This window comes from Manacus candei, unplaced genomic scaffold, assembly GCF_025592945.1.
Source record: "Manacus candei isolate 608988 ecotype Guabito, Panama unplaced genomic scaffold, ASM2559294v1 h1tg000069l, whole genome shotgun sequence".
Lineage (NCBI taxonomy): Eukaryota > Metazoa > Chordata > Aves > Passeriformes > Pipridae > Manacus > Manacus candei.
Window position 1 is genome coordinate 195,970 of NW_026138117.1, and position 144,179 is coordinate 340,148.

Here is a 144,179-nt window from a genome sequence, read left to right on the forward strand (position 1 = left end):
AACTTTATAGCTAAGTCCAACTTCTTCACAATGGACAGGCACTGTTCCCCTAACAAATCGATCCTGCCCTTGCACAGGTGGCTCAAACAAATAATACACCCTGGTTGAAATACATACACTCATTGCAATACATATAAAGGTAGGGATAAATATTTGATGATCATAGTGTTCTTCACATGCTTGAAGGGGTTACTGTGATGGTCACAGAGTAAATGCATAGGCAGAAACGCAGAGAAGTCCAGAACAAAAATATTGAGGAGAGGTCTCTGGAGTTCAGAGCTCTAACTGTTATTTTGCTTTTGTTCAAAATACCTTGGATATTTGAAAAAGTCAACAATTTCATAACCAACCTTGAACAAGCTAATCTTTGACTAGCACAGTCAGCTACGACAGAAACTTCTCTGATAACAGCTGGTGTCATTGATCTTCACCTTGGTCATCTCACTGCAGCCTCACACTTTCTAGGTCTGACTCTTGCAAGGCTGCTATGGAGCAGTTAGTAAACACTGCTTTTCAAACCTCTCCCACCTGGAGCAGTTTATGTGATGTGGTTTAGCTTTTCACACAAGGTTGTTTGGTTTGACATTTAGACCAGCATAAATAAGATATAAATAACGTAAATGAAAACATGTATTTCAATAGGTTTGTGGGTTTGTCTTTTAAATAAATAAAATCACTATTTATCATGAAAGTTTAACAGAATAACAAATTTAGTAATTACCACTCCTTAAAAATAATAATCAAAGAGTCATACCTCATTTTCTTCACATGAAAAACCTCTTTTATTGGTTTCCATTTTCGGGTATTGTCTGAACTTTCATGGAAAATTGTTCATGAATTGTTTATATTCGAGAAACAAATTTAAAAGTTCGTGAAACATTTTTGGGAAATGTGAGTGTACATATTTCTCTTTCATTTATTTATTGGTTTATTTATTTATTTTACTTTCAGAAAGTCTGTTGTGCAAAGCAGAGGAGCAGCATACAAGCAGAATTCAACCGAGGGAAACAAATCTTGGTTGTCTTACTCTTCAGTTAATGGGATGCCACACCTAAGACAGGGAAGTTATGTTGCATCTCTAAAGGCTGTACTGGTGACTGGAGACAGATCTGCATTTGTTCCTGTTTGTCAAAACACGCTGGCAGGAACAGAAGGTGTTCTGTCATGTCCAGTCTCTTCTTTATACATTTACATGGGTTGGGATGGAGTCACAATTTCATTGCTTCGTTGCAGCTTCACACCAGTGGAACTATACTGGAAGACTGAATAAAATGAGGAAAAGAAGAAAATCGAGCCTGTTGGTTTGAGATGGAAACCTTTGCATTATTGTCTTATTTCTCTGGAGTGTCTGATTTTAGTTTACCATGCTTGCTTATATCCCATACAAAGCAAGGTGTAGTATAGGAAGATGACTCTGGGTAAGAAATGTGCCCCAAATTCTAGAAACATCCATACAATTGCAATTTCCCTTTCTCAGGAAAGGGTCAGTATTGCAGTCATGTTGAAGGTGTATATGTATTAGGATTTACACTTAAGTTAAACTTGCAGGATTGAAGTATTTTTTCAAGAGGAACAACTCCACATCTTTGCCCTATGTGTGCCAGGAAACAGATTTCTGTTACCTGATGAGATCCTTGTCTTTTCATTCCATTAAAAATTATATTAGTATCATATGAAAGATACTCTGGTTTTCATCTCTGTAGCATCTTTCAAACCTCCTTATTAGCAAGGAGCAGTTTCACAGTTCACAGCCCTGAAAAATGAACAGTGAATTTGTTCTGACATGCTCTAAGGTAACCATAGACAGTGTGTGCATGTCTGCCTGCTGGCAGTGCAATACATGCTCAGCCTTGGTGCTGGGGGCAGCTGGGGCCACAGCAGCCTCACCTCCATTGGGCTGTCAGATTTGGCAAGCCCTAACACAACCCATGGAATCACAGAGTGGGTAAGGTTAAGAAGGATCATCTGCTTCAACCTCTCTGCTCAAGCAGGGCCATCCTAGAGCACATTGCACAGGATTGTGTCCAGATAGTTCTTGAATATTTCCGGTGAGAGAGACTCCACAGCCTCTCTGGGCAGCCTGTTCCAGTGCAGTCACCTGCACAATAAAGTTTTTCCTTATATTCAGGTGGAAATTCCTGAGCATCAGTTTCTGCCCGTTGTCTCTTGTTCTATTTCTTGGTATCGCCGAGAAGAGCCTGGCTCCATCAATGAGACACACGGTCCATACAGGTGTCATGAGATCCAATTATTCAATGCAAACTTCTGTTTTAATGACTGGATATATTTTTAATGCTAGAGGACACATTTCACTTTTTTCCTAGCCAATGGAGAAAATACGCACCATCACATTATTTGCAAGTTATGGGAAATAAATCTCAGTTTTTATGTTCTTTTTCTACTATTTTTTCTACTTGCTAAAAAGGGCATAATCACTCAAAAGGGTATAATTAAAATTTTATAATAATATGACAGGCGATGATAATAATAGAATCATAGAATGTTAAGGGTTGGAAGAAACCTTAAAGATCATCTAGTCCCAACCCCTCCATGCCTTGGCAGGGTCACCTCCCACTACCCCACATTGTTCAAGGCCTTATTCAACCTGGCCTTGAACATTGCCAGAGTTGGGGCATCCACAACCTACCTGGGCAACTTGTTCCAGCATCTTACCACCCTCACAGTAAAAAGACTTCTTCCTAATATCTAGTCTAAATCTCCTCTCTTCCAGTTTGTACCCATTACTCCTTGTCCTATCACTACAGACCCTTGTGAAAAGTCCCTCACTGGCTTCCCTGCAGGCCCCCTTCAGATACGGAAGGCTGCTGTGAGGTCTCCACACAACCTTCCCTTCTCCAGGCTGAACAGCCCCAACTTTCTCAGCCTGTCTTTGTAGGGGGTTGCTCCAGCCCCCTGATCAACTTCATGGCTTCCGCTGGACTTGCTCCAAGAGTTCCGTGTCCTTCTTATGTCGAGGTTCTTTCTGACCTAAGAAATGCGTGATAGCACCTCTTTGCAAAATACTTCATGCAAGCATTAGTGGAGAGGAGGAGACAGGATATAAAACAGGGCTCCTGTGGTGTGCACTGGTGACCCACACCTTGAGTACTGTTTTCAATTCTGGGCCCCTCAATTCAGGAAGGACACTGAGGTTCTGGAGCAGGGCAATGAAGGTAGTGAAGGGTCTGGAGCACATGTGCTGTAAGGAGTGGCTGAGGGAGCTGGGGTTGTTTCCCCTGCAGAGGAGGAAGCTCAGGGGAGAAAGACCTTATTGCTCTCTACAGCTACCTGAAAGGAGGTTGTAGCCAGGTGGAGGTTAGCCTCTTATCCCAGGCAACAGTAGAGAGGACAAGAGAACATAGTCTTAAGCTGTGCCAGGGGAGGTTTAGGTTTAACATTGGGAAGAATTCCTTCACAGAAAGAGTGATTAGAAATTGGAATGGGCAGCCCAGGGAAGTGGCGGAGTCACTGTCCAGGAGGTATTTAAGGAAAGACTGGATGTGGTGCTATGGTCTAGTTGATATGGTAGTGCTCGTTCATGGGTTGGACTGGATATCCTCTGAAGTATTTTCCAACCCAGTTGTTTCCGTGATTCTGTGGTTTAAGCCCACGCCAGCTGGTGCGCAGCTGATGACCGGCGCAGCTGATGACCGGCGCAGCTGCGGCCTTCCAGGCGAACACCCTTCCCCTCACGGCGGGGCGACCGCCGAGGTACGTTCCCACCGCCGGACGCCCACGGCCCCCAAAGCCGTATCCCCGAGCTTCCCTTTCCCCTTCACTCACGGCCCGGCTCCGCCCCCCGGCCCCGCCGCCACATAAGACCGTCGGCGCCTCCCCGCCCCTACCCGGTGCGCTGCGGGAGGCTGAGGATCCGCGGCAGCCATGGTGTTGAGCCCAGTGCTGGGGAAGCTGGTCAGCAAGCGGGTGGTGCTGGCCAGCGCCTCGCCGCGCCGCCGGGAGATCCTCACCAACACGGTGAGTGCGGCCGGGCAGCGCTCGCCTCGCCCGGGCCGCGGTGTGCGGGCAGCGGCCGCCTCCAGCGCCGGGCCGGGCCTGCGGGGCCCGCCCGCTCCCTGCTCCATGGGATCGGGGGGAGCGGGCCGGGGGGAGCAGGGTAGCCGTGTCCTTTCCGTAAAGCATCTGCGGAACGCAAAGAAGGCCGTAACTCGTCGTTCACCCCGTTCAGCCCCTGCCTCGCTAGGCAGGCCGCGGGAGGCTTTCGAATAGCACTTCGGTAGTACCTATCCAATTTAGATTGCTTAGTGTTATTATTCTTAATAATTCAAGTGAGAAATTGAACTTAGATGGAAAAATTAACTTCACAGTACGAATGTTTGGAGAAGTGCTGAGGTTCAGGCATGTACTCAGTTGTTAGAAACCTAAGGTGCCTGCTGGGTGTAGTAAATTCGCAAGTGTAACCTGGAAACAAAAAATTGAGGTTTTTGGGGGTTTTTTTTGACAAAACCATACAGAAAACGGCTGGTTTTGTTTTCTCTTCATCACATGTATAAGGACATGTAAAGGCTGGTAAAGCTCCTATAAGACTTTGCACAAGTGCTGTGCATAGATTCAATTAAAAAAAAATCCACTAGTAGAATACTCTGTTTATGAAGCACATCAGTTTTATACTGTTAGTTCTTATAGGAAAGGACTGATGAAATTACTAATGCAATTAGCTTCTAATAAATAAGCACACTGGTTTAGAAGTTCCTTCTGACTGCTTTTTTGTGTGGTTTTTTTTTAGGCTGTTTGCAAATTATATGTGTGTGCTAAACACTGTGGTAGAAGCACTGTGTTCTTCCCCTATGGGTTTGCCAGGGGAGGTGTGTTAAAGTGGAAAGAGCAAGAAGTCAAATTTGCCACTTGCTTGATATACCTTGTGAGCAATATTCAATAACGAGACCAGATTGATTGCATCACTTTCCTCTGTTACAGGGCCTGCGGTTTGAGGTGGTTCCATCCTGGTTTAAGGAGACACTTGAAAAGTCATCTTTTGCAGCCCCTTTTGAGTATGCTGTGGAAACAGCAAGACAGAAAGCTCTTGAAGTAGCAAACAGAATGCATGTAGTAAGTTACCAGCTATTTTGGCAATGAGATTTTTGTCTTTAGGTGGTGCGTGTTCCTGTGACTCATTTTGCATGCACTGCTTAAGTGACCCGAGTCCTTTTTCTCCACCGAAGGTGAATAGCTATTTTTCTGTCATTTGTAAAAGACAGCTTTCTGTAATTAATTTGCCTAATCAAAACTCTCATGCCTGCAGTTGAGGCTTTGCACAAACTGCAGTAGCCTGCATCTTTCGTTAGCAGCAAACCTCCTCTTGTTTGGGAGATAGTTCCTTTGAAAAGTCAGGTGTGTGGCTGACCTAATTCCAGGTGTTTGTTGATTGTGAAGACAGACTGTGGAAAAACCCTGATATGAATCCAATGCTTTGCTGTAGCATTCACAGAACAGTAGTGACAACAATAGCTCAGAATTTGTGAGTGTAGAAATACCAGAAGAAAGCAGAAAAAAGACAAATTCTATTCTGGACAAAGAAACAGTTTCATTTCAAGAAGGGAGAAGTTGATGTGCCTTCAGGTTCTGTAGACAAGAACCTAGTTTTGTATCCTAAATTTTATCAACCAGTGATGCAGCTTAAACTGTCAGTGATGTATTTGACTTATGACCTTGACTGTTATCACTGTGTTTGAGCCATAAGGCTGTTGTCTACCAGGACCTATTTTGAAGTCTAGCTGATTAAATCCCATAAAATGCACCATAATAATTTCTTAATAATAAAGCTTCGAAAGAGAGAGGTATGTTTGGTGATGCTATACTGGTGGCAGGAAAGGAGTACTGAACACTTGAACTGTGTTGCCAGAGGTCACCATTTTTCAAAGCAAATATTGCATGATCTCTAAAGTAAATTGTTACCCAGTTTTCTGTCAACTACTTTTCAGACAATGATACCACATTAGGAGAGTGGATTTTAAACCCAGCCTCACTAAATGACTTACTTTGGACTTTCGTTGCAAAACACTGTGCTGGGAATAATGCTTGTTCAATGGATTTCAAAGTAATTCTTCATACAGGAATTAGTACCACTAATTTTAGACATCATTTAGCAATTTAAAGCATATCAACAGCATTTCTATAGAAGAATTGCCTCCCTACAAATGTTTTAATGTAATGGTTGCAGTTACAGATAGGTTTCCTGTCATGATGTGTTAAATAATAACCATGTACCTGATAACATGCAAGTAAATCAAAACTCAGCTGTTAAGGACAGATGCAGTTTAAAGTCAAGAAAAAACTACAAGGAATTTTTATATAATGCTACCTCTCATTACCAGAAAATGGACTGTATATGTTCCCTTTTCAAAGAGATAACAGAGGTGTAGCTGGAGAAAATGGCTTTTATTTTTCAATAAAACTTGACTTGGAAATGTGATCCCAGAGGGCTGTATTCTCTGGCTTCCATAAGGGCACTTCCTTTAAAGGAATTGTCTGCCACCTTGAAGATCAGGTTGACCTTTGAGAATGCCTTCGTTATTTCCTGGATGCAGTTGTTCATTAACAACATATTTGAGCAAATTTGTGATGTGAGAATAGGCTGCTCAAGCTTCACTTTTATGGCCATATGAGTGATTGCTATTTTCCACACAGTGCAAATGAAGAAATTGTCTCGTTTTCAGATCAGTGTAGAGCCCTCCTTGTAAACCAGTAAGCTGATGTTTTCTCACTGTAAATTTTAAAAGATTTCTATCTATTCTGACGAAGTATTATCTTCTTTCTTTATGCCTTTGCAGAAGCATATGAGAACACCTGATGTTGTCATAGGAGCAGACACTATTGTGGTAAGAAGTCTTCTGTGGTTTAGCATTATTTTATGACAAGTGTAGGAAATACTTGCATCTTTAAAGTTTGAAAGCTGCCTTCACTGTGAAGTTTGTGTTTCTGGATGAGTCTTTTTTCCCAACAAGGTAGTTTTTGAAATCTTGAGAGCCAGAGGCCTTGTTGCTGGTTTTGCAAACACTAGTACTGCATAAGTATTGCCTTGAATCCTCTAATATGTAATGGAAATCCTGTTCTCAGGCAACTGTTGGCTGTCGAAGTCCAGATCATGTAAACTGTTCAGTGTTGTGCCTTGTAGAAGGCATCATTTTATACCTGTCATCTCCACAGAGATTGGTGCATGGTTAAGGACAGAAAAAGTTGGATTGCCCTTTTGTTTGAGAGCTGCGACCACTGGAGGGGATAGAGTGTGACACTCATTATGTGCTTGACCCTAAATTACCTGTTCTACCAAAATATCTGTGCTTCTTGCTCTACTCAGTAGACTCATGTTTGAAGCCCTGACTGAAACCACGGTTTAAACATAATTTCTGACCTCAGTTTCTGAAAAGTAATAAAAAGCAGCACATTCACTCTGTCTTTCTGTTTTAGTCTGTGGATGAGCAGATCTTGGAGAAACCAGTTGATAAGCAAGATGCCTATAGGATGCTGTCAAGGTCTGTAGTTTTAAGTAAGATTCCAAATATGTATATTAAACTGTTTTCAAAGGAGCTGTACAGATTCCTTGATGTATATGAGAATCTCCATGGACACAAATTTTTCAGTGATTTTTAAGTAGAGTAAACCAGTTCTTCCAATGAAAAAGTTAGACCTGCTTTTATGTTACCTATGGCTGCTTGCTCTTGCCCTTCCACTGTAGGAAGCTGATCAGAGACATAATGAACTGTTTTGTTTTCACTTGGATTGATTTTGAGAATCACTTATCACAAGACTCTGCTTCAGCTGGTACAGGATGGGGAGATAAGGAGAGAAATCACGGTGGGAAGGAGGATGGCACCATCATAGCAGTGGTTTGAGGCTTGAGATTTAATGGAATAATGATAGCATATCTTGGGTTGGAAGGGACCTTAAAGATCATCTAGTTCAAACCCCCCTGCCATGGGCAGGGACACCTTTCACCAGACCAGGTTGCTCAGAGTTCCATCCAGCCTGGCTCTGAACACTTCCAGGATGGGGCAGCCACAGCTTCTCTGGGCAACCTGTTCCAGTTCCTCACCACCCTCATAGCATAGAACTTCCTCCTAATATCTAATCTAAGCCTACTCTCTTTTAGTTTGAACCTACTCCCTCTTGTCCTGTCACTACAGGCTCTGGTAAAAAGTCCCTCTCCATCTTTCTTGTAGGCTCCCTTCAGGTACCGGATGGCTGCAATTAGTATTACACATACAAGAAAGTACATGCTCATATGAGTTCATGGACAGTTTCTTTAAATTGTGTAGTTTAACTGAGGAGGAAAAATCTCTTTCCATCAATGTTCTCCATAGTTGGTAGGCTGGTGGGGTTTTTTTGAGGTTTCTGCTTTTTTCCTACTACAAGCTTAATGTTGTTTTATAGCACTTTTTTTTTTAAAGAAACACTAACTAATTCTAGTCACCTTTGTGAAGGATGAGATGTGAGGAATCCTCAGATCATGCTTCTGTTTTATTGGGGAGTAGAGGAAGAAAAGGTGCACTGCTTGTTTCATCAGTTTACGTTATAACTCAGACATCTAAAAAGTGAATACAAGTGGCTTGATGTTTTTTTGAGTTTTGTTCTGTAAGTGTATATAGATTTTTAATTTTTTTCATTGTTGAGTGTTTGATCCTAAGTGGCATGTTCAAATTTAAAAGTAGTTTTTTAAAACAAAGAAGGGCTAGCAACCTGTGTCATTATTAGGAGATTCACAGAGGAGTCTTGTCTGGCAAGAGATTTTTCACAACTGTTTTTGCTTGAAATTATGCCATGTCCAGCTAATTAATTTTTTTTTTCTCCCCAGAGCCTAATCTACTTCTAACATATGCAAATGTTTGGGGTTTTGTTTTGTTTGTTGTAAGTTTAGTCAATCAATATAAAATGCATGTAATGTTTAGCTTTTTGGAACTCCAGGAAAAAATGCAGATGGTGATACATCTTTGCATGTATCCAAGGTGTCAGATGAAAATTTGCATACACTGTTTCATCTTACAATTCAGTGTGGAATCTTTAGGGGACACAAAGAGTGTGAGATGCTTCTGATCACATCCAAAAATATTCTGGCTAATCATTGAGGCTATTCCTTAAATAGTCTCTTCAAAGATTCACGTTCGCTTGCTATTTATTATACTTCTATTGCTGACCTTTCCCAAATCTTTGTCTGTGAAGCCCAGCCATGAGAGTGAGTGAGTGATTGCTGACACAGTAGATTAATGAAGTCCTCAAAACTAATCAGCCACAGCGTGACACTCCAGAGCCACTACAAGAGGGAGTGAGGGGAAATGGAATTTGGATTCTCTGCTCTCTGGCTTGCCGTGGGATTTCTGAGGGCCAGTCTGGATGAAATGAGAACATATGCTCTAGTTCCCTATCACTTGCTTAGTCTAAGTTGCATCATCTAGCTATGTACTGCCAGCTTTTAGTGAAGATGGCTGTAAAAGCAGTATTTGTGCCGACTGGTCTTTTCTAATGCATTTGAAATAGTCACTTTCCTGATGCACAGTGAATAAACTGATAGCATGGACTACTTTTCCAGTACAGTACAAGTGATATTTTGGAGACTTGAAATAACTGAAGCTTTTGATAGTGGGTTGTTTGGGTTTTTTTGTTTTTTTTTGGTTGGTTGGTTTTGTTTCACCCATGTCTTTTCACCTATATTGAAATGACTAAAATAAAATATATTTGTTCAGGGTGCATGTCAGACCCATTATCACAGAACCATAGAATCAGCTGGGTTGGAAGGGACTTCTGAGATCATCAAGTCCAACCCTTGATCCACTACCGCCGTGGTTACTAGACCATGGCACTAAGTGCCACATCCAGTCTCATCTTAAAAACCTCCAGGGAGAGGTTCCACCACTTCCCTTGGAAGCCCATTCCAATGTCTGATTACCCTCTCTGTAATGAACTTCTTCCTAATATCTAACCTAAACCTCCCCTGGCAGAGCTTAAGACCATGCTCTCTTGTCTTACTGATAGCTGCCTGGGAGAAGAGACCAACCCCACCTGAGTGGTAGATTAATATAATGGTCTGTTTCTCAGGCTGTAGCAATGTAATCACGTAGAACATTTCATAAGACTGTTGCTTAATGCACATCTTTTCCCTGACAGGTTGAATGGGAAAGAGCACAGCGTCTTCACAGGAGTGGCTATTATACACTGCCACAGTAAAGGTATGTGTTTCATTTTATTAAAGCTCGGTATTTGCTTTAGAAGTTTCTCATACTGACTCATATAAGTGGAAAAAAAAGGATGAAAATGTTTCATTTACAGTCTGAATTGGTTTTCTACTCAAGAATTACCTTATCGAAATAGAAATAAAACCTCCCCACAAAAGCCAATCTTCTTGCTGTATTGAGTTTTCACACAGGAAGGAGGATTACAAAATACTATAGACTTTAGAAATACTGTCTCTGAAAGCTGTGAGACTAATTGAAAGACCAGTGTAAATTGTGGGAATATTCTAAAGAAATTCAAGTAAGGCACTACCAAGTGTGAGACTGAGCAGAAACTGATCCATATTAACTTGATTCCTCTGTTCGGTTTACACTGGCTGATAAATACAAGTGGTTACTGTTATCTGTAGTTACTTCAATTTTCAGTAAATAAGGGCAACTTCAGAGCCATTTTTAGGGCATGAGTAGAGTAATGGCTTAATGGCTCAGACGGTTAAGGAACTGTAGGGAGCAGTACATCAGTGTTCTTTATCAGATAATTTATAGAGTAAGCAAGTGATTTTTATGTGAACTGTACCATTAATATAATTTGAGGAGTGGTTGGGGAGCACTGTGTAATAATTATGCCAATATTCCTTTTGTTGAGCTTTTGCAGGGATCATTTTTCTGACATTTCACTCAACACAGTCTTTCTGTAGATAAAGTATTTACAGGTTTTAGTATTTTCTGGAGTCGTTACTTTTAACTCTTGTAAAATAGAAATAAAATCAGTAACCCAGTACCCTTACTAATATGCTAGTACAGTAGAAAGAGAGCTGCTGCAAAAGAAATAAAACACATTATCAAAGGGTTCCAGGGAGCAATCCAGCAACAATAATATTACCTTTAATTGTGTACTGTAGGAAGAAAGTTAAAGTGCACACAACTGTAGTACTGATGCTATAACAGCACATCTCATTTAAAATTTGCAAATTTAAGCTTCATCATATTCAGATGAATAAAAATACTGTAAATCTGCATATTTCCCAAGTGATGCCATCAGTGGAAGGATTTTCTAGAATACATTTTTAGTTTTAGTTTATAATTAAAATGCTTTTGTTAAGTACCACATATATATTACAGATGAAATTTTTATCTTAAGCTGATTGAGGTTTTTTATCAATACTGAAAGTTGTAGTAATCTGTCTTCACATGCAACAATTTTCTTATTATATCTGGTTTATTAAATGTTCGGGGCTTTTTTCCACACTAACACCATTAGAAGTTGGTTAGTATTCTCCCCTTGTTCTGTACTGTAGATCTTCCATACTCTTCCTCAAGAATTTCCACTCCTGTCAAGACAGTGGTAACAGGAGATGCTGATTTCGGTGTTTGTAGAAAAGAGCAGAGAGAACTAATAACCTGTAATATGCACACTCATTTGTGCAAGGTTGTTTCCTTTTGAACGTGTTTTGGAAAAGCCTTCGCCTGGAACGATACCAGATTCAGTGTACCAGGTGCAGCAGGGTCCCTACCCATGTGTTCAGTACTTTATTGCACCTTCCCTCAACCACTTCTAGATAGAGAGGTCTGAAATAATCTTGTCATTTCCTGAGAGATGATAGGAAAGTGTCAGTGGTGGTTACTGATGGGATTGCTGGATGCCTGAGTCTGCAGTGCAGGTGCAGCTGTGCATTCCCACTCTTATGACAGCTACATATTGAACTATGATGTGTTGTTAAGAGTTCTTTGACAACAGTCATAAAGTTGGAAGGCTAGTTGTAGCCTTCTTTGTACCCAGTGCCAGATGTGTGTGCCAGCGGTCCATAAGTAGCTCTGTATAAGCATTATTAAAGAACATATTCCACAAAGGGAGAGCAATCTGTTAGCCCCAAGACAGGACTGCAGAGCTTGGAAATGCAAGCTTTTACTGTTTTGGGGAAGTTACGAGTCCACTCTCTCTCAAGAATGTTGTTAGTCATGTCATACATCTGTGTAGTATCTTTAAGTTTTTCCCCAAGCAAAATTGTGAAATGTTTACCAAATAAAACTTAGATGTTATGCCCTCTAAATTACAATTCCTGTTTCTTTTCTTTTCTGTAGACAGTAAGCTAGAGATGGAAATTACTGATTTCTATGAAGAGACTAAAGTAAAATTTTCTGAGCTGTCTGAAGAGCTCCTATGGGAGTACATTCATAGTGGGGAGCCAATGTAAGTAAGACTCTGATGCTATCACATGACATTTGAGAATAGGTCTTAGGGTATGTTATTAAGCCACCAGCATAAAGTGTTTGGTCCTGTGAAAAATTGCTTTATGTGTACGATAAATGATAGCATGGGTGATGCAAGGTGAGTATGTTGTTTTTTTTCTTCTCTAGAGCTGTCACTTCTTCAGGGAAAATGAGATACCTTCTTAGAGCCTTAATGCATTTGAAAAGTGAAGTCTGGAAATACTCTGGATTAGAGCAAGCACTCATGCAATATACAATTAATTCTCTGTCAGCAGAGGCATTCAGGATCTTCAATACCTGAGACAATACAACTAAGCCATAATTATCTTTTAGCTTGTGTTGCTGCTACCCTTGTAATATACTAGTTACTTATATATGTAGACACCATGTACAAATATACTAGACAACAGTGATTCCACAGAAGAAACAGGATGAGAACAGAATGCCTAACTACTACTACGAAGATGAAGTTGTCTAGATTGTTAAAAAAAAAAAAAGACAAGTACTTCTTTGGAGACAACAAGGGAATATTTGTGACTTGAAGGAATTTGCCTTTTCTTTGTCTTAGCTGAAGCCTAGTGAAGGCGTAGTTAGCATTATGGACTGCATATCAGGTGATCTGAGACGACCTTTAGTCTCTGTAATTTGAATTCTGACCGTGGAAGGATTTAAACTGTAGTGGTTTTTAAATTCATTTGTGCTATAAAACAATACAGTCATGTTTTACTGGGGAAAGAGAAACCAGTGTAGACTTAGGATTTATTTCAGTGCTTATTTGTAAATGAGGCATACTTTCTGAGCATGCAAGGGTCTCAGCTTATTAAATAGACTGATGCTAAACTGGATTATGCAGAGAAGAATGTTTTGGCAAGACTACAGCTTGTAATAGAAATTCCTGGGGTTTTTGAAAGGTGATCTTTAGTGTGCAGCACATCATAAAGTAGTAGTTTGAAACAGAATTGACCATGGATTTTTAGGATGAATGTCAGGTTGAAAATTATTTATGAATATTCTGACTATTTCCTCTGGAAGAAAATGTACTTTAGCAGTGCTTTGCTGCAACAAAATGGCTCATGAGCAGCACTGGGTCATTCTGTTAATTCTGCTAAACAGGGTGTGTGACAGCAAGGGTTTCTGAAGGACCAAAGGTTCAGAGAATATATTTCATTACTCTCTGAGGCAGAAGACAATTTATCTTAGTTTATAAAATCAAGAAGATAGGAAGCATTTGTTCTGACTCTGTGAAGGAACTGCTGAATTTAGTGTCCTCTTGGATCTGTTTCTTCTTTTCCGGCTCACTGTAGAAAGAAGGCTGGACCATAGTAATCCTAACTGTTTTAGGCTTGTGTAATGAGTAGACTTAGTTTCTGCCAGCCTCTTTGACCCAGCTTTTTATTTTGTAATCTTTCCCTTGTGAACAACTTTCTCCCCTCACAACTTCCAGTGTGAGGATCCAGTGTGTTTTTTGGTAGCTCTTCTGTTTATGGCAGCAAAACCAAAGGACTGCACTCTTGGAAAGAGGTGATTACAGAGGGTGGAACTCTACAGTTTCAGCCTTAACTGTGAAGTAATAAAATGTAGAATGTAAATGTCCTACTCAGGATCCAATGCCAGAATATAAAGTTCTGTAGAAAAATAAATAATATGTGGCCAGTTGTGTTAATGGTCTTGGTGGAATATGATACTACTGCTTTTGATGGTCACAATGTTTTTTGCCTCCCTGTGAGCATATACAAAAATTACTTCACCCTACTGGTCTGTGACTTAATTTAAAAATGAAAAGACATTTTAGTCATTGTAATATTCCTAATTTAGTCGGTGTAAGTCTTAAGAATGTTATAAAAGAATAATTTAAACAATGACAAAGCTATACAGTGGTGCTTAAAATGCCAGATAAAAGGAAAATCCGTTTCCTAACTTATAGCAATTCAAAAATCGCATTTGCTGGGATACCGATTCTCCTGTTTCTTTTAGGAGACTATTAGAAAGGGAATCTGGAAATAAGTTCTAAAAATGTAAAGAACTGTTTCTGATCAAATCTAAGATGAAAAATTTGCAATTATTCTTTGGGTAGTAACTTCCTTTCACAAGCAGTTTATGTAATTCCATACTACCTTAAGTTAATAGATCTAAGAGTGACTGACCTTTGGTTTCAAAGCTTGCTGACATAGGCTTTCAGATTCTGTTGTTATGTAGGAAACATACTTTTAACTGCCTTCTTCCTTCTATGCAAATAGTAAAATTGTTGGGTCTATTGCAGCTTATCTGCTTGTATGTATTTCCAATCCACACTGTGGAATTTGCATAATTACACCTAAAGACAAATTAGATTTCCAAGGTTACTTTCTGTGCACGTACATTCCTGTGCCAAATTACCAGCATTACCATGACATCTAAGAGCACAGTGTTGTGAACCACAATTCTACTCGTATCTTGGATGGTTGTGCAGGAGTTGGATAGGGCTGAATGAAATGTAGTGGAATTTGTTTGAATGGGTTGCTCCTTCACAACAGAGTCCTGTCTTCCCGATCCTCATTTTAGGTATTGATGTGATTTGAGAACTGCAAGATGCATTCTAAGGTCATTTTAGTTCTAGTATGCCGTCTTCATTGTGAGCTACTTTGGGACCTGACATGTTCCTAAAGGCTTTTCAGCCTTGTGGAATAGGGTGAGGGTCAGCATGCATCGGAGTGACCAAGTGGCAGTGTCGGTCTCAGTGACTCTTGCTGTTACCTTTTTGGTAGCCAAGTCTTGGGGAATGCTGGGTAACCTATGGCAATACAATCAGCTGGTGTTACCTCCTGATTAGATGACTGTGGCATTTGGGCTGAAGCATGTCTGAAGCATGAAGACCTTTGGCTACTCACCCTTAGCAGAAATACTGATCTTTATATTTATCTTGTGATTTATAAATTGAAGTGTTGAGCCTAGCTAGTAGATTTAATCTGCCTCTAACTAATGAGTACACTATTATATATAATATCATTATATATTATATAATCTTTTTTCCAGCTTCTGCAGTACTGGTGGATTTTTTGTGTTCTGTGTTACCTTTGCTCTTAACCCTAATTAGATATATGTTGGTTTTCCTTTCTCTTCCCCAGGGACAAGGCAGGTGGATACGGTATCCAGGCCCTGGGTGGAATGTTGGTTGAGTATGTCCATGGAGACTTCTTGAATGTGATGGGATTTCCTCTGAATCACTTCTGCAAAAAGCTAGCAGAATTGTACTATCCACCCTCTAAGCATAATGTACAACATAAAAAGTATGACTCTATCCCTTCTGTGGACACTTTTGAGAACCTAAGTGATGGAGAAAGTGAATCTTCAAATTTCACAGAGCACAAAGGTGCCAGTAAGTTGGACAGCAGTGGGAAGCATTCCTCAGGAGGTGTTTACACTTCTGAAAACAGTTCTGGTGTCAGAACTAGTTTTACAGTACCTTTGGAAAATCAGAATGGAGTGTCACAAAGAGCACCAGAAGTTCCATCTAAAATTCTAGAGTTGATGGATGGTTTTAGGGCTTCAAAGGTAAAGAAAAAATAAGACTATCCATTACATTGCTGTCTGATATGATTGTTTCATTGGGCTTCAATATGTACCAGGTAATATGAAATAACTTGAGCTGGGGTATGAATGTATTAATAATTAGAAAAAAAGGACCACTGAAGTTCTAGAGAGTCTAAGATAGCTGAAACATTGTTGGGTGGGTTTTTAATTTGCTTTTATCTGTTCTGTCTGTTCTATGAAATTTCAGTTACCCATTTGATAATTTTTCTCTCTCGAGCTGAGAGGGAAAGTTTTGTGAGGTTTTGTTTTTTTGGGGGTTTTTTTTGTTTGTTTGTTTGTTTTTTTTAACTGATCAGAAGAGCACAACCAAGCTGAAATTTATATACTCTGCAAAGAAAGCATTTAATATGGCTAACTTACCTGCCTTAAAACTGTGACAAGAATTGTATATATTATATTTCCTTTCTGACTTTTAATGCTTAGCATTAGAATTCTGTGGAAGATCTTAATTTTTTTATTGCCTCTTAAGGATATTGTTTTTTAACAACCTATTTTGTGTTCCAGATGTGTTTAACTGATAATATCCATACTGTATGTGATGGTTGCATACTCATTAGAGCTCATGAACAGAGTCACATGCTCTATGTAGCAGCCAAGCACGATGAGAACTGTATAGCTGGACATTTTAAGTACCCCAGGTTTTCTACTCACAGTTTCAGTGTAGTGAAGACAATAGTGAAGAAGGGGAAGAAGAAATGAACAATGATCATTCTAATAGATTACTCTTCTCCATCAAGTCACTTGTGCTTTTGGAAAAGCAAGTGCTAAAAAAAAGTGCTAAAGTGGCAATGAAATGCAAAGTTGGAACTAAAGATATAACGAGTTTGAGGGGTAAGAGGGAAGTTAATCTTTTCCTCTGTTTAATTTCTATTAAGCAGAAGGTCAATCCATTTCCTTGATTACCATTAATTTTTAAGTACATTATAGTCGCTTGCAAAGAAATGCATTCTATGGTTGCTGTGTGCCTTCACTCTTGAGCACTACATAAATTTCTTGGTTTTAGGTGTTTTAACTACTTTAGAATCCTGAAACTGCAAAATTGCAAATTTCAAACAAAGAGGTATATATTATTACATGTCATTAACTTTCCTCTCTGGTTTGGTTAGTATATCTTTACAAGTTCAGCTAAGGTTTTCAGCTTAGACCACTATTGCCCATGGGCTTTTCTTCACCATGAGGCACTATCTGTTCTCTCATCCCCACTCCATCTGTATGTATCCTGTTAAGCTGTGATGTAGTGCAGCTGTGTGGTGAAGTTGTTTGGGTTTTTTTCCCTTAATTTTAATAAAACAAGGACCCATATCATAGCAACTGACTCTGTTACACTGTTTTTGTGGAGAGTTTCAGTTCTATATGTTTTGGGTAAATCAAATTTAATTTGATCTTTTGGTATTGATTCATATGCTTAAGAATGTTTGACCTTATGGAACAGTCTTTTAGATGAGAGTCTGCTAGATATCTGAATAAAGAAGTGATCTTCGTGCAAAATCTTTAGATTGCATCCCAGAATATTTTGAGTTCCCTTCTCTCCTAAACGCTTTTGCTAAAAAATTGTCGGCTAAGATACTGAAACCCTCTGAGAGGGAAAGAAGCAATTTTTAGGAGTTTGTTAAGCACTTAAGTGTGTTGCACTTTAAGAACAGTAGTTGCTTAGAATAATTGTAGGCAGATTCTTTTGTTTCTTGGTTGCAGTCTTTTAAACTCAACACACTATAGCAATTTTTTTACCTACATGTAGGCTCTGCTTGTAGCCTCTAAGCTGAAGATATTTGATCATCTGAAACATAAAGGTCCACTGAAGGCTGTGGATATTGCAAATGAGATTGGAACCTCTGTGTGTGGAACAGAAAGACTCCTTGATGCGTGTGCTGCTCTTGGATTACTGGAGAAGACACCACAAGGTGACTAATTTATCCTCCCTGCAACTCTATGTAACTGAAAGACTATAGGACCAGAAGAGATGCTTTGAAGGTCTATCAAGTCTAACTTGATACTGTGGGTAACTTGGATTTGGGGGAAGGGGGAACAGATGTTGGTCCTTTGCTTTCATTATCAGTAGCTGGAATTGATCCGTGTTGGGGCAAGTTTTATGCAACAAACACATTCAGGTGTCCTTTGTGGAAACCTTAGATTGTGTTTGCTCTCTGGACATAGTACTGAGCAAGTATCTAAGAAAAGGTTATATGGACAGTCCCAGGGAGCAGTGTAATAGCTCAGATGTGTCATCTGCACTTGGGTCACAACAACCCCCTGCAGCACTACAGGCTGGGGGAAGAGTGGCTTTAAAGCTGCCCAGTGGAAAAGGACCTGGGGGTGCTGGTCAACAGCAGATAGATATGAGCCAGCGGTGTGCCCAGGTGGCCAAGAAGGCCAATGGTGTCCTGGATTGTATCAGAAATAGTGTGGCCAGCAGGACCAGGGCAGGGATCCTCCCCTTGAACCAGCACTGGTGAGGCCACACTGCAAATCTTGTGTTCACTTTTGAGCCCATCATGACAAGAAGGACACTGAGGTGCTGGAGTGTGTCTAGAGAAAGGTAACAGAGGTGATGAAGGGTCTGGGGTACAAGTCTTATGAGAAGGGAGCTGGGATTGTTTAGCCTGGAGAAAAGCAGGCTTAGAGGAGGCCCTATCACTCTCTACCTGAAAGAAGACTGAAAGAAGACTGTAGCAAGGTCAGAGTTGGTCTTTTCTCAAAAGTAACAAGCAACAGGGTAAGAGGAAATGGCCTTGAATTGTGCTGGAGGAGATTTAGATTGAATACTAGGAAAAATTTATTCTCTGAAAGAGTTGTCAAGCATTGGAACAGGCTGCCCAGGGACGTGGTTGAGTCACCACCCCTAGAGCTATTTAAAAGGCATGTAGATGTGGCACTTGGGGACACAGTTTAGTGGTGAATTTGACAGTGCTGGGTTAAAGGTTGGACTTGATAATCTTAGAAGCACTTTGGTGGAAAAGACTTTTATGTTCCTATCTAAAGTAAGGGTCAAATTCCGTTCCCTGCTGCAGCAGTGCAGTCAGTCTTCAGCAGAGAATCGGGATTCTAATGAGAGCTCTGGAATGTGTCCTTTCATGAACAACAATCTAAATTTTAGTTCCCTTAACTGTAACAGTCCTTGAAAGTCTATGTAGGTGAGAGAGTCAGTATTAGGAACTTTTTCAGTCCACACTATGTATTTCTAAGTTTCCATATATATCATGTACATAGTAAGACATGAAATGGTTGAGTGTCAAGAAAAGGAGATAAAGGAGCCTTTTTAACTTGGTTAAAGGTCAAGACAAAGGCAAAACATACTGGAGAAAGCTTGAATTTAGGGAAGAAGAAGCCATAATCTAAACAAAAATGCAATCAAGGATGAGGGACTTCTAATGCTCTCCCTTGAATATTAGGGATCTGAGATACTCAGATTTAAAATAAAAATAATAAGTTAGTGTGTATCTATATTTTTCAGCATCTAAATTCTTTTTAGGAACTAAGTACTTGCTCCTTTTAGAGTGACAAGAGTTTGGGAATTCTTTACTTTTTATGCAAAATTTCTATTAATAGCTCATAAGATCAGGATTTGCTAGCAGGAAAACATGCTTTCAGATTTTAAGTGACAGTTGTAAAGTACCGAAACAAAGCTGGTTACAATTGTTTTCTTCCCATAAGGTTATGGTAATACAGACTCAGCAAATACCTTCCTGACCTCAGATGGTGAATACTCACTTCATGGCTACATTATTCACTCTAATGATCACCTTTGGCCTCTCTTTACAAACTTGGAGTCTGCTATCAAAGAAGGCAGCAGGCAGAACCATCGAGCCTTTGGAAAGAAAGCAGAGGATTTATTTCAGGTAATAAAAACTCTCATTAGTATCAAAGCCAGCTGTGAGGAGCCCAGAACTGATCTAGGGGCAAGTGGAGACTGTGCTGTCTCAGGAAGTTTGTCAGTCTCAGAACTGGTAGAAACACAGAGCAACTCATGAGTGCCAGGCTTCTGTTCCCTTCAACTTTAGGCTATGAAGTGGTAGAGCAGTTACAGCACATATTGGGAAATTCAAGCACTGACAAAAATTCTGTCTGAAGTGTTGCCCATCCCACAGACACACTCACAGAACAGCCTCTAAGCTTGTTTAATTTACATTTGTGTTCTTTTTATAAAACCAATTAGTACCTTATCACACATGCACTCCTTTCATATTGGGTGCCAGTCACTTGATACTGATGTGCATCCCATTTGGGCTGTTCTGACTGTGTAGTCAAAGCTGTTTTCTGTCAATGCATTGGAGAAGGGATCTAATCTCCTTTATGATAGTTTGTAGTTTTGTATGTGCTTCAAGCTGCTGTATGTTGCTGATAAAATTGTAATCCTTTCCACCAACTGTTTCCATCTCTCTGGCATTCCTTTTCCAATACTAGCCCAGGTGCATGTGTTCAGACTGGAGAATCACTTAGGGTTATAATTAGCCTAACTTGTGAGTTACCCATCTGGTGAAGCAGGTGGAGAGGCATAAATATTTGTGCCTGTTTAAGGAGGGAGCTGTTAGTGTGAGCAGGAGAATGTCAGTTCATCTCTGACAGCAGCGCTGGCTTAAATTGTGTACTTCAGACTACATCCTGAGGTTCTTAATTTGTATTTAACTTCTAGATGGTGATGAAACCAGCCTCCTACAGGAGATGTCTACATCCCTCATGTACAGTTGATGGAAGGAAATAAGAGCTTTTGGAGACTTAGGAAGGTCTTGTTAACCTAATGTTAGTATTTAGATTACTGGTGAACAGAAACTCCTTTAGGAATCATTCAAAGAGAATTCATATACTTTACGTTAGGATAGCTGATGCCTAAATTTATATACTAATTCAGTGATTTAATGAATGTGAACTGGATCTCATCCTTTGTTACACACCTGGATTACCAACTTGCCTTCGCTTGAGTGATGCCTGTGACCAGTCTGGACCTGGGCTCTCTGTATGTACAGGATAGTATGTCTGAGCAGAAATACATGAGCTGCCTATGGCACTGTGCACACCACAGCCTAGAGATTCTTCTGTTCCACTGTAACCACAAAACCAGCCATAACTGGTGAAATCTGTATGAAAGTGAGACATAAAGGGATTCATGCATATGTATCATGTAATGAGATTTTGATACTGAATGCTTACTTCTTCCCTAATTAAAAAAAAAAAGGCCAACAAAAAATTGTATGAGCTTTAATGTTTCAGATTTACATTATAGTCCAGTTATCTGGTTATTTTCCCATGATGGGAGAATAAATGTCAGAATTAAATGAAAGCAATTTGTGAGTATGTCAAGAAGAAGGAATACCTGAGGTTGTCTTTGAGTCTCCTAAATCTGCCCTTTCAAACAGTTTAAAGTCTGGAGACATCTTGCTGTTGAACAAATGTGTTAGTAATTATATGTGAAAGACACACTACTTCTTCAAAAGGCACTTTTCAGATTACCTCTTTTTCCTGCTATGATGCCCCCGCTCCCACGGGTAGAAGTGTTGAATTTAACAGCCTCTGGGAGTTCACCAAGACCCGGTTCAAACCAGACAAGTTTGTCTTGTGAGACACACTGCAAAAGATGTCTGTGATCAGAATTCTTGAGGGGATGCAAAAGTCTGCTTTTCACTACAGTAAAACAACAAAGGACTTTCATTAGCAATTATTCAGTGGCACTTTTAACTGATCTTTTATTTTTAGAATTCTAATGTTCACAGTGTGCACCTACTGTCTTGGTTGTACATAGTTTTAGATAAATAATGAAAATCAATTCCAGGTTTTTTTTCTTTTTAGGACTATTATCACAGCCAGGAGGGAAAGCAGCGTTTTATGGCTGCCATGCACAGCATTGCTCGCCTGACAGCAAGAGACGTGGCTACAGCATTTGATCTTTCGCGGTTTAAATCTGCTTGTGATTTAGGAGGTATTTCTTGTAATTGTATTTGTATACAAATTAAAAGGAAAAGCTTGATTTCAGTTCCACATTTTATTACTTAAAACATATGTATCATTTTTTTACTAGAACTGTAGTAATATTAACTACTGTTATTTTCCTGGTATTGTAATGTCAGAATGAAGGAACCGAGTGCAGCCTAATTGAAAGCAGAGTTACCTAAATGGTATTTGAGTAGTTTGAAATAAGTGAATGCTTGTCTCAAACAGTTACATACTGACACAGCTCAACACAGAAAATAAGATAGTTTGTGGCTCAAGTGATAGAGCATTGGGCTGGGAGTGCCATTTTAAGCTGTGTTGTTGGTCTCCTTTGACACGTCCAAGATCTTCAAAAGTAATGAAAGTAGTGAACCACTCTTATTGGGGTGTCAAACTTGAAACACATCACTGCTAGAACAAAAGGGTTTGATTCTTTTTGGTTTCTTTTGTTGATTATTTTAATAATATCTAAGATGTCCACCAAAATGTTGAAGACCAATGGTACACCTGAAGAAACTCTTCTTGTTAGCAGCCTTTTTTTGCCCTGTGCTTGGAGCTGCACAGAGGGAGTGTTATTACATAGGGAAAGATCCACTGAAGGAAGAACACTTTCTTTAGTGCCTGGGGAGGTGGACAGCATGTCAGAGGAATTAAAACAATACTGGTGCAACCTTTGCCACTTTTGCAGATACTCCAACACTTTGTGGTCTTTATCCTTTGCTACACTGGAGAGTGTTTGTCAAACTTCATATACTGGTGCTTTTTAAATTCTAAACAGTTCTAGTGCTCTTTGTCAACAAATTAGAAGCCCTTGCCATTTCATTTACAGCTTTTTGCTCCCCGAAAAAACTCTGAGGTACTGGTATCAAAGGTCATATTAGCAATTCTGTATCAGTAAGGAGTCATGCCTGCATTCCCCAAGCTTTAAAACATTGTTCTAACCACCAGGAAGTCCTATTGCCCATGTTTAATTGTGGAGCTGACTGTCTGCCTCTAGTTCTGATTTGATGTCTCTATTTTATATACAGCCTTGTCCTTAAAAATGCCTGAAAATGCTGGGAGAAAATACTTGATTTGACTTTTTTAAACTTTTAACAGGTTGCACTGGAGCTCTGGCTCGTGAATTAGTACAGATATACCCAAATCTCAAGGTCACAGTATTTGACCTTCCAGAAGTCATTGCAAACATCTCTTACTTTCAGCCTTCAGGACAACACACAGCTCCAGTGACATTTGTATCAGGTAAATGTAGTGCATGATCTTTTGAATGATTTCTGTTAATCCTGAAGCACAGAACAGGCTCTTTTGCTGCTGCTCCAAAAATGTATCCTAGTACAAGGCACTGCAGACTCACCCACCCTAAAAGGGGACATTGTATTTTTCAAGTCTGTGAGGATAAAAACAAACCTGCTGTGATTGGAGAATGTGGATAAATAAGTATGAATGAGTCATTTTTTGATTAGCTCTGGGAGCAGAGGTTGCATGTCCTCAGGCATTTAATTTCTAGGCAAGATCAACATGGTGGCTGCAAAGAACTTTGTCTCCTTCCTTGCTTTAGGCTTGCTCTCCATTCTTATGTTACAGAATTCTTACCTGTGATCTGATCTTCTTTTTAACTAGGCTTTCCTTATCTGCATATCAGAGCATACCTGTACCTGTTCGTTCTTGTTACTTTCTTTACCTCTGCTGCAGCTCCTAGTTCCTCTGCAATATTTTAATTTCATTTTGTAGGAACATATTCTGTGGTTTCTGTAGGAATGTACTAACTTTGCTTTCCAACAGGTGACTTCTTCAAGGATAAGCTTCCAGAAGCAGATCTTTACATCCTTTCACGTATTCTTCATGACTGGCCTGATGAAAAGATACATGTACTGTTAAGCAAGATATCAGCTCTTTGCAGACCAGGTAAGTTTTGGGGGTTTTTTTCATCTTGTGGAATTGAAGGTGAATGTTAATGTATCTTTAATGAGTAATAATAAGTTCATATTAAAAAAACATATTTCTCTGTTCAGTCGTAGTAGCCTTTGCTTGAATGTCTAGGCTCGCATTATGGTAATATGTACTAAGAAAAAGAAGGAAACAAAACTGCAAGTAAAATTATATATAAATAAGCTTTTACTATAGTTGCAGGCTTCACATACAACTGTATCATCTCCCCAGTCTCTGACAGGCCCAGTCTTTTTTACTAAGCACTGTATCACCAAATAACTAAGCATGTGCTTATTTCTAGACACAGAAATGGTCTAACTAAAGTTCCTTTAGGTTAATCAAGAAGCAGTGGTTTTGCTGTCATTTTGCTGTCTCAGTAGTGCCCAGAATATGGTCAGCTGGCTGGAGTTCAGTACTACTTTATGCACACATACCATGAGAAGTATGTAGCCTCTTTGACTTTCTCCTGCATTTGAATTATAGAATCATAGAATAGTTCAATTCAATAGTTCCAGTTAAAGTTGGAAGGGACCCATAAGGATCATCCAGTCTAATTCCCTGCTTCTTGCAGGACTAAAACTAGATCATATGACTAAGAGCATCGTCCAGACGTTCCTTGAACTCTGTCAGGTTTGGTGTCATGACCACTTCCTGGGGAGCCTGTTCCAGTGCCCACACATGTTCTGGGTGAAGAACCTCTTCCTAATGTCCAAACTGAACTTAGCCTGATGCAGCTTCATTCCATTTCCTCCTGTCCTGTCAGTGGTTGCCAGAGAGAGGAGATTGGCACCTCCCCCTCCACTGCCGACCTTGAGGAAGTTTTAGATAGTGATGAGGTCACCCTTCAGCCACTCCTTCTTCAGGCTGAACCAGCTGCACCTCATAAACTTTGCCCTTGAGGCCTTTCACCATCTTGGTCACTTCCCTGTGGATACCCTCTAATAGTTTGTCCTTCCTACATTGAGGCAGCCAAAACTGCACACAGTATTTGAGGTGAGGCTGCACCAGTGCAGAGTAGACTGAGGCAATCACCTGTGTAGTGATTGGCAGTACTGTGCTTGATGCATCCCAGGACACAGTTGGCCCTTTGGACTGCCAGAGCACATTGCTGACTCATATTCAGGCAGTATTAAAGATCAAAGGAGAAGACAGAAAGCAGAAAAGCCTGACTGCTAAGGTCATCTGATTCCTTAATCCAGCTGTAGCCCCGAAGTTTGTTTCAGAGGAGAACATTCAAAATAAGATCTAGGCCATAAAGTATAATCCTGATTATAAATTAAAGAAAATTGGGGGTAACTGTATTAATCTTTTTATGCAAAGATTTGTGTATGACAGATACTAATGGGAGTTGTTTGGTTCAAATGAAAGGCTGAGTTCAAGAGTCAGGCAGTGACATGAACTTTACTGAAGTGGAGACAGTGCTCTAAACTCTCCCTTCTTTTTAACAATAACACAGTTGCCTCCAGGAAGAGATTACTGAAAATAAAGTTCTTTCACTGATTTCCATTAAAAGATTAGCCTGAGGGACTTCTAGAACTGTCTCTGAACAAAACACTAAAAACTTGAAGCTAAAAATACTTACACTGAACCACTTTTGATTGTTTTGGAATTGCAGGAAGTGCCTTGCTAGTGGCAGAAACTGTGCTTGATGAACAGAAGACACACCCTTCTAGAGCTGTGCTGCAGTCCCTCAGTATTACTGAAGGCAAGCAGAGAAGTAGCTCAGAATATAAACAGCTACTGGAGAAGTACAGGTTCACAGATGTACAAATTAAGATCACAGGAAACTTATTAGATGCTGTTCTATGCTTCAGAAAGAGTCTGTAACTGTAGTATGCCCAGAAGCAAACTGGGATTTTCATCCACTTGTGCAATATATGCATCATCAACCAACACCTGTTACTAGTTTAGAATTATTTTGACCCTTTATCTGAAGCAGAGTTATTACAAAAAGTTGGACTGCAGCTCCTGCAGGAGTGAGTTCTATGCATTTTAAAAGGTATCTGGGGCAGGCCAAAACTCCTGTGTATGAAATACCTTAATGTCCAGTTCTCTTGGCAAGTTTTCAGACTGTATTAAGCTTAGACTTGACATATCTGTATAGCATGTCAAGTTAAAACTTCAAGCTTGTATTAAGCCACATTAATACCTTAGTTTTTTTGGACTTAAAAATAGAATTCTCCTTCTGCAGTGTATTCAGTGGTTACTGCTCATTTTTATCAGAAATGAAAAAAAATAATATTGTGCTATCTGTCTGAAATTTGGGATATTAATCCCCTTTTTATCACTGTTCTGTGGGACTTTACTCAAAAACATCTTAAGGACACCCTTTTAAGCATTCTTTCTGCAAGCAAAAGTGAAAACAGGACAAAACTCAAATGTGTTCCTACAGCAGCTATAACATCACAAAGGAACTTCAGTGGCCTCTGACCTCCAGCCATAGTCTGTACACATACAAGTTGCAGCTCAGTGCTGTTCCTGTTGCTTACTATCACTTTTGGGGGTTTCTGAATATGGTTGAATGGCTGTATATGTTTTCTATCTCATTACTTGAGATGAGTTTTAGGATTTATGTATAAAACCTCTTATGAAAATTAAAAATAAGTTTCTTCATGCTTCAGTCATTAATTGGAGAAGTATGTGCTGTATCTTATCTCTTCAAGTAATTTTTTACTGTTGTCATCTCTCCTAATGTTTGTTTTTTTTTCCTGATACTTCATTGATATTTGTTTTCTATTTAACATATACTTTGTAGTGGAAGCCTCTCTGGAAATTAAGGCTGTACTTTCAAACTAGCTTTCTTCTTTATCAGTTGTGAGTTTGTTGCCTGTCACACTTGTACAGCAATAATCCCAATAAACCAGTTTGAAAGAGGCTGTGCCAATACTGACCCACCAACCTCAGCAAAAGAGAGCGAGCTGATGAGCAAGGTCAAGAGTTGCATCTGCCTGGATGTTACTAAGTCAAGAGTTACTTTGCTCTTTGAGCACTGAGTAAAGGAAACGTGCTACAGTGATTCAAATCATCAGAAGAAACATGCCTACTACTTAGCATTTCAGCTGTCCAAAATCTGGGAAATGTCAGACTTCTACCACACTGAGGTTTTTAATTCTTAGCAGAAGGGGTTTTTTAAATGGAAATTTGACTGATCTCATCTGTACAGACATTTAAAGATAAGGCCAAATATTCAACAACTGAATAAATTTAAAGTGTTTCTTTTCCATGTTGACATGAAGCATGCCAGTAGCTTAACAGGGTTGTATACTGAGGCTCATTCCAGCAGTCAGATGTTTCTCATCTCATACTTAGTCATAATGTGTTCTTTAAGCTGCTATAAGCTGTTTGAGTCAGAAAGTTTCAATCCTAAAGTTAGCCTGCCTATAACTCTCACAGACTTTAAAACTGTGCCCCTAAGTACTATGTATCTGACTGTAAAATTTGAATAGAATGTTCTTGGTTACCACACAACCTCAGTGTACTTTATGATTAAAGCACAACACTCCATACACATTAAGCGTTAGTCCCTTGGGCATGGTGTCTGTGGTAATGCACCACAGCTTTGCACTCTCAGGATAATTAAGCATTGGAGCAGGTGGCCCAGAGAGGCTGTGGAATTTCTGTCCTTGGAGGCTTCAGGATGTGAGAACAAAGCCCTGAACAACCTGAGCTGACTGTAGAGCTGCCATTCTTGGAATGGGAGATTGGACTGGAGGTCTCCTGTGGTCTGTTTCAGTCTCAGATGTTCTATAATCATTTGGTGTAGCCCAGTCACCTGAGAAACTATAAGCTCATCTTTTCTCATTAATATTCAAAATGAGTTTTTCAGTTGCTGTGGAGAAAGCTGATATCTTTTGCTGACTGGTAGAAGGGGTGGATTTAGTGGTCTGACACTGAAAATATTTCCTAAGCAATACACATAACTAAGGAAGATTTTCAAGACATGAAGAATGAGGGGGTTAGGTTTTAAACTTTCTAGTCAATTGTTAAATATCTGAGGTGTATGAGTAGGAATGGCTCTGAGGAGATTGTCTTAAAGGGCAGAAAGATATGAGTGTTATGCATCACTTAGTAATAAAATTACTGTAAACTGCTGCTATTTTGATCTTAGTTGGTGGCCTCCTACCCCCACTGTGCCAAAAGAAACCACCACATAAGATGCAAGACAAATAAGTAAAGCAATGCTTGTTTTGTCAGTAGCCCTCTCTTGGCTTCCCTTTCCCCTCACAGGTCGGAAGATGGAGGAAAAGACTCTGTGTAAACAGGAGCATTTAAGTTTTGTTCTCATCCTTAGGTCAGTCCCACCACAAAGAATTCAGTTCCTACAGAAATAATATACACAATATATTGTACAGAAACATTGACTTCTCTGTTTCTATAATGTTCGCCATCCACTGCTTTGTCTGCTTGGCAACATTTCCATATGAATGTGAAGCAGCAGTATATCCCAAAAAGAAGCAACTTGATTACTGTCTCAGTTTTCCATAACCCTCATGCCCAATCTACAGAAGTCGTCCCCTTTTCCCCTGAAAATGGACTCACAACTTTGACTTGTGTGTGATCACTCCATACTCTGAAAGGGAATTTCCTGGGGTTTGTGAGAAGAGTGGATAATTCATTTAATAGTAGAGCAAATCCATACATAATAAAGGAAGTCACCTGTGTCTTGCAGTTTGTATCCCCACATATGGCAGCAGAAATTTTCCTTCCTGATAATAGATTAAAACTGTTCTATGTGGTTTTTTTTAAATTAGGCTGTGCAATTTTGCTGGCTGAAATGGTGTTGGATGATGAGAAGAAGAAGAGGAGCACAGCTCTGCTGCAGTCTTTGAACATGCTTGTGCAGACAGAGGGAAAGGAGAGAAGCGGCTCTGAATATCAAGCCTTGCTGGAACAACATGGATTCACAAATGTCAAAATCAGAATTACAGGAAATTTGTTAGATGTCATTCTCTGTGTTAAGACCTAGAAAAAAATGGATTTAGTAAAATCTGGATGTCTTCTACTCATGTTTGCTGTTTTGTAATTATGCAAGTACATTCAACCCCTATCAATGTCATAAACAAGAAGTGTTATGTCAGCTTTCTGATGTTACTTTTAAAAAGGGGGAGAGATTGATTTAATTTATTTTTTACTTCATAAAATGATGCCAGAAGATTCTGGTAGTGATACTGTTGCTGCACAACACCTGTAGCACACAAATACTGGCACCAGCTTCTTGAGAGAGTCAAGACAATCACACAGAATCACAGAATATGCTGAGTTGGAAGGGACCCACAAGGATCATTGAGTCCAACCCTTACCCTTGCACAGGACCATCCTGAAGAGTCACCATGTGCCTGAGAGTATCGTCCAGACACCTCTTGAACTCCGTCTGTGACTGCTTCCCTGGGGAGCCTGTTCCAGTGCCCAGCCACCCTCTGGGTAAAGAACCTTTTTCTAATATCCATCCTAAACCTCCCCTGACACAACTTCAGGCCATTCCCTTGGGTTCTGTCACTGGTCACTCCAGAGAAGAGATCAGTGCCTGCCCCTCCTCTTCCCCTCACAAGGAAGGAAGGAGGTCTCCCCTCAGTCTTCTCTTCTCCAGGCTGAACAGACCAAGTGGCCTCAGCCACTCCTCATACAGCTTCCCCTCAAGGCCCTTCACCATTTCCATTGCCCTCCTTTGGACACTCTCTAATAGACTAATGTCTTTTTTATATTTTGGCACCCAGAACTGCACACAATATTCAAGGTGAGGCCACACCAGTGCAGAGCAGAGTGGGACAGCTCCCTCCCTCGAAGGGCTGGTGATGTTTTTCCTGATGCCTCCCAGGGCACAGTTGGCCCTCCTGGCTGCCAGGGCACTGCTGACTCCTATTCAACTTGCCACTGACCAGGACCCCCAGGTCCCTTTCCATGGCACTGCTTTCCAGTATGTCTTTCCCCAGTCTGTACGTACATTCACGGTCACCCCCTCCCAGATGCACAATCCAGCACTTCCCCTTGTTGAACTTCACATGGTTGGTGATGAGGTCTGATTTGTTGAAGTCTCTCTGCAGGGCCTCCCTGCCTTTGAGGGAGTCAGCAGCTCTTCCCAGTTTTGTGTCATCTGCAAACTTGCTTAGTATCCCTTCCAGTCCTGCACCCCAGTCATTAATTAAGATGTTGAACAGCACAGGGCCTAAGATGGAGCCCTGTGGAACCCCACCAGTGACAGATTGCCAGCCTGATGTTACCCCATTCATTATTACCCTCTGTGCTTGACCCGTGAACTTCTGCTTTGTGTGAGGTTTCTGGAAAAAGGCAGTTGTATAAAAGCACAAGTTTCATCTGTAATTGTAATGAGATTATATGTGGGGACACAACATTTGATTCAAGAACATCATCTTGCTCCTTTTCAGCCCTACTTGATTTGTGAGCTCTTATAAAAGTGGATAGCAGAATACAAGATTAGATAAAGAAAAGAGAAAAAAAAGGTGCAGAAATGAAAAATCGATGGAGAGAAAAGGATTTTCCCCAGTCAGATGTAGATGTGCTCCAAAGGTAAACAGGACAGGGCAGCTATTGACTGAACAGTTTCCTGTCACAAGGTACATGCATTTTAATTTTGTTTTTCACAAAATTTGAAGAATTGACAATACTCAAGAGTTTCAGAGTATGAAGTTCTTTTTTAATCAATAGAAAATTTTGTGGGGAAAAAAATCCTAGCCTTGCAGACATTGTGTTGTGCTAAAAAGAGTACTAACATTCCTTTTTTAAAAGGAAAAATACCACACTAAGCTGTGGGTGCCTCTCTGAATATATTCACCACAGCCTTTCATAAATTACGTCCAGAATATGGTCCTGTAAATCTGTATGTGCCTAACCCTGTGGGAGCACAGGAGTCACTTCACTCTGTCTGTATTATGATGTAGAATATAGAACAGCACACAATTTACTTTGGATCTTTTGTTGTGCAAAAAAAAGTATAGTGACATACACAGCATACTGCAGTAGGCTATGCCTGGCACATCCTGTTCTCACAACATGTCCTCCGAGAGAGATGCTCTCATTTTGAAATCCTGCAAAGTACATACAATGTGTAAGCAGTGGTTTCTGGCACCTCAGCTACTGCAGCTTTTTGTTTCACCAGTCATCTGTTTAAAAACAAGGTTTGGCTTTATTTACTTTGGTAGGAAACAGCCATTAAAAGTGAAAGCAGTAACAAAAGGTGTGTGTGAACTAATGCCCTCCAGCTAGAACAATTTCAATACTTTTAGAAATAATGGGTATAATTTCAGACATATTTGACCATTAGGTACAATTTATCACTTTCAGCATACAATAAAATTAGCAAAGTTACTGATGAAACTACTGTCTTGGTAGGGGCTGGGGCCCTGCCATGAGTGCTTACACTGGCAGCCTGCAGAGGAGGTTTTCACAGCATCTAGATTTGAGCACCAACACAAGAAGCTGGAACCACACTTTCCCACTGTCCCTCTAGGAAACTGTGGTTAAGTTCTTTGGCATTTCATTGTCTTGGATCAGTTCTGTGAAGAACAGAAAAGCCCCATGGTGTGACATTTGGCACTGCAGTGGTAAGGAGGAGGTGGGAACAGAACTTGGAAGCAAGGATATGCCATTGATCAGCATTACCCAGAGGGTGGTGAGCATGAAGTGAAACCCACTGGTGCCCTGGCAGTGCCCCAAATCTGCTCCCCTCCACCTGACAGCTACTGCTGTCCTCTGTGACCCCATGCAGAAAGCTGTGCCTTCATCCTACACTGGCTTCCAGCAGTCACCACTGAAGAAGCCTCCTGGTTCACTTGGTTGTCTCACTCATTGACTACTGTCTGGGCTCACAGACCCACGCCCCAAACCCTGGCTTTACTGCCTCACACTCAGCTTCACTGACTCTCAGAATCAGTTATGTTAGTAAAGACCTCTGAGATCATCGAGTCCAACCTATGACCAAACACCACCATGTTAACCAGACCAAGGCACTAAGTGCCACATCCAGTCAAACACCTCCAGGCATGGTGACTCCAACACCTCCTTGGGCAGTCCATTCAAATGTCTAATCACGCTTTCTGTGAAGAAATTCTTCCTAATGTTCTATCTAAAGCTCCCCTGGCAACCTTAAGACAGTGTCCTCTTGTCCTATCTACTGTTCCCTGGGAGAATAGGCTGACTCCCACCTGGTTACAACCTCATTTCAGGTAGTAGAGAGCAACTAGGTCATCCTTGAGCCTCCCTTTCTTCAGGCTAAACAACCTCAGCTCCCTCAGCCCTCCTCGTAAGACTTGTGCTCCAGACCCTTCACCAGTCTTGTTGCCCTTCTCTGGACACGCTCCTGCACCTCAATGTCTTTCTTGTAGTGAGGGGCCCAGAACTGAACACAGGATTTGAGATGTGGCCTCACCAGTACTGAGTACAGGGGGACAATCACTTCCCTAGTCCTGCTGGCCACACTATTTCTGACACAAGCCAGGATACTACTGGCCACTTTGTCCACCTGGGCACACTGCTGGCTCATGTTCAGCCGCTGTCGACCAGCAGCCCCAGGTCCTTCTACACTAGGCCGCTTTCCAGCCATTCTCCGAATCCATAGCAATGCATGAGGTGGTTGTGACCTAAGTGCAGGACCCGGTACTTAGTCGAACCTCAGACTGTTGGTCTCGGCTCATCGATCCTGCCTGTCCAGACCTCTCTGCAGGGCCTTCGTGCTGGGCGGTGCGGGGCAACACACCAGATGGGGCAACACAGAGCCGCTGGGCTCTGCAGGCTGGTGCGGGCGCTGCCGACGGCGGCACCAAACGAGCGTGGAGAGCGCTTGGAAAAGTACAGGTAAAAGTGTGAGCAGTGAGGTGACCGCCGCGCTGCCCCGCGGGGGCCGAGCCGGGGCGAAGGCGGCACTTCCCAGGCGGTGGCGAGGCAGTCCCGCCGCGCCTGACGCGGCGCTGCGACACTGGCGCGGCGGGGCCGGGGGGCGCGGGGCGGGCCCCCCGTAGGCCCCGCCCCCAGACCGGGCTGGCCAATGGGGCGGTGCGGGGCGTGGCCGGCGGGCCCGGCATTAAGGCCACGCGCGCGGCGCTCCCGCCCTTTCGGCTTGAGGGACAGCGGCACTGACTCCCGGCTGCGCGCGCGAACATGGCGGACCAGGCCATCTCCTTCCTCAAGGACTTCTTGGCGGGCGGCGTTGCCGCCGCCATCAGCAAGACCGCGGTGGCGCCCATCGAGCGGGTCAAGCTCTTGCTCCAGGTCAGCGGCGCGGGCGAGAGCGGCGAGCGCGGGCAGAGCCCGTCACCGTCCCCCTCAGGCGCCGGGCCCGGCGAGGGCACAGGTTCGGGCGGAGGGTGGGTGAGGGCCGGGGCCGCCGCGGGACAAAGGGCGCGGGAGAGGCGGTGGCGGCTGGCGGGAAGGTCACGTGGACGGTGGCGGGGAAGTCGAAGCCGGTTCCGCCGTGCGGGGCTCGGCGCGGCGGGCGGGCTGGGCCTAGGGGGGCGGCCGCCGCTGGTGTCACTTCCTGCCGCCCTCGCTGCCGGCGCCGAGGGCACGGCGGGGAGGGGAGGGCGGCTGCTCCCGCCGCCATCTTGGCGGCCCTCACGTGACGCGCGCCCGCGCAGCGCATTGGCCCGCGGGCGGGGCGCGGCCGGCGCGCGGGGCCCGGCGTGACCCGGCGGCGCCCAAGGTGATTGGGGTGACCTTCGCGGGGCCGCTGGCCGAACGCGGGCTCCTGCCTGCCCGCCCGCCCGCCCGCACCCCCCCGCCCCCCCCCCGCCCCTCTGTCAGTAAGGGCTCTCGCCTCTAGGTAGGCCTGTTGAGTGCCGCGTCCAGTCTGTCCCTAAACACCTCTATGGACGGTGAGTCCACCACTTCCCTGGGCAGCCCATTCCAATGTCTGATCACCCTTTCTGTGAATAAATTATTCCTAATGTCCAACCTAAATCTCCCCTGGTTAAGCTGGAGGCTATATCCTCTTGTCCTGTTGCTAGTTGCTGGGATAAGAGGCCAATCCCTACCTGTCCCTATTTTGGCAAGTCCTGAGGTCTGAGGAAGTTAGAAAGCAATTTTAAGCCTTTTTCTTAACAATAACACAACCCTAAGCCATTCAGAATTAACAGCTTTTTTTGTATAATAGAAGCAGGCTTAAGTCCAGCTATGGCATAGGCCAGTCAAGGCATGTGGTCAATATACATACTTTTATTTGCAGGTGCAACATGCAAGCAAACAGATTGCTGCTGATAAGCAGTACAAGGGTATCATCGATTGTGTAGTACGTATTCCAAAGGAACAAGGAGTGCTGTCTTTCTGGCGAGGAAACTTGGCTAATGTCATCAGATACTTCCCAACTCAAGCTCTCAACTTTGCCTTCAAGGATAAGTATAAGCAGGTGTTCTTGGGAGGTGTAGACAAGCACACTCAGTTCTGGAGATATTTTGCTGGTAACCTGGCATCTGGTGGTGCAGCTGGAGCCACTTCCCTCTGCTTTGTCTACCCCTTGGATTTTGCAAGAACCCGTTTGGCTGCTGATGTTGGAAAAGCTGGTGCAGACAGAGAATTCTCTGGTCTCGGGGACTGTCTAGTCAAAATTACCAAGTCTGATGGTGTGCGAGGCTTGTACCAAGGGTTCAATGTCTCTGTCCAAGGCATCATCATCTATAGAGCTGCCTACTTCGGGATCTATGATACAGCAAAAGGTAATACTTCAGAGGAGATCCAGTAAACCTCTTTTCACAATTGTATTGCCTGTTCTGGGATGTTAAACACTGTAATAACTACATTAAGATAGAAGGGGATATCAGTGCCAGCATCAGTGACACTGCAGTGTTAAAGGCAAAACTTGGGCATGTGTTGATGGCAGCAGCCTACTTTCAAGTACTGGTTTTGTAAGGAGTTGCTCCTAATGCCAGCAAAGTATGTTGATAATTATACACAGAAAAAGTTCTTTTTTGTTCAATGCATTCCTGTAGTTACATTGGACCAGTTCAAGAGTGTTTAGCAGAATGGGATTGAGCAATGCTTTTGTAAAGCACTTGGTTAAGCTGGACATTTGGGCATGTAGGCCATTGATGCTAGTTTGTGGTAACGTAATCCACAGGGACAGTGACTTAATTTACGTTGACGTTTCTTTTTAAAAAGAGTAATGGATAGTTGAGACTTTCTCATGCCAGTCTGAAAAGAATCCTTGTTCTTAAATGTTAAGCTGTTTTGATAACTGAAGAAAATCCTGAATTTCTTTAGATGTTTTTTATGTTGCTTCAATGTGTTTAAAGTTTATGAAGTTGCAATTTTCAAGTATGGCTCTACAATGTTTTGTGACTAGGGCATCTAGTTTCCTACTAGTTTATCTTGTAAAGTAGCTGTCGTGCAGTGAGTAAACTGGAGGAGGATGTGCAAGATAAAAAGCTAATTACTTCTTTTTTTTTTTATTGCAGGCATGCTCCCAGATCCCAGAAATACTCACATTGTTATCAGTTGGATGATTGCCCAGACGGTGACTGCTGTGGCCGGTGTGGTGTCCTATCCTTTTGATACAGTGCGGCGTAGAATGATGATGCAGTCAGGACGCAAAGGAGGTAGGCTGTAAATCTATGTAGTTTTTCAAGCAGCGTTAACAGGATGGAGTTCTGTTTTACTTATAGCCTTGACACTTACATGAAATGAGGAAGTGCAGTAAGGTTCAACTTGTGTTTGTCCTGAATTATGCTGAGGACTTCTCTTTATTGAAAATGAAATAGGCAAATGGACTGCCTGTTCGTGTTGACAAATTAAATTACGGTAATTAGGGGTTGGAATAGTTGGCAAAATAAAAGCTTAACGTTTTTACTTTGTGACAGCTTTTATTAACTAGGCAAGCAGAGAGGAAGCTTTGCTATTGGTTGTGCTAAGAATTGTATTACAGTCTTAAAGTGTAGTTTGGGACATCACAAAGTAGTTAAGTGAAACAGGAGAATTGTTAAAAACATCTGAGATAAAATTATAGGAGTTAAGAATCACTGTTTGCTCTTTTCCTGCAGCTGATATCATGTACTCTGGAACGATTGACTGCTGGCGGAAGATTGCCAGGGATGAGGGAGGAAAGGCGTTCTTCAAGGGTGCATGGTCCAATGTTCTCAGAGGCATGGGGGGTGCTTTTGTGCTTGTGCTGTACGATGAATTCAAGAAAGTCATTTAAACAACCTAACTAGAATTGGAAATCAAATTGAGCAGATCATGTAGAATAACTACCATTATGGACCATTGACCTTCAAGAAATTCCTGTGAGTATTATTTATCGGAGCCAGATGATACTTGTAGATGGGGCTGGAAACTGACATAGAGGACTGATCCATTTCACTGTAACATGCATGAAGACACTGAATCTGGCAATTCAGTGTGCTGATTTTTCTTTTCAGCAATCAAAAATAAGTGGTGTTGGTTCTGGGTCCAAAGTGGCTAGGTCCAATTTAGGCAGAGAAAAATTGTTTGCCTGCGGATCAGTCCTCAGTTTCAAGTCCTATCTTCTAGGACCATAAAATTGTATTTGAAAGCATTTGCTAACAAATCATGTTCTTTTCCACTTGTACTGAAGCACTATGTACCATTTTGCACAGCTGAACATCTAGCAGTTTTGTTCTTAAATTGGGGCATTTTGCTGTAAAACAATAAACATACTTACTCTGTCTGTGTTGAAATTATTACATAAAACCTTTGGGAAAGCCTCTTTTGTTTGAAAACTTGTTTCAGATAATGGTTCCTCTGATACATTTACACTTCACTCTGTAATAGAATTAAGCTTTTAAAAAAAAAAAACCTGAATGTGAGAATTTTATGGGGAAGGATGGGGAAGCATGGGTTGTACTGATAGAGACCAGTCCCATTCTTTGTGCCTGATGGTCTACAATGGGCTGCTGCAAGTGGCTTTTTGCATGATTCTTAGAAATTGATTTGCAACTTCTCACATGATTTAAAATGGGGGTGGGGGTCAGTTGTGCTAGCAAAACCCAAAGACCCAAGAACTGTCAAAAAGTATTGCTCTAGCCCTTGGTGAAAGAGCTTAAAATAATTTTTTGTTATTAAATCAGTATTGCAAAGCAACATGGCATTCATGCAAAAACCCAGGAACCCAGTAAATGCCTTCAACTTCTGAGCGACCTATGTATTGTATTGCTGCTGTTTGGAAATGTTGATTGTACCGTTCAAGATACTGTTTGGCCTCAGCTGTGGCAGTGGTCAATCAGTACCTCTGTGGAAGGTTGAATTTAATCTGAAATGAGGCTCATTCTAGGAGATGACATTGATGGGGTGTGAGGGAGGGAATGTGTTTCTGTATTGCTGTAAAATCAAGGTAGGTCAGCCTTCAGTATTAAGTGATTGGTGTCTTGGGATCAGAAGAACAAAACCAGACTCAGTAATTTCTCATACTGCTATTTGAGGTGGTGTAATACCTATGTGCCGTTCTCCATATGTATATAATCTTTTATACTTTGTAATCTGCAAAAACACAATAGGAGGACTAGTAAAGGAAAACAAGGTGTTAATCTTTGTGTTTTAAAAACTCTCCCTACACTGGAAAAAGCGTGTCATTGTATGAATCACTGAAGGCTGACTGAGCTGTCTTGAGTTCTTTCTGTGCCTTCTGAGGTTGGTATTCAAGATGAAGTATTTAAATTAACTACTTGGCTTTGGCTGGTTATTACCTTCCTCTCAAAAGGACTTACCTTTTTCCTTTCACTGTTACACAAGTGCTGCTCTCAACATGTGTATGAATGTAAGGACATTACACAGTTCCTCTGTACACAGGCCAGTGCCAAAATTGATGTACCTATTTCATCCCTGTTTGGTAACCGCAGCTCCCTGTGGTGCAGGCAGGTCATTTGATGTTGACCTTGCCAATCAGCTTGCTGTTTCACTTGTAATTATATTGATGGGGGGGAGAGGGGAAGACAGTTTGTCTATGTAAACACATTGCTTAGGTTTATTTTCTGTATCAGTGGCTTGAAATGGTAGAGATAATGGTGGGATGCGTCACTGTGAGTGTATGCTGGCCCAAACTTTGTGAGAGGAACCAAACACAGCAGTTACTTGAGCAGCCCCTGAAAGGGATAGGACTTTCACACCATCTTTTCTCCAGAACTAGGTTTTAACTACAAGAAATAGAAAAAAAAGTGCAAGTGTAGGTGGTTTTAACGTGAACTGCAATTTCCCTATGCTGTGCATTCAGCATGTACTAATTTGTGCTGGTTTGGTTTTTTTAATATATGGCTTCTCTCAGTCATGCAGCAGCAATTTCCAATGTGCCATGAAGTTTAGGAACACAAGAGGCAAACAATAAATGAGACTTTTAAAAAAAGCATTTGTTTTCTGCCTTATTGAGACACTGTGCAATGCATTCATTTTGAAAAATATTAACAGGAAAACAACCAGAGTTTGAAAAAATGTTCTGGCATCTAAAACCTTTATTATTTTTAAAAGGTGTTGGAAACTGAATTTGCACCCTTTGAAGGGATTCTAAAGTGCAGCTATTAAACCTTTATTACAGATTTTATTTCAGTCCTCACAACTGTTAAGACTAGATGTTTTTGAGGCTTTAAATGCTGTCTGTGATTTAAGTACATGCTAATCCTGCAGAAGATTGGAGTGTTGCAGAGGTCTGTATTTGCAGTGGCAGTACTGAGCTCATGAAATGGCTGACTGGCAGACCAGTATTAATAGTTACATTTGACAGGTGTAATTTTATTTGCCATTTTTGTCTTTGGTATTGCTGGTTGGAAGATTAAAGGGCAATTTTAAACACATTTTGAATAGTTTCTGCTAAAAAAAACCCTGAGCATATAAAAACTATACGATCATAAAATTACTGTGGCATTCTTAAGCAGGCCTGTCATCTTCCAGGAAACCTTTATAGTCAGAGGAAAGAAGCTTCATAGCAATGAAGACAGGAAATGAGTTTCTTCTGGATAAGAGGCCTTGTCTCACATTGTGAAGAACATCCTAGCCAGGTTTAAGCATGTCTTCAAAGTAGACACTTGCAGAAAAGTGTGGCTGCTGGCCATTTTGGTTTCAAACAAAGGGCAAAGAATAAATAATAAATTTCACAGATTTTTCTCCCCTTGTTTCGCCTGCTGCATTTAAGTGGATTTTTATGGGACAAACAGTGTTACGGGCAGTTATATTCTTTTATAGGCTGCTTTGAAGTACTTGTCAGCAGGATCCATGCTTTTATTTTGTATTGGGGGCATCAGTGTATTTTCTTCTTGGGGAGTTGGGTCATCTCTTCAACTGTAGTTACTTCCTCGGTATGACTTTTTGATGGTAGATTTACATATTCTGTCTAAAGAGAAAGAAAAGTCTGTAACATGCAGTATGCTAGAGAGTCACTCTGTCGATAATCAGACAACGCTAGATACACCAGTACCAAAGGTGCCTCTTCTTGCTCTTTCATTACTTAAAGAGATACTTGCAAAGCGGGAGAAAGTGGTTTTAAGGACAGTTAGGGATTGTTTTAATGTGTAGAATCAGTACTAGCTGTTTGTCAGCAGAAGGACAAAGAATAGAATTTTATCTAAATGCTGGACAACCTTAACTGAGACAATAGAAGGAATTTATTCAGTGGGTATTGCCTGAGTTTTTGATACGTAAGCATTAGCTAGACTTCTAGAGAAAATACTTTGGTTGCTATTACACATTTTAACATTGGTTAACCTGGAGTTCTAGGAGAGTGGATGATGCTAGGTAAGATCATAGTACTGATACAGCATTCAGAGCTGAAAGTATTGAAGGGAGATAAGTATGATTTAAAAAAAAAAAAAAAAAAAGGAGGGACAGTACTGGGGGGAAAAGTTAAAAAAAAAAAAAAAGAAAGACAAGCTGCTGGTATGTGACAACATCAAACCAGGATGTCTTCGTGGGAAATTTTTTTCTAGGAAATCTGAGGGATTGGTTAAGCACTGCAGGGCTTCAGGGTCATGGTGTTTTGTACTACTTGGCTACTCTGAGGAAAATGCACAAAGAGTGTCTTTCAAATCCTTGGAATGAATTTGATCTGGGAAAAAAGAGGAAAACTTAAGTGTTAAACTTCTGAGTGAGGGTGAAAAAAGTATCTGGGGAGAGTGACTGAAATGTCATCAGGTTTTGGTAGTAAGGTGAGTAAAATAAAATGGATTAGATGAATGCAAGGTATCTGATGCACTGAGTGATTTGGTTGGTAGGATCTTACAATAAATAAGAAAATTGGTAGTTTTTTAACATGAGCATTTTAAGAATACAAATCCAAACTCAGTGCAGAAAATTAGGATTTTGTAAATAGAGATATTTCAGTGATCTAGGGAAAAGTATAGTGAAACATAAGAAAAAAGAAAATGTGAATGGTCATTGACTAAGTCAGGGCAAAACAAAGAAATGCAAGCTTTAAAGAGGCGTGATTAGCAAGTTATAGGTTTCAAAATAACTCATAAATAAATCCATTAGCACTAAATGTCAGGGAGAGAATGTTCTGGTGTTCAGTAGAGGAGAGATCTTGAAAGTACCGTTTTTGTACTTTATTTTCTGCTTTGAAGAATTGCAGCATTCAATCAGTGTTAAAAAGATACCTGAGTTTGGAGGGGAGAAGTATAATAAAATTAGACTTTAAGACTAGATCAAAATGGGCAAAGAGGAGTCCAGAAGCTGTTTAAACATGTCATAATCGTATGAATTACCTTCACAGTGCCTCTTGACAGGTATGAGGCAACCTGAGGGCTTCACTTGAACTCTGGCAACTGCTGCTGTTAAATTGTTGCCTGCATGGAAGAGCCTATGCCAGCATTTAGAAACCACATCGACAAAAGCCTTTGGGCTGTAATGGAGTGATTTGATTAAGTCTGGTAGTATATGCACAGAAATTTGGAAGCCCCTCAAGTTTAGGAAAAGCAAGCAATTAGAGAGTCTGCAATTTTTGAAAGACTGCTTGCTACTGTACTAGCTCTTATTATTAATAAGATGGACTGTGGATGGCTTATGCTCTAGAAGCCTGGTATGAAGTGAGATACCAGGTATTTATGACTTAAGGTGTATGAGGAAACCTATCCATGTCACATTCCTACCTGCTTTCTGTGAAAGTCAAAGGTGGTAGCACCAAAGACAAATTAAATAGGACAGTGTGCTGGTATATAGTTACCAAAACTGGAGAGTTTTAGTAGTCAGAGCTCTGAGGATTCACTGTAACAGTTGAAGGAAAATTTCTGTGCCACTTTTGAAAGCCTCATTGGAAAGCATGGTGTTGCCACTGAATTGTTGTAGGCAGTAAATGACTAGCCTGATTTATTGACTTTGCTTTAGCCAGCTGAGACAAAGCATTCCCTCACAATGCAATCACCATACAACCACTGCTCAAATGGACAATTTGAGAAGCATTGATGGTTTGAAGCCTGGTTGTCATGACGTGTAGAAAGACAGGAAGAGTTACTTGCTGTTAACAGTGTGCAAGTGTGTAAGATACTGTAAACAGGAAAGGAATAAGGATAAAAAGTAATGGATTTTAAGTGCAGTAAAACAGGCTATTAAAAAGCTTTTTAAAAGTGAGGATAGTTAAAAATATAGAATAGGGTACATAGGGATGCTGCAGTATATTGGTCAAATACAGTTTGTACAAAGCACTGAAATTGCTAATCCTATGCTGGTGCAAGAGGAAGACTAGTTAAGCTGTTGAGTCTTCCCAGCCCTGTTGATTTTCATTATTCAGTGTGACAGGATTTTTACATGGGGTTGGTCAGGCTTATAAAATACATATTCACATTGTATTATTGTATTATGTATTATGTATTATGTGATTGATATTTGAAAATGATAATGGAAAATGTTTTCTTGGGTTATTTTCAAAGTATGAACAGCAACCTTGTAGAGCTTGTACGCACAGAAATTACTGTTCTCCATAAAAGTGAAAACTCTGGTCTTAAAATATGGCTGCAAATACCTACAGGATAATCATTTGTCTCAGCACTGGCATAGAGCATTTCAGGTTTCAAAGCAGCGTACCTTGCATGACAGGCACTGGTCTTCATTGGACCAAATGTAACACTTATCTTTATATGTCAGTTCTAGTCTTTGGCCTGTTGTGGATTAGAGTTAACAAATTTGACTGAATTGAAAAGAAACCATACCTGGATATCTTCATTGGTTAATGCATTAAATTTGTCTCTCGGTTGTGGTATAGGAGGAAGTATGTTCTTGAAACTGCAATACCTTTGGATAGAAAATGGCATTGTGGAGAAATTTAAAATACTGGTAATATAACTTACACAAACATTGTGTGTTGTAATTTAAGGACATTATTTACTTTCAAGATTGAATAGCTATTGCTCTACAAATTAAGTGAAAAGAAAAATATTTTGAGTGGGTTAACTGGTGAGTAACTATTAGTATACTTATCACTCGGGTAACTAAAATTTATTTTGTGATGAGCGTCACAATAAATACTTTATTAATCAATGACTTTGAATAAATCACATGACATAACTGTCTTTAACCACTGAGTGAGAAGTTTTATCAAAATAACAATATGTTAATTTGTCCGGATTCCCTCTTGTCTGGTACTGTATGCAGCCGGTGGCTTCAAAGCAACCTGGATATTAAATGCTTAAAAGTAAGAACACAATAGCTCTTGTAGGATCTGGTGGAATCCAGGATCCACTTAGTAACTTCAATATCCTTTCCCCATTTTTCACTTGTAGTGATTGTGTGCCAAAGGGCCATCCACAACAATACTGGTGATAATACATTTTGACATTGATAATCAGATTATTTAAGTTTGCAGGTAGGAGAGTAGGAGAATGAAGGAATGTGTTTCATAGAGATAATACTCTATCAATAATATCTACAGAAAAAAAGGTTGATTTACCTTTTGAAAAGACAATACAGGAGCACTGTCACTGATATTGTTCCAAGTGCTATTAGAAATAAAATCACAAAAGTAAAGTAATCTTTCCCTTGACCTGAAACATCCAAGAGAGAGAAATATCTCAGCATACCAAAAATCTGCCGAGGAGACTGTCAGTAATGAATGCAAGTTTCACAATTTATTCTTAATTATTCAAAGGACTTCAACTTGACTTTCTTACAGAACTTTGACAAAAATTCAGGTTGACTTGGTGCATTTTAAACCATTTCAAATATTTTAAATTTAGAGAAATTAAAAAATAATCCAGAAAAGAAGAAAAATAAACAGAGTTACAGAACAAATAATGGAGCAAAATTAGTGGAAAGGGTAGAAAGAGAGAAGCAGAAGGAAGGGGATGATATTAATGGTAAAAACTTAAAAGAACTCAGAGGCATCCTCATCACTTCAGACAAGAGTGGGTCTATTTTCGTCTGTTCCTGGAACCCTGGCATCTGAGTAACTGCTACCTTCACAATCCCAGCTAACCAAAGGTTCTGCTGCCAGAGTACTCTTCCTCATTAATAATTTCCACCCAGTTCCTTCCATGTAAGGGTAAGAATTAAGATTTTATTCATTCCTTTGACTATGAGGGTGAAAGGGAAGCAAACACGGTAATACTGAAAAAAAATAGTATTTCATAATCTTACCAAACTCAATGGGTTCACTCCATTCCCCCCACTTTGAGCTTACGAGACATTTTGTTCCACGTGCTCTGATTTTCAGAATGTATCGGTTTTTCTCATTGTAATTTTGGAATTCGTATCTATCATTCCTTACCTAGAAGCAAAGGAATCAGATCAACAAAAATTAAAATTAATTTTAAAAAATTAATTTTAATATGATTTAAAATCATATTAACAAAATATTAACAAAATTTGGGGTTTGATTTCATTATACAGTTTCTAGAAAAAAAATAATTTGTATGATTTTTTTAGGTATGTACTAGTTAAATGTTTATCCTGCCATCAAAACTTTCTCTTTTTTGAAGGTTAAAACTAGATTTTTGAGGTTTATTGGGTCTTTAATTTATTTTATTATGCTTTAAGGACACTTTTTTTTCCTGTTCTTGTTTATGGGTCCTAAAAAAATCAGAAAGACACAAAGCAGAAACTGCGGAAGTACCCTGTAAAATCCCCTTGCAGCCTTCATGGGGATAAAACATGCAAATGTTCCCTGCATGGTGTCTGTTTTTGCTAAAGAGACCTAATGTTTTTAAGACAGTACAACAACAGATATGTATTATCTGGCCTCATGATACTTTATACAAAGTCTAGAATCTGTCAAGCCTTTCCAAGGGTCAGAGGACCACTCATTTGTCAAGGAAAGACTGACAGTATGTATTAACTTCCACAGGTTTTGAAGATTGTTGTACTCACTTTGTCTAGCTGTCCTTAGACACAGATGCAAACCCTATAGTTCTAGAAGTAAGTGTATTTTTTGTAATAGTATTTATATGCTTAAGTGAGCAAAACTACAAATTTGTATATGGCAAGAATACTTACAACCTTTTTCTCTTCTTTGGGTTCATCCTGCAAAACAAAGACAAATCTTCATTTTTATTATTTTCTTATCAAATAATAAAATATTTCTTTCTGGTTCTCTTTTTCTTGCCTTTAAAGAACATAAGTAATTTTAAACTGAAAAACTGGATAGTCTTCTCCAGTAATGTCCCAGAATAACAGCATTTTATTCAGAATGTTGGCTTCCTACATTTCCTTTTAGAAAAGGAAGGAAACATGAATTAGTTATCATTAGATGTGAGAAGCTGTATTTGCCACTAAGGGCATATTTAGACTGTACATTCTCATCCAGCAGAAGTATATCCAAATTATGCAAGCAATCACACCATCCTACACACACAGCAGGTCTGGGAGCTGTGATTTCACAAGAGTTTGATAACATGGGGCAGAAAAATTATGTGAATAGCAAATTTACCCTCCTTCCAGTCAAAGTCTATGTTATCCATGCTCAAGGGCTTTCCCCCAACTACTGTGAAGAGGTACTTACACATCCTATACAGTCAAAATTTAATTAACTGGAATCAAACTTTTACCTGGATCAAAGAACCTGAAAATTTGGGGAAAAAAAAGATAAGGTTCAAAAATGAGTGAACACTTTCAACAGCAGTGATTTTTAGCAATGATCTCAGAAAACATTGAAAGGCTGAGGTCCTGGAAACAACTGTCACATGAAATATCAGGAGGATAGCTAACACTATGGAAAAGTCAGAAAGGTGTAACTGGAAGGAATGTCTCATTACAGAATACACACCCACTGTGTGTCTTGAATTATAATGCAGACTAGTATTTCCCCATCATTTATTGTCAGCTGAGCTCTTTCAGCTTAGGGCATGATGGAAGTCAATCAGCCTGTGCTGTGAGTGGGCAGTGTAAATGAGTTACTTAAGCTTTACTTTAGTGACATTTACCTCTATCAGCCCCTCCTGAAAGGTGTGAGTTTTATCTGCCATCTCCATGTAGATACCTCTGATACCTTCAGTAACTAGCACCTCAAGGGGAATGAACCCTTCCACAGCACGGAGCCCTAGAAGTGCATTGTCTCTCAGGGGATATTTGTGCTCCTTTGCAGACACCTACATTAAGGTGTCTCAATCTGCAAGATGAATTTCACACTCAAATGTAGAAATCTACACTGAGCCCCATCCTTTCTGACTGGGGCACAGGAAAGAAGAGGTAACATGTATTTCTTTCAAATAAATTTTTTGATAATATTGCTTTAATCATATGTTGTGGCCTATATCTTTATGTAAAAAATTCTACGTATTTCACACAAGATCTTCCTGTCAAATTATACCTACCAAGCTGGAAAGCTATGTGTACTGCAATTACTCCTTGAAATAGCTACAACCTGCAAGCTGTAGGCCTTGTTTTGAATCAACAAATAAGATTTAATGGTGTATTGCTTTATTTCAGTTGTATATTTATGTTTAACTCTTAGCTGATCTTTCCTGCAATGGTCTTGTTCCTGAGAATTGCCACAGCTGTAAGCTTATGAGCTGCAGCTGGGAAGTGGGATAGGTGGGAGTACTAATTTACCCCAACACAGGTGTCATCCACGTGTGGAAATCACATACTGGTAAAACAGGTATCCCAGCAAATGAGGAGGAAGAGTGCTATTTCTTGCCTCCTTGTCAAACTCCTGGACTCAAAAAAACTTCCTGGCCTTTGTCCTTAGAGATGTTAAAATCAGGTCCTTTAGACACTGAGATTTGTGGAGAAGGATTTGACACCTCAGCCTCTCTGCTCTGTTGTATGTGGTGGAAACCAGACATACCCTAGCCTGGAGAAAAGCAGACTCAAGGGAGACCTTCTCTCTCTCTCCAACTACTTGTGGCAGAGTGGGGATAGGTCTCTTATCCCTGGTAACAAACATTAGGAGGAGAAGAAACGGCCTCAAGTTGCACCAGGGGAGGTTTAGTTTGGATATGAGGAAATAATTCTTCACTGAAAGGGTGGTCAGGCATTGGAGCAGGCTGCCCAGGGAAGCAGATGAGTCACAATCCCTGGAAGTGTTCAAAAGGCATATGGATATGGCACTTAGTGATATAGTGTAGTGGTGATTATGGTGGTGCTATGTTAGCAACTGATGATCTTGGAGGTCTTTTCCAACCTTAATAATTATTCTATGAACCAGGGTGAGCATGAGCAGCTCAGGACCTGGGCACAGGCTGGAGGCTGCCACCAAGCCAGTGCCCTTGTTGCAGGTCACACAGTCGTTCCTCCTGTGACATGTGCTTATGCAGGACAGCATCACAGGTATTCTCAAGTCTTTCTCAAGCATTCTCAAGACAGAGATCCCTCATAACATTTCCCTGCTTCCCTCTGCTTTTCTACTTCGCATCTCTGAGAAGTCTGAAAAAAGATCATGAGAGATGGGATGTGAGACTAGCAGAGCTGGAGCAGGAGGACACCACAGGTCATGAGAGAGAAGTTAATTAATAAAGGAATCAGAAGTTTGCATATTATAGACACGTGTGTACGTACAGTGGCACAGATAAACAAATAAATTTTTACCTTATTTTGTATGTTAATTTCATACTGAAAACACTTTACTTTTTCCACGTGACTTGTAAGGGGTGGATGCCATGTAATTATGCAACCCACTGGATCTCCAGTACAATGGGCAGTGACATTTAATGGAGCAGTGAGTATTTCTGGGGGAAAAAAAAAAGGAATAACTAATGTAGGCATGGTCAGTAATCTGCTACAACTCATGCCTTCATAGCAAAATACATGTCAAGGTGAGGCAACCGATGTACAGCTGTGTGCCACTGATTCTAGCAAAAGTTATTTGATAAACAGCAGCAAAATACCATACCAAAACTTGGGAATATATCACTGCAGTTGCTGGACATCTGAAGTAACTGAAGTTCATGTGAAAAATAATATGAAGGATTTTGTGTAATTCAGTAGTGCAATCACAGTGTCACTTTTCTTCTGCGTCTGTTTTCCAATTTCATATTGACAGTGCAAGTCTCCATAGAAAGAAGGATGGAAGTTTTTGTACCTGTAGTATTTTTCATGTAGAAGAGCAAAGCATTGGAATTTGAGTGCCTGTAGACTGAGTGTGACCTAAGTGTCTAACCACTACAGTCAGTGGAGACCTCTCCAGTAGTGCCCTGATGGCTGCAAAGCTCTTTGGCACACCAAGGAGCAGATGTGCTTGTCTAGATAGCTCTGAGCTTCACAGCCCCATCAGCTACAGTCAGGAGTCACTTGTGTTGTGTTTCAGGCCGCACAGGACACTCAGAAGGACCCTGGTATCTCATGGGTCCAAGGCCACATTTGCAAGCCTCGTGGATGCCTCAAGTATCTGAGTGTGTCTCAAATGGCACTAGAGGCTTGTTTTTAGGCAACTAAATCCCACTCCAGATCTTTATTGGAGCTTAAACACCTAGTTTGCACATATTGATCTAACACAGCCTTAATTTGCAAGTTGAACCCTCACTCTGGTTTTAGGACATGTAGCTCTTGTGGGTCTCAGGGAGGTATGGGATTAAGGGATGGCAAAATAAACCCATCAGAAAGGTAGCCTTGAAAGTCTAACCATTGTGTTTCATTAATTAGAATCCATGGATATGTTCACACCACTTCTCTGAGCAGTTGTTTCAGGCTGCCTCTACCTTTGCTTGTTTTAGTTAATTTTTGGAACTATATTCTGTCAGCTGTAGGGAGCAAAGTCTGTCCTACAGTGCAGGATCCTGCAATGGCCTACAGACTTTGTTTTAATCTTATTTCCAGAGAAAAATTCACCACTTCCTTATTTTATAAAACAGTAATAAAATAAAAATGTTCAATTACTTACCAATTTTATACAGTTCAATGTACTCATCATAGAACTGGATCAGGGAGTCTTTGCTAGACCCATTAACTAGGAAGTAAGCTTTTTCAATCTCTATCCTCACATTTTGGAATCTACATCCCATGTTTCTGCCGTTTTCATCTTTAATGTAAAGCTCACATTCCATCTGCCCATCATCTCTGTGTAAAGCAAGGTATTTTCATTAAACACGGGTAGTGTGATGTCTTGAATGAGAATTCAGGATTCCCTGACTCAAGCAGACCTACTTACTTTGAGTTCTGCCAGTAAAGAAAATACTGTGTATCTGCTGGAGCACCCCTTCCTGCCTGCCAAGTGCAGTTCATGAGGCAAATGTTATAAATCACACAGGAGAAATTTTCAATGGCTGACCCATTCATGCCTGCAAATAGAGGAATATCTGTGATGAGGAAAAATCCTATGACTCCTCCAGTCTGGAGGATCATGGCGCATGCTTAGGTATGTTAGACCTTAACTGTGAAACTTGTCAATAAGCAAAGCATTCACACACAGAAAGGAAGGCACATTGCCTTTTACCATCGTGTTGCTACAGAGAGAAGTATTTCTCCTTTTGCAATGAATGCTCAGGAAAGTCTTTACAGAGAGGACTAAAAAAGCTGAGACTTTTAAAAGCAAATTTGGACTTCTTCCTGTTCTCCAATCAAGCAACTTCCTTGTTAGATCTTTCCATCCTCACGTGTGTGACAATGACTTGTTCTGTTCCATTTCTGGAGTACATTGAAGTGGGAATGTTTCTTTGGAAGTTCGCTTGTGGTCAGGCTGTGTGAGCATGCTCAGCCTCCTTCTCTCTTCTCCTTCAACCAGTTTTCTGCTTCTTTCAGTGCAAGGGTAGAGGCTTCCTCTGCTACTGACTCCAACGTCCTCCAGTGCCCATTGTCTAGGGCACCCTTGTGGAAAGCACAGGGGAATCCTCTGAGGAGCCCGAACGCTTTGGAAGGTAGGGCCAGCAGGGGAGGAACACCAAAAGCAACAAATTTTGTGTGTCCTGCCTTGTATTTTGAGGGTCACCATTGGTGTTTCCTCTGCCAAGTCTACGGGAAGAGATGAGCAGGGAGTGTTTTCTCTGTTTAGACATGAGCAAGCTGCTAATCTCATCTGAGATACCCTGCGTACACGCAGCTTCAGGAACGCTGTTGACAAGGGAATTTTAGTGGAGAACTTTGAGCTGAGGAGGAGGGGCAAAATGGGTTACAACAAATTCACCAACAGCCCAGCAAGAAAGCGTTTAATAAACAAATAAGCACTAATATCTTAATTTGTAACAGCCAGAACAGTTATTTGAATCTACCCTTAAACCCCTGTAAGTTATTGGCCTTTTGGAGCCTTAGTATAAAAGAGAATAACGCAATTATGGATACACTTCTGGTAATGCATCTCTTGAGGAATGGTTGAGACATTCATTACAGAGCAAATAATTTTAACAGATCTCCAAAAAAAAAAAAAATAGAAAATATAGCAGTTACCTACTGTGTAAGGAACTAAGACAATTAAAAGATTTAAAAGATTGCAAATGGAGAAAACCTTAGCCAGACATTACCTCCAGGGAGAAAGGTGCATTTTTTTGAGATGTTTGTGTTTGGTACTTCAATGATAAAGAATACCCCTTTGTGCAGAGGCATGTACAGTTCCTTTGGAAACCTGCATAGTGGACTATTCACCTGAAAAAGAACATGTTGATGTTTTATTTCTCTGCTTTTCCTCTTTTGGTGTTAGATGATGCTGGCTGTGGAAGTGCAACTCAGGAACTCAACTCCATGTATATGATATGTTTTAGGCTCAAGAGTTAACTCCCTCCTTTAGCGCTCCAGGGTGATGTAGAAAGGAACTGAGGGATTGATAATATAACAACACAAAAAGCTTTGCAGCTCAGGAGTTGGATACTACAGTAGTGTGTGACTATTACAGAAGGCTAATAGTACTCCAGTGGCATAACAGAAGATGATTAATGAATAAGGGAGCCACAAAGAAATTTAATCATAGGATTAAGCAAAATAGAAATCCTCATCTGACCTCCCCAACAGTCAGAAAGGTGTCTATGGCATTATACTTATAATCAATAAAGATGTGATGGACTTCATAATATGAATTTCTAGTTAACACATCTGCTTTGCTGGGGTAAATAAGCCACCTCTCTCTTTTTCTGTCAAGCTTCCTATTTTTCTCCTTGGATAATGTGGGTTTATAACATAACCTGTGCTACAAGCATGATCCAGTCCACTGGGAAACAAGTGAAGAATTTGAGATAATGAAAAGCCATGGCAGTGTTTGCAGAATTAATTTTTTATCTGAAGGGTCTCTCGCTCCGTCTCTCTAAATTTGCTAGAAGTCTCACTTAGTCTTAGAGCCCCTTTTTTTCAGCAGCTAGATCCCTGCTCATGATTCAATGTAGGCACAGTCCAGGCTATCACTTCCCTTCCACTTCGATGCCAGAACTTCAGGTCTGTCGTATGCATGGGATGCTCCTCTCGCAGTAAATGCATCCTGGCACTGCTGATGGCTTTCCACAGCCCCTGACATATCAAGCTGTGGACTGTAAAAAGCCACACCTCAGATATTATCTGCAACTGTTTCAAAGTAAGTGAAATTGATAAAAGGTAAAGAAAAAGGTGCAATTATTTATCCCAATGAATAGCAAGTTTACCTCTTTCTCTATGCTTTCCATGTCCCAGTTCATGATGGTACATTTATACATAGAAAAATTCTTGCTGCTCTCCCAGGACAGTTCCATTTTTCTCCAGTCCACATTCACATTTGTAATAGGTGATTTTTGTGCTTCTGCTGGAAGTGATACAGCATAAGTTCTATAAGGATATGCTATTCCTTTTTGAATGCAGACGATAGTATCTGTCAGGCTCAAGATGATCATTGCCAGTTTAATTGGAAATATCTCTGATAAATAAAGAATTAAACCTTATTTCTTGGGTTATATTTGCAAAAGCATACTTACACTCCATACACTGGATGTCAGCGTGCAAGGGATGAAAGAGCATCACACACCACCAAATCATGCAAATGAGTCCAAAACTATCAAACATATTTTCTTCTCTGGAAAGAAATAATGAAACCTTCAGAAAAAAAAAGAAAAGAGAAGAAACAAAAAGAAACGAAAAGAAAAGAAAAGAAAAGAAAAGAAAAAATAGAAAATTATGATAAAGAGCACTTTGGTTTCTACAAAACTTTTTTTTTTTTTTTTATGGGAAGAGTCAAAGATGCTGTCTAATCCACCCCTAGAAAATATTCTTTCGACAAAGATCAAAACTCTTTTGTGAACATAACATTGGTTTTGTATATGTTATTTATCAATGTCAGTACTTGCTTCTATCAGCTTCTTTTCTTTTCTTTTCTGATCCCAGATGAGATGGAACAGCTTTCCATTTAGAAAAGTACCTTACGAGCAGGAATTCTGATGGGCCTTTACAAAGGCACTGGATAGCCCTGGATTCAGCTGCTTTTGCAGTGTCCTGAATATCCTGAATAGCAACATTTTTCATAAACTTGATGATGCTTCTGTCAGTTCCTGATAAATCTGAATGAATTTTTCGTTTTTATATGTGGTCTCTCACTTTTCACCTCTTTTCATGGAAAACTGAATATAGTAAAGAGTACCATTTTTTAGGTGTAGTTTACTATATCCCATTATTAAATAAGATACTTTTTTCTACACTTTCTTTGTTACTAGTTTTTTTGTGTTCAGAAATTGTTGAATCTTACTGTGGACATTATTAAACTTGGAGAATATCTGCTTTGTAATCAAAAAATTATGTTAGCTCATAGAACTATGCCCACAATAATTTTATTCTAATATAACTATAGTGGTATGCAATTGAACTTGGGCTTTAAAATCTGCTTGAGAGGCTAAGAAAAAAATGCTGGACCTGCTTAAAGCTATTTTAGAGAATGTGACTCTCAAGTCTTCATGTACAGTTCATTTGAACAAAGATTTACATAATTGCAAACTGGATACACTTTCATTCTTGGTATTTCTGCTCCTCTGGACCTACAACTTTCTTTCTGGAAGTTATTTGCATTTTCTGGAGCCTACTTCTGTCTTGTGTGTTTTTCAGTCCAATTTCCTGAAAAGAGATAGTGTATGTCAATGACCCTTTTCAATGAGGAATACTGCAAAAGACAACGTATTTTTCCGTGTTTCTTTTCCATCTTGACTTGCCTCCTTTATGTCTTGAAAATGAAACAGACCTTAAGACATGTAAAGGTATCTACAAGTAAGTATTTACAAAAGCATAAGTTGTTTAAGTTCTAATTGTAGTCAATGGACATATGGTTGAATTCCATTCGCTGTTTCTTGAACACATAAATAATTTTTCACTGCTTTTTTTGAAGCCTTTGACTATTGCTATATAGAAGTTTTTTTAACATTTTTAGTATCTTCCTATTTTTTTATGCATTTTATTTTCTGTTTCCCTCTGATGAGTTTCTTTGATGTGGAAGTATTTTTCCAAAAGGCATTTTTTTAAGCAGCAACCAAACCTTAAATCTGGTCACTTTTCTTTTGCCTACTTTTTTTATTTTCTTGTCTCACAGTGTGTGATTATTGTCTCTGGCTACGCAGAGTATAGGCTGTGTGAAGGAAGTTAGACCTCCCTTTCCAGGCTGTGTGAGCGTAGGAGAGGGTTGGCACTGCTGCCTGGTCCAACAAGGTAGTTCATGGCTGTGCTTTCATGTGTCGTGATTTGTAGCTTAAGAAACACTTGGTTCTGGCTAGGCTGGAGTTAACTTTCCCCAGAGCAGCCCATACAGTGCTGTGCTTTGTATAAGTAGCTAGAATGGTCTTGATAACACACCAGTATTTTGGCTGTTGCTGAGCAGTGCTGGCACAGCATCAGGGTTGTCTCTCCAACCCCATCCCACTCACTCTGCAAAGGCCAGTAGAATGGGGGTGGGCAGGAGGCTGGGAGGGAACATGGCCAGGACAGATGATCCCAACTGACCAAAGGGATATTCCATATCATATAGCATCATGCTCAGCAATAAAACCTGGGAGAAAGAAGGATTGGAGTGGGAGGAGGCATTCGTTATTCATGCATTTGTCTTCCAAAACAACTGCTTTGTGTACTGAGGCCCTTTGTCCCAAGGAGTAGCTGAATATTTTCTGCTGATGGGAAGTAGAGAATAAACAAGAGGAGGAGCGAGAGAGAAGTTTGGTGGGCAGCCTAGGTCAAAGCATCACCGTATTTTTCCCTGTTTGAGATCACAAATGTTTCTCCACTTTTCAAACTACATAACTTCCACTGTTCTTAGAGGTTTACATCTATCCAGAACAGCTACTTCAAATTTTTGTGTCAGAAACTGAGGAGTCAGATGTTACAGATCACTGTAGGTAATTTAAATTACTAAGGAAGTGTGAATATCTGCAAAAGGTGATTCCACATTCTTTCATATGGAGGCCTGAGCAAAGCTAGTCAAACAGTGTCATCAGTTCTTGTCAAACACTTCTCATCTTATGTATCATTTTCTTTTCTCACAGGAGGTTAAAACTTTTGGGAAGGTTTCTCCATTGACAGCACTTGTTTTTCTGTTGGGTTTTTTTACATGCAGAAGAAACTCTGGTTAATTTTTTGTTTGTTTTAGCATTGCCTAGTAGCGAAACTTCCTAATAGCAATTTTCTTGATTACAGGTATTACTAAGGATAATTCTAAGACTGTAAGGTAAATTCTTACAAATTAAGGAAAAATAGAAACATAGTAATATTTCATTACTCATCCACCCTTCTCTATTAATTTTTATGGTAATTTCAGAGTGCTGATTTCAAACTGACTCCACTTGTGGTGAAAGCAAAAACTCATCCAGACGTTCCAAGGAAGTTGTCTTGGATTCTTGAATATTTCCAGGAGGCACGTCACATTTCCTGGAAATTAGCTTGATAGTACATGGTTTCCAGGATTCAAGCCAGGCCAGAACATCATGTTGGGGTTGCAACAGAGATAAACTCTTCACTGTAACCTGGTTCTTCTCTGTTTATCTTTCGCAACATCAGTATTTGTAAATCATCATACTACAGTAAGGATGTGGCCATGACTGCTGGGAACTGATACTGAAGAATCTTAAGTACAAATGGTATGGAGGACTGGCTGTGAAATGCTGTGTGAGATATTGGTCTCAATAGTTATTTCCACTTTCCCATGCTCTCAGGAACCTCCACACTAATGCCCATGGGAAACTCAAGACCTGTTGTCCTTCTAGTCTGCCCCTTAAGCATATTTTTCTCCGCTTTGGCCCATCTGTTCAGTCACTCAACCTTTCCTCCTTCCTTTCCTCACCTTGCATTCTTTTTTAAGTTTTCCTGTTCTCAGTCAACTGTCTGCTCACCTTTTCTTTATTTTCTTGGCTTCATTCTTCTTGTCATCTCTCTCTCTGCTCTCATGACTCCTGTGCTTTCAGAATCTCCCTCTCTCCTACACGTTACAACAGCCCCATACTGCAAGTACTCTTCATGCTTTCTCATGGAAACCCTCATCTAGGGCACTGCCACAGGAATCATCTGCAGCCCTGTCTGCTCAGAGGAGTGTTTGCTGACACCATTGTCTCCACACTCTGGACATTTCATTGGACTTACAGTGGGAATAGCAGGGCCTGTAAGCATTCACTTTCCTCATAAGAAATGATAATTTCCATTGATCACAGCACTAAAGGAGTTTGCTTCCCAAAGGATTTGTGTTTCACATTTGAACTACTTTTAAAACAAATCACTCAGGATAGGATTAGTTTGTTTAGTTGGTTTGTGCCTATGTTCTCTCTATCACTCTACCTGAATGCACCAACACATAGCCTGGTTTTTCTCTGCCTGCAGGCAGGATAAGAGATACAGGAGTTGTGGTGAGCCCTAAGCCATTTACATGACCAGTCCATACCTTCTGCACAATAACCAAGCAAGTGGCTCCAGCACCATATCTGTAGGAACTTTCTACCTCCAGAACCTCCACCCTCTCTCAGACTGGTCTTCTGCAGACAGGTGTGGTAAAATTCTCTCTGCTCTGAATAGACCTCAGTATTGAAGGTGCTGGAAGGAACACATACTTATTTCAAACTGATTACGTAAAGGATCAGACTAGAAGAAACATATATATTCTTGTGTAAGCAGAATTTCCTCTTATTTCATTAAAATAGGACATAAAATAGAGTCTGTTGGGATGAAACCCCACAGATTGTATGCTTTTTACTGCTTTGTTTCTTTCCTTTTTCTCCCCTGGCCAGCCTCACGAGCATGTGTCTACCCTTCTACATAGTGAAGGGCCCCAGAGGAGACTCAAACACCTGATTTCTATACTAAACTCTTAGCTCACTGTCTAGCTCTCTCCCAGAGAGAGGTTTGCTATAAACCTAATTCATCCATCTAATCAATGTGTCAGGTGGAAAATACAGTCACATAGTCTATAGCACAGAAAGCATCCACTAAATACTGACTTAGCATTATCAGTTCTAACTCTCTTAGTCTGTACAGTTTATTGTCTTTGCTCTTAGGCTGTTAGTGCAGAATGCTACCAGAAAATGTTACCTGAGACAGTGACTAAGTTGCTTGAGTGGCTCTGGGAGAATTACTACTGCCCATAACACACTTTCAGAAATAAAACTTTGGATTTTACTCATCGGGTGATGTGATGATAAACTAATACTTACACATTGCAGACATATGGAGAGTACCATATGCTTGCTAAGCCAACCAAAATGCATGGAACTAGGATAAAAACCTTACAATGCATGCCAAGCCATGAAATATTACTATCAAATTCCTGCTTAAATATGACTTGTTCAGTTTCTAGATTGTACAAAACTGGAAGAAGTGGGTAATATACCACTATTTTGCTTCTGAGGGACCTGGACAAGGTGGAGAAATGGGATGACAAGAATATAATAAAATTCAGCAGAGGAAAGTGCTGAGTCCTACACTTAGGGAGGAACAACCCCTGGCACCAGGAGAGCCTGAGGATAACCTGCTGGAAAGCAGCTTTTGCAGAGACAGCACAAGCTGACCATGAGCCAACACTGTGCTGTTGCAGAAGTGAAGACCAAAGGCACCCTGAGCTGCATGAGACAGAGTGTTGCCAGCAGGTCAAGGGAGATGTTCCTGGAGTGCCTGATCTTGATCTGGGATCCCCAGTAGAAGAAAGATACAGAGCTACTGGAGAGAGTCCAGCAAAGAACCTCAAAGATGATTAAGGGCTCTGACATATGGGAAGAGGCTGAGAAATCTGAGACTGTTCAACCTGTAGAGATGAAGGCTCAGGGATATGTTATCCATGTATACAAATACCCAACTGTGGGGAATGAGAAAGATGGAGCCAGACTCTGCTCAGTCATGCCAAGTGACTGGACAAGAGGCAATGGGCAAAAACATAAATAATGGAAATTTGATTTAAACAGAAGAAAGCACTTTTTACTGTGAGGGTAGTCAAGCACTTGAACAAGTTTTCCAGGGAAGTTATGGAGTCTCCAATATTGGAGATGCTGACTGAACAAAGCCCTGAGCAACTTGCTGTAGCTGACCCTTCTCTGAGCAAGGGTTGGGACAATCTCCAGAAGTGCCTTCCAGCCTCAACCATCCCAAGGTTCTGTGATTTATTTTTTTCCCCAGGAAATATAAATCCACATATTTCTAGTTAGATTAATTTATAGAAGGGGTACAGGAAATAGCATTTCTTTCAGTTATTGAAAAATAGATGTAAGATAAAAAATGTCAAATAATGCAACAGACATCATAAACATTTCATAGTCTTCCTTGAATCTTGAAGAAATCTTCAGAAATTTTTTATATACACATTTATATTTTTAACCAAATAGACTAAAGCATCCCCCAAATTTTCCTTAGACCTTCTTAAGCAGAAAGGAAACTAATCCATATTTTTTACTGGGGATAATATGATTGTACCTGACTTAGCCCTCGGCAAACATCTGCACAAAATCTTCTGTGGCACAAGAAAACCAATAGACAAAAAAGAGAGACATACCTCCTTTTGAAAAAACTCTCCTCATTTATCTTGTTTGATTTTGGTTCACAGCAACAAGGACGCTTAAACCTGTAGTTGTAGTCACATGCAGGAATCAGTAAGTGTTTTGCTCTGCCAATTAATTTTTTTTTACTGCATGGCAGTATTAAATAACAAATGCTGCAAGTTAGAAAATGACTCAGTTTGTCATTTCCCTTACTGCTTTTGAGCTTCCCTAAATTTCCTGATTTGCAGATGTTAACGATTTCACATATACTGATCATGCAACAAACTTCCTTCCTGTTATGTCAGATGTACTAAGCATTAATAATCACAATATGTAAACTCATTTATACAGAAATACATAAATGCTCAATGGAATCATAGTATACAAATATGCTCATAGAAATACCACTTCTACAAATAAACATATTTTCGTAAGTAATATCTTCTGTAAACAACAGCAGTGTTGTGTGACTAGTCTGTGTTTAAAGTGTTTATAACATGGTCACTTATTTCTGTCAGGACCTTACTGCCCATATATGTTGATTCTGGCCCCTGCACCAGCCCGGCTTCTCCTTTGAGGAAGATCAATCCTTAGCATATACAAATAGCAAAGAAAGTTCTGTCTTACTTATTTGTAGGCAAAGAAATGGTAAGGAAAATGCCAGATCCAAATTGCTGAACTTTCTCACTACTTGATTATGGGTTATTTTTATTTGGTTCATCTTAGGCTACAATATCATGAGTTAGGTCCAAAAGAGTCTGACTAGAGAAATTAAAAGAAAATATCCAAAGTATTTACTGAATAATGTAATGTCAAGTTTGCCAAAGAATTTGCAGTCATATAAATATGAGAGTCTAACCCACATTTTTTTGCTTTAACTTCCAGCACATTTAGATGTGGCTTTGGGTCATGCTGAGAGTTAGCCACTTCCCTATTTGTTTTACATGAGATTTGATATCCAGTTATGTAATCTTCATGCAATAGATTCTTTTTACTTCTTGCTGTTCTCAGATGCTCAGATACTCTCAGATGCAAGAGTGATTTGAGTTAACCCTTCTACTCCCAACACAGGCACAATAACAGGAAGGTGAAGAATTCCCTAGGCTTTTTAGGGATGAGGCAAGGCCCTTAATAGTCTGTTACAGAAAGAACTATTCTTAACCCCGCTATCCTTGAACCAAAACTGTAGGGGGTGTTTGTTTTCTTTTTTTTTGTTTTTTTTTTGCTAGTGTATGTGTTCATATCCACCAATAGCAAACTACTTCACAGACTTTTCAAATTTTAAATGTCTTTGCTTTTCAGTCCACACTGCTCAGACTTGCTCACGTTTACCCAGTGATTCCCATCCGAAGGGCATGTTAATATTATTTTCTATTTTTCTATTTGAGGTTATGGATGAAAAAAACTAGATAAGTGAAATGAGTAGCACTTTAGGCAGACCACACATGAGGCAGGGCTGAGCTGCAAAATTTTGTCTCTAAAATCACATTGACTCAGTTCTTGCCACCTATTCAGTACCTTAGGAACAGGACAGGCATGTTTCAAATCTTCTACTCATTAAAGGATTTAATTTACTTATTTTGTGTAGCCTAAAAAGAACACAGTACATGTGTAGTCACACTTCAGTGTGGTCTGAAATGGCCTATTCATCAATGCTCTACTTGGGTACCACCTCAGTGATTGCCACTACCTTCAGTAATTTTCTAAAGTACCATCCTTCTGTGACACATATATTTGTGATGTAAATATGTCTGTATGACTGAAAGGATTTGCATGCTGTTGTGGTGGCATGTTTGGTGAAGTTCTAGGTAACATGAGGGTAATATTAAAGTATCCTCTGACTAATACCTTCAGCCTGCCCAAACAGTGGCTGAGTTAGTACTAACTGATCCATTTCTAAGCCATATGAGGAGCAGCTGAGGGAGTCGAAGTTGTTTAACCTGGAGTAGAGGAAGCTTAGAGGAGATCTTATTGCTCTCTACACTGCAAGGGTTGTCAAGTATTGGAATGGGCTACCCAGGGAAGTGATGAAATCACTATCCCTGAAAGTGTTCAAGAAATGACTGTATGTGGTACTTAGTGCCATGGTTTACTTGACAAGGTGATGTTTGGCCAAGGGTTGGACTAAGTGATCTTGGAGGTCTTCTTCAACCTTAATCATTCTGTGATTCTCTGATTTTGAACTCTAGCCTGTATTAATTCATCAGGGCTCTATGTGCACTGATACCCACTCTTTCCTTCTCAGCATTTGGCTGCCCGTTCTCTCCCTCATGGGGTGGTGTGAATGGGCCCTGGTCAGGGAGAGCACAGCCCTGCTGGGCTCATGGCTGCCCTCAGGTCCTGAGTCTGACCCTCCTGGGTACCAGCTTCCTTTGGGACATATGAAGTCTTTTGTGTTCTCCTTTAATAGGTCTCACCTTCTTCTGGGATGAGGCATTTCAGGAGGATGTGAACTGCCGCAGTCTACGACCTGGTGCTTATGATGAACCAGCAATTATTTTGGTTTTGTTTAATATGCTGTTCTGTGTTTTATTCTAGTTCAGTATTGTCAATATGAGTGGTTGAAACTCACACTAGAATAGTTTTTTGGGGACAGACACCTCTCCAGTTCTCCAACACAGCCCCTTTGAACACCAGAGGTCTTGGTCCACCAGCATAGAGTGGTCTGCTGGGATCTCTTGCAGGTGGTGCTCCATGCTACTGATGTAGATGTTGCTAGCCAATTCATGAATAGCTTGTCATGAGTGAAAGACACAACTTTTGCTCTACATGGTCTGAAAAATCTGTTAATAGTAATGTCTCAGTTTAGCATTAGCATTTGCAACATTTGGAGAAGTCTGAGAAAAACACCAGGGTAACAAAATCTTCAGAAATGTTACCAACCTTTCATAAGAAAGCAGTAGATGGAAGAATTGTGTGCACATCCTTCAGGAAGTTGCCAAATGTTGTGTGAAGCTGTTTTATAAGAAACAAGGGCTGCTGTAAAGCACAGAGTTCTAGGAAATGTACATAATTTTTCTAAACAGTGGGGGGTTTTATATTTATATAAAATATTTTTTGAATTATTTGTAAAATAATTTTAAAATTTATTTTTTTAAGTTTTTCCTCTTCCAGACAATGTAAATTCAAGTGAGCAAATGGTTTCAAGGTTTCTTTTGACTATTCCTTCAGCTTGTCTGTGTCTGTCTGGATTGCAGCCCTCATCCTGAGCAAATCAGCTGGTCACTCCAGTTCGGTGTTATGTACAAACACGATGGCAATCCATCACCTCCTCCAAGTCACTGATAAAGGCATTAAACTGGATAGGCCCCAGGATAGACCCCTGTGGTAACCCACCTTTACAGGCATATACCCTTGATGAAATCATACTGACTATTCCCAGAGACCATCTACTTAATGTGACAGATATATGCTCCAGGAGGACTCAAGCCATGAGTTTTCCAGGTTTATAGGCGTGCAGTTCTCTGGATTGAACTTTTGGCCTTTTTTTTGAACGTGGGTGTAGCACCTTTCCAAAATCAGTTAAGTATGTTATCCTTCCCAGGAGAAAACAGGAAACAAATGAGGAGTTTGTTTAGGTTCTATTTAACAAGTTCATTATGCCATCTCCTGAGTGTCTCAATACTGTCTTTATTGTACTTTACTATTCCCTTCCTTACAGAGAGCCAGTGAATGGTCGTTCACAGCTCATGGCTAGGTTTTGGTGGACTGGAGTCAAACTATGCCACACTCTGGCAATTTTGCCTGTGAGGAAAGACATTGAGAAAGGCTATATAAACTAGTGCAGTGTATTACAAACCCACCAGTCTTTTAGCAAGTTATAGTGAGCATTTCAAGTCTGACCATTGCTGCATACTGAGAAAAACAAAGCTGGTTTACAAGTGTTTCCAGCAGGAATTCAGCCTCTTTAAGAAATTTACTTTGTTGTTCTGTTCTGCTGCAAAAAGCTTCTCAGGCAAGTCTTTGACCAAAAGGTAATCATTAACTGTGTCAAAGGCACTAGGTGTGCCAAGAGCTGTTTGTGTTCAGCTAGAGTATAAGCTGGAGAGAGCGCAGTCCTGGCTGCACTGGTAACTGGAAGGCTCCCCAGCACTGGAACATGTCCAGAAACAACTGCTCCCAGCATTACTTTGGCCAGGATTTGCAAGTAATGTCCTGAACAACTCCTGGATGTAGTCCAGAGGTTAGCTCAGGCCAGGGCTAATTTCTAAAGGTAGTTTGTAAGTGGCCGCCTTATTTAGAGGTTTAATAAAATGTATCTAGACTCTTACATGGCAATTGGCTTCTGTGCAAGAAAGTAGTCCTGGGAGTGTTTAGTCTAATAATCAAATGTCTAGTATCATTATAAAAGCAGTCTAAAAATCAAATAGCAAGGTTCAAATGTATAGTATAAAAATCTAAGCCTTTGATTCTCAAAGCATTTATATATCAAAGCATAAAAATGATTGTCAGTGATTTCTCACCCAGTTATGAAAATGATGAGTCAGACAGGTTTCAGCATTATTCAACACCAAAAGCAGCATGACACCCCCTTCTCCATTCACCGATAGCTTTGCAAATAGGACATTGTTCGAGTTGTTTTACCCCATTCCAGGAAGAGCATCCTGGTCCCAACTCTCAAAATCTGAATTTCAGAGACTAAAAGAAGCACTAAGATATATGATGTTAAAACTAGTGAGGCTACTCAGAGGATAAAGTTCTTTTTCTTGTGAATGAAAGTGCTCAAAGGTTAATTCATTTAAGGAGGCAAGTTGCTGAGCATTTTCTCTTTGCACCTTAAGACATCCTTAGAAGTCATGGTGAGCTTCCATCATTACCTCCTCAGGTAGGAACAAGTAAATAGTTCACTGAGCAACCATCCAAACTGGGGAGTCAGACAATAAAGACTCTTTTAGTATGGCTCCAGATCAAGGTTGAACCTTGTATGGAATTAGACTTTAACTGAAATTAGAAGTTTTGTCTGTGCTCTACTATTACCTGCTCAGATTCTGAGTTCTTTGCCGGGATATACTTCTTTCTCCAATAAAGAAACCCAGAAATCAAATATACCTGTAAAATAGAGTTTATTGCTGTGCTTCTGATCTCTCTCAAGGGTATCAGGAGATACCCAGGAAGTGAAAATATCTGCTTCTTGTCTTCCATGCTGACCTTGTGGTCTCTATTGACTACTTAGCTCTTACAAGGGCTTATGTTGCCTGCCCATCGCTACGCTACATAGGGGATGTAGAAATTAGATTTTCAACAGGTGCCAATAGTATCTTATTCCAACACAAACGTTACCTAATATTCTTTGCTTCTACAAAAGCAGTGATATGGACCCAGAACATCACATGTGAAGGCACTATTGTGATAAAGACGTGGTTATGCCTTCTCCAGTATCTTCCTGCACAATTAAATCAAATGTTGAATTTTGTGTCCCGTTCATAATACAAACAGATTAAATACTAGGCGGTTTTATCTCTTTAAAAAGAAAAATCTTCTTGATCCTTAGGAAAGTAACAGTGTGAGGGAGGCTCTGTACAAAATAAGAAGGCATTTCTCTAGAAGTTGAAGCCCTTTCAAAAGAAGGATAAATACAAAAGCACAGTAAATAAGGCCAAGAAAGTTTTTTTATGGAACAAAAGGAATAAAAGAAATCTAATAATAAATCATTTCCCCTATAAGGAAGTTTGTCAGAAACTGTCCAGTTGTATTTCAAATATATTGAAGGATGGAGATTTCACAGCCTCTTCAGACACTTATTCCAGAGCCCATCCAACTCTCTCACCTGTAAATCATTCTTTTTCCTTATATCAAATTCAACTTTCTCTTGCCACAACTTTTGACTGTTCCCTCTCATCCTCACACTGTGCAACTCCCAGACAAGCCTGTTGTGTCTTCTCTACACACAGTGAAAGATAGCGTTAGACCCCTTAGCTTCTCTTCTCCAGGCTGAAAAATCCTTGTTCCTTCAGACACCCATAATCACCTTGGTGCCCTACTGCTGAACTTACACAGCTTGTCACTGTCATTCAGGTTCTAGAGGGGTGAAATCTAGTGCTAAACACTATGCATTGATCCTTGAGAAGCATCACTCGTCACCAGTTACTGCATTCAACAACAGCATGCACTGTTTTCACAACACCTTGTCCTGACCCTGTGTCTCTGAATACCTCATGTTTGGCCCAAAAGTAAAGCTCTCAAGTTGAACAAAAGAAAACAGAGATTAACTGAGTCATGCACTCAATATTAAAATAATAAGGTAGTAAAAAGCAAGTGAACAGTAAGAACATAAAGAGCTAAGTACCTACAGAAGGAGGTGGCTGATCTCTTGATTTGTAACACACTTAAACTCTAGGAATAGTTAGGGTTTTAGATATATTCCTGTCCCTTGAGAATCCCATTGATTGCAGGCCACTACTCAGTGTCTCAGCTTGTGTTCGCATTTTTCCAGTTGCCTATAATTTAAGAGCTCCCAGGAAACTTCAGGTATGAATTGGACCATTTTTGACAGTAGAACAATGGCATTCAGGCACCAGAATTTTTTTAAATTGTATTCTTAATGCTTTTAATATGAGATAAACCAATTATTTTTCATATTCAGAAAATGGAAGATATCCAATAAGGACAACTTACTTAAACAATTAAAGTTAGCCAAAATTAAAAGCAAATACAATGGCATTTAAAAAGGTTGCATGTGAAGTATCATTCTCTCATGGCTGCATCACTGTTTTTTACAAGAAAAAAAAATGAAAGTGAAGAAAGCCTATATATATTATTCCAGACTTTCTATAGGAATATACAGTTGTCTAAGAAATGCAATTTTAGACTCTTCTTTTTCTTGGTTATCTTGCTATGTCAGCAACTACTATTATCTCTTCATTTGGAGATGTTGTTGACTGAATTTTGCTCTCTATCAGCTGAAAGGAAAATAAAAACTTCCATGAGTTTTATGCATATGTGTATTTATATATATGATTAGGTTAGCCTGTACAATTCTGAGAGTATTTCAACTGTTGTTGCATATTGCTATAAAGTATTTCACATCTTTGTTTCTTAGGTGAAAAGTTCTCCTTAGCTGGTCATTGAAACATTGAAATTTCAGCAACTTTTTAATGCTGACACATGGGTGTTTTGCGGGTCTGGAGGTGGGTGGGAGAACATGTTTTTCTGTAATGCACCATGTAGATTATCAATTTCAAACAAATTCGCTCTCCTCAACAACCTGAAAGGAGTAGTGGAGTGGTGCCTGGTCTTTTCTTCCAAGTAACAAGTAACAAGAGATAGGACAAGAGCAAACCTGGCAGGGCAGGTTTTCACTGGATATTAGGAAAAAAAATTCTTCACTGAAAGAGTTGCCAGGCATTGGAACAGGCTGTCCAGAGTATTGGTGGAGTCATCCTCCCTGGAGGTATTTAAAAGACATGAAGATGTGGAATCTGGGGACATGGTTTAGTGGTGGGCTTGTCAATGTTGGGATAACAGTTGGACTTCATGATCTTAAAGGTCTTTTCCAATTTAAATGATTCTATGAATTAAGGATTTATTAAACTAATTAGTTAATTTAGCTAAATTAACTAATTAAAATGGATAAACTTCACTAAGGCGTGAAAGTAGATAGGTACCCATGGCCTGAAGTTTAGCTAATCAAACAGAGCACGAGTAACATGATAAAATAGTGGACAAAAAAAAGGTGCAAATGAACAGCTGGTCAGTGTGCTGGTGTGGTCAAATGCTGTGTATGACCACCACAGTCTACTGTTTCCTTATGAAACCCTATTTTGAACTGTTTTCTTCATTACCTTGCTTTCTATCCTGCATGTGTAAGTAAGAGAGATTCAAGGTGACGGCTGGTGACCTGGGGGCTAAACATGGGGCTCAGACACAGGGACTGGATGTGAGGAACTTGCAAATGTATGGTGCTTGTAAATGAAGAGAGTGAGAGTGTATGCTCATCTCACTGGCAAACTTCAGCCCTGCTCAGCTGGAGAGTAGCAGGAGGACTGTGATGTCTGGGCCCCTATTTATGAAACTGCCCGTGATGTTGACGTGGTGTTGGTAGAGCCTCCTGTGCTGGTCTTTGTGGCTGGCTGCATCACTCTGCTCTATTGTGTCATTGTACATGTTTGTGCCTCATGTTGGGGAAACACACAGCTCATCCTGCTGCCTGAATCTACCAGTGGAAGTGTCAGTCTCTGCACCTGTGAGACTGGAATGGGAGAAACCCCACGGTTCTGGAAGAGCACAACATTTAACTTCCCTTAACAAACTTGCCTGCTGATTTTCTCTTGTACTTCTTCAGAATATGGCAAAAAGAAGAGTTATACTCTGTAATAAGTCCCTTACAATTTAAAAATTCATCCAGTAGAATTTTGTATGTATTTCACACATTAAATATAAAAATAGAAAGAGAGAACATACCTCTGGATTTGTATCAGGCAGTCCAAAAAAAGCAGGTTTTGGCCCTGGGATTTGTGGAAATGCTGCTTTCCAACAGCCAGTCCTAGAAATCAAAGAGTATTGAATACAAAAGTGAAATAACCGTAATATGACAAAACCATTGCACCCTTTAACTTTAGCAAGTTCTTATCTTCCTCTTCTGTTTTAGAAATGAACTGAAAAATATACATAATCTCAGCAGAGAATGAACACGTATCAAGAATACACTAATAATTTGGACAGTAAAAGATTCATTCTTGGTTAAAGATTTGCTAGTAGTTAGTTTCTTCTTTGAAAATGAAAAAGAATTTGTCCCACTATTTAAGTCACTACAAACAGTGAAAAGTGGGTGTAAAAATTATAACAAGTTGGGAAAGCAGCATCTTCTCTGAATTACTGTATATTCCTATGCAGAGTCCATCATACCACAGAATATCCTTTTTTCTTCACTTAAATAGTTTATTTCAAGAGACAGTCTGCTTAGCTTATGTGCTTCCAGACACATTGAGTGTGCTATGACAATTCTAATAAACAGTGCGAAATCTTTCCTGGTAAGTAAAATCAACCTGTGTTTGCAACAAATTCATTAGTTCAAGAAATCAAAAAACCTGTGGTATAGGCAGTCTGCATTGCAAATATTCAGAGCAGATGTAATGTTAATATAAGTAATTGCATACAATTGCTCTCCTTGCCACATTGACAAAATATGCCCCGAAAAAAGTTGTGTGGATCAACTAGGGAGAGACTTTGGGCATTACCATCATAGCACTTGCATTAGGATTACTCATTTGAATCAATTTCTATTACAGTGGGAATGAAAACTAGTTTACCTATACTACAAAGACATCTCTACCTTATTTGTTTAAGAACTTCAGATGTTCCACACGCCCATATAAAATAAATAAATCCATAAATTAAGTTTACCTTTTGAAGAACAAAATTGCAATGATTGCCATTAATGGTGTTACAAATGCTACAATGAGTAAAATCCACACTGAAGAAGAAATAATTTCCTCATTTCCTGAAGGAGAAACAGTCATAAATTATTATTAATAATAAAGAGGAATAGATCATAGAATCACAGAATAGTTTGGATTGGAAGTGACCTTTAGAGATCATCTAGTTCCAACCTCCTGCCATGGGCAGGGACACCTTTCACTATAACAAGTTACTTGGAGCCCCATCCTGTCCTTGAGCAGTTCCACAGCTTCTCTGTGGAACTCATCACCCTCATAGTGAAGAATTTCTTCCTAATATCTAACCTAAATCTACCCTCTTTCAGTTTGAAGCCCCTCCCCCTTGAGCTATTGTTACATGTCCTTGCACAAAGTCCCTCCCCAGCTTTCTTGTAGGCCCTTTAGGTGCTGGAAGGCTGCAACAAGGTCTCCCTGGAGCCTTCTGTTTTCCAGGCTGAACAACCAGAACTCTCTCAGACTGTGAAAGGTGTTCCAGCCCTCTTGTGATCCTTCTTGTGACTGTCCTCTAGACTCACTTCAACAAGTTCACATACTTTTCATACTGAGGCTGCCAGAGCTGGATGCAGCACTCCAGATGGGGTCTCATGAGAGCAGAGTAGAGGGGCAGAATCCCCTCCCTCAACCTACTGGCCACACTGCTTTTGATGCAGCCCAGGATATGATTGGCTTTTTGGGTTGCAAGTGCACATTGCTGGCTCACATCCGGCTTTTCACCCACCAGCATCCCAAAGTCCTTCTCAGCAGGGCTGCTGTCAGTTCCTCCATCCCCAGGTCTGTATTGATACCAGGGGTTGCCCCGACCCAGGTGCAGTACTTTATACTTGGTCTTGTTGAACTTCTTGTTAAACATGTACTGTGGTGACTTATTGGTGAATATCAGTCTGAAAGGTTTGGCTTGGTATAAAAATGAACTCTGTAATTTAACATATAGTAGAAATGTCTGCTGGGAGGGATTAACATTGAGCCTGCTTGTCCATCCCCTGCAGTAAGCAGGTATGCATTTCAGCTCCGTGTAAATTTTTTATATTATTTCCTATGTTAGAATGTTAAGAGATCTGTTAAGTCTCTTCCTACTCCTCTCTGTAGTGTAGATTGAAGCAAAATGTTAGCCAATCCTTTTATATATATGTGTGTCTGCAGGTGCACAGCAATGTGTGAGGTAGACAGGATATCACTGGGGCAAGAGTAGCCCAGGACACGGATTTGTTCTTACCAAACTCAAGAGGTGCACTCCATTCCCCCCAGGCTGGGTTCACAAGGCAGGCACTGCCAGCTGTTCTCATTTTCAAGAGATATTTCTTTCTTGTGTTGGACCTTGGAAATGTGTGACTATTTCCCCCTTCCTAAAAACAAAGCAAAACTGAGTTGCTTTTCTTTGTTCCATGCCTAGGTATTGAAAATATGCACTTGCCATTTACCAGTGAAACTCTTAAGAGACTATGAAAGCATTGTATGTTAAAGTAGACTGCTGTTCCAGAGCAAAAAATAAATGTATTCATGTTTATTACGTATATATATATGCAACTGCGTATCTCAAAAACAACCTGACACTCACTAAACTTTTTACATTTAGAATCTTTTTATCTTTTACACTGTAAAAGTATATCCTGTGGTTTCTTATGATACAGTTTGATTTATTGATAATTTCCCTGAGCACAAAGACAGAGACAGAAAAACATCTTGAACTGTGTTCTTTCAATACTACCATTCATGCTACCACTGAGTGATTTGAGGAATAAGCTGTCTGCATTGTACCTCACCTGCCTTGGTCTTTGCATTATGACTTTTCAGGAAAAGCATAACTTTCCTGCCAAACCTGTAAGTAAGTAGAAGACTGCAATACTTAGTGTTATTACAATTTATTGAAACACTCTTACTCTTGGAGGCCCTCAGCACAGAGATGGGATGTTAAAGCTGCACTGATTAGCAGGAGGTTCAGCATACTTGCAGACACCCTCCACCCAAAGGGCTTTTGTGGTCTATGCTTTTCATAAACAAAATGAAATTCTTAGGAGCTGTTTTATGTTTTCTCCTCTGTGATGTGTAACTTCAAATTCTGTTCCAAATATTTGAGAGGAAGAGTAGACAAAATAATGCAAAATAGAAGTTTTTTTGAAAATACTTACAGAAAAACAATAAAGTTCTGCTCTTGAATGTATAACAAATGATGTATATCATGATGATTTAGCAGTTTGACACATTCATGAAATCTATAAATAAGGGTCCCATAAAGCATAGGGCACTGAACACATACTGATTTAAAGGCATTTGCATACTATTTACTTTTCACGGTTGACTATGAAACAAATATGTATTACTGATTAATAGAACAAGCAGACTCACTTGTTTAAAAGCATATTTGGGCTTTCCTTCAGGATTATCCTGTAAATTTAGAAAAAAACGAAAAACATTATCATTGCTTTTTTGTGTTTTGATAATAAGTAATTTTTATCTACTGTCCTGTTTTTCTGCATTCTTTTTCTTGTCTACTTGACAATTTGTTCAGAAGAACTAGTAATTTATCCAACATTTAGTATCTAATATCTAACTAATCCACAATGCCAAGTTTATATAGTAACTACTTCTGCTATGAAAAAATATTTGTTTTCCTTGCCATTGCAGTTGAGATACAAATCTTGTTTCAGATTGGTGATTAAACTCAAACACAAGCAAATCAGACCTGAATGAAAACTGTAACCTTATTCTTACACACACCAGGAAAAAAAGGAAGATAAAAATCTGTGAAATAAACTTTTAAGTTTGCATCTAATTTTTTAATTATACAATAAATGTCACTATATGTAATTGCAAATACTATGTAAATATTGTTTTCTTTTGGATGAAAATATTTGGGAACTGACAGGGATTCACAGTTATTTTAGGCTGCCCTCCAACTACATTTTTGACAAGTAGAATAGAATATGCTCTTTCTTTTCTGAATAGCCATAATAACTAGTGTGTAATGTGGTGACCACACACAACAAATGACTGCAGACTATATAATCTCCATTAGGCTACCAGAGTTATGTATTTTTGTAATTATTTTGAAATACTCCATTTTAAAACAAAACTAAATTTATCCAGACTTGTTTTATGAAATAATTGCATGCATGCTCATGTGGCATCTGAACATGAGACTGTTCAGCTTGGAGTTGAGAAGGCTCCAGGGAGACCTTACAGTGCCTTCTAGTACCTAAAGGGTCCCTCAGGAAGGCTGGAGAAGACTTTTCACAAGGTACGTAGTGATAGCACATGGAGGTTTGACCTTAAGCTGAAGGACCGTAGGTTTAGATTAGATATTAGGAAGCAAGTATTTACTGTGAGGGTGGCGAGGCACTGGAACAGGTTGCCCAAAGAAGTTGTGGATGCCCCATTCCTGGAAGTTTTCAAGGCCAGGCTGCATGGAGCTCTGAGCAACCTGGTCTAGTGGAAGGTACCTCTACCCATGGCAGGGGTTTGGAATTAGATGATATTTAATGTCCCTTCCAACCTAAACTATTCTAAGATTTTATAAGGCAAGCTGCTGTCCATGACAGCTTCTAGTACTTGCAAACAAGCTACCTTATGCACAGAGATCAGTCTAGGTGAAAGTATAACAAAATGCAGTTCCAGAAGGACAATTGGTCTTTTGCAAACTTTAGAAGAGAGACACCACAATTAAAAAAAATAGAGAAAATGTGTATGATAGTTAAAAAGAACTCCTACAGGGAATGATGCCACTGATCAACAGACCTGACTTTATGGAGGTCTATTGCTTACCAGGGGCCAGGATCCAGGATGCTGCATAAGGACAGCCAGACTTGTCTGGCTGTTGAACCTCTTGCTGCTCTTCTGTGTGGACACCAGTGATAGGCCTAGGGGTAATCTGAAAGGTTTCAAGGGTGATTGTAGATCACTGGGGGGATGGTGAAGAGCAGAAAGTCCAGATGGTGTCTCCTCAGTCCTTCCAGTGAGACCAAAAGGCTTGAGCAGAACTGCAGTTATCCAGCAAGTCAACACCTGGCTGAGTAACTGGTGTTATAGGCAGGGTTTTGTCTTCTACAACCTTGGGACCCTTTTTGAGAAACAGGGGCTACTGAGCAGGCATGGGATACATTTCACCAAGGGGGGTGATAGTGTCCTTGAAAACAGGCTTGGTAACCTGGTCCTTCTGCTGTGTATAAAGGAGTGCCTTGTATGCATAGAGCTCTGTCTTGAATGATGAACCAGTAAGATAACTTGTGAGTAGGCAACAGAGAACAGACCAGCACAGATGTTAATGTAGTAGGTCTTTGTTTCAGATCATCCGATCGAGAAAAGGAAGCAGATTGGACCCTCTTCAGGCAGCTTGAGAAAAATACAGCCATAGGCCTTGGTATTCAAGGGAAAGCATTGCAACTGGCAGAGGTCAGTTTTATCCTGCCACCTGGACCAAACATACAGCCACATGGTTTTTTTTGAACACATCCAGGCATGGTGAATCCATCACTTCCCTGCTCAAATGCCTGACCACCCTTTCAGTGAAGAAATTTTCCTAATATCCAGTCTAAACCTCCTCTAGTGCAACTTGAGACCATTTCCTCTTGTCCTATTACTTGTTCCTTGGGAGAAAAGATCAACCCCGCTACGACATCTTTACAGACAGGTGTAGAAGGCATTAAAGTCTTCCTCCTGAGCCTCCTTTTCTCCAGGCTAAACAACCCTAGTTCCCTCAGCTGCTCCTCATAAAACTTGTGATTCAGGCTCTTAACCAGCTTCATTGTCCTTCTCTGGACACACTTGAATGGTCCATTTCCGTGTGCAGAAAATCAATCAAGTGTGCCAGGTGAGCATTGCAGGACATGAAGCTTGAGTCTGAGCTCAGAGACAAAAAGGAATTATTCAAAAGGTAGAAGAATGGATTTGGGAGAAATACAAAGATATCATCCGTGTATATAGAAATAGAGTCAAGAAAGAAAAAGCTCAGCTGGAGTTAAGAGTAGTGAGGAAAGTGAACACAAGAAAGTTTTTTATGAGTTCATTGACATTAAGAAAGGTTAAGAAGAAAGCAGACCTGTTACTTACAGAGTTGGGGGAAACTAGTTACAAAGGACATGGGGGAGGTATTTGGTGACTTTTTAGCTCAGTTCACTGGTGAGGTTTGCCTTTGGGTTTCCCAGATATCCTGATCTATAAAGCCTTAAAAAAAACCCCATACCTGAAGAAGAAACATTTTTTCAGACATGAAAAAATACGATTGAAATTATATTACTCATGAAGTTATCTTTTTTTTTTTTTTTTTTTTTTTTTGTGTGCATTTGCTCCCAATGCAAATAACTTCAGTTGTGAAAAATAAAGTTTGAAGGCCGACTGTAGTACAACATTTGTTGGTCATAGTGTATTGGTAAAGAAATACAAGTTTAGACCAGGCAGTGGTAAAGCAATAAATTTTGCAGAAGAATTTTTTATGGATAAATCCTCCAAAGACATGATTATAGCTGCATCTTATAGTCTCAAGGGAGCCTATGCTGCTCAATTGCTGGAGTAATTGTTGGACCTTGACATAATTAATAAAGTGAAAACTGCTACTTATTATTAAAAAAAGCTCAGAAGTTCAGACAAGGTGTGAAATTCAATATTCTTTATAAAATGAATATAAGTCATATTAAAAAGATGTTAAAAAGTGTGTATAACTTTTTTGCAATTGACTTTTATTCCAGTGCCACATGGAGTTTTCAATAAGGTTTCTTTGTTGCAATAGCCAAGTAATTCAGAGGAATATTGCTGTTTCATTGCAGTTAGTTGGGCTTGCAAGAAAACTCATCATGAAATAGCAAGCTCAATCCAGACTAAGAAATTCCAAATTTCAGAAATCTAGGGAAGGCCTTCAATGAGCCACTAAGTGACCAAATCTGGTAGTAGTTCAGGAAGGTTTTTCCTTTGTAGTCACTGTCTGCCACCCTGTGGTCTTTTGCCGCAATTATACCACAGTTACAGCTGTTTACATATGCTCTAGCAGCGGAACACAGCAAGCTCATTCCTTCCCAATTGTTGCAAAAAGACTTATAAGGTCAAGGTCTTGAATTTCTGTAGCTTATATCATTCCCCCAGTAACCCGTGCTTAATCACACTGCCTTTCTACTTTCTCTCACATTTATTTTCCTTTTATTTAGGGTTATGAATCTTCAACAAGTGTGATGCTTATATCTGGGTAAGCTATTTGCATTTCATATATAGAGAAATTCACCTCCATCAACTCAAACTTGTTAAGTGAATGTATATTTCTCTTTTCACTATTTAAAGCCCAGCTCTGCCCTTTCACAGCTATGCAGTCACTACTGGAAAGACTCCAATCCAGGGCAATTCCAAGAGGTTTTACTGAAAGAAGTGCTTTTTCTCAGTGTTGTCACAGATAAAGCTGTGATATGTTCAAATCTTGATTAACCAAGTTTCTCCTCTGGGACTGTCTCCGTTACGTAGTATATCTCCAGCAATATCTCACTCAAGAGAGCAGGAATAAAAAAAAGAATAAAAGGTGGCAGTATGGCATAACAGGATCCCTGAGAGGCACAGCCACCAAGGAATATGGTGCTGCATGTGAGGAAGACTGCACCATACAAGAGAAACTGATTTTCTTTTCACCCATGTGTACTGGTAAATGCAAACATATGAATTATTGTTAAACATGGGTGAAGAAATTCCTCTTACCTTATACTTTATGTTGATTTCATATTCAAAACACTTGTCTTTGTTAGAGTGACTTATTTGGGGTCGTTGCCATTGAATTATGCAATCATTTTTATTTTCATCACAGTTGACAGTGATATTTGATGGAGGCATGAGCTTTTCTGAAATGACACAACCAAGAATCCAAATGATTAAAATCGCTTGACCCCTTTTTGCTTTGATGAGAGTAAAATTACAAGTAACACCCCTATGAAGGAAGATACTCTTTTGTATCTATTTTTCTTAGGACTTGTCAGAAATAGTTGGAAGACCAATGTTTTCTAAATCATGTCCACAGGATCAGAAAAAAAAAAAGAAATTAAGCCAGGGAAGATGATATAGGAGCATGCACAGATACAAACCCCTTTCATTTTCTAGATGAATAAAGTAGAGTACTGTCTTTTTTCTGAAAGAATGTTTATAACTGTGGATGAACTAGCTGCTGCTAACCCAGAGTAAGTAAGAAGTAAGACATTCAATACACTTTTTTGTCTTTAAGCCTCCTCACAACAATGCTTCTGTCACATGATGGTGTTGGTTTCTTGATGTTGTGAACTATACAGTTTACTCCCCCCTTGCAAAAGAAATAGCCATACAAATTTAAGAAAGACACTTCAGTTTTAATAATTTAGGCAACTTTTTCATGTATCTCCCCTAACTTCATAAGCAAAAATATGAGGACCTTTATATTTTGATCATTGCCAAGGACTTAATTATTGGAACAGCAAAAGACAGTCACTCACAGCAGAAAGGGTGACAAAAGGCTGGTGCAGGAAAGCTTAATTTCAGCTAGATTACTACTTCACATCAATCTTTAGGGACAGGCCTGGCCTATTTGTGATGGGCTACTTGGTCAAAGAACAGTCTTGTTTCATCTGCGGTGAGTAACATTACATTTTGAAGACAATACCAAAACCAACGTGACAATGCCAATGAGACTTTACCACAGTAGAAGTAATTGCACAGGACACTTTCAAGTAGAGCACTACATGTGAAAGCTCTGTTGTATGTGTATTAATTAATTTAATCAGGGCTATGGTGCCACTCTATGTCAACCCCACTGGCAATGAAAAGCAGAAATCTCCGCTCAAATAAACTTCTAGAAAGTCTCCTCTGTTGAAAAGCATTTGACCATCACTGAAAGGACATCAGGGGAAAGTACAGTTTTTTAAGTCTTGTGAACCTTCCTTGAGAAAAACCTAAAACCAATAAGGGTAGATTGCTAAAGAATCTGAGCCAGATTGCAGCTGTGGAGCTTTCTTGCTTAATTTCCCTCATTGCTCTTTTGCTTGGGCAATAGCTTTTCTTGAAGATGCCACAGTCTATTACTTTCACCTCTAGGTGAGGCAGGGTTCACGATTCCTTCTCAGGGATAAATACTCTACTCTTCTCATGCAATATTGAAAATAAAGACAAAATAAATTATTTACTTACCAATTTTATACAGTTCAATGTACTCATCATAGAACTGGATCAGGGAGTCTTTGCTAGACCCATTAACTAGGAAGTAAGCTTTTTCAATCTCTATCCTCACATTTTGGAATCTACATCCCACGTTTCTGCCGTTTTCATCTTTAATGTAAAGCTCACATTCCATCTGCCCATCATCTCTGTGTAAAGCAAGGTATTTTCATTAAACACGGGGAGTGTGATGTGTTGAATGAGAATTCAGGCTTCCCTGACTCAAGCAGACCTACTTACTTTGAGTTCTGCCAGTAGAGAAAATACTGTGTATCTGCTGGAGCACCCCTTCCTGCCTGCCAAGTGCAGTTCATGAGGCAAATGTTATAAATCACACAGGAGAAATTTTCAATGGCTGACCCATTCATGCCTGCAAATAGAGGAATATCTGTGATGAGGAAAAATCCTATGACTCCTCCAGTCTGGAGGATCATGGCACATGCTTAGCTGTGTTAGACACCTGCAAGTCCAACTAGTTATTACTTGGGTTAGGAATGACATATGTCATTCTGGGTACTAACACTGAAGGATATTTTCACTGACAGACTCAATGAAGAATTTTTTGTGGATAAATCCTCCAAAGACATGATTATAGATGCAACAAAACAATTTGTGTGCTGATTTGTAAAGCTGGTGATCTCAGGAGCACTGCATAAACCTTGCAGACATATATTTGGTGGATACTATATTAAGGTCTAAAGATTGATTATCTGTCTGCTGTATACAAAGTTTAGGATTAATAGATGTCAGGCAGGTGGGTAAACAGCTGCAAAAATAAAACATCAAAATGGGTCACATCAGTATCATTCAACTCAAGTTACCCAGTATATAAGTTTGCTGAGGGTATTAGTTCTTTGCTTTCAAGGATATAGATTAGATACAAGGAAGAAAACCTTCACTGTGAGGGCAGTGAGGCACTGGAACAGGTTGCCCAGAGAACTTGTTGCACCATCCTTGGGAGTGTTCAAGGCCAGGTTGGTTGGGGCATTGAGCAACCTGATCTAGTGGAAGGTGTCTCTGCCCATGGTGGGATTGGAACTAATGATCTTCAAGGTCCTTTCCAACCCAAATCATTCCTTGATCATAATTCTATGATCTAGGAGCACTGTCTAACTTCTACAAATCCAGTATCAAATCCAGTAAAAAAATAAAAATTGTGTCTAGGACCTTTCTTAACAGGCAGCAGGTACTTTATTTGCAAAAAAACTCCCTCCATTCAACTTCATTCCATATACTCCTCTGACACCTTGTTATATATTTGCCTAGGATATCCTCTCCAGTCCCGGACTTCCTAAAGTCTCAGTGAATACCTCAGCAAACAGAACAGTTGGAAAGAAAAAGGTAGACCTACCTTCTATTTCAAAATGTCTTTATTTCGTTTATCTTTCTGTCATAGTCTTCAGGTTCAGAGAAGATGGAAAGACTGTATTTTAGAGGGCTGTATAGCTACAAAAAGGGCTGTCTCCCTCCCTTGTGTTTGGGGAACTGTCTTAGCATCGGAAGTGTTGCAAAATACAATGTTCATCACTTCCCTCCTGATTCATAGCAAATTTATGTAAATGCTTAACTCATGATTGCATATAATGCTAACAAGCAATTAGCTTGTTAAATTTCCCTTTCTGTTTTACAGAGTATGCTGCTGCTTGGGAATCCAGCAAATGCATAAAAATATTTTCTTTTATGTGTATTTCTCTCTAGCTTTAAGCAATACTGAGAAGTACAAAGCATCTCTCAATATAAGACATCTCTGGGGGATGGGGGGTGGGGGATGGGAGTTCCCCATGGAAGGCACCAGGACAAGACCTAGCAGCCCCATCCCATCCCACCCCCAATCCAGATCAAGGGGACCCAGGGCAGCCCCAACCCCTGCAATCAGGCACCTCCTTTGGGACTGGGGTGGGTCATGGGCCTGCAGGTGTGCCTGGCTCAGTGGGGCCCATGGCTGGGTGGGGCAGGGCTGTGAGGAGCTGGAGACTGTCCCTTCTGTGGTGTTGCTGATGGACCGGAGGGTCTGAGAGGGCGTCCTGGGCTCTGAGCAGGGAAGATCCGGAGGACTGGGTGGCAATAGTCAGGTCTGTGGGGGCACTCAGGAAGATGACAATGCAAATTACAAAAGTTCTTTAAGTGGAAAAAGAGGATTTCAAATCTTGGGTATGAATTTGTGCTGGTTAAACCTTGACAGAAATCTTCAAATAATATAGATCACTATCAAAAACTGTGATGTGGATTTGCCCTCAGTCCATTTCTCCAAGTATGAAAAAAGCCAAACCACAAACCACTAAAACAGACAGAAATTGCAGGTAGTAAGCATCCAAATGCAAATAGCTACTCAAGGCCCTGATGCTGAGCGTTTGTTACCTTCTCATGTCATAGCTGTGCATCTTCTAAAGAAGAAGGTTATTATAAACAGTATAAAATGTCAAAAGTTCCCTTATACCCCAAAAGGCTTTGCTTCACAGAAGAAAATGTAATTTACTAAATATGGAGATTTATAATCCATGTAAAGTAATTTTATTTCTTCACATGTTGAAATTGAAGCATCACTAGAAAACATGACATTTTCAAACAGCAAGGTATGTCAAGATTTTCCTCTTAAAAACAGGCAGATCCTTTCTGCTTGGAGTTAAAAATATAGGAGAGAGAACAGCCCATGTACTTCTCTACCACTCCCATTTCTTGGCTACTATATTTGGAAAAATTCACCTGCTGCCCAGCACCCTTTCAGGATGCTCCAGGAATTGCTTTTTTAAAAATCCCCCAGTCATTCCTATCCCACTGAACATATAGTTCATATATGTCAGCTATTCATACCTAACTGAGATAGAGATATTTCCAAGAGAGGAAGCTAAAGATAGTGCAGTGCTGACTTTCCTTGGGGACTAAAAGGCCTACTTTCTAGAGACCCAGAAATGAGTCTGATGAGTATTTCTGCTTCCTTGATTCCAGCTAGAGTGTGGATTGATGACTGAAGAGCTATAAGTGGGCACTTGTTTTCCAGGTTCGTTCTCTTACATTAATTGTAAATGTTAATTATACTGAGTTGTCACTGAGACCAGCCAACACCATATAGTGGATATCTGACCTGCTTTCTTCTCCACAACTCATATATTATGAAGGGAACAAGTGTAGCAAAGCAAGATGTGGTGGGTTCCTGGGGCTGGGTTTTGGTAGCGGGGTAGGGGGTTACAGGAGTGGCTTTTGTTAGAAGTTGCTAGAAACTTTCCCTGTCCAGTGGAGCAATTGCCAGCCAGCTCCAGGGCATGCTTCTTGCCACTGGCCAGGGCCAAGATAATCAAGAGTGATAGTAACACCTCTGTGATAACATATTTAAGAACAGAAAGTTGCACAGAAAGAATTCCAGTCAGGGAAGAGCAGAGTGAGAACATGGGAACAACAAAGTAGACACCAAGGTCAGTGCAGAAGGAGGGGCAGGAGGTGCTCCAGGCACCAGAGCTGAGGCCCCTGCAGCCCGTGGTGCAGACCATGGTGGAGCAGCTGTGCCCCTGCAGCCCATGGAGGACCATCGGGGTGCAGAGACCCACCTGCAGCCCATGGAGGAGCCCATGCTGGAGCAGGTGGATGCATGAAGGAGGCTGTGACCCTGTGGGAGGCCCAGGATAGAGCAGGGTCCTGCCAGAGACCTGCAGCCCGTGGAGAAGGAAGCCCACACTGGAGCAGGTTTTTCTCGGGTAGGACTTGTAGCCCCTGTGAGGGACCAACATTGGTACAGCTCTTTCGTGAAGGACTGCACCCCAGAAACAGCAACTGACTATAACCCCCATTCCTTATCCCCCTGCACAGCAGGAGGGGAGGAGGGAGAACATTCAAGGAAGGAGGGGTGGGGGGAAGGTGTTTTTAAGATTGTTTTATTTCTCACTCTTTGGCTTTTATCATGTTAGTAATAAATTTAATTAATATCCCCACTTTGATTCTGTTTTACCCATGAAGGTGATCAATCACTGACCTCTCCCAGCTCTTATCTCAAGTCATGAATCCTTTGCTGGTTTTTTTTTTCTCTCCTCTGTCTAGTTGCAGAGGGGAGCGAGAGAGTGGCTTTAGTGGGTACCTGGTATCTGGCCAGGTTCAACCCACTGCACAAGTCTACTCATATTAGAAACTTTTTGACTTCAAAATTATTTTCTATCCAAAAAAAAAAAAAAAAGGGGAAAAAGTACCTGCTCACATGAAGTACTAAAAGAGCAAGGAATGTGCTAATAGAGCCAGGCATGAATCAAAAATCAATCTGTTAAACAACACGGTATGATTGTGTTTGTGCATTTGATCATGTCTGTTAATGACTATTTTGTTGATTGAGGAGATGAACAACTCACTTTGAACATCCAGAACTTAAAAAACTCCAGTCATCCATAGAGATGAGAGAATCATGAGAGAATCAACAATCATGAGAGAATCAACAGAGCCTGACCTTGGTCTTTTGTGGTTTCAGAAGTAAAAGTCTAAGGCAATGGTGGCTTTATAAGGACCAATTCATTGACATTCACTCTCTTTGTGTGCTAGTAGAGAATAAAAATGTGACAAAGTTTTTCTGAAGCACAGTTATGAAGCTAAGAGTGGGAATTAAGAGCAAATAGATGGATATTCTACCAAAAAGTAGATTTAGTCAAAGAAGCAACTCTTTTTGGTAAGAATCACTATGACTATCCCTATCATATTATAGATGTCAACAGAAAAAGCAAGTGAAAGCTAAGATATCAGGTCTGGGCCTATGACAGTAATTCAGAGGAAAAAGCAGTCCATTGTCCAAAGTTTCAATGTACTTGCAGATTAAAGAAATTCCATACTTATCCATGTGGGTATTTTTTGAGCACTTACTGTGCTGTAAAGACAGAAGAAAGGACTTCTGATCACAAAGAATGAAAAACCCTACAGTGTGCTGTGTTCTTCTCTTTGGAAGAAAGTACTCAATTTTGTGTGGTGGTAACATTGCATTTTGTGTGCTCTCTCACATTTTATATCTCTGCAACAAAATGAAGAAGACTGAGTTTTAAGGATTTGGGTACTTTGTTTTTAAACTGGAATATACTGCGGTAGAACAATCCAAACAGCCCATAAAAAAAGACAGTGGTATTACTGCAGAAAAGGGAACTGTTCTATTTAGGGGATTTCTTTGCTTGTCTATATTTAAGGCAAGTCTTTACCTACAGCTTTCAAAAATGCAAACAAATTAAAAAAAATTAAAAATTCCCAAGCAAAGCTGGTGTTACTGCTGGTGTTACCAAAGTCTGTTATCTTTCAGAGGCCAGAAAACTAGTGTCGAGTAGCCTCTCTATGATCCAGAAGCTGTCCACTTCTGATGCAGGTGCTTTTATCTTTTGGCAGTTTGAGCTTAAGTAGAAGGATCCTCCTCTGATTCTTCTTCCAAAGGATATTCAAAAGAAATTTTTATTGAAAACTTATTTAGAAACACAGAACCATAGAAAAATTTAGTTTCAAAGATGATCCCTTGAAGGTAATCTTGTCTAGTGGAATTTTATCACCCTGAGAGGACTTTATTTACCGTGAGAGTATTTCAGCTACTTGAGATGACTTTAAGCATCCTGAGACTTGATGGAATTGAGAATCAGAGAATATCCTGAGTTGAAAGGGACCCACAAGGATCATCAAGTCCAGCTCTTGATCCTGAAGAGGACAGCCCCTGGAATCACGCCATGTGCCTGAGGGTATTGTCCAGCTTCTTGATCTCTGGCAGACTTGGTGCTGTGACCATTTCCCTCGGGAGCCTGTTCCAGTGCCCAACCTCCCTCTGGGTGAAGAACCTTTTCCTAAAATCTAACCTAAACCTCCCTTGACACAGCTTCATGCAGTTCCGTCACCACAGAGAAGAGGTCAGTGCCTGTCTATCTCCCCTCATGAGGAAGTCATAACTGCAATGAGGTCTCCCCCCCCTTCTCCAGGCTGAACAGACCAAGTGACCTCAGCTGCTCCCAGTATGGCTTCCCCTCTAAGCCCTTCTGCATCTCAATAGACCTTCATTGTGTGCTTTATGTCTTTTTACTATTGTGGTGCCCCAAGCTACACCACGGTGAGGCCACATCAGTGCAAAGCAGAGCGGGACAATCCCCTCCCTCGACTGGCTGGTGATGCTTTGCCTGATGCCCCCCAGGACACAGTTGCCCCTCCTGGCTACCAGGGCACTGCTGACTCGTATTCAACTTTATTCAAATGGAAGGTCAAAATTGATGGGTTTTTCTCACATCTCCTTATTAATTGGAGGATTCAGGATGTGATGCTTCTATTTTATCCAGGTGTTATAAACCCACCCAACTAGCCTGTACTATTTGCAGCTAGCAAGTAGCAGGCTTCTGCTGGAGAGTTTGAAAGTTCCATTTCCAACATTTCCCACTCCACACATATACACATAATTATCTGCTACCTGTTAGAAATCACATATTAAGTGATTTTTTCATCTAACACAGATATGAAGGGATTAAGAATGGAAGGAAATTTTTGGTTTTATAAATGTCAGTGAGCAACATGCTGTGCTAAGGGATGTAGCAACACAGATTAAAGGCAACAAGTGGACTTAGAAAACTATATCATGAGCTCTTTAATAATACCATTTTGTACGAGCAAATGATCTTTCTTAAGAGGTTTAATCTTGGCTAGTTTTCAGTAAGTTTTCATACAGCTGACAAATTTTTATTCCTGATCACAGTATCAATACAGTTGTACCTTTTTCAAGACACTGAACCCCTGGAGATCCTGAATAAACCCCTTAAGTTTCGTTGTTCTTCTTTTGAATGGTGTTGGAAAATATTATAATAACTTCCAAGGCAGTACTGAAATATTTTTGCTGAAACACTGCAGTATTTATCATTAGAAGAAACAGAAGTAGTCCAAAACCCCAAAATGTTTATGGAAAATGCAATCAAATACAAAGAGGCTTTTAAGATAGGCTCTTGGGGAATTGTCTCTACAGGCAATGCTATTCTCACTGCTTGCAAGAGTAAGAGAATATGAAAAGCCTGTTAACTTCTGCCAACAAGATATATGTGCTTGAAAAATATCAAGTAGCTCGTTTCACTTGCATTCCATTACATCACTTCTTCAATCTCTATTATTTCTTCAGTTTCATGTTTTATTAACAGATTCTCATATTCTGCCTATTAAAGGAAGAATAAAACATTTCATTAGTGTTTCAGGCATGAGATTAGCCCCAAAGTCATGATTTATGAATCTCCTGTCATTCAAAGAGTTGTTATTATATAAAAGCTGTAGTAGGACTCTGTCAATGAGAACACCAAAATAGACACGTCTAGATCTTCTCTCCGTGTTGAGCTCATCAAAGAGGAACAAAAGACTTTTCAACTCTGTATTGGTTTTGTATTTTTTGTGGCCAGGTTTTGGTAGCAGGGAGTCTACAGGGGTGGCTTCTGTGAGAAGCTGCTAGAAGCTCCCCCCATGTGCAGTAGAGCCAATGCCAGCTGGCTCCCGAATGGACCCACTGCTGCCCAAGGCCAAGACAATCTGGAATGATAGTAACACCTCTGTGGTAACATTTTTAAGAAGGGGAAAAAGTTATTGCAAAAATGAAATTTCAGCAAAAGAAGAGCAGAATGAGAACACGTGAACAACAATGCAGACACCAAGGTCAGTAGAGAAGGAGGGGGAGGAGGTGCTCCAGGTACCGGAGCTGAGGTTCCCCTGCAGCCCGTGGTGCAGACCATGGTGGAGCAGCTGTGCCCCTGCAGCCCATGGAGGACCACAGGGGTGCAGAGACCCACCTGCAGCCCATAGAGGAGACCCACACCATGGCAGGTGGATGCCCGAAGGAGGCTGTAACCCCGTGGGAGGCCCTAGCTGGAGCAGGGTTCTGGTAGGGACCTGCGGACCTGTGGGGAGAGGAACCCACGCTGGAGCAGGTTTTCCTGGCAGGACTTGTGGCTCTGTGGGGGACCCACACTGGAGCAACCTGTGCCTGAAGGACTGTACCCTGTGGAAAAGTGACCCACGTTGCAGCTGTTTGTGAAGAACTGTTGCTCCTGGGATGGACTTGAGTTGGAGAAATTAGTGAATGACTGTCTCCTGTGGGAGGGACCCCACGCTGGAGCAGGGGAATGACTCCTCTCCCTGAGCAGCGGCAGGAACACCCTGTGATGAACTGACCATAACCCCCATTACCCATCTCTCTGCACCACTGTGGGGGGATGAGGTTGAAATTGGGAAAGAGGTAGGGGCAGGGGAAAGGACTTTTTAAGATTTATTTTACTTCTCATTCTCCAGCTCTGATTCTGTTAGTAATAAATTTAATTAATATCCCCTCTTTGGGTCTGTTTTGCCCATGATGGTAATCAGTGAGTGATCTCTCCTGGTCCTTCTCTGAACTCATGAACCCTATATTACATTTTCTCTCCTCTGTCCAGTTACAGAGGGAAGTGAGAGAGGGGCTTTGGTAGGTACCTGGCGTCCAGCCAGTGTCAACCCACTACAAACGCAAAAGACAGAAAACTCCTATTTTAAAACATAGAAGAGTTAACACGATGAAGGAAAAGGACTTAAAAGGATTTATAAAGGCTCACCAGTACTTCAGTGTGTCCCTGTGGACAAATTTGAGCTTCCAGACCTGCCTGTAGCCAACTTAAAACAAACTGGAACATGCTGTCTAGATGGGCAGTTCCTGCAATGTTTATGTATTTGTTCCTTCTCACTAGTCCTTCCAGCTTTCCACCTAAGTAAGCACCTCTGAACTCTCTGTTCTACTTTCTTGCTTACCTTACCATAGAAACTTTTTCTCCTCTAGCATTATTACCAAATACTAACATGGGGTTCAACACCTTCTACAGCAAAATGATTGTAGAATTCTTTGTCCCTTCTTTCCCTGTCTGATTCTACATTATTATTGCACTGAGAAGCTTAGGGTCAGCACTATTCAAGTGATAGCTTATGGTTTATAGGGAGGGCAGGGTGAAACTGTATTTTCTCCAATGCTCCATGTAGACGAATGACAATTTTTTCATAATGGAAAAGGTAAAACAGAATATTTATTTGCATATGGACCTTCTCTTTCCATACCACAGGAACAAGAAAAAGAAAGAAAAATGATTCTTGCTTGTGTGCATCTTTCTGACACTTAGGTCATACCTTCAAGACTGAACTTGACTTCAATTTTTAAGTTTCAGACAAATGGAAAGAAAACATACCTGGAAATTCACTGGACAGGCCTCATGGAATGGGTCTCTTGGTCGTGGTACCGTAGCAGATGTTTTTTTCAAATAAACCCTTCTACAGTGACATAAAGTGTTGGTGAAGAAAAGACTTAGTGTGCAAACATATGAACACATACTCTATAATAATGCTCCCGAGGTATTATTTTATTCCACTAAGACAAAAGTAGTATTCCTCTAAGTCAAAAGTAGCTAAACGTTATGTAGGCTGAATACAATGGTATAATTTCATTGTTTGGAATTTGGATGACAATAATTTATTTTATGACTTACTAAAGCCTCATAAGAAGTTGGGTTTTTAAGTATATGGAAGGGTTATATCACCAAAACATGAAAACAATTTCATGGACCACACATCTACATTGCAGGGTCTGATGTCAGGAAAGCGACACCAAGGTAAAGCTTTGTCGTAGTATTGGAAAGCATTGTCTCATATTAAACAAGTCAATAAGAATGTTGGGAATCAGAAATATAAAACCCACTTGAGGAACATCCAACAGGTCATGATTCCTAGTGTAGTTCAGTGTTGATTTCCCCCCCTCCCTCATGTCCTTTAAAAAGAAGCCAGAAGTTTTCCACTGGGGGAAAAGGTGTTATTTTAACTTCAGAATAAAAATTTTGTGCAAGAAATGAGGCTTACACTGTGCAGAGAAAAAGTGCAAGACTTGCTGCCAGCCCCGGTATCAGAAATAAAGTATATGATGAAGTAGATGTAAATTGTTGTTTTCCTGAAAGTCAAACAATCATCAAAGTGTTGGTTAGCATCACAGGACAGGAATGATTGCACAGCTATTTACAATCTGCTTTGCAGGAGTCAAGCACTGTATGAAGTGATGACTTTAGCACCTCGTTGCTCTGTAGTATGTGAAGGAATAGGATGGTTAACAGTATGTGGACTATCTGCAGTAACATGAGACCTGAGGAGCTGAGCCCCACAGAGTATTGAAAAACCCAAGAGATGGAAGAAGTGACAACAGACCTCAAAAAGGTCTGCTTTATTCACTAACCCCTTGCAAGAAGCACCGTCACACCAGAATGCTTGGAAAACTCCCTCATATTAAGAGACATGCCAGTTCTCCACCTCTCTTTGTCCTAGCAAATTAATGGGCAATTATCAGTGTGCTTCCATCTGTAAGGAGTAAGTAATAAATGAGGCAGACAAGGATTAAATGAACTTGGTCAAGGAAGTGATTTTCATTCTTACCAAACTCCACAGGTGTACTCCACTCTCCCCAACCTGGGCTCACTAAACAAATGCCTGTGTCAGCTGCTCTGATTTTGACGCTGTACCTTTTTTCTGCGCGGAAATTCTCATATAGGTAGGAGTGCTACAATGCAAAACAACCAGACTGAGAATTTTTTATTAGTTTTATATTATTATGAGAAAATTTCACTTATGTCTCTGTGGACAGACTAGAGTGAAATAACAAATAGGAAAATATCCCTTAATAAGTTAGATTGTTTCATCCTAATTCCTTTTGTTTAAACATTTTTGTTATTGATAATATGAAGATGAAATTTGCTATGTGCTTCCCTGGATCCCTAGGCTATGCTAAACAATAGGACTTTAGGGGAAAAATTTTTTAGAGATCTGACATTCCCTTACTGTGGATGTTTTTGAAACTGAAGTAGAGTTTGACATCCAGATTATACAGATGTGAAAACCTGATTTTTTTTAAGTCCATCTATATACTGGCTTAATCTTTCAGGCGATATTTTTTTGCCTCTTCCATCTCAATCCCTTCCAGACACCATTAATAAAGAAGAAATTTGCCACATTTTGTGTATCTGTTACACAGAATCACGATCCATATTTATACATATATATCTGAATATTCTAGGAAGTACAAAAGAATGTAAAATAGAAGATTTTGTGAAGTAATATCAAGTTCCGCATTTGCAGGTGTTTTTGTACTATGTTTTATAAACAATAGTTTAAAATTTTGGATTTAGAAAACTTATCAATAAAGAACATATGTAGTACATTGAAACTGATAATGTGAAACTAAACCAATTTGCTTGGAGGATTCTGTAATATAGAAGAAATTTCAATAAAGAATAAATGTTAGATTAATATAGACTTACTGTTTTAGATGTGGTGTTGAAGTTTTTCTCAGGATCAGCCTGGCAACAAGAGAAAAGTCTAATTTTTAAGATTATTTATTTTGCTACCGTATAATAACAAGCCCACTCTCATGAATGTTTGATTTTCATGAAAAAACCTTGTATCTAATATCTTAAATGCCTTCTTTTAAAGACTGCAAAGTTAAGCTATTCTTCCACTAAATGATTTTTCCTCACCACAGTTGCTTTGAAATATTGTACCTCTTAAATTTGATCACAGAATTGAGTACCAAAGCGCTAAACAAAAAAGGCTCAGGTTTAGAACCAATTAAAATTTTATGTTTTACTTGTACAAAACAAAGTATCTTAAACTTACTAGTAAACTCAGACAACATTATTACCATTAGTTTTTTTGCCTGTGTGGCTTTTATACTCTTAAACATTTAGTTTAGCTATGTTATGTCTCCTTTTTTAAAAAATTTTTTAAAATTTTTTATTTTTTACTGTTGGAACAACAAACTCACAAATATTTCCACAAATATTTTGAAGTTTGTTTTTTTTTTTTTAAGGATGTAATACTTCAAAATACTTGCAGATACTGAAATTTATAATGACATCTGTATACAGCTGAGACCTGGAAAGCCACTTTAAGTTAAAAACCAAAGAACTCAGAACTTAATAAAACCCCACAATGAACAGATGCTCTGTGACTGCCTTACATCTGATTGTGACAGCTGTGGTGCAACCATCTTGATTATGTATGCTGCAGGCTTACTCTAGAGAAACATAAACTCCTAAACTCCTTCAGCAACACAGGCTGGTGTCAGTAAATGGAGGCAATAGGAGAAGAAGGCAAGGTTGGATATACACAAAAGACAAAATGAAAAGTACAGGCACCCAGGTGGAGATATCTAAGACTCCATTCTCTTACATGTGCTAGAATAGGTATTCTCCCTCAGTATGGGGAATTCCTTGCCCAGTTGCTTTAAGCACCAGCTGTGCAGTGGACTGAAAGCATTCCTTCAGTTTGCTGCCCCTCTTTGTAATAGCAGTCCTCAGCTCATGTGTAAGAGAGGCACTACACATCAAAAAGGAGAGATTAGTTAAGTAGGCGAAGAGAACACAGTACTGGTTGTATGGTGGTATGTGTGGGAATACAGACATAATAAAATACTATTAAAAGTCATAATTATTCTTACCTTGTTTTCTATGACAATTTCATATTTGAAACAACTGCTTCTTTTCACATGACTTGTGTGAGGTGGTTGCCACTGAATATTACATGTATGAGAAGTTTCTCTACAGTTCACAGTGACATTTAATGGAGGGGTGAGTTTTTCTACAATAATATAATCAGAAATACTATTGATTAATAATAGCTCTCTTCACTCTGCCTTTATAAAAATATAGGTAGATGTTCAAGCAACTGGTCTAAATAGATGTAATGCAGCTTTAGCAGAATTACTATATTCTCCCCATATTTTGAAGCATGACTCCCTGGTTTAGCACCCCAGTTGAGGAGACTGGAGCATCAGCAACAACAGTAAGTAAAATTAAAAAACACAAACCATTTATTAGATTTTACTGAATTCAACATATAATCTGTATGTGTTTGTTTTTCTTAGTCTTTTTTAATACTGTGTTCATATAAAATAGAAATAATATTTTTTTATCAACAACATTCTTCCATTTTAAAAAAATGAAGGCTTTTGCTCACATTGTTAAGGTAATTGGTTCTTTTTTATTTGTAGATGCACAGAATTATGAGATAATAAAACCAACATCTAGATAGTCCCACTCAGGCGTCCTTAACTAGTTAATCCCAAAAGATGATGCCTTTCTTTCACAGAATAGATATTTGACTGAAATGCTCATGATTCTCCAACCCATGATTGTCTCTATACTCCTTAGTTTTTGTTCATTTTTATACTTTAGACTTTTCAGACATCAGGGCTGGAGAAAAGGAAAAAAAACACCTGTTATGAGAAGCAGTATTTTAAAAATATATGCTTTTTCCCAGGCATGAATTCTTCATTCTTTTAGCATAAAACTAGAAATAAAATAATAATAATAAAAAATCCTTACCAATTTTGTATAGCATAATCTTCTTCTCATATGACTGAATGTTTTGTCCACTTCTAGATCCATTTACCAGGAAATAAGCATACTTATATGCTATTGTCACATTTTGGAATCGACATCCTGTGTTCCTTCCCCAATTATCTTTGATGTAATTCTGGCACCCTGTGACATCTTCTTTCCTTTACATGAAATATCGTATCAGCTAAATATTGACAATGTAACATATCAGACCAGAAAGAAAATTCCCTATATTCAAACAGACCTACTTACTCTGAGGGCCTCCAGTACAGAAAATACTGGGTATCTCTTGTAGCAGTCCTGCCCACATGCCACGTGCAGTTCATGAAGGACACATTAAAAATGACACAGACAAAATTTTCAATGGCTGTCCCATTCATTTCTGCAAACACAGAAAGAATATCCCATGTCCACTCTGCAGAAAGACTGTATAAGTGCTCAAGTAACGCAAATCTCTGCAGGCTCATTTAATAATTTTTAGCTACCTGCTTAGGAAATCCAACTGCATATTGTTTGAGTCTTGTAGTTTTGTACTTACTTGAAGACGGCAACGATTTTATTTCTGTTGAGCAATGAGGATTATCTACCATTGTTCCAGATGTGACTGGGATTTAATCAAGTCTTTAATAAATTCAAGCACTGTGATTTAGTGGAAGCTAATAACAAAGACAGTCACCATGGTGTCCTTTGTTTAGATCCCCTGTTTAACTAATGCCCAGTCTACAATGGAATATAAGTTCTACAACTATGAGCAAGGCAAGTTCTCTCTCCTGTGCTTAAGTGCTCCGACTCTTGGTTGACTTACAAAGCACTACTGATTTAAAAAAAGATGTCCACTGCTTTCTTCTGTGCGACAGCTGGTTGATTACAACCTAACCCTGAGACTGCTTCCTGAAGCTAGTACCTGCAGAAGTGTTATGATTTTAAAGACAGAACGGCATATTTTTAAATCATGAATTGGAAATGATTGCTAATCTGCTTCAGTAGTTTGGATTCAAGAGTAGGGTGAATTTTGTTTGCACTGAACTTGATAGAAGGAGGCCTGAATATTCATATAACTAGTGTAAAATCAAGACAAAATTGAAGCAGAAGTTGATAGCTTGCTTAAGTTAAAAGACTATTCAGGCTATCTACTCACAACCTGAATGAATTTCTTATGTGTTTTTTCCTTACCAAAAGGTGAGATCTCCAACAGGAAATGATAATAATTCGGTACTCTTCTTAAGAACCGTCAATGTGGATTGAAGGACTGGGTCATAGCTTTCCAAGTCCAATCACTTTTCACTGAGTTTAAGCACCACATGTACCACCTTTACATGCACCTTTCCAGTCAGCCCTAGAAATCCACATCCAATTTTTACACCTTTGGAAATAAAGAGGAATTTTTTGAGAGACAAGAAAACTGTCAGAGTACTCCTGGATTTCTGGAAAATTTCCTCCTTTCCAAGAGGAAGGTTGAAACTTGGTTCAGCAGCATTTCTTTCAACAGCATTGTTGGCTTAAGCATTTCCTGTCCTTCCCCATCCTCCATGGCTCTGTCCTGATTCCATCCTGCATCCTTGGCTGTGCTAGTGCCACTCCTTGTGGAGCCTTGTAGTGAATAGTATTGAATATGTGTTCATCATTAAAACTAATGCTCCTCCCAGCACTTTTTTTTTTTTAACCTAGCTTAACATCCTTTACCACAAACAGTGGAGCAAGCTCATCTGAGATGACAGTGTGGGTTAAGCAACAAAGACCCAGAGAAGAGCTATCTAAGCTATTTCTGCTGCTGTAAGAAATATTGACCCTTATCTAGTCACTAAATGTATCAAAACTCTCAGCATAGAGTTGTTTATATCCAGTTTATGTGTGAGTTCATATACATAACAAACTACTTTTGAGAGTACAGTTATTACGGTACTGTGGTGAGGTGATGGAGAGCTTTGATCAGTTCTCTGGTCTGCCACAGATTCAGTTTATGACCCTAGGTCAATCAAATCTGTGTACTTCACTTCCTCATTTACAAAACAGATAAAGAAATTTCCTTTCTATCAAGAAATTGCCAGAAAAATGCAGCAGCCTGAAGTATGCTTGCAGGTGCTGTCCAAAGGTCTTAGAGAGATGGGCTTCCTTAAGCCTTTACCAGTGCTTCAAATCTAAAGAAAAAAGGGTTATTCTAATTTCAAATCAGTTCACAACCTGGTTCACCTGTGGCTCAACAAGCAGTTGAATTACCGGTAACAAAGAAATAGGGTGAAAGGAACTCCTAAAATGGCATTGTGGTCAAGGAAAAAGCAAATAAAACTACATCCTTGGACTCTTCAGTGATGACCTCAGGTTTTTATATTCAAGAAAAGCATATATAGAGAAATTCTCAGTTGTTCTTTAATAAGCCCAAGTTCTACAGCTAGAACATTACTCTGTCTACAAAACAGTCCTGATCATCTGCACAGTGTCATGTTCATACCAACATCAGGTACATGCTGTGAAGATCACTCAGATATGTACGAGTCTCTATACCATTTGTTGACAGAACATTTTTTCCCGAGTTTTGAGGGTATTTATTTTTCATTTTTTTTATTTATTCACATTTCTGTGGTTATGCCAAAGAAAGTGTAGCAGAACAGATAAGTATGATTATCCTTTGTGTAATATTTATTTTTGAGCCTACTGTATTCACTCACAGTGTCAGCATTACAGTTTTATTTTTAGCAACACCTGAAATAGAACTAAGTCTTCATGACACATTTATCTCACATTATTTCAGAGAGAGACTGACATTTTTCTGTTTCCAGCTTATATCTGAGGTCTAGCTAAATTTATTTAGTGTCCTTTTGCTGAACCACTCCTCTTTGACAAAACCCATATTTGTCACTTATTTGGAAGGATTGTACTCTCATTATCCTTTTCTGTGAGCTGTGATGCAAAGAACAGTTTCTCTGTATTGTACTTTTCTTTCTGAATTGTCTCCTATACTATTTGATGATGATAATAAATGCATATGGAAGTATGCTAATATCCTCAGAAGTATCCTTTGTTTCATACATGAATAACTTATTTTCCCATATTTTACTATCTTTAGCTATATTTGAAATGTTTCTTGACATTCTTTCCATGAAAGAAGCAAGCTACTCAACTGAGTGAAATGTGATGACTGCATCCAACTGCATAAAAACCCACTGTTTTAAGCACACAGAATACTTTTATTTATTTACACCTCTTGAGTCAATTTATCTCCATCACTTGTGCAGATATTAGAAAAAATGTAGGAGTATTAGCTTCAGAAAAATATCAGAGCAAAGAAAATTTGGCTCTGCAATCCTTTGTGGGAGACAATATTATTAATATGGGAGGACAGGATCACACCTTTGGGTCTTGAGCAAAAGAGAATTTCTACTTTTATTCAGTAATTCTTAAATAAAAAATACATAAATTTCTCTTGACTCTTGGACATAAAGGATCAGATAATTTTTTATGGATTGTAAATCACATGCTTGCTATTGGAAATGAATAAAAGGACATTAAAATATTTTAAGCTTTTAACCTAACTCTGAAGATGCTGTCAGGTGGAATGGGGTGGAGTTCATCTTACCTAAACTTACCCAAAAGCTGTATAGATATGCTCACAGGAGAACCAGTAATCCCATATGGCCTTAACATTGTCTGAAAAAAACCAGCTACTTAAGACATGGTTTATTCAACCTAGTCTAGGACAAGAGAAATGAAGGTTGTACTATATTTATTTTCTACCATTCGCTGAAAATATAGTCCAGGGCAACCTGCCCAGAGGAATCTCTCTAACTCTGAGCTATCCACTTGGGTCAGGTAAATCCAAGATGATTAATTCCTTTTCTTTTTTACATCATCTGGAATCCATATTTAAGTACTAAACAGAAATGCTGCAACTATTATTTCCTCAACTGATAACTGCAAATTTTTTATTGAAAATGCCTTTTTCTTCTCTTTCTTATACCTGTGCAAATATCAAGTGCTTTTTCTCTTTAGAAAAACAGGTGCGATAGAGGAACCGGGAATTGTATTGTTTTCCCCACAGGTGTTTCAAACTTTCTTTCACATCTCAAATAATTCCTGTGCAGATTATTGATCAAAATCTTAAGGAAACTTCAAGTATTTCTGTGTGAAGTTGTTTCCTTCCTTACTGTAGCTTGTAAAGTTTCTATGGAAATCGGCTACTGCTAGATTCTATGCTACAGCACAAGTCACTCTCAGTTACTTCTCACAGAAGCTTGAATTCTGACACATGTCCACAGGTCATGTTAGGAATTCAGAAGCTGAAATCCTACTGCAGTGGCTATTCTCATCCAAGTTGATTAGTTGATTAGTTAGATAAGGATAAAAACTTGTGCAATAGCCTTTTGATTATGAGTAATATATAACCATGGATTTAATAATGTTTTGATACTGCTATGATTTTTGTAATTAATGAAAAGGAAGGTTTGTAACTAAAAAAACCTGCAAAACTTACACTTCTTTTTATATGACTACTTTTTTTTTTAAGGGAAAATCTGTGTTGGGCATAGTAATTAAGACTAAACCTCTGAGATTTATTTCCCAGCTTTGCCTCTGAAAGAATTCGAAAACTATTTTTGTCAGTGGGAATATATAAAATGGAATTATTGCTTACATGCTGGTTGTGCTATGAAGGTAAAATTATGCCTACATGCCTGTGAGATTTTCAGAGAAGTGTGTGTATGTGAAATCTTCTACTTCACTATTAAAATTGTAAAGGAGAAAGGACACTGTCATGTTCCCATTCTGCTCTTGCCAAAATACAGTACTCCTAAAAGGGACTCACTCTGCATAGTAATTTTCTCTATTGATATAAAGTTCTAAAATCCAAACATTTCCAGTCTGACTGTTTTCAAGAAAAAGTGACCTAGGCATTCTTCAACACTGTAATGCAGGTCTTAACATAAGAAAAATGCTTCTATATGGATAAGGCCAGTAACACTGGGAACTGCTAATTTTAAAATATATTTGTACTATTATTTTCAGACTGTAGAAAAAAATACACCATCAAAGTATTGGCTAAGACATTCATCAGACAAAAGCATGCATTTGCAGGCAGTGTCTGTTCACACCTGACAGTTATTTTAACATTAAAACTAGCAGAAATAACAAAGTTAAGTATTTCTTTGCCTAGCTGCTTTGGAGGAAAAGAAAAATAGAAAAGAAAATAGAAAAGAAAAATAGACAAAGACAAAAGTAAACTTACCTTCTCCTTGAAAACCTCTTTCCCTGTGGCCGTTACAGTAACAGAGCACAAAAAAGGCAGAAACTATGAATTTTCCCTAGTGGTATATTTTTGCACGCTTTGAGAGTATGATTTCGTTATTGAGTTCTTCTGAACTCATGTTACAGAGTGCAAAAATCCCGCCTACATCTTACTCATTTCCCTTACCATATGGTGTTACTTCTGTAACACAGTGGGGAGACGACAAGCAGCTACAGACAGACAAAAAGGTCAGAATAGAAGGACTTTTCATGACTTCATTCACAGAATTTTCACTCATTTCTCTCACACATTTTTCATATAGATGTTTGTACAGGGCACCACCTGAAAACTAGATGAATATATGAGTTTTCCTTATGCCTCAGGTATAGATCAGGTACCTTTGCTTAAAGCCATGCCACTGTTTTCTGCTAATTGCTTTGGATCACCGCCCTGCACAGGAGAATAAGCCCAGTGTTTTGGCCTTCAAAACAGCTGTTCCCAGTTTTGCACTAGCCAGCCTCATTTCCTGTAGATGGGTAACAAACCAATGTCACCAGTCTCAACAACTTTCCTACTTGACACATATACACATTTTTCTGGGCTGGGTGAATTCAATGCACAGAACAGGAAAAGTCTCTTCGCATATGCAAATGCCCTGAGTGATCAAACAAACAGTGTCACTTGTCTGTGCTAGTGTCCTGGAACTGAGAAGCATTGCACCTATCTTTTTGTGTACAGTCTGAGTACAGAGTCCTCTGCTTGCCTCACCTTTAAATATTTTGAGCACAAAAATGAAGTTATTAAAGTAGAAAACAGCATTTAAATCTGATTACTTATAGTCTTCACCGAGTGTACTAGTCTTGCTGTATGTATCTGTTATTTCTCATTGGAGGAGTGGTAAATCAAATTAAATCTGTCCTTCTGTCTGTCTGTATCTTGTACAGCTTCATTCCCTTCAGCCTTTATTCTTGTTGCTCTTCTCGGCAGAGAAGGAATATGTGGGGGATGGTTCTTGAGATGTTTCCTCTTCTTCAGGTCTCAATTCCTCAATTTTATTCACAGAGTAAACAGCAGGACACTACTGTATTCCCTGTTAAGACACTTCATTTCAGGACCTGCAGAAGTAAGGCCTTTTGTTCTCTTTCTCACTTTCTGATGCAGACAATTCTGTAATATTAGAGTGAATTATGGTTTTGGGACAGATTTGTTTAAGTGAACATGAAACCTCATTTTTCATAAGGTGTGCACAATGCGCCCAGCTTGTTGACAATAATGCTGTGTAGGTTCAAAGTTAAACAACTGATTCTCATATGCATCTATAAATGTATCAGAATGAAACTAGTCTTCTGTGGAAAGGCCTAAGTACGCAACCACAAAGACTTCCAGTATGTCAGGAAATATTAGGTGTTGCGTAGTGGACACACTTCAATCCTGTGACTCTTATTTTCTAGCTTAAAACATGAGAACTTCTCAGAACACTTACCACTGTTAGAGGGATGAATCCAGGAAAACGACCGTATTGGTCCAGTGATTTCTTGGATTTTTTAATTATGTTCTTTAGTCCTCTGGCAGGCTTGCTACTTTACAAAGTGTCAGTTCACTCTACGTTCACTTTTAATGAACTATTGACAAAGCACAATGCCATCACGTCCTCAAACCTGCTAAGGGCAGATTGCCTAGGAAAAAAAAAAGAAAAACAATGGAAGGATTTAGAAGGGCCAGAGCAGAAAAGGATCCAAATCCCACCAGTGGTACATAAAATCTCCCAGCCAATTGGACACTTGACACGCACTCTCTACATGCCAACCAGGAGGAAAAATATGGAACCTGATTCAGAACTATAGGCAACTCTAGGTAATCTAACATGGAACACATGAACCTTCAGGTGACATCATTCATGAAAACAGGATCATGTAGAATAACACTGCGGATGTTTTCTTTGTCAGTAATGACAGAAAAAGGACTTGTCCTGAAGTTTGATTCACACCTTGATATTTAATTTAGTTCCAAGATGTGGTACCTGGTGAACTTTGACATAAGTTGCCCTCACTATATGTCCCTTGAAAAATCTAGGGATTGTTTGTAACTGAAGCCCAAAAATCACTACTTAACCTCAGGAAATAAGTTAATTGCAAAAATACAAACAAAATGGCTTTAATGATGGGAGTTCTAGATAAGGACCAAACTGGTATGTCTTTCAGACTAACGGGTAGGTCTTGCAGAAACTGAAGTTTTCAGCACTGTTTCTCTTTTACTGTTCTATAGTATACAGAAAGGGAACAGTCAAGTTGTGAAATGTGATTCTGTATCATTATGTTCAGTTGGAACAAAAGCTAATTGGTGATCTTGGGACTAATGTGCATTTTCCATTTGGGCCCCAAGGAAATATTGCAATGACTAGAGAAAATTCAGTTAAACCTACTCTTCCTCTGTAGCACCTGTGGCAAGATGCCAAGCTGGCTCCAGATCAGCTTTAACGCTTCGTAAGACAAGTGCTCTCATGACAATCCAGCGTGTAAGTTACTCAAGTTTTATTCACTGATGAGATAAAGAAAAAAACCCACCATCAGGTGGTAGTCTAGTGCTGCAAGAATAGCACCAATTTCATTACCTTTCTCTTTTGTGTCGGTGTTTTTACATCCTGAGCATGTGTGCTGGAAGGGCATGCTTTGGCAAGCAAGTCCCTGGAATGGCTTCCCTCAAAACCTCTTTGAGGGTCCATAGAACAATACTACATCTCAATGGATGCAGCTGCTACAGGTATGTCTCATGTTTCTATTGTTTCTCCCACAAACTAAGGAAAGGCTTAGGATACACTCACCTGTGATTCCCGGGAGCTCAGCATGCAGAATTGGTTGTGCCTGTCAGTGTTTCAGAGAACTGCTGTGCTATTTGCCTACTTCAGGGAAGAACAAATTTTCATGCTCTCTCTAGGCTTGCAATTCATTTTCAAGTGAAATGGTTGAAATCTGTCCTCAGTAAGTTTTCAAGGTGATAAAAAGTTTTAAAACGTGCTCCTCCACCACCCAGTGATTGTAAAGCTGCCTTGGCTGTGACACTTTCCCTCCAATAATGAATGGCAAAATGGTGAAAGTTCACTGTAAAGGGGAAACTTTGTTGGTGAAACAGATCAAAATGTTTAGAACAGAGAGAAATAAAGGAAACAGAGCAAATTTTTTAATCAGTAGGTACTCTACAGAGGAATTAGACTTGACTTATAATTATTTTCCTTCATTTTTCTGATTAGCTTCCTGTACAACAAACAGAAAAGGGAGATAGATGGATGATGTTTGAGCACATATTGCGGTTAACAACAGCTGAACTAATGCAGTTTGAATATGGACAGTCATTAGTTTCTTCTTAGTTAAAAGAAAGTGTTGCACCTTGTTTATTCCCTTCCTTCTAAAGAGTATCATTTGGGAACAGATGGAAAAATATACACATAATTACTGTGAAAATATAACAGTGGAAAGAAGCCAAAGACAAAATCAAACATATGCTTCACTTTCAGAGGTGTGAAGACCCATTCAGCAAACTGATTTCTGTGAGATTTAATGTGAACTCACCAGAAAAACTGGCACTTCAAGTGTATGTTTGTCTTTTGGTAAAAGGCTTCTCCTGAGATGGATATCAGAAGAGTTTTATGATTTAGGTTTTATTTCTCCCTCAGTGGTGGCTTCATGTTAGAACTGAATATTGCATAAAACATTTCACAAGATAAAAATACGAAGAAAGGTTAATGTGATTTCAAATAGAAAACCAAGAGAGCCTCGTTGAACCTGATAGAAAACTAATCTACTAGGAAAGCCAAGGGATGTTAGTAAGAGGACAGAAAACTAATCTGCTAGGAAAGCCAAGGGATGTTAGTAAGAGGACACAGAATTTGCTTAGTCCTTCAAAATTCATGCTTACTTAGTCTTTCAAAAAGTCCCTTCAGCAAAAGAAACATCATCCCAAAGGAAGTGAGGGGCTGAAGCACACACATGTGGAAGAATTGTGGCACTGATCTGAGAACAGCTATGCTAGTTTATAGTTCATAAAAGAATATTTGCATCAAGCATGTCCATGAACAGAAGGTAAGTAACAGAAGTCCACAATTACAACAAAAGTTTATTTTGACGAATTGCATTATGACTGGGAGGCTGAAAAACTTTGTGAATTATGGGTCAATGTAGTTCTTCAGTACAAATATTGTCTTCATGAAACAGGAAATGGGAGAAAAGAAACAATTTTTTTGTTCTGATTACTGGTCTGCAGAGGAATTGAAAGAGCCCTGCTACAATACTCAGATAGTGCTGAGACTTTTGTGACTACTCAACTTCTCTAATTCTGGAAACTGGACCCTGTTCTGTTCTAAGAACAGAATTATTTTTGGAAGCCTGAGTCCCAGCATTAGTGAAGCTAATAACTGATACAGTGAATTAGGATACAGGAAACTGAGCTGGGATAAAAACCTGAATTTGTTTTCATGTGGTGTTCATTAATTATTAAAAAATTTCATATAGATTGGAAAAGTTGAAATCTTCAGTATTTATATAAGATAAACAATATGTTATTAATTTCAGTGCAGGCAGTTTAACTAACTGTATGGAGTTCACAAAAATTGATATGATAATTCACAAAATGCCCAAGATCACCTCAGGAGAGGATCTGGGATACTATATATGCATCTCATCTTGTCAATTAGAGTCTCATAATCAGTGTTTGACCTTGACATGGATGTTTTCACCAAACCAGACAACCTGATGATAAAGTTCTCCTTAGCTGCTGTGCCGTGTGAAGGATGATTTGGTTTACTTAATGAAAGGGAAGGGAGTTGCATGCCAGCCTAAAGGCATTTTGCCTTTATTTTGCCACAGATTTTTGGGTCAGTCTGTACTCTTCTTAAAACCAGAATAATTGTATAACCTTTATATGACTAGTGCATTTAGTCTTCTTCGTAGATAACGATAAGAGTGAACACTGCAATTATAGTAATGAAAAGACTATTAGTAAAATAGAATCTTCCATTTTTATTTTTTGTCTCTCCAACTTAATCTACTTTAAATTACTCATCTTTTATGTGAGGTATCAGAAGCAGAAAGCAAGTGATATATAATTTAGGACTGGTTTTGCTTTTTTGCTTTTTTTTTTGTATTTTTTTCATTTTTCCCCCCTTTTTTCTTTTTTTTTTCCCTTCTTTTTTTCTTTTTTCTTTAATTCTACCAACAAATACTCAGTTCTGTGTAGTCGAATTATCCAAGCAAGCCCCAGGTGGGCTTCAGGCCAATGATATTTTCTGTAGAACACAAACACTGTCTTTACCTTTTTACACAACCAAGCTATGCTTCAAATCTTACAAGTAGAGTTTATACCCTGAGAAGGAACAGGGTATTTGCAAATACCACGAGGTTTTCTCAAATTACAGAACCAACTGATTTTGTCGCAAACCCTTCCTTTCCTTTATTTATGGCATACAGCCAAAGCTATTTGTTTTTTCTAATGAATAAGACACTCTGAGACCATAGCGAGGAGATTTATTTAAACCTTCTGTTTTGCACTTTAGAAGAAAAGGGGAACATGTAGGAGAGTGCAGCTGATGATATGCTGACGTCACATGGAAGGGAAAGTGTGAGATATAAATTTTGCGAGATATAAATTTTTCTGAAAGAGTGGAGAACTTATAACACGTAAGGATATTTCATTATAGGGCTATGCAGTAGGTACACAGGGTAGTCTTGTCCTAAATATTACAATACCTTGAAGCTGAAATATAGCTCAGCTTCTCACTGCATGGCGGTGACCCATCCAGACATATGTTTTTATTTCAGTTTACAAGAAGAAGCATTTTTTTTCTCCTTATTTCCTTTACATTAGTAATTTAACTAGCTTATCTCTGATCCTAGGCTACCATCATGTGGCCACTTTGAGAATCTTCCCAAGTAACAGAAGTAAAGGCTGATTACTCAGCCTGGAAACAGCAAGGTACTGCCTGCATACAAGATGAAGGCTACATGAAGGCTTTAGAGGGCTTAATTTTGCTTCTTGATGGCACTCAGTCATTCCTGATGTAGTCACTTTGGTTTGTGTATGTTTTGTTCTGCTTTAATTCTCTCCCTACCCCCTTCCCCTGCCAAAGACTGACAAAACACACTAATTTCAGAAGGAAAAATTTTCTCTAAGTAGCAACATTGGGTCACTCCATGCATTAAACTCTAAAGTACAGGTTTCTCTACACTGGGCATTTCTGCCCACACATTTCAAACTCAGTTTCAAATTATCTCTATGTAAATCTCTTCTGTAGTACCTTTTTATTTACCCTCTTCAGTAATGTCATGGACAGTGGGATGCACCCTCAGCGAGTTTGTGGATGACGCCAGTCTGAGCAGTGCAGCTGATGCACTAGAGGGAAGGGATGCCATCCAGAGAAAGCTTGAAAGAGTTGAGGAGTGGGCTCATGCAAACTTCATGGAGTTCAAAAAGGTCAAGTGCAAGATCCTGCACCTGTGTTAAGGCAACCCCCAATCTCTGTGAACAGGTTGCCCAGGGAAGCTGTGGACGCTCCTTCATTGGCAGTGTTCAACTCCAGGTTGGGTGGAACTCTGAGCAAGCTGATGACAGGGATGTTGGACTAGTTGATGTTTAAAGGTCCTTCCAACCCAAACCGTTCTGTGATTTTGTGATTCTAAAAAATATGATTGCAGTAGACTCTCTCCAAAGCTCATGCTTCTGAGATATTGCTTCAGACTGTGACTCAAATATGGAAACACCTGGTTCTATATATTTGCAGCTGTCATGATAGGAACAGACATCTCCAGGTCACACAAGCCTATACTGGGCAGCAAAACTTTGCACCAAGTAAAGGCACTTGTAGTGGATTAATTTTTAGTCATGCAATGACAGAAATAATATTTTAAAAGAAACTACATGCTTAATAGATTTATTGCAGAATGGACTTGGATTTTTTGTTAGAGCACTTCATCAGGAAATAATCTATGTTCGAATTGAAGTCTACTACAATTCGAAACCTAAATCCAGTCTCCAACCAAATGGGATGTTTATGGTGGTGTAAACATCTCACCTTGGCATTTTTGCTGAGTCAGAATCACAGAATATTCAGAGTTGGAAGGGACCCACAAGGGTCATTGAGTCCAACTCTTAAGTGAATGGCCCATATGGGGTTCAAACCCATGACCTTGGGGCTGTTAACACTGCTCTAACCAACTGAGCTAATCTTTCTCAGGGTTTACTCCATGTACAAAAAATTGGTTATAAACTGGAAAATTAGAAATAGTTTAGATAAATGTTTTTAGCTACAAACATTGTTAGGTCTTAATCCTAGTTTTTATTTTATTAATTTTTTAAAAAAATTAATATTCAATAATTTAATTTTATTTTTTCCAGAATTAAAACTTTTGAACCTTTTTACCAAAACATAAGTTTTGCAAATAGAGTTTCTATACTGACAAGGAGCAGATCAACCCTGAATTTGTAGGCACATTGACCAACCAGACTAAATTATGCTTTTATTTACAGTCATTTTATACATTATAGCTCCATACAGTGAATGTTTAACAAAACATCAAGGACATTATTAATTTCTGAAGTGTAGATTAAAACTGCATATCGGAGTCATCTATAATTTAGTTGCATGACTCCATGCTCATTTCAGACTTTGTGAAGAGAATGGATACTTTCTGGGTGAAAATGAACAGCATGAGGGAGGAGTTGTTTTGTCAGAGTGTATTTCTTTTCATTGAAAATAATGATAGTTAAACCTAATTTGTGTAGATAAATATATCTGTACTGAAAAGGCTGAAAATTTTTTATTTCAGAATTCCTTTACCTTTTAAGTTGCAATGACAATTACCTGGTTATTCCTAGAAAGGTGGTATGTATCAGACTGAAATTGTGGTTATACAGTGGTAACATAAGTACTTTCATTTCTTTCCCATGCACTCACTATTATGCTCTCACTCGTCGAGAATTGTGCCAAGACATTTCTAGGCTAAGATACTCTGAGTGTTGTGTGAGGAAATATTAGGGAAGTAAATTAATGATGTGCTTCCTCTGCCTTTCTGTATTTCTTAGCAAACTTGGGCTTATTGTGTTCTAATAGTGGGGTTTTGCATTCAAGTAATTTTATTCTTAGATGTACTTCATTCGTTGATCTGTTGTCCAAGTTTGTATCCGAGCAAGTTCTACTTTTCTTTCTTTTTTTTTTTTTTTTCCTTTCAAGCCTTTTTAACAACTATTTGCCTTGTATTTTTCAGGTTTGTATAGTTTTTCCTACCAGATGTTCAGGAAAGATACAGTAATTTTTTAACCCTAAATATCAAATAGTTGCTAGTACGCCTTCTACTCACATTGAGCATAATCACTCTGTTAAAGCAACTCTGATTTTAGCTGTAAAGAAAGCTGAAAAGACCACACATCTAGCTGCAGTCATCTTCATCATATCCTTGTCAGATTTAGCAGCCTTCTCTACTGACCTGTTGATCACAAATTTTCCAGATTTGGCTAATCTTTTTGCTCAAAGGACATATCTAAAACTCAGCCATGTTGTCAGAGGTCTGATCTAATAGGAGTATTGGTAATCCCAATAGTATATGGGTAAGAAGTGAGATAAGGTATACATGAGACAAGGTAATGGCTTTAAATTGAAAGACAGTAGATTTAGACTGGATGTATTTGAAGAAATTCTTTATTGTGATGGTGGTTAAGCACTGGAACAGGTTGTCCAGAGGGATTGTGGATTCCCATCTCTGGAAGTGTTCAAGGCCATCTTGAATAGGGCCCTCAGTAACCTGATCTAGGTGGGTGGCATCCCTGCCCATGGCATGGGGTTGGAACAAGGTGATCTTTGAGATCCCTTCCAACCTTAACCATTTTATGATTCTATGGTTCTTCAGAAATAAACCTTTGTTAAACTAAGGAACAGCTGCTTAAAAGAAGAAAAACATTTAGCCACATACACGTGCCAGATAAATGAAGTGGAAATGGATAGATTAATGTGACAGCCTAAGTCATGGAGCAGTTTAACACAGCGATGACAACCCTGACTCAGATTGGTAAATGTGTATTTTTGGTCGAGAGCTGGTACTGCTTGCACGATCCAGTGCACTAATAAGGATTAGAAAAAAAGTATCTCCTGTCATTGAACAGGCATCTGACTGATTTTCTGGTCTGATTGCACTCAAGGAGGTGAGCGAGCTGATCTATGGTAAGTGAGCTGATCTATGGTAAAAGGGAAGTAACAGTGGATGGTGTGCGGGAAAGGATTTGAAAATGTTAGGCAAGCTTGATCCATAGTGGAAGCTACAGCTTTGAGAAATCACCTCAGAATGAGGAGTATGTCTCACTGGGACTTCCCTGCATGCTAAATGGGGAATTATTTAAGCTTTGCAGTTGAAATAACACCATAGAGGGCTGTGTCGTCTCATCTTCTTCATCAGAAAAGTGTGCATTCTTATTGTGGGACTGAGGAGTGAATGGACTGCAACGACTGTGAACCTCTGCCAAAGGTAAATCCTAGCAACATTCCTTTTTAAACTTCTAGAAAGGTTCATTCCATTCTCTCAAATTCTTCCCAGAATCAGGAACCTTCCCTTCCTCCATCAAGGAGGACAGGACTGTGCTAGAGCAGCCCTCCTTTGACTGACAGATTTAAACCCATTTTCTCCTCCACCTTCATTTTTTTCTATCAATCCTCAAGGAAAGAAATTATTTTTTAGTCGGAAAAATCAAATACTCTCCACTGGGAAACTGAAAAAACCCCTCACCCTCAACTCTCAAATTCATTTAGGCAAAGTCAAAGAGTTCAGTAGGACCTTCTTACAAAACTTTCTAAAACTGATAATAAATCAGATTTATTAAATATCTAACATTTTTAGATTTTCTCAAAATATTTCCTGATTTATTTTTTTTACCAATGACAAATAACAATGCTTGTAATATTTTCTTCATACCAACTGGGAAGGAAAATAAAATGATCCATTCTGAGGGACATTCCTAAACGAATTGTATAGAGGAAGGATGGAGAGAAATTAACAGTACCCCATGAAAAGAATAGAGTGGAAAAGAAGGTTTTTTTTAGCATCCTTTTTTTTCCCCAATTTGCTAATTTTTAAAGGTTTAAAGGTTTCATCCAAACAGAGGGAGCAGATACTGAATTTGTAGCAATTTTAGGGTTCTGAAATTCATTTTTGTCAGCAGAGATTTAATCAAAGCGGTTTACAGTGTGGTTTATCAGATTTATTGTATAGGTCTAGCTGAAGGTGAGGTGAGTCTCCTCTCTCCCCTTTCCCCTTCTCTCTCTTTTTAGTTGATTGCTTGCTTCAGCTGGATCTCCATTAGCTCTGATGGAAACCTGGACAAAAAATTCCTTGTAGATGTCAATTTTCAGGTATCTGAATCCTAGTCCTAGACTGTGCAAACACAAACAGGGTTAATCCTATTCCAAGATTTGTGACTGAGAAAAAACCTGAGCATATATCTTAAGGTTTTTCCCATTTGACTCCTCAGGGTTTGTTTGCTCTTTCTCTGACCATACACTATGCTCTCCAGGTAGCTAAAGTGCTGCGAGTACAGGTCTAGAGAGATGTTCTACAGACCAATGTGGTGCTTTAATAGCTCTGTTTAATTCTGGTAGCTTGGAAAGCTGAGTTATAAGAATAATTACAGAGGTGGTGTTGAGGTCTCTGCCTCCTTGAGATATACAACGAGACATACACATCTTTTAGTAGTTCCGATACAGAAACAGATGCATCACACACCCTGACCAAGCAGAGTTGCTGTTTGCAGTACAAAGGCCATCGAACTGGCTTTAAGAGCTAAGCATGAATAAAGGTGAAGAGTCTGTTAGACTAACAGTTTGTTAGTCTCCAATTTGATTCCAGGAGTTTTTAACTTATAAAGTATATATATAAAGTATTTTGTTTTCAGTGCTTGAATATCTGATCAGGAATAGTTGCATGAGTTAACAATTAGATGTTGATATATATGCTCTTAAGTGTCTAGGAATTTTCTCTGTGTTAGGCTATGTTTCACCAGTTGCCTTCATACAAGAGAAGGATCTCTTCCTAGAAATAATTAGGATGCATATCTATTGCTTTCATGCTAAAAGATAAATCATTCTTTCAAGCCTTAGTCTCTTAGGCTGCTTGTTGTCACAACTATTGTGATTCATCAGTAACCTCACCATCACCTCAGAGGGAATTTGTGTGCACAATGAGACATCAGTTTCTGACCAGTGCTCTGAGGTTTTCTATGTAGTTTGTTAAGTTTAAAATGAAAATTTCAGAATAGTAGCAATTAACTATTTCAGATATTTCTGGTGTGATTTGGAAAACTTATATAATCGCTCTGTGCCTCAATTCTTCACTCAGAAAATATTAGGCTTCTGTTTAATTCCATTCACCCCACCACCCCCCTCCTCCTTCTCTCCCTCATTAAAAGTTGCACATATCCTAAGGCAGGTGTTAAATGGGTCTACTTTAGTCTAATGATTTTGTAATCACAATACTATCAACACTATAATTGAAACCTTTCACTTATTCGTCCCTATTAGGCAAGACCAAGCATACCTACATAGTATTGCACTCTTTTATAGGGCTCATTCCCACTCCTGATGCAAGTCAGCATACCCTACAGTGTACCCCAAACCTTCACATTGCTGTCTCATAAATCGCTGCCTGTAGGATTTGACTGTAATTGATATTAACATTTACAGATAGAAAAAAAATGGAGAAACTAGACTAGAGGCATTGTATCTAAAGTTGACTTTCACTGTCAAGAGATGGCTATTTGCTGTAGCTGAAAAGTTTTGGAAAGCAAAAAACCATCATCTCCAAGAAATTACTTTCTCTGTCAAGTCTTGCATTGATGTGTGTACATACACATCCACCTAGTTTGAAAAGTGTTACAATAGTAATTCACAACAAAAGGAATGTTACATTTTGAGACTGCAGATGCAGACTAGAAGGTTGCATGGATATCTGCCATACCTATTATGTGAAGCAGAAATATTATGTGAGATCAATTTTAATACAGGATTAAGAGCCCCAAATTGTGGCAATTTAGTCATAGCAGTAGAAAACTGTGATGTTAGCTTCTGCTAACAAGCACATATCACTTCCAGGACACTTCCTTTACCTCACTGCTATCCTTCAAGCCTGCCTCACTACCCCTTTGCAGTGAAACATTACATTAACAGCCCAAATCTCTGAAACTTCATTTTCACATTGGTGCAAAGCAAAACATGAGCTTTTCCCCTCTTCCTCTCTTGGTATAAACAGAGCTGAAACTGAAGAGTACCCCAAATTTCCTCAGAACATTATTGCAAACACTAGCTCTGTTAACACAACAAACTAGACTTCGAGGGGCTGTGGGAAGGGAAAACTCATGTCCTTTATTCATATGCATGGGTCTTTATTGGAACTAGCTCCACACAGGGTTCAAAGGGCTGCAAAAGAAATGGCTGTCAAGTACTAAGCATTGCTTAGAGCATGGGATTTATGGAGTGTTAGTAGTCATTCCTTTTCACAGGCACCTGGGTAGAGTAAATGCAGAGTGCACTGGTTTTATGGATATTTTTAATTATGTCATGCTGTTTTGGTTAGCCCAAATGCACATGTGGTTCAAACGCATCACTTTGATGGACTGGAACCATTACTCAGTTCAGTGTGAGCGTCTGTTAAGGATTGAAAAAAGTATTGAATTCTACCATTCTTGCTTTTCTGAATAAATTAACAACATGGGAAAATTTTAAAAAATCAAATAAAAATCTTTAATGTTTTACATGATTACAAAACTCCAGAAAATATACAACCAGGTATAGAATTGCTTTTCTCTGAAGTCAGCAATGGCAGTGTGTTATTGGTGTAAGAAAAGAGGAAGAAACACACTGCAATTGCTAATGTGTTACCATCAATTCCATATACAAACCACACCTTAACCAGACAAAATTTACATGTTTTTCTAATAAGCAGAAGACACAATGGGAAAATACATATTCTACATTTTAAAAATTAAGTACTGGGCTTGTGGTCAGGTTTGTCACTATTACCATTGGATTTGAGATTCCAAGTCACACTCTTCTCAGTTAAATACAACATACTTCTAAGTATAGTCAAAGTTCTCAAGAAGAATTTACCTTCCTTTATCTAGTTCATTCTTAGAAAAGTGTGGTTTTGTATATCCCCGCCTTAAGATCATCTCTGATAAACACCAAGAACAAGGAAGCGATTGGATTCAAGATATTAGAGGTAAAGGCTGCTGGTTTAGCCTTGCCTTGAATAATTGTATTATTTAGTTTTAACAGAACCCCTCCCCCGAAAACCACATGAACCTAAATACATTATTTTATGATCTAAAGTCAAGATTAACTTATTTAATCTATGTATAGGAGAAATCACTGCCAAAAATACTTTTTTGAAAGAATGAGACACCCAAAAGACAAAGCAGCAGTTTTTAAGGCTTTAATATTAATAAGCTGAAACATTCTATTGAGCTTCTGTATAACATTTCTTTGGTTGGATTTTTTGTTTGTTTGTTTGTTCTTTTGTGCTTTTTAAAACATGAATACTTACTGAAAGAATAAAACTATTTCCATACATGACTGTGACAACCTCTGCCTGGGATGCGAGTGAAGATCTTTAGGTCTCTACCACTTCACTGAATAAGCCACCAAAGCAAGAGGGGTGCATGGGATCCATCCTTTGTCGGCATTTCTCTGCTGTGTGCCCAGTATCTAAAAATGGGGAAAAGCAAAGCAGAAGAGCCAGTTTCTGTGCTCTGGAGAGGATCAAACCAGATAGTAAATGATAGAAAATATAATCCTTGATCTCTTCAGCCCTCTATAGCAGTGCTTATGAAATAAGACATGTAAGAGGATTATACTTTGTCCTAATTTGGCAATTTTTGAAAAGACAGTAAATAATCTATTCTTGACACCTTAGGTTAATTTTTGCACCAAAACCCGGGGTCAGATTCTCAGTGAATAAACTTTTCAATGTGAAAAAAAAAGTATATCTGTTCCAAACCACATTACCAGAAAAAAAATGAACAATTTTTATCCATCATTGCCCCTCCAAATCCCACTTAAGGTGGAAAGCTGGAATGCAAAGTATAATTGTGTATGACTAAAGTGGTAAATTGATTTCAAGCCCACTTATTATCAAGTCAGTCAAATCCCCCCTGAATGACATTCATAACTTGCTGGTACGACTTGCAATTTGACACATTATAGCTGCAAACTAACTTCATTTACAAGGCAAAACAGGTAGAAGGACAATTTCAGAGGTTAGGCTGGGCAAAGCTTCAGATATGAAGAGTTAAAGTCACACCTGTTCAAAAAGTGAGATTTATTTATTCTTTTTCCTTATTAATTCTGTGACTTTTGGTTTTCTGTCTAGTTTGTGTTTGTTTGTTTTTATTTAGCGTGCACTGAAAGATGCCTATTAGCCACTGAAAAACCAGGAGAACAATGGCAAGTAGGTTAGGATCCTTCTGGGATTTTAACTTCATAACCACACTTGAACTATGTGATTTTATTTCTTCTGTAATCTGACTTCTTCTTAAAAGATAAAAGCTCACTGCAATATGTAAAAAGTTTTAAAACATTTCTCTTTATAGAAAAAGGAAAAAATATGAACAGCTCTGACTTCTGAGTTAGTCAGGCAGAGGTGTGCCTCTTTCAAGGTATTTCAAAGAACTTGGGTAAGGTTCTATTTAGTGTTTGAGTATTCAGAGGTGTGCTTCAGTCCCTCAGTGGGAAGTGGCCCTGGCAATGGGTTTTTCTGAGGCAGTGTGTTGTGAAAAGGGAAGTCTTTTGAATCAATTTCTCATTATACTCCAAAATCAAGACATTCTCCAGTGCTGATCTGTCCTGCTTCTCAGCCCAAATGATGCATAGGTACACAGGATCTAACGAGCATTAAAATTAAGGTAAGTTTTGGAAAAAAAAAATAAATGGTACTCCTGTTTTGACTCTTCATCCATCCAGAGATTTAAAATGTATTTAACCTACACTGCTTATTTCATCATTCATTAATCAATTTCTACATTGTCTACTATCAAATATGGGATGGAGGGGTGGAGAGTGTTGAAAAATATGAATCAACAACCTTAAATGAAGCATAAGTTTTAGGTAGTATTAATCAAACAAACAGTCTGAGTGATTCCCCTTATATCTAAGACTGTGCATTAGAACCATGAATAAAAGATTTCATTGTTTAATGTTTGAACTTAGTCTCCAACTTAGGAACAACATTATTTACAAGAGCATTTGAAATTGTGTTTTTTGACAATTTTACTGGTTTTTTTCCAAAGAAAATATATGTATGTAAAAGCTATTTCTCAAATCATTAACTTTTCTGTTTAGGAAGATATAATAATCATCTGTAAAACTTTTCAAAAATAACCTTATTCAGACACATGAACAGTGTGGATTTACACTTCAGCAAACTCTCTGGTCTCTTGAGTTTTTAAAATTAAAGAGTTTATTTTTCTTCCACTCTAAGTAACAACTCTTAAGTTTTGTGAAGCTTGTTTCTGATACTTTCATTTTTCTTGCTCTGACTGTCTACTTCCCAAATTCACCAGGTGGACTTTGCACAACAAATTACAATCCCTGCAGCTGCAGTGGTGGATGGGTTGGCAGCTCCCCTTAGTTCTCTTCACTTTCTCTTAATCCAACAATGCACTGCTGTAAACCAGACGTTGCTGCTTTACAGTAATACCAACAGGTATTGACTGTGGTTGAAGCTCAGAAATGAAAGAAGGGGAATAAACAAAAGAAAAAAATAAAATATATATAGTACTTTTTTAAATTAAAAAAAAGTTTAAAAATGCATTTTGGACAGTGCACTGCTTGGAAAGCAAGTTTTTAAATTGTTGTTTTTTTTTTTAATTTTTTGCTTTATCATTTTTTTAGATGGTTTAGATTGTTAAGATAGTTCCTATTCCATTAGATTAATTGTACTGTCTGTAAGTTCATTTGCCTAGTCTGAATTTCTCCAGAGACAAAAGAACAAGAGAATCTTTTTTAAAAAAAATTGTCAGGCAGTGAATTTTATTTTACATCTCATGGACTGAATTTCAGCACCATATACTCAGTCAAAGCTCTTTGTAGCAGAGGATGAGGACTCCAAAGCTCTGTCTGCAATTGTCTGAGAGGAAATGTTCTGTCTTTCAGCTCATCTATGCTGGTATAAATGAAAATATGTATTCTTTGACAAATTGGGAATTAAAAGCTTTTTATGTATGGACAACTTTTTGTTCCCTCCTGGTCATCTTGGGTGTTCTTATGTTTCAGTGCTTTCGCTTTACTCTTTTCTGTGAACCAATTCACTTTAAATAACCATAAGAAATACCCTTTGGGGTCAGCCCAGTTGTCCTTTTGCTTTTCTGCCTACAGCAGTGGCATCAGGAGATGTTACTCAGATACAATCCACAATTCTGGCAGCTCCTGCAGTCCATTCTCCAAGTATTTCCCCAGCATCAAGAGCTGTTCAATTAGGGATGTTAGAGGGTACATTCGTCTCAGATATTTTTTAGGAGCTTTTCAGGTACCTATTTGCACGCATTTGCCTGGTCCTATTCTCGGCCTGCAGACACTGTCCACCATCACAGTGCCAGTGGGAGACGGTGCAAGAATTCATTGCGCACTGAGTGGAGAAGTGCCTCTCAGTCCTGTACACAAGGTACTTCTTGGACCAACTTACATCTGGGAAACAGCAATGGTGTCACCTGAAATGTCTTTCTCTGCCTCAAGCTGGTTGACTTTCTTCTAAGTTTATTCAGAATTACTTTAAAAATCTTTCTTCTCTGCTCCTGTGTGTCCTCTCTCCAAACGAATTCATTTATGTTGCCTCACAGATTATTTCTATTTTTATTTCTAACACCAAAAGTTGTTGCTACTGTAAGATTTATTTTGTTCCTTTTCCTGTTCCACATCCCCTTTTGACTTTTGTTTTCCAAACAAGTAACGTTAATATTAGCCACAAATATTTTAACTTGCTTATGCTTAGTGTTTTCCATCCTTATTTTTCATTTTCTCCTAATAACGTACATACATGCTCCTAGGATTGTTTTTATTGCTTCATTTCATGGGAAGGGATGAGCCACTACATGCTGAATAATAAACCCTTGAAAACTCCTTGTTTTCATTTTATATTTTCTGTGACTTTTTGTCTTGCCACACTCCATGTCATTCAAGGAGCACTATTCATGGCCCAGATCACCCCTTCCCTCACCAGACAATTGAATTGTTTTCTCACCCAGGTACACTAAGCAGGAGAATTTACTCTTTTTTTTGGGCCATGTGCATGCTGTGACATGCATACTATAGTTACTGGTAGTGCTACAGCTGAGATCACTCCCAGAATGAACCAGATGGGGAAAACTCTGCCTTAAAGCTTTGTGTTATTACTTTTTCCACTGCACTTCATAAACAATGACATCACTCATTAAGTGATCTCTTTTTCACTGCGTTGTGCCAAAATAGCATTATAAATTAATCTGTATATGTATGCATGTGTATGTGTATTTTTTTTCCTGGAAACCTCGTTACAGATTTTTTGGATATGCTGAATATTCACACATTTTTCTCTACATGACCACTGCCACTTGTTAGTCCTTGGTGAACATTTTGATATGGCTCCAGGTGCTGATCCCTGGATAGAATGTGTCTGAGGATTTAAAACTGAAAACAATCAGAGCCAAGACAAATCAGTTAGTGAGTGAAAGATTCTGAACGCAGAGGCACATGAATTCTGTGGAAAACTCAGAAGGTCTCAGAAGTTGTTTTACATTAAAGCAACCTTGGAATGAATACTCATGCATCAGAGAAACAACAATGCTGTCTTTCTGAAACCAGCTTTGATCATTCTGGAACCTACTTGCTCACCACATCCCAAATTTGCCAAACACCTGAAGTACTCTTGCTTATACTCACTTCTTCAAATGGCAGGATTCATCTCTCCTTATGGTTTGTAACCTCCTGAACCAGCTAACAGGAATCGCAGTCTTGGAAATGACAGCTACTCCATGGTCCCTAGAGGCTAGATAACTCATACAAATAGAGCTTCTGGGTTTGTATCTAGTCAAAGTTATGTCAGGTGAGTCCTACCTAAACTGTCTGCTTTCAGTATCAGTAGTGTCGTATCCGTGTCTGTCATATTGCAATCTAAGCAGTACTGTGATTCAAAAACAGTGCAGTGTGGCATTCATGTCCTCCTCGGCCTTGGCACCCAGTCAGAGAGTGGGCTTGAATACAAACACCCTGGGAACAGAAGGCACCAATCAACAAGACCTCTTAAACATACATTAAACATATGTTAAACATACATTAAACATATGTTAAACATCCTCATGGGGGAAAGCTGAGGGGCAAGTACCGATCTCTTCACTCTCGTAACCAGTTACAGGACTTGAGAAAACATCAAGAAGCTGAGTGAGAGGAGGTTTAGGTTGGATATCAGGAAAAGGTTTTATATCCAAAGGGTAGTTGAGCCCTGGAACAGGCTCCCCAGGGAAGTGGTCATACCACCGAACCTGTCTGATGCAAGAAGTGTTTCAACAACACTCTCAGGCTCATGGTGTGATTCTTGGGGTGTCCTGTGCAGGTTCAAGAGTTGGACTCGATGATCCTGATGCATCCCCTTCAACTCAGCATCTTTTATGATTCTATGTTTCTATGTAGTTTCATATTTACTTTTTATGCTTTAGACATCTCTTAAGTGGTTATGTGACACTTTCATATTATTTCACAGATGCAAAATGGAAATGTCATGTTATAACTGCTTTTTCAACCAAACTCAGAACTAAAGAGTCTCAGTTTCTTCAGACCCGTGGCCCAAAGAATTAGCTATGGCACATGTTACAGTTGTTCCTGTCATGCTGATATTAAGCTTTTACCAGTGTAAGACAGAGTTTTCCACTAGTCTGGCAAGTGGACAGCGCAAAGTAATGGGTAAGTAAAGTATTAAGTAACAGTTCATCCTACACTAGCCATCCCAGATATCTCATCTGAACTTCTTGTCAAGGCACTCTCTATAGCCCATGGAAAGAAACGGGGACCTGTGCTAGGAGAGGTGTCCAAGACAGGTAAAACTGAATCAACTAATTTTGAGAACTGCAGGTAGGTAAATATGATTCTTACTGCTGAAAGTCATATTCAGCAAAGCTCAGAAATCACCTACTCCATGTAAGAACTGAGGTCCTGGTAGAGCTACTGGGTGTGCAAGCCTTGCTGAGAGCCAAATCTTTTGTGTACAGAGGGGTGGACCTCTTTTCCTCTATGTAATATCATTGTAATTGCAGATGCACTTGGGCTACATAATGTTCTGTGGATTACCAAGCATGATTCAAGAATCATTTTGTCCTGGAACAATAACCTGACAAAAGAAGAAACTGAGAAATACACTGTGAAGTATATTTTGAGTTATAGGTTCTTCAATTCTACTCAGGAAAGGAAAGTAAGTTCTTCAGTGATTACACATAGTTTAAAGTGAAATAATGTATTGCTTCATTCAGTAGATGAATTTGCATAATTTCCCCTTCAAAACTTAGTATCACACTACCTTCATGCAATTTCTTCTTCCTCCTCTTAGGAAAGACTGCAGGAAAAGAAAAAGATAATACGTCTTGAGTTACATTCTGGCTTTAAGGCTAAAGTTAAGACACAGCTTTTTGCAAAAGAAACAGAAGACATAATTAAGGAGAGTGACTGGTCAGAATTTACTTACAAAGCACCTCCAGGTCAGCTATTTCCTATGTGTTGTTAAGACGTTCAAGCATTTTTGATAATGTCCTGTCCTGGAGACGTAACTTCCGAAAGCCCATTATTATCTTCTGCTACTTTTTTTGGTATGGATTTGTTAAGAATATGATCCATAACACCAGCATGCAGAATTATTTCCTTTATTAGACATGTTCAGATTCAGAAAAATCCAACTTTGTTGAACAAGGTGGCAGAAAAACCCAACCATTCTCTTCGTTTTCCTTATCAACTCATGTCTCATGAAGATTGTCTTCTGTATCAAATGGTTTCAGGAATTCTTAAAAGATCAGAGCTTTTCAGCTTCTATTCTGGACATTTTTTTTAAAATGTGTTAGTAAGGCTTTGGTGGTAGAAGCAGAAGTGCTTCTTGGTTGTCATTGTCTAAAAACCGAAAAGACCTGTTTGTTCTTACCTATGACTTATTCATGCTTCTAGAAATAAGGCTACATAATGAGTTTGTAAAGGAAACCTTCATATCATTATTAGAAAAGCAATATAAAATAAACGTAATTCTTTATTTTCCCCCTTTCTTTGTTGCAGTCTATATTCAAAATCTTTCATGCATCATATACAACATTTCCTTTTTCAATTGCACTTGGAACATCAAAGCAGAAGCTCCTGAAGATATCCAGATCTTTTCTTCATACAGGCAAGTGTCTTCAGCAAAATAAGTACGAAGGCATATTTTGTACCCAAGTGTTTGTTTTACAAAAGTCATATTTTCCTACTCACAGGCATGTAGGAAAATTGTTTGAATGCCAGCAATATATTAAAAATGCAAGAAAGAAAAATATTGGATGCCATATGAAGGAAATATATTTTCAACCATCAAGGAAAATCGATTTAAACATAACAGCAAGAGATTTCAGAAATAATTTGAGAGAACTGTCTTATTACAAAACTTTTACACCTCAGACAATAGGTAAGTATTGTCTATTATCACTTATGGAAAATTCATTTATTGATTATTTCATGGAAAGCATAAAAAGAAAATAGGGCAGTGTGACAAAGTCAGAGTATTAATTCTAACTATTTAGACATTCATCTACGTGGGAATTTTACTTAAAGATGAAACAAAATTGATTATGGTTCAAAGTTAGAGGGTTTTTTCTCTGATGTAATAACATCATTTACCTCTAATTGTCATTTAAAAATAAAAGATAAGTTAGTATGCGAAAATTATATTTAACAGCATTATGCCCTTCTTTTCACTAATTCTTATCTTTCTTATCCTTTTCCTTATTTTTATAGTGCTGAGGAAGCAGGATTAAAAAAGAAAGAGCATAAGCAGTCTGTCACAAGTCTCATTTATAACCTGAATTTAAGAATATGAATGTTCTCAAACATTAGTAGAACTTTTATTTATTTTTTAAGCTAAAAATATCTTGGTAGTTATTTTTAATTATTGACAGTTTTGAATGATCATATAAAATTATTTTTCCTTACTTCTCTAGGAAGTTTGAATTAATCTCATGGGTAAAAATTCACTTGAATTTTAGCAGAGACTGCAGATTCAAATGCTTTTTAAGTTATTAACATTCCAGACCGGCAACATGGGAATCCATCATAACTCAAGGGATAGAAAAAATATAATTGAAAACTATCAAAATGTATTCTGAGATAGATCTTATTTATTCTATTCTAAGACATTAGAATTATTTACTCTACCTAGAGCTTTACACTGCAATCAGAGCTAGCTATAAGCAGCATATTCTGTTTTAGGAAGATAAACCATTTTCAGGAAATTCAGATTTTCCTGAAAAGAAAAAAGAGTGTGTGTGGGGGGGAAGTGAGAGGGGGAAGTAATCCACTGGAAGGCTGTATTAGGTGTTTTCATAGTAGACTGGGAAGATGCTTATTTCTAGACTGTTTCCCCATGGACCACAGGACTAAGGGGGGCAGGAATGAGCAGCAGGATAAATAGAAGAGATCAGGCTATCTGTTCCCTACTTCTCTCTCCATCCACTCAGTCTCCTTCCCCCTGCTCAGGCCAGCCACTACCCCCTCTTTGAGGAGGCCAGGCTGCCAGTGTTTCCTTCCTACCCTTTAGCCATCATGAGGGCTGCACGTCAGTCACAGCTGGTTCAGCCAACAGCTTCTGCTCACTTCTCAGCTCCAGGTAGAAGCTCTCCTTACCTCTGATCCCACTGCCAAGCTTTGGTAGGGCGCAGTAAAATCTGAGTGTGTTTGTAGGGAATGCTGTATAAGTAGCGGACTTTTGCAAGGTTCCATTGCAAGTCAGGGCTGTCCCTTCCCTTCAGGAAAGAGTGTATCCTTCAGGTCACACACATGAGGAAGGGACATTTGTATCTGGGTTCCCCTTCTTTAGCAGTGCCTTTTACACTGGGACAAGGGGTAATGGTTTTAATCTGAAGGAGGATTGATTTAATGAGATATAAGAAAGATGTTTTTTACATACGGTAAAATACTGGAACAGGTTGCCCAGAGAGGTGATAGATGCCCCATCCATGGAAAAATTCAAGGTTAGGTTGGATGGAGCTCTGAGCAACCTGATGTAGTTGCAGACGTCTTCACTCAGTGCAGGGGAGTGGACTAGATGGTCTTTAAAGACCTCTCCCAGCTCAAACTCTCCTGGGATTCTTCAACAGGAAAGCCTCCATCTGGCCTTAACCCTAGCCTTTGCACAGTCCTGGAGGCCCACTGTCCTGCTGCTAGTTACCAGCCCCCACAATTCAAGCTTCTTTCCAGTAGTATGACATATAGTCTGACAAAACAGGACCCATGTATGCCCTGTACTGCAGCCAACACCAAAATAACTGAGTCCTGTCTGTCAGTGTGTGTGTGTGGGCTAAAGAAATTTCCAGATAACACCTGAAAAAGGATGAAAAAATTTTTTTCCTACTCTTGGTATTCTCACAGAAGGGGGAGATGGTCTGGGAATAGTACTTCAGAGATGAACAAACAAACAAAAAAACCCCTGCTGCTTACCGTCTTCACCTTTCATGGCTCATGATCCCCTGGATGATGAGCTCCTATCCTCAAGGCTGCTAGAGCAAGCCCAGCAGCTGTATGGACCAGTCATGCTGCCACTCACCCTTTCTGCCTCTCTGTTTTTTTCTCTATGGCATCACATGGCAGCCATGTCTGCCCCAAACCTCGCTGACCCTGTCTACAGACACCTGCTATGCACTTCTGCCTCTGCTGGGAGGGCTTTTTCTGAAAACTCCAGCTTCTGTTCTTCCCTGCGCAGCAAATACAGCAGCAGCTGCAGAGGTCTGAGGTATTGCTTGGGTACTCCAGCACACACTGAGGATCAGTGCCCTAGCACATGCCCTGCTAAAAAAACAACTGTAGACTTGCTTACCTAAATCCGAGGCTAAAATCCTGGGAACCCAAATGTCCCTTGCTTCCAACCCTGTACTTCCTCCATAGCAAGTGCTTGCCTGCTCATTTACAGGAGAGAGAAAGAGAGAGATATTTCTTAAGCATCAGTAGAAAACTTCATTTGTTGAATCAGACAGGCTGTCTGGGCAAGAGATTGTCCAGAGAAGTTGTGGATGCCCTATCCTTGGAAGTATTCAGGGCCAGCGTGGATGGGGCTTTGAGCAATCTGGTCTAGTGGAAGGTGGTGCTGCCCATGGCAGAGGGGCTGGAAGTAGATGATCTTTAAGGTTTTTTCCAAGCAAAACCATTCCATGATTTTATGACACCTGCCAAGTGCTAGTGCCCCTTCAGTAATCCCTCTGTGAGAGATGAAATTCCATTTTTTTCAAATACTACCAGGCTTGTGGGTACATTTGGGATATCCCACAAGACACGTATCCTACACGGCATGGAGCCTGTAGCAGACTGGAGGTCTCTTCAACACCAGCACAGACTCTGGAGAGGCCCTGCTCCTCCTGCCCACCCTTGCTACCTTCCCTGAAAAAACCCAGCTCCCTGTGTCACTCACTGAATGTCTCCTCCGGGTATGGCAAACCCCAAAATACTTAGCTGTGTATTTTACACAGGAGTAACATACTGCATTTGTTTTCCATCAGCATAAATATGTGAAAGAGCATGAGGCACAGAAGGTCTCTTTGTGCTCTATTTTTCAGAGAAGCTGAACCCACCAAACAACGTCTCAGTTTCCCTTGAAAACAGAAGTATTACAATTCACTGGAAACCGCCACCCACTATTGGTTCTGCAAATAACAAGTGCTTTTTGTATCAAGTGAAAATAACAGATCTTAAGGTAGTAAGTTTTTTGGTAATACACTTAGTATGTATAACATAACTTCCATAAAAACTAGGCATCCCTTGAATTTAACAGGGATTAATGTCAAACAAACTTTAAAGTTATCCCAAGGTCTTTAATAATTAATCCAAATTGTCCTTCTGGTAAAAAAAGGAAAAACAACACATTTTATAAAATCTTTCAGAGTCAAGCTTGCATTAGAAGTGGATTGGATGATTTTTTCTTCTCATCTTGAATTTGACCTCCACATTACTATCTCATAGATTGTACTGACTTTTCGTTATAGAAAAAGGAGTATTGATAAAAAGAAAGGTTTAGCAGTTACTTTGGTCATATTTTTAAAGAAAAAAACCCTCACAGGTTATTTTTGTTATTTCTAAATACATCACCAAAAGGATTATTCCTCTTTTTTGGATACATTGTATGTATTTAAAAATCCTTCATGATATTGTAACAGCATCTCTTAATCTAACAGTAAGAAATAGAGCAGTGTTGTAGTTTAAGTAATGCCATATGGTGACTAAATGACTCAATGGCATTTTGAAATTATCTGGAAATGAAAGCAGAAAAGTTTTCATGCATATTTTTATTTGAACTCCCAAAGATTAGAAAGCAAAGCACTTAATGTAGAATATTGTTAAGTATGAAATTCAGATATGTATTGGAATGTGAATTTTCTGAATATTTGATGATTTTATTCAAGCTGTCATTGAAGCCAGTTTTGTTTAAGAACCTAAATTTCATCTAACACACACCTCAGTCAGTGCACAGTACTGTAACAATAAAAGCCTTATCTAAGCTGGTGACAAACATTTAAAAGACAATTACACCCTGAAAGAATCCATGACTAAATCGATGTGTATCCACTTTTTGCTTGACAAAGTAGAAAGGAGAAGTGCAATGAGTAGACATTAATGATCACATAAAGTTATAGTCATAAATTATAGTAGGGTTTATTAATTCAGATACAGTGCTGATACTTCTAATCAGCTTCCAGAACAGGGCTGGAAGCATCCAGAAAAAGAGCTTGGGTCTGGCATGGACATGCCAAATCTTCCCAGTCCCCTTCAGGGTTTTCCAGCAGACAGATAGCTGTCCACCTCTGCAAATAATTATAATTCCCTAAACCATTCCCAAGCCTAATACTTCAAAACCCCTGGCAGAGACTTCCAGGGGCTTGTCCCTGTCTACTCACAAAGCTCTTAACTGTGACAGGCAAAGAGCAGAGGGAGCAAGGGTGGTTCATGCTGGATCCTTGGTAGTCTGTTCAGCAGTATGCTGGAGAGGTTCTGACTCCCTGCCCATGCACACTGATTTACTTCCTGTTTCCAGACTCAGAGCAAAGGAGGTGGAAGCAGAGAGGGGTGGGAGTAAGGGGTCCCCTTCCACTGCAGGGCTGGGATGTGCCCGAGGTGAGCAGGGGGATCCTGCAATCCGCAGTGTTCACATGGCCACCACAGCCCCTGTTTCCAGCTTCCTAACACCTCCCACTCTCTGGAAGGAAATCTCACATACAAAAAATAGTCCAGCAGCCTTACTTAGATGGAATATACTGCTTTTATTTTCCTTTTCTCTCTCTTGCTCCTCTCCTTTGCACACATCTGAAGGATATAAACATAGGGGAGGAAAGCGAAATAAAATCATTGAGGCACGGATGTGAATAATCACCTACAGAAGTGGAAAATCACAGGGGCACATCAGACAGAAGAGAGGCAGCCACAGCAATAACAAAAAAAGACATACAAGGGCACCAACCAAGTGAGAGGGGCTTTAAGGTAGATTTGAGGATAATCAGTTAGTAATGATTAAAATGGTAATTACCTAGCCAAGGAGCACAAAATGCCTGGGGCTGGGGTGACAAAGTTAAAGAAGAAAACTGGTGTAGTATTACAGGAGACACAGGAGGGAGAAGAATGGAGTAAGCTTTATATTCTGTATCCTGACCAAACCAAGGTCTTAATCACTGCCACTTAATGTGTTAATGCCACTTAATCACAGAGACTTAATGTGTTGAGGTATTAGGGAATCTGTAAGCAGGCTTGTAGATATTTGTTGAAGAACACGTAAGAGCATAATGATTAAAATATACAAGTCTATATTCATTTATTCTGAATACCTGAAGACATGACTTACTGAATACTTACAAGCACAAATAATAATACTGTGATGCGGATTGGAGTTAAGTTTGCAGGTGTCTGGAAACTAGGAAGGCTTGGTAAGTATCATGGGAAACAAGATTAGAATCTACAATGTTGGGTAAGTCTGAAATTAACAAGCCAAAATTCAGTAATAAGGAAAATTCTGTGATTAGGAAGTACAGGTCAAACGTGTCAATACAAAATAAGGAATTAAAATATAGACAGCAATGCAGAAGACAAAATGGTCTGTGGATTACAGAGGACCACAAACTGAGTCAATCTTTCCATGTTCTTAGACAAAGGTCAAATACTATTCAAGTATATATGACTTGCATGTCACATGTAAGATGTAGGTTGTGACTAATTTGCCCTTCCAGCTACTGAGTTTCACCTTAAGTTTCATCTTGTGCTTTGGACACCACAAAAAATAAATAAGCAGCAGATCTGGGAAAGTCTTAAAGAGAAGAGAAAGAAGTGGCATGGTACACTGGGTAAAATCCACACCACACCAGTCAGTATGAGGAGAACAGATCATGCTTTCCTAACAACAAAGAAGCAAAGTTTCTGTGCCTCTCTGTGTCTGAGACATATTTTCTACTTTGCAACTTTCTAACATCACTTTTAATTTTTATAAGCAAAAGTTTCCTCTCCTGCTTTCTGTTTTTATTCCTTCTTAAATTCTTAGCATTGTTTATTTACAGAAGTTTACTTCAGTTTTCAAAAGTGATGGATAATTTAGAGATCACTCTGCTTTAAACTCTGTCACTCCATGTTTGGACTTGATCTTTTGAAGTAGTGTTCTTTCTTTTATAGGCACAATTAAGGATGTTTCAGGATAGTTACAAAAATAGTGAGCATCCTTCAGCTGAAAAATGCAAGATTTTATTCTACCATAGAAGAAAGTATAGCACACTACCTACATAAAAATCTTAAAACTTGCAGTTTCATAGTTATTGTGTTTGTTCTACACGTGATGTCATAAAAATTAAAAGGGAATCAGTGTTTTCAAATTCTTACTGTCCTACTATAAATGAAACCTACTTCTATCTTATCAGTTCCAGTCTCTCTTCATTTTCAGTTCTAACACATCAGACAAGAGTCAGATTTGTCTGGACATAAGAACTTGTTTTGAAAATCTCTTCCTACTAGTTAGAAATGCAAATAATAGTATTTGACATCTCTAGATTTATATCTGTATGAACTGCAATGTGAAATCATCCAAAATAACCTCCTAAACCTATCTTGGTAGATTGTAAATGTCACTGAAGAGAACTATAAGTATCCATTTCATAAGCCAGCAAACAAATGTGCAGCACAAGTGAGGGCAAAGAAAGAGATATGCATAAGAAACAAGATCTGGAGTGAATGGAGTGATCCAGTGGTTATTCATGGTGGTAAGTTATTATGTACTTGCTATTCATAGCCCTTACCATGAGCTATATTATTACCATTTGACATATTTACCTCATTACTGCCTTTATTCTTCTTCAGGTTGTGTTATTGGGCCTTAACAGTACCTAGGGGTCTGTGGCGTGCACCAGGCTCACACAGCTCTGCTGTAGGGAAGGAGAGTCTTTAGTCTGAGTTCTACTTCCCTGGTCCTGAGGCAGTTTAGCACAGGGCTGTTCTCCTGAGTTAAACTACACCTGACTCTTGACAACCCATAGAAAAAATTACGGTCAGCAGCTGACAAGGACCCAACACGCTCAGGACTGCCCTGCAAAGGACAGCCCAAGCATCTCTAAAAATGCTTTCAACTGTTGAAACCAAGAAATCCACGAAAGTCGTAACATTCATCAAATCACATAGTCTTTAAGGACTAAGTAAGATTTCTTTTATTACATTGGGGGAATAATTTCTTATCTGACAGAGGTAGGAATGTTTAAATATATGTTCTCTGGCCCCTTCAGCTCACAAGTAAACAAGAGCCTTGTAATACTTTTCCTTCACCTTCTATGACTAGATTTTAACATTGGTGTACTTGTGCTTTCCATGATGAGAAAAATGCTTCCACAAGCAGAAGTTTCCTGATGTCAGTTTAGGTAAAGGGGAAGTAGCATAATTGTGTGATGCTATATTTTTAGAGAGAAAGTTGTGTCTGTGTATTAACATAAAAAAAACCAACGTACAATGCTATTATCTTCCTTTAATGCAATAGCTGTGTATTTGGAATATGTCTTTTTGACCTATTGAACTTCAAGTACATATTTACCTGAAGACAGGAAATGCAAAGCTAGATATTATTATATTTGCAATGGATTGAATGTAAATTCAGTTATGGGGTTTACTGGATGTTGGCTGCCTAGTCTATCAGATGCCCTGCTATATCCCATTGATCTGCTGAAGCCTTCGTTGGCTGGAACCATTAATTTCATTTCAAAAGCATTTCACTTGTGAAATAGCAGGAGAGAGAAACCTAATTGTTCTTTGTGTTCACTGTGGTTAAGAAGACAAGGACATCAGCGGCTTGAGTTGTCCTTGGGAGATTCTCCTTTCTTCTCACTGAAGACAGAGCAAGCCTGGGACCACAGCATGGCCTAGAGGGGTGTTCCTGGTCTGTCTGCCTGGTGTAAGGCCAAACACATCTGATGTGTAGACAGGGGAAATTTGAAGCGTTTTCTGGATTGAGAAATGTAGATTTACTCACCCCCTTCCAGCCTCTCACCAGAAGAAGGAAATGGAGTTAGGAAGTCACCTGTTCTGGTTCCAGCCTGACAAACCTTGCTCTCAGCAACTCTCCTTCGAATGTTTTCATCACCCTTGCTTTCCCAGCTTTTGATACAGCTGTTGTTGAGGTCCAACAATCACTGCATGTTTCCTCCACTTCAGGAAAGCTTCTTGTGGACAAGACCACCATTGCACATAAGCTGTAATATCTGCATGTGTTCAGTGCAGCATGATGACTAACCCTGGAGCATACTGCACAGATGCATAATTTCATGTGATGCAGCAATTTCCCTTCTTCCTACTTGGGCAGGATTGGTGGCTTTCATAAAAAGAATCTGTCAATGTATTGCATTGAAGGGTCATGTGCTCAGGCAAACCTCTTTCTGTCCATTTTACTTTGTATTCTGTTGAAATTATTTTGTCTGCTTCTAATTCAGAACATGTATAAGTGGATATTATGTGGAGTAACCTGAAAGGAAAAGCATCCATTTAATGTTTTTATTTTAAAATGCGTCAATTTTTCTGGTGTTGCAGGATCTGTTTCTGCTGAGTCTTGAAGAAGCATACCATGACCTGGTTTTTCTTTGCTTCTCCATGACGTTCCAGTGTTTCATCTAGGAAATGTGTTACATTTCTTTAAGAATATATTTTAAAAAGACGTTTGAGCCTCCATTTAAAAAAAAGCTGAAACATCAAAATGAAATAACATAATTCAAAACATAACTAAAATATTTGTTCTGAAATGTTCCTTTGACATGAAAAGAATTTGTTAATTTTCTCATGGGGAACACATTAATTCTTCATTGGAATTAGCATATGCCCTCAAAAAAACCCTCTCAATTTAAACTGAACTGAGATGTTTACTATAGAAACTTTCTGCTAAAAAAAAGAAGTGTTGGATCAGCTTTATTCATATGTAAAAACTTTAAATAATTGGTCTAATTTTTGGAGTTGATGAGCATTCATAGATTGCTTTGAAGTTAATAGTAATTCAGAGGTGTTCTGCATTTTTGCAAACCAAGCCACTTGTTTTGGTTTCAAAGTACTGTTATTTGTGACAAAGTTTAAGCATTTGCATCTGAAAACCCCCCAACATAAAATGAATATATGTGCTTCTTTTTCTTGCTGTTTTACAAAATGCGTGAAGTAGGAAAGCAGGAGGAGCAAACCTCTTTGTGGTTCAGCCACTGCTAAGACCAGAATTTCCTCTTCTCCTGTGTGTGTCTGCAATAGTGGTGAGCTGAATGATGCAGAGCAATCACCTCAAACAAAAGAATTTCTTCTACAGAGTCCAGAGATTGTTCAGAATAAGTTTTCTGAGCCCTCAGCTCCAAAGGCAAGAGTGAAATAAGCTTATTCCTATACACAGTTCTGCCCACAAGTTTTTGAGTCCTTTCTTGGTTTCATATAAAATTTGTGGAAATCTGTAACATACTTGGTTTAAACTACAGATGGGCTGAAACTCAGAACTTAAGTTTCATTTTTTTGTTCTTTGATTTTGATCTAGATTGATCCTAAACCCACTGTTTAACTGGCCTCAGGCTATTAGCATTTTAAGAGCTGTTCCTTTCTGTCTTTCTTCAACGTATTTCATTCAAACTGATCCAAACTAGTTGTAGTTCTAAGACTAGATATTAAACAAAAAATAAAATTTGCAAGAAATACACTTTTGAGTCAACCAAAGACATTTGTATTTTGGTATTTGGGGTATTTTGGAGGAAGAAATGCAAGGTACAGAGCAGTAGTATCTGATGAACAGTATAAAGATGTATATATATAATTCTTTAGGACTATGCCAAGCAGGTTTAAAAAAGGTAAGTATAATAGAAATCAAATGTTGCTTCTTGAATCAAAGAGAATATTTTGTTTAACAAAATGCTTTTATTTTCATTTTTCCTTAAATCAGTTACAGCTGTGAAGGGGTGAGGAAGTAGCAGCAGGGGACTCATAGCATGTGGAGATGGGAGGTGGCAACAGCAGGAATCCAAGGACAGTTGGAGCAGCAGCATGAGTGCCCACAGCAGCCACAGCAGACAGACAGAGGGGTTGATATCCAGAGGAATCAAGGCTGGATGGAAGTATCCAGCAGCATGACAGGTCATGCCCAGCATATGAGAGCAGAGTTTCAGGAAAAATGGGGATGGAGACTACGAGAGAGGAATGAAGCAAGAGAAAGTGCTGGATCAAGGCTGAGGGCTAAAAGGAGAAGGAAGGAACAGCACTGAAGTCAGAAACCCCTTTCCCCTAAAAAGTCTTGAGAAAATGTTTCTTTAAATCTGTGACAGTTTAGGAATAGTACAATATTTATGAGTCATCCAACTATTTATAGTTCACCCATTTATGAACTACCCTAGCCACTGCCATATTATTAACATTACTTTGCTCTCTTCTTTTTTTTAAAGAAAAGACAGTGAATGTCCTGCTGCTAAGCACCACATTGTTTGGTCTTCTGATTTTCCTTGGAGGTTTGCTGATGTATGCATGTAGAAGGTAGTGTGCATTTCTGGAAGGTTGTATAAATTTCTGGTGGAAGGGACATCAGGATGAGGGGAAACCATGCAATGGATAAAAGTCAAACACAGATCTTCTCAGATAAATTATGTTTGCCAGAAGCAGTTAATTGTGCATTTCCGACTATTGTTCTAACAAAGGAGTGCCAGGCGTTGTGACTTGGTGAGTCTTATAATTCTTATCTCACAGCTCCCACTGCAGTTCCCTGCAGCTCCAGTCTCCCACCCTACTCTCAGATGTCTTTTTGCCACAATAAGTGACATATTTTAATTTTACTCTCACTGCTGCCTCTCTATCCTCAGTGTGACTTTACCCCATCCTTTTGCAGGTTCTGCGTTTAAGACCACCAATGTTAATCATGCCAAAGTTGAACTGCACTTATCATGTTGCCCAATTTCATTTCATAATCCATGGGTGTAATGAAAGCAGTTTTTTACTCTAAGCTGGACAGTTTACAATAAATAAATAAAAAAAGGAAGTCAGGGTGACAGAAAGAATTTGCTTTGCTGTATGATTACTATTAGTACAGCAAAGTAATAGTAGTGGTCCTACACCCACCAACAGTTAAGGTAGCCAACTTTCTCCATGTCACTACTTTTCTGCCTGACTACATAGCTTTCCTATTGACATGGCACTGAAGGCTTTCTTGAATTGAAAAATAAACTTGTTCAGGATAGGAAGATAACTCAAGATACCTTAATATAAGGAAGGTAATGCAGTATGTAAATGGAACTCTTGTTAAAAGTAAATTGATTATTTAATTAATGATTAAATATTGTTCCTGATTCATATAAAAGAAGTTATCAATTTTTAATTATGAAGAGCACATGTAGGGATGATTTTTTAAGCTACAGATGTAGTAGCATGCCACAAGTTCTCACTTTGCTTGGAAATCATATGTTTGTGTATATCCATCAGTTCTCTTAAAACTGGTAGGCTAAAAACCAGGCAGGCTGAAGAAGAGCTAGGGAAAGTGTTGAGAAAAATGTCTGCAGTGAAACAAAAAAATGATGAAATGGCTTTAGAAGTGGTAGGTGCCTGTCTAATTAGAATATATATTACAAAGCATTATTGACTGATCTGTTCCCGCAGACAACAATAGTCATGTGCCTGTATCACTGTCTTGTAGGTACAGTTGCCTGGAAGTTATAACTATGCCTGTTCCACATCCTTCAGATAATATCAAAACTTGGTTAACAGATGAGACTCATCACCAGGTAACGTGTCTGTCTTTTTTATCTCACTACATCAACACTCATGATATTACTTGCTATTGGAATGGTACATTACATTTGGAGCAGCATGTAATTTTTAAGTAAGACTGGGAAAAAGCGTGCAGAATATTTGTAGTGAAGTCAGAAGAGAACAGAAAACTTGTGGAGATTACAGGACAATTATCTCAGCAGACAGAATGGAGAAAATCCTCAGGGGACTTTAATGCCTGGTACACCTAAAGGCGCTTTCACACTCAATGGACCAACATTTTACAGAATCACAGAATATGGTGAGTTGTAAGGAGTGATCACCCTGACTCCCTGAAAATAGTCAGTTATGGGATATTAGTTGTCTAAGCATGTAGGCCTGTTATCAAAGGGAATTTTTTTGTGGAGATCTGCAAGTCATTGGCTGTGTTGTAATAATTGTGCATATTCTTATTGCAAATAAGAGGAGGGTGCATAATGAGTGCAATATAACCTACCCCAGCTGTGCACCTGCTGCGTGACAAAGACATGTACAGAGGTGTGTACTTTGGAAGAGCTGATGTGCTGTAAGTTCAGATGTTTGCTTATCTGATGGCAAAGTATAAGTCAACTGGGCAAAATGGAAACAAAATATTTGCAATATTTTTTGTGACTATCATTAATGGAGCTCCTTGGCTCTCACAATTCAATGTTTCTTATTGCTGTCTGTCACTGTGTGAATTACAGGAAAAAAATATGTCAGTCAGGTAGTAGCTTAGATCCCTGGAACTCCCTAGAAGCTACACGGTGAACTGTGCTCTAGGAGGCATGGTAAGATGGCCTCTTACCTCATTCTCCTGCAACACATGATGAGAAGGTACAGGTGTGCTGAAGCTATGTTTTTTTGGGGGAAAACATCATTGAAATAGGAAACTGCCATGAGGATCTTTTCTGCTCTATATGCTCAAAATATTTTTTCAGAGCCTCTGCAGGATTTCTTTTAATTTTGCTGTATTCTACTGTATTATTGTACTCACACTGCAATATCAAAATATCTCCTAGTAGCCCATTCAGCAGTGTAACTTGAAATGGCCAATGTGAGATGTCATGCCACTTCTTCCCCAAGGGAAAAATGTATACCATGTAATACTGTCGTTTGGTTTTTAGTATATCTACATGATTGCAAACTCTGACAGAAACCACAGATCATCTCAATCCACAAATCATAATTTGAAATTTGAGGCAAGAGGTATCTTTTTTTTTTTTAAATTTTACTTTCTCAAAACGAATTTATTGGAAAAACAATGTATGCTATATAATCATATGCTATATAATCATATTACAAATTACAAGATTGAAGTGTTTTGACTTGCACCTGAAGTTCATTCCCCAAGACTTGGGCTGACTCCCAAAAGCAGACTGTGCTCCACTTCTTCTCTGTAGTCATCTTCTCAGAAAAGCTCAAGAGCTACAGAACTAACCTGAAGACAAATCTTCTATTTCTCTTATTTTCAAGATTCAGAGTAATTGCTGTGACACTTCTGGTCAAAATAATTTGACCCAATTGAACACAAATGTACCATATTTATCACACTTCCTGTGCAAAAATCCTTCTCGTCATTTTACCAGTAATGGTGTGCAAATTAGCTATAACACCCATTTTGGCCAACACATATGGGCTAGTAGAATGTAAAAACAAAATCATCACCACCAAGCTTATATTCTATATCTCCCTCAATGCTTGAACTTCATTCACTGCTATTAAGGGTCTTAGTATTCAATATATAAATAAAAAAACTACCACAATCAATGATCACCAGAAAAACTATATTTAATATCACTGACAGACAAAGAAGTGATTTCTGTCCCCAAACTGTTACAAACACTGAATAAACCCTTGACAGGCAGACCTCAGTGTAGCTGTGTCATTACTGTCTAGATTATTGCAACAAGTGACTGAGATGACACCGATCTTGTGGCTCAAGTGACTGTTGATGGCACTTCTAGGAAAAATAAATTAAATAAAACATATGGAACATATCAGTATCTCAAATATTGCTGACACCTGAAATAACAAAGGACACACGGAAAGTCTTAGGACAACTGTGGGGAACGGTGCTGAGATAATCTCTTTTATCCAACAAATAAATATAACCCCTGAAGGCTAGACTGTGACTTTGACATAAACCTTAGGTACATAGTAACATCATCCTGGAGGGTGTCAAGCACCTGTCAAGCAACAAAATTAGGGCTCAGAACACTAAGTAAATTTACCTGTGAGCAAGTTGTAGATCGAGAGAGTAACTCATATGATCTCTGTATTCCGGTTGTGACAGGGTAAGTAACCTGTACTGCTTCCAGATACATCAAATAAGTAGTGTGCTTGTAACAATATTTAGAATTGGTGATACCACTGAATGCAAATGTTGTGCATTATATAATTTTTATCCAACAGCAACATATGTCAATGCAAATGGAGATGCACTCAGAGGTTACTGTGGGAATACCAAAAGAGAATAGAGATGAGAACACTGAACAACAGAAATGTTTGAAGGACTCTGGATTAGAAGACCTATAGAGATGTTACACCTTTTTTATCTGCATGTAAGAATACCTTTCTGTGAAGTGACTGATAACCTAATGGATCTAAGAACAACTGACATGGGAATTTGTCTGAGCCAATAATTTGAGGTGTTTTGTGCTCATGACATTGTGCAACTCTTAAAAGGAGCTTTGAACCACAAACACAAAGCAGTATCTTGCAGTTTATCTCTAACAACAACTGATTTTCAGCTCAGTAAAATTACAGTATATCAGACAATATGATCTAATTTTGAGGTCCACTTGAGTTAAAATGAAATTAGAGTTACTGTTTCATAATGTTGCAGTAGCTTCCAAGCACTGTCTAAAATATCAATACTTTTGAAGACTGGCTGTTCATACAAATCTTTTCCTAGCTATTCAAGTTCTGATTGAAGTGGTCATGAGAAATGGTGAAAGCAGTAAATGTTTCTGGAAACAGCAGCAGAGTCTCACAAGTGTTCTCTAGAGTTCAAAAAATAATTCACTTTCTGGGCCCCTGCATTGTTTAAGCAGATATCAACCAGAATGAAGAGATCTGTGTGAAGACATAGTCTTTTAATGTTGTGGAGTTATTGCTTTGCAGTTAGTAAAAGAAGAAAACTTTATAGGAGGTAAAGAAAACAAAGTTTTCTGCTGTATTGTAATTGTTCAAATAAGTTTAACTCAGAGAAGTTCAGAACTGACTAACTATTGCTATTTATTTTTCACTGTCCTCCTAATGAAATTTTTCCTACTGTTTCCATGAGGCAATGAGACGTGCCAGTTCATTTGCAGGTACACAACCAGGGCAGATTATTTTAACTCTTAGTTGGAACAGTGTTTATTTGACTAGAAGAGAAGGAATTGATTTTTCAAGGAAGACATTTTCATTTTATAGTTGGGAAATACAAATCAATGGTGGACATAATTTTCTGGAAGTTTTAGAAGATACCTAAAAGTTACTTACTTTCATTACTGGTAATATTTCTCCATTTCAGAATAATATTGGTTGAAGGAAATAATTGATTACCTTGAAATTAATTTTATATTATTGTAGAGAACAAAATAAAACTTTTGTTTGTGCTTTTGAAACATTCAGTTCATAAGATATACTTCCGTGCAGAGTCTTGATTCCCCTGAATGTGCTTTTTTTTTGGTAAAAATTCTCTCTTATCACAATGGAGATGACTGCACTATTTCTCCTTTATTACTAAGAATGATTCGTGATATCTGAAAAGCCCAAGCTAGAAATGTCTGAACAGCAAAAGAACTATCAATGACTTTGTTTGTTATAAGATCGTGTTCATGACCTCAGCAAAAACCAATCAGCTTTGGTAGGTGGTGTTGCATTTCCTCTGGCATTGCACTTTTACAGAAGGTAAGGGTATCCTTATCTATAAACATCAGTGCTCTTCCCTCCTTACCTGTCAATCTGATGCCCACACAAATCATCAAGGAGAAGGTGAGTGGTAGTTATCAGGTACTGAATCAAGTTTTAGAAAGATAGCTCCTGTAATGTCTCCTTCTCTGTCTTGAGTGCAGATGGGAAAACCCTCAATCAACATACTCATTTTTCTCTTGGATGGTCAGACACTATTTCTGTGGGTAGATAATGAAATTTATCTCATTGGACATGGTTCAGACATATTTTCTCAAGAAGACAGGAAAAAATTATTACTTTCAGATAAAAATCACTACAGGAGGTATTTAGAAAGCATCATGAACTTACAGATTCCTTTTTTGGTGAGGATATAGAATTAATAAAATAAAACAACCAGAATGTCAGTGACCTAAGTGGGGTAGAGAAGTACCACACATTGGCCACTCACATCTGGAACCCAGATTTTATAGAGTGAAATCAGGCCACAGTGAATATTACGTTGTTCCTTAAAATATATTTTATATACATATATTTTATATACATATATATAGTTTTGGCTTGCAGAGCTTGAAGCCCAAAACCAGTGCCAGAATTTAAAATAAGACAGAGAACATACAGACTAAAGTAACTTTATTATTTTGCCTGGAAATAGAAGAATTTTTTCAGAATAAAATTTTCAGATTTAAATTACTTTTCTTACAACAGGTCTCAGTTTCAGTCAATACACAGAGTTTGCCCATATACACATGGCAACCTGCAGAGACACATCACATAAAACAATACTATAATGTCAGTTGTATTGAAAATTAATTCTAAAGTGCAAATTTGATAATACAAAACTCAGTATCTGGACCCTTCCAAGAAACACTTGACCGATGTATTTACAAAATGATATATTATATGATATGATATAAAATAAAATATTATTCTAAACTTGTTCACCAATAGCGTGTTTATGTGCAATATATGCATAAAGAAATATAATCTGAAAGCAAAACTATACTACACTCAGTGTGGCATTAAACTTTGTAGTATACACAAAATACTCAGAAAGTTTGCTAATGACACCACCAAGACAAGTGGTACAGCTGACATGCCTGAGGGACAGGATGTCATCTAGAAGGACCTGAACAAGCTTTAGGAACTGGCCCATGGGAGTCTCATGAGGTTCAAAAAGGCCAAGTGCAAGGTGCTGCACCTGGGTCAGGACAAGCCCTGGTATCAATACAGGCTGGGAGATGAACAGCTCAAGAGCAGCCCAGCTGAGAGGGACTTAGGGGTGCTGGTGGATGAGAGGCTGGACGTTACCAGCAGCTCGAGGAAGGTGATTCTGACCCTCTATTCTGCTCTGGTGAGACCCCACTTGGAGTATTGTGTACACCTCTGGAGTCCTCGGCACAGGAAAGTCATGGACCTGTTGGACTGGACCCAGAGGAAGGCCACAAAAATGATCAGCAGTCTGAAACACCTCTCCTATGAAGTCAAGCAGAGAGAGTTTGAGTTGTTCAGCCTGGAGAAGAGAAGGCTTCAAGGGAGACTGCTCATCCTCTCCACATTCAGCATTTCAGAGTACTCTGGAGTCAAAATCTTTTTCATTGTTTGGGTCAAAACCCCTGTAATACATCAAGGCTATAGGTTTTATACTTTCAACTCCCAAGTCCCTACTTCTGTCAAGTATACAGAGACTTATGGCTAGGAGCCTTGTTTAGTGTTTGTGTTTCTTCCTGAACATCATTTACTATACAGATACCAGAGAGATCTTGCTGAAGATAGCCCCCTCTCTTTGCTTTTAAAAGAGAATAATTGCAAGAGGATGATGGGAATCAGAAAAGCAACCCTCAGACTTGGGGCTCCAAACGAAGGCTGGTCAGTTGCCCAATGCTGCCACCTGCCGTACAAATAACCTACTTTCAATAAGAAATATTGCTCAAGTTTTCGAACTCGTTAAACTCGGGGCAAGTCTGCCGCTTTAACTGCACTGATATAATCAAAGAAGTCCACCTCCCTCTCTAACTTGAAGACCTGGCCTTTTTTAGGGAGAAGATACATCTCTCCTTGTTTTACCTTCCTCAGGTTCGGGTGGCTAATCAAACGGAGCTGCCCAGGGCCCTGGGATATTGAGAGATCTCCAGCAATCTCAACCTAGAATAGGTGTCCAAGACAGGATGGCAATCTCTTTCTCATTAGACACTAGATGGTCAGATTAAGACTAGATGCCCATATTTTCTTAACCTGGTTATTCTGGCTTTCCATACCCAGGGGAAAGGAGATACTTCAGCCTAAGAACGGCTTGGCAGGTGAAGCTTTTGCATTTGTGAGTCCTCCCAGCACAGTTAAAGCAATCACAGTTCATATCTCATCACGTTTCAGACCAACATTATTAAGCCAGCAACAGCAGTTTTGATGAGAAATAACCTTTATCAAGAGTAAGGGCAGAGAAACTTGGGGTACAGTGTTTTTCTTCTCACTATCAAGTAGAGGGGCAAGCATCTAACTTACACGTAAGTGTATACTATCAGAAGTTTCACCAACGTGAAGTGTATCAAACAGATAGAAAAAGCACAGAAGTGGTGGGTGTGTGCATGTAGAAGGACCATGGTCAGGGAAATGCTGTCGGCATGGAAATAGGCATCAATATTCCCCAGGACCAAGTATATGGTGCATGTTGTGTTCTTAACATACTACCTGCATGTCTCCATTGCAGATGTACATGTTATCTGCTGTCATTTGACTAGCCAGTGCTAACTGACTGGTACAAGTTGATCTACTTATATCTAAAGGAACCAGATGGCTCTTACAAAGTAACTTTAAAGATAAAGATGACACTGAGAGATTAAAAAGCTTTGGTGACTGATACAACACAGAGTTGCACTTAAAGTTATATTACTGCATCTCATCAGAATATACACATCAGCATATTTTTGGTAATCTCAGAAAAAATTCCAGATCACAGCTTTGAATGCTAATTACATATAAAGCCTGTCACCATGTTCTGGTTCTCCTGAAACCTTGCAGGTGATCAACTCCCTACCCTGTGGACAAATAGTTAGAGAATATGATTTTGGTATTTAAATCAGGAAAAAATTTTGAGTGACACTGAACCAGCAAAGCAATTGACACCTGTGAGTCAAAACTACCATAGCTTTACTCTTAATATCCTCTAATTTTGTAAAAGCTTCTAAAGAAACCACAGTCATACGTATCTAGCTGCAGTGATTTCAAAACACATAAGCTTTAAAAAATACAAGTACAATAGATAGGCAAAGCAAGTCGCTAACAAAGAAGAAAAGAACAGATGACAGTGGAGGTAAAGAATTAAAACAATTAGTATTCTAGATCATGGAACAGTATTATTATGTTTTCATTATCCCACAAAATTAGTCTGGATCCAGCAAGCTGTCATTTTGCATTCATAGACATGAAAAATAATTGTATTTTAAAGCTTGTTTTGGCTTCTGACTGACATTTAGTTTTTTGACCAATGGAGAAAATGAGAAATGGGGTGATTTCATAAATATTCTAGACCAAAACAGCTAACAGATACTCATTTCATCCTTGATTTTGTACAATGGCTACTATGTGGGCAAAATTTTCCCATTTTTTTAACTAGAGAGCTGCTTGCTACAGGATGTTGAAAATGTACATGAGCTCAAAAGGAAACTGGACAACACCATGAAAATATATTTACAAAGACTTTTTAGATACAAAGTCAACTCTTCTGACTCATGTCGTTATCTGATCATTAATTGCAAGACACAGGGAGAATATTTTTGCCCTCTTGTTTTCTCCCTGGGCTTCTGCTGTTGGCACTGTTTGAGAGAAAATAGACCAAATAAGTCAGGCATATTTTTAGAGCAGTTGGAGGAATTGTTGAGGCATTGTATGTATTTCCTGACTGAGGGATTAATGAGCTAATGTTGAAACCAAGTGTGTGACCTCTGTCTTCAGGAGAATAGCAAGATGTGCTGCTCACTTAACACCTAAACCCAAAAAATCAGAACTGTGTGGCTTCATAAGGTCACCCAGTTCATCTTCACTGATGAACTTCATCTTCTAAGCAAACTTTATTTGCCTAGACTTTCAGTGATAGTTTGGCAAGGGATTTTATCCACTTACATAATTTCAGTAGCATCTTGATTCACAGGGTGTTTTTTATAGCACAAAATACTTTATTTAGAACACACTGGATGAGAAAGTTTTATCCCTGATCCCTTCTGGACATTTAATAAAAAGAAATAGTGATGCATATACCATGGACTGTTCTAACATCTGGCAATAATAGAAAGAGATAGACAGGGGCAAAATTGCACCCACTTTTTGCAGGCTGGGGAGAATTTACAGTAACATATATTCATTATATTGTGAATATAGTCAGCTTTGATTCATTGTAAACCTGCCCTACTAGACTGAAGTCTGTAAAGTATGAGGTATTCAGGGTTATATAAAAACTGTAAATTATTTACATCCTTACATCTTTCAATTTATTTCTTCATGAAAACCAATAAAGCATGAAATAACAGAATACCTAGCTCATATGTAGCATATATTTTGGGTTCCTTAAGATTGAAGATAGTGTATGTTATAGGGAAAGGCTGTGCATGGTGAGAAGGTTAGTCTTGGTAATTTGAAACTAAGAGGCTTCAAGATATCCTTTTTGGGGAATTTATCTTAATTATCTCCTGCCATATTCCTATCTCGGGGATTTGTGATAAAATTGTCAAGGAAACCACTTTCCAGCAGTGGAAAGTAGGGCACTGCTGGGGTTTGCAAGAGCACAGAGTTGCCAGGGCCACTCCACTGGTGAGAGATATGTTGCTTCCCTCCCAGCTCTAGAACAATGGGTTAGTTGTGCCGGCACAGGAAGATTTGGGGTAGAGTCAGTACACTTCTGATGACTACTTTAGTAGAAACACAGTGATTATCAGGCCACCACAATTATTGACTTAGTAAGCCAGTATATCCTGTGATCTCTTTAAATGCTGATTTCCTATGGCACCTCAACCCTGGACTTGGAGCACTACTGATGAGGTGGTATTTTGAAACAACTGGGAGTTCTTCTCACTAGAAATGACTCTTTTTAGTTGTTTTTTATGTACCTTTTTTTTGAAAAAAATGAGTGGATTTTAAACACTAGGTGTCAGTCAATCGCCTCACAAAAGCATGATCTCAAGCACTAGCACATTTGTCTTTGGCAGCAAAAACTTTTAAAGAGAGCATGTACAATAATGTACACATCATGTAATAAGTGCAATCGTGCCAAAGCCAGGTGAGGTAATAGGGCTGTTTAGCAGCTACGCAAATCCCAGAGCCAGAAAATGTCAAGAAAACCCTTTTGTTGAAAGACCTTGCACACACTGTGGTGAGTATTCACACTGTCGTGGTAAAATATTGGTTAGTCCGTTGTCTAACGTTACAAGTGACTGGTAAATTCCTCTTTCTTTTACCCATTTGACTCTAGCTTCTGAACCATTTATAAAAAACTTATGTTTCAAAGGAAAGGACACCCATCCTAACTTTTGGAAGTTGCTCCCCACAGGGCAACATTGGCATACAGAAACTTACGCTTTCATGCAAGCTATTGTGACAACTGAGGACTACTTAAGCAAAATGCTTGAGTTGACAATAGTTTGAGTATTGCTTCTTTTGTCAGTTCTCCAAACAGGCCAGTTACCTGGTGGGGAACTGCAGCAAGAGTCACTAGACTTAATGGGTCAGGCTCCTCAGGCAGCTCTGCACTGATGATCTTCATTTTTGTGGATCTGGCTTTTAGTGATCTGGTATCTCAAGAGATGTAGATAATGGAGCTGTCTTCATATAATAATGGTATACAAGAGGAGCTGTTCCCTTAAGCACTGCTACAGGGCTACAGACAAACTGCCTCAGAACCCAAACTCATATGTCCTCACTGAGCTACCAGCACAGATATGTAGGATGTCATCCTACTATCTCTCTGCTGCTTGATTTGGGGACCTGGCTTTCCCTTTGGATTGCCTCATGGACCTATCCCAAATGCTCACAGCTCCACTAGATGTCAGAGCATATGCATCCTCTGGGTCACTTATCCAGTTTCTGTAATTTGGCTTTGTAGTTACTGAGGGTTTTCTATTATTGTTTTCAGCTAGAATTTGATTCAGTAATCTCAATAATCCTCAAAAAAATCTGTTACATATTCTCGAAAGACATTCAGATTGTCTTTCTTTCCTGGAATTATACATGTGTATAACTTCAAATAGTGAACTACTCCTAAGGCAATGCCACTGTGTAGCACGAATGGAAGTTTATTCTACAGTGCATGAAGAAATGTATTTTACAATTCTGATCTCTATTCTTTTAGATATATATTTACAATTACTGCATCTCTGCTGTGAGGCTCTGAGGAGAAATGTCTTTTATGACATGGTGACCCCATATTATACAATATATTTTCATCCAACCTGTGAGATCCCAGGGCACCAAAGATTGCATTAGTGCAGCTCTCTTCATTCTTCAGTTCATAGGATGAAGGCCCACTGAGGAAAAGTCATTAGAGAAGACAGGTAACAGCTTTCAGGCTACAAGAACAGAGCTAAATTCTTCAGTGCTGTGTACTTTGTGAGACAGAATACAACCATGTGCAGGGCTGCCCCATGAGATCTGTTGCGTTTCCACCCACTCTTCACTCATCCTGCCTGAGCATAGGTCATTGTAGAAGGTGAGGGGACTGGAGAACCAACCCTTTTGATGTCTAGATGATCACCACCTTTGGGTCTTTTTAACATTATTTGGTTTGTTTGATCTCACATAAGGGCTTTAGTACTTTTTTTATTTCCCTGGTGATGGAGAGAAACAGCAATGAATGTGTTCCTCATCTATGTGCCTGTGTTCCTGCTGTGATCACTTGGCCATAGTTTTTTGTTCCCTTTACCTCAGCGTACTTTTGCAGCTGCACATCATCATGATAGCCATGACAGCTCCTCAAATCAAAAAACTAGACATATTTGTACAACAACATTCTACAAGATAGCAGCTACCCTCTGTGGAGTAACATGCAAACACCTATACTCAGATTCATCCCACTTAAGTAAGGTGCCTCTGTTAGAAAACCAGAACCCCTCCATATCTCATGGAGAAAGACAAACACACCAAAGGATGGTTTGTGTCACATAAGGGTGGCTGTTTTCCTTCTACTTTTCTCCCTGGACTAACAAGAACTCCCTCTTACTCTCACTCTTACTTCAAAAGCTCTAGTTCAGCACATAAAGTTAGTCAAAAATAAGTAAGGGAAAAACATTAGTTATATCAAACAGCACAAATAAAAAACATAGTTAAAATGTAGGAAACAGAAAGATGGGGAAAGCATTATGGTGATGAATAAGAAAATGATGCTCAGGTAGCTTTCTATCTTCAGACCTGTTTTCTGACCATATATACCTGCTAATTTCAAAGTTCTGACATTTTTATAGTTCTTCAGAGCACTTGCAAGGCTGATAACCAACACCAAAAATGTCCTCCTGATTGCTTGAAATAGCCATTTATGACTCTATCTAAAAAAAAAAAAACAAAACCAAAGTGGGATGAATTTTGAACTCATTATCTGCCTGAAGCCTAGGATTGACTGGTGTTGTGAATATTGTCTTTGCCTCACTCAGAACAGGAGCTCAGAACATGAAGCATGTGATACTAAGCTGGTTTGATCTGTTAGATACAGTCATAAGCAAAAATTATATCCTTCCATATTATCATGTGACTCTTTTGTTCCAAACTGGCTATACAAAGCTGAATGTGGTGTTTTACTGCTGAAGTAGAACAAATGAGCACCATAACAAAAGAACTCAACATCCTTCACTTTGGGGATCCTTTCATGGCTACGAAGGTTGAATGAATTGGCCCAACACAGAATCTGCCCTATCCCTTGATGACTGTTTCTTTAATGTTTGTGAAGACTAAATATTTATCATTTTTTTACCTTCACTCAAACTCTAGATGAATCTGGCTAGCAGAATTAAAAGGAATAAAGAGGTAACTGAGAGACATAGATTCATATACACACACAGCAGGATCAATCCAACTTCATTTACCTAAATCAGGCTGGATGTTCTTGAAAACACGCTACTACTCTGAAAATGAAATTATCAAAATACTAATACACCATGCATAAGATCTGACTTTTAATAAAGTTGGATGTATTTATTTAACTAAATTAAATCAGTCTCACACATACTAAGAGAACTTCAGATAATGAGTGCATTGGTATTCATGCTTAATGAAGTCCAGTGTCATCCACAGAAGGAGGGAGAGGTAGATGCCACCTGAACATCACATCAGGATGAAGATATATTTTTCTTGACTTAAAAATCCAGTATAATTTCATAACAAACCTGAAGTTCCTGAAAAAAAGTTATTTCAATATTGGAGAATCACATAGGAGAAAAGATTAGTTTTGGTTAGCTGGCAGGTGTTGGTTGCCTGGGGTTTTGTTTTGTTTCTATTTTGTTGCTTTTTTTTTTCCAAAGCCAGATGATACATGATATAAAGCAGCATTTTGATCTGTTGGATCATAACACAAACATCCTGTCAAGACAAACTGATGGTCTATCTAGTTTTTTTTCCTATGTAGTGTGTGGGTATGCTTTATTTTATTATGGTTTCAAGAATTTTTGGGATTACTAAGAAGGTGAAAAAGAGCAAACTAGAATATATTATAATGGCATTGTAAAATTTCAGGGTGTATCAGTGGCTCAAAAATTGCCTGCAGGTCTCTTTGTCCAGCCTAAAAAGAATACAATACATCTGGAAAGGGAAAAGGCAACAGAGGTAAAGGTGTGACGCAGCTTGCATCTGAGAAGGAACCAGATGGTCTAGGATCCTTTAGCCTGGAACAGAGGTAGGTAAAAGGAAGGATGGCCATACTGGTTATAAGATAAGCAAATCAGATACTTCTTGTCCAACAACATGCATCGTTAATCATTAAAAATCTTTGCCAAGGAGTGCTATGAATGCTGATGGTCAACATGAGTTCAAAAGGTGATTAAAAAGTCTCATACAGTAACCCTTAATTCATCAGGAACTATCAAGCACACTTCTGTGACTCAAGAAACCACTGTCCTGATTTTGGCTGGAATAGATTTAATTTTCTTCTTAACCAACCAGAGGAGGAGACTGTGTGCTACACTTATCTGCCTTTACATCTTTCCTTTGGGCATTTCAGGTATGCCAGCTGGAGAATTGATTGGTTTGGCAGTACCAGGTGCCCTCCTCACCTGTCCTGGGACCTCGTCCTTGGTGTGGATCCTCTAGATTGTATACTGAGGGGCTAAGAGGCTACCCTGTCTGCCTGAGGAAGAGTGGGATTTCTGGAGACTAAGCCATGCTTTCCCTGTGAGGGAATACAGAGGAGATTTAGACCTGAGCTCCTACCTTTTTGCTTGTGAACCTTTTAGCAAGGGGAAGAAGATATATAGTTTTTGAAGTGTAGATAAACTCATCACCTTTGAAAGGAGTATGAGTAAGTGTAGCCCAGATCTTCTTCCTGGAATCTGTTCACTGAAAGGCCATGGAAAGCTCCTAAGAATGAAGATCAAGGTTAAAATATAACCTGTCCCAGTGACAATGTCCTACAGAACAGACATCCATGACTTTGAGTAGGGGCACATGACCTTCTGTGTCCCTTTTTAATGGCAACACTGGCAGGGCTGGGTTGTGGGTACCATTGGGTTGTGGATGCAGGTACAGCACTGGCTACAGCAGCTCCCATCTCTGCATGAGGACATGTACCATGTAGAGGTGCATCAGCTACAACTGGTGGACACATTTCAGCTGTTGACTGGCTCCTCCGTCTTCTTCCCTTCCCCTTGTAAAGAAAAATACTTGTCCAAAGGTGCTGTCTGCATGGATGTGAAACAGAGAGAATCCATTTTGTTCAAAACATAACTTTAAACTTGCTAAATGTCTTCTGCTTTTTCTGCTTTGCTACTAGATAAAGGAGATAATGAAACGAGATAAGAGAAAAAAGAAAAAAAGTCAATCTTGATCTGTTTGTTTTCCCCCCGTAAGTGCTGTATATTAGCTGCCACAAAACTTTGTTTATCTTTCTTAATGTGACTTTGATTTCAACAGAACTTATTAGTCGCTTTTGTTATTTGTCCAGTTTATCAACCCTACTAATCTGAATTTATTCAGATTTATTCAGATACTTCTTGTCCAACAACATGCATCGTTAATCATTAAAAATCTTTGCCAAGGAGTGCTATGAATGCTGATGGTCAACACCCTAATTTATCTGTATTTCAACACAGAACTGGGACAAACTACAAGCCAGATTGACACTATATTTGCTACCCGTGGTGAAACGGGTGACAGAGACAGGCTGCAGTCTCCCACAGCTCTCCTTACAGAATAAGGTGGGTTTCTTCCTTCAGCAAAAGGGTGAGGAAAATCTTGTCTTTCATGGTTTCATGGTTGATAACTGAAGGATGGGGAGAAAAACAGAAAAATTCCACTTTACAAGCTCACACTGAAAGCCACAATTTACATCTGGGGAAAGTAAGATAAAACCAAGACAATTCCATTATAAAATTGTTTCCCACTCAAGCAGAAAAGCAGTGAATCAATGCCTGTGCTGAAAGGTACCGAGCATTTACCCTGACCCTTCCTTAGCTGTGAGCTTTGGTCCTCTTGTCACATAAGTGAAACAAGAAAGCTTCTGCTCTGAAAGACACTCAATTAAAACAACATAAATGGGTTTATATAAGAGAGAGTCAGAGGAGCAGAGGAGGAGGAAGCTTGTATTTATTCCTTTAAAGTCACTTAAAGATAGGATTTGCTAGCATTAAAAGTGCTTTTCATCAGCAATGCAAATTGATAGAGACGTGACATTCCAACCTCTTGTGAATGTATGATCCCAGGAAGCCCTTTTTAGAATCTCCATGACTAGTTTTTACGAGTATTCCACATCACTGAAGCATCTTCAGCAGCAAGCATGTAACTGGGATAGGGCAAGGGATTGGTGCAAACAGTATTTCCTCGCAGTTATCCATGGATTGCTGAAATTCTCTGTAGCTGAGTGGATTTCGGAAAAGCAAAGCAGGGAATATAACTATTTAGTTGAAATATCAATGCAGCATAAAAACTAATTCTTTCCCTTTCATATGCACAGGGACTCAGTCATACCCAAACACCAAATCAAAGGAGAAAATTTTCAGGAAAAGCAGATACAAATTTTCAGCCTGATTTTCCATACCACATTTTAAACAGATGTAAATAGAAAATATAATCTCAAAAAGATGTTCTTTAACAAAAGCAGAATACTTCCTTCCAGCCCTAAACAATATGATCTTTCCATAAGCCCTCCCAGCCTCTACTTACCCTTTTCAGATTGTCTTCTAAAAAGTACTAAGGAAAAAAAACCTTAAATACGTGTTCTTCCTCTTTAGATCTAATTTGATAAAGACTGCCACCCTCCATTCTCCATATGCCTGCTGGTCATGGCCATCACAAAGTTAATATTGTTACCAGAAATGAGCTGAACTTAACTCGAAACATGTGTTTGTCTGTAGAACAGCATTTTAGAAAACTTAGCTTATATTTCCCCATCTTCAACATTTCTATGGTTTGTTTGTTTGAAAACAACATTTGAAATTCAATTACATTTGCTGCAATTCTGAGAAGGGCCCCTGCTTCCTTTCTAAAACAGGTTACAGAGAAAATAAAATGGAGGCTGTTGAGTAAAAAAACAAACTGCTGCTAGTGCAGCAGTAGAGGCTGGCTTTACCCTTCCTCCTTTAAGCAGATTTACCTCTTTAAGAATATTGTATCGTGCTCACTTCCAATTAATCTTGTACTGAAGGGTCCTCTCAGCAGTCAGTAGTGACTGCAGCTGGATCAGAAGATAACAAAGCAAGAAAATGTCCCAGCTGAAAAGACCTCCCTCCAGCCCCAAAATAACTGGTATTTGTGAAAAAATGGACAAAGAACCAAACTCTGCCTAGACATGGGGACCTAAGATATCTCATTACTTTGAGTATTTTTGCATTCTTGTTCTTCTAGACACAGACAATCCTCAGTGTAATGAGCCATTAAAAGGCAGAACACTTTCATTGTTATTATTTGTTCAGATAGCAAAAGATAAATATTGTGTACCATATTTCTGGATGCAAAATTGTCTTCCCTGAAGGTAGAGGATTGCCAGATCCCCAGTGGTTAGAACTGGAGTTTCCATCCTCTTTAGTGTAGGATCACCTATGTAGTATATAAATAGATCACTTGACTCTCACCTCCTCGCATGAGCAGCTCTTCCCTCAAGACCTGCTTTAAATCTTTAGTACTATTTGGGGCACATATAACCTAAAAGAGTAACAGAACAAATACCTTTTGAAATTTGACATTCTGATACAATTTACCAGACAAATTGGGACCTGAGGAAGTAGAAACTTGTTTAGCTAGTTGTATGAGAGGCAGCCATTTGTTCATTTCAAGGGAATATCATTAAATGTTCATTTATTTCCCTGCTTTCTTTACCACTAAGAAGTCTTCCACAACTGTAAAGAGCCCAAGCCCATCCTAGGCCATTCTGGTATACTGGACTAAGGTGATGGTAGGCAGGATAGAAAGCTCTTGCAAAGTGTCCAGCACCATCTGTTGAGTATTGAGACAGCATCGCTTTTGGGGAGACCCGAAAATTTGGATGAACTTGTCATGGGACTTCTTAGTAAGGCTTGGCATGTAGATGTGAGGAGTTTACTCTATACTAGAAATTCACCTCTAATCAACATGAGAAAGAAAACAAAGAAATGAAATCTTATTAAATTATGTGAAAAAAAAGCACAATTAAAAGTGTAGGCATAAAACACAAATATTGAATTCTAGTGTAGACTTTTAAAAAATATATAGGATTATTATCACCCTTTATCACAATGGCAAGAAAAAGTATTCATTAGAAAATTCTGGTGTTGAATTTTCATCACAGTTTTCATCTGCTGAAAAAGTTGCATTTTGCTATCATGGGCTGAAGCAAACAGGCAAATAGTTCAGATTATATTTTGTTGGGACTTTTTTGTTCAAAAATCAAACTGCAAGAAAGTTGGAATGTGTAAAGTTTACTTTCCCTTCCAATTTTATGTTCATAAAGTTTTACATTTATGGGTTCACTGGAGAACAGATGAAAGCTGTAAAACACCACAGGACTGACATGAGTCAACATAGTTCTACATCAAGCAGTAGTATGTAAAACGTAAGTCTGGGGTTTGTGAACCTCAAGACACTGCAAAATGTGTTTCACTAAGCATTTCAATTTTTGCTACCTTATTACTCTACATAGTACTTTTTAACAATATAAAACTAATTAAGATATATGACTATAAAGTCACAGCACATAACTTCATCAAGCAAGACACAGACATTTACATGTTATTCTTGCATATTTTTATGAAGGCAGCACTGCTGGGTAAACACAGATGCTTGAACTTCTCCAACTAAAACCCAGTCTGGAAAAGCTTCCAAATGACAAAACCAAACACAATATACTGCATACACACACTTAAAAAAAGGCACTTTGCAAGTGTTCAGAAGACTTACCTGAATCCAATTTGAAACAATTCTGTCTTTGTGAAAAGCACAACAATGTAAAATGTTTTCAAAAAAGAAAAAAAATATTAGATTTTATTTGTCATTTTGCTGCAAGTAAAGAAAATGGCAGTCACCCCTCAAAAATAATTTCTGTCATAATACTAATGTAATACTAAAATCTTTGTCAAGTTTATGCAGGAATATGTAATGGCACAAGATTTTTCAGGAAAGACATTGTCTTTTAAGAAAGCAACTCACAGTCCTGGAAAAAATCACAGAGAAGATTTTAAGCACTCAAACCTTTTACAAACCTGAAGTGGACACAGAAATCCCAAAGCTGCACAGACATTGCAAACAACTGCTATGGGTTTAACATAAGTATGTCCATCAGAAAGTTGTAGTGAACAGACAGGAGGAAGTGATAATGTTTAAATCTTGCCCTAAAGAGAGGGAACTGATGTTAAATATGAACTTGAATGAATAAAATGACTTACCATTGAAGAAAGTCAAAATAAGTGATCACCATTTTTTAAACCAGTTATAAGACAAGGTGACTTGTTGTTTCCTTCAATTTGCATACAGATGAAATTAGAATTTAGGTTTATCAGACCTACTGTGTTTTTCTTGGAGGATACAGGAAAGGAAAGGAGGTGAAAGAAGAGGAGAAGATAGGGTGTTTTAGGATTTTTTTTGTTTGTTTTGTTTCGTTTTTAAAGAGAGAACTAGGTTGTTTACACATCTTTGCAAGCCCATCAGTGTTCAAAATATAATTATGCAACATGAATTTCAAGTGCAGAAATGATAGAGTTTATGCTCTCAACACCTGGAACAAAAAGAAGGACAGCTTAGATGATATACTTCAGGTCTCTGCTGAGTTTTCCGTGGGGGCTAAAGGACTGATCCCAAATCCTTTCATTTTGTTAGATATTCCAGGGAGTTAGTTCTTGCCAACATATTCTCCTGGTTTTATAAACATACAAAATATAAACTTTCAATAGATGAAGTAATTCAGCTATAATCAGGACATCCAGGCAATTTCCTAAATATGAGTTATCCTCACAATTGGTACACATAACCTTACAGTGGGTAAATAAAAATTTGTGATATTGAGTCTGGAAGAGGTATCTTGCCAGTTCTATGGCCTTCA

General features: G+C 39.1%; 5 protein-coding genes across 6 annotated transcripts; 3 read left to right on the top strand and 2 right to left on the bottom strand.

The window, feature by feature from the left end:
- The first annotated feature begins 3,825 nt into the window (after positions 1–3,825).
- On the top strand, positions 3,826–28,890 carry ASMTL (acetylserotonin O-methyltransferase like). Of its 2 annotated transcripts, none has more exons than XM_051806974.1 (13): positions 3,826–3,975; positions 4,936–5,067; positions 6,789–6,836; positions 7,426–7,490; positions 10,117–10,178; positions 12,264–12,372; positions 15,497–15,923; positions 17,701–17,863; positions 19,614–19,798; positions 21,744–21,873; positions 22,983–23,126; positions 23,667–23,789; positions 28,565–28,890. In XM_051806974.1, the coding sequence occupies exons 1-13, from the start codon at positions 3,883–3,885 to the stop codon at positions 28,777–28,779; spliced, it is 1,896 nt and encodes a 631-aa protein (XP_051662934.1). In that variant the 5' UTR covers positions 3,826–3,882; the 3' UTR covers positions 28,780–28,890. The 2 variants fall into 2 exon arrangements, with proteins under 2 accessions (XP_051662934.1, XP_051662935.1); XM_051806975.1 differs by lacking the exon at positions 28,565–28,890 and adding an exon at positions 25,429–26,687.
- Positions 28,891–32,858: 3,968 nt separating this feature from the next.
- Positions 32,859–36,439, top strand: SLC25A6 (solute carrier family 25 member 6). Its single transcript, XM_051806992.1, has 4 exons — positions 32,859–33,035; positions 33,988–34,474; positions 35,213–35,353; positions 35,795–36,439. Exons 1-4 carry the CDS (start codon positions 32,925–32,927, stop codon positions 35,950–35,952), a joined length of 897 nt encoding a protein of 298 aa, XP_051662952.1. The 5' UTR covers positions 32,859–32,924; the 3' UTR covers positions 35,953–36,439.
- Positions 36,440–42,629: 6,190 nt separating this feature from the next.
- Positions 42,630–61,458, bottom strand: LOC127479695 (granulocyte-macrophage colony-stimulating factor receptor subunit alpha-like). The gene is made up of 10 exons (XM_051806985.1): positions 61,447–61,458; positions 50,981–51,078; positions 50,675–50,811; positions 49,571–49,691; positions 48,265–48,394; positions 47,998–48,173; positions 46,707–46,846; positions 44,175–44,201; positions 43,320–43,449; positions 42,630–42,727 (listed from the first exon to the last, which is right to left on the bottom strand). Exons 2-10 carry the CDS (start codon positions 51,066–51,068, stop codon positions 42,630–42,632), a joined length of 1,047 nt encoding a protein of 348 aa, XP_051662945.1. The 5' UTR covers positions 51,069–51,078; positions 61,447–61,458.
- Positions 61,459–63,644: 2,186 nt separating this feature from the next.
- LOC127479702 (granulocyte-macrophage colony-stimulating factor receptor subunit alpha-like) lies at positions 63,645–93,218 on the bottom strand. Its single transcript, XM_051806996.1, has 14 exons — positions 93,091–93,218; positions 88,125–88,254; positions 87,858–88,033; positions 86,972–87,111; positions 85,794–85,832; positions 84,913–85,036; positions 74,764–74,893; positions 74,497–74,672; positions 73,045–73,184; positions 68,722–68,760; positions 67,592–67,721; positions 66,326–66,422; positions 65,384–65,465; positions 63,645–63,882 (listed from the first exon to the last, which is right to left on the bottom strand). The coding sequence occupies exons 2-14, from the start codon at positions 88,250–88,252 to the stop codon at positions 63,808–63,810; spliced, it is 1,476 nt and encodes a 491-aa protein (XP_051662956.1). The 5' UTR covers positions 88,253–88,254; positions 93,091–93,218; the 3' UTR covers positions 63,645–63,807.
- Positions 93,219–107,924: 14,706 nt separating this feature from the next.
- Positions 107,925–128,285, top strand: LOC127479696 (interleukin-5 receptor subunit alpha-like). Its single transcript, XM_051806986.1, has 11 exons — positions 107,925–108,015; positions 111,843–112,042; positions 112,393–112,547; positions 112,683–112,830; positions 113,393–113,501; positions 113,587–113,774; positions 116,911–117,047; positions 120,438–120,582; positions 124,258–124,345; positions 125,496–125,583; positions 128,003–128,285. The coding sequence occupies exons 2-11, from the start codon at positions 111,940–111,942 to the stop codon at positions 128,123–128,125; spliced, it is 1,284 nt and encodes a 427-aa protein (XP_051662946.1). The 5' UTR covers positions 107,925–108,015; positions 111,843–111,939; the 3' UTR covers positions 128,126–128,285.
- Positions 128,286–144,179: the final 15,894 nt, after the last annotated feature.

Excerpts from the sequence above, each read along its gene's own strand:
- ASMTL (XM_051806974.1), top strand. The coding sequence starts at position 3,883 with ATGGTGTTGAGCCCAGTGCTGGGGAAGCTGGTCAGCAAGCGGGTGGTG. Across the intron at positions 15,924-17,700 it reads ATGGTTTTAGGGCTTCAAAG|GCTCTGCTTGTAGCCTCTAA; the intron begins GTAAAGAAAAAA and ends ACCTACATGTAG. Across the intron at positions 21,874-22,982 it reads ATCTGCTTGTGATTTAGGAG|GTTGCACTGGAGCTCTGGCT; the intron begins GTATTTCTTGTA and ends AACTTTTAACAG.
- LOC127479702 (XM_051806996.1), bottom strand. The coding sequence starts at position 88,252 with ATGAATGGGACAGCCATTGAAAATTTTGTCTGTGTCATTTTTAATGTG. Across the intron at positions 85,037-85,793 it reads TCAACACCACATCTAAAACA|CACTCCTACCTATATGAGAA; the intron begins GTAAGTCTATAT and ends TTTGCATTGTAG. Across the intron at positions 65,466-66,325 it reads GCAATTTTGTTCTTCAAAAG|GACTGGCTGTTGGAAAGCAG; the intron begins GTAAACTTAATT and ends TTTGATTTCTAG.
- SLC25A6 (XM_051806992.1), top strand. The coding sequence starts at position 32,925 with ATGGCGGACCAGGCCATCTCCTTCCTCAAGGACTTCTTGGCGGGCGGC. Across the intron at positions 34,475-35,212 it reads GATCTATGATACAGCAAAAG|GCATGCTCCCAGATCCCAGA; the intron begins GTAATACTTCAG and ends TTTTTATTGCAG. Across the intron at positions 35,354-35,794 it reads GCAGTCAGGACGCAAAGGAG|CTGATATCATGTACTCTGGA; the intron begins GTAGGCTGTAAA and ends CTTTTCCTGCAG.
- LOC127479696 (XM_051806986.1), top strand. The coding sequence starts at position 111,940 with ATGGCACATGTTACAGTTGTTCCTGTCATGCTGATATTAAGCTTTTAC. Across the intron at positions 112,043-112,392 it reads TGGACAGCGCAAAGTAATGG|ATGCACTTGGGCTACATAAT; the intron begins GTAAGTAAAGTA and ends TTGTAATTGCAG. Across the intron at positions 124,346-125,495 it reads CTGATGTATGCATGTAGAAG|GTACAGTTGCCTGGAAGTTA; the intron begins GTAGTGTGCATT and ends ACTGTCTTGTAG.
- LOC127479695 (XM_051806985.1), bottom strand. The coding sequence starts at position 51,068 with ATGTTTGATAGTTTTGGACTCATTTGCATGATTTGGTGGTGTGTGATG. Across the intron at positions 44,202-46,706 it reads AAATTAACATACAAAATAAG|GATGAACCCAAAGAAGAGAA; the intron begins GTAAAAATTTAT and ends TTTGTTTTGCAG. Across the intron at positions 42,728-43,319 it reads GAGTGAACCCATTGAGTTTG|GTCAAGGGAAAGATTACTTT; the intron begins GTAAGATTATGA and ends TGGATGTTTCAG.